General features: G+C 42.6%; 7 protein-coding genes and 2 long non-coding RNA genes across 14 annotated transcripts; 5 read left to right on the top strand and 4 right to left on the bottom strand.

Moving 5' to 3' along the window:
- Positions 1–1731: 1731 nt before the first annotated feature.
- LOC106608181 (4-galactosyl-N-acetylglucosaminide 3-alpha-L-fucosyltransferase 9) lies at positions 1732–3812 on the bottom strand. The gene is made up of 2 exons (XM_014205969.2): positions 3676–3812; positions 1732–3099 (listed from the first exon to the last, which is right to left on the bottom strand). Exon 2 carries the CDS (start codon positions 3090–3092, stop codon positions 1980–1982), a length of 1113 nt encoding a protein of 370 aa, XP_014061444.1. The 5' UTR covers positions 3093–3099; positions 3676–3812; the 3' UTR covers positions 1732–1979.
- An 8457-nt stretch (positions 3813–12269) lies between these two features.
- LOC106608194 (4-galactosyl-N-acetylglucosaminide 3-alpha-L-fucosyltransferase 9) lies at positions 12270–15794 on the bottom strand. The gene is made up of 3 exons (XM_014205992.2): positions 15669–15794; positions 14520–15093; positions 12270–12957 (listed from the first exon to the last, which is right to left on the bottom strand). The coding sequence occupies exons 2-3, from the start codon at positions 15084–15086 to the stop codon at positions 12607–12609; spliced, it is 918 nt and encodes a 305-aa protein (XP_014061467.2). The 5' UTR covers positions 15087–15093; positions 15669–15794; the 3' UTR covers positions 12270–12606.
- Positions 15795–36233: 20439 nt separating this feature from the next.
- On the top strand, positions 36234–43627 carry pcare2 (photoreceptor cilium actin regulator 2). The gene is made up of 2 exons (XM_045721069.1): positions 36234–39138; positions 42958–43627. The coding sequence occupies exons 1-2, from the start codon at positions 36551–36553 to the stop codon at positions 43037–43039; spliced, it is 2670 nt and encodes an 889-aa protein (XP_045577025.1). The 5' UTR covers positions 36234–36550; the 3' UTR covers positions 43040–43627.
- Positions 43628–45857: 2230 nt separating this feature from the next.
- Positions 45858–57044, top strand: LOC106608189 (lactoylglutathione lyase). The gene is made up of 6 exons (XM_014205987.2): positions 45858–46129; positions 47843–47925; positions 48165–48305; positions 56058–56125; positions 56248–56337; positions 56514–57044. The coding sequence occupies exons 1-6, from the start codon at positions 46061–46063 to the stop codon at positions 56603–56605; spliced, it is 543 nt and encodes a 180-aa protein (XP_014061462.1). The 5' UTR covers positions 45858–46060; the 3' UTR covers positions 56606–57044.
- Positions 50080–52060, bottom strand: LOC106608190 (uncharacterized). Its single transcript, XR_001329406.2, has 4 exons — positions 51667–52060; positions 51169–51187; positions 50921–51015; positions 50080–50835 (listed from the first exon to the last, which is right to left on the bottom strand). It is a non-coding gene; the product is annotated as an uncharacterized lncRNA (long non-coding RNA).
- Positions 57045–60310: 3266 nt separating the features above from the next.
- LOC106608186 (BTB/POZ domain-containing protein 9) lies at positions 60311–70550 on the top strand. The gene is made up of 11 exons (XM_014205984.2): positions 60311–60528; positions 61487–61705; positions 61899–62262; positions 62495–62762; positions 64523–64742; positions 66026–66145; positions 66225–66334; positions 67967–68156; positions 68322–68429; positions 68523–68601; positions 68678–70550. The coding sequence occupies exons 2-11, from the start codon at positions 61518–61520 to the stop codon at positions 68858–68860; spliced, it is 1830 nt and encodes a 609-aa protein (XP_014061459.1). The 5' UTR covers positions 60311–60528; positions 61487–61517; the 3' UTR covers positions 68861–70550.
- Positions 70551–71461: 911 nt separating this feature from the next.
- On the top strand, positions 71462–90751 carry LOC106608187 (AN1-type zinc finger protein 3). Of its 2 annotated transcripts, XM_014205985.2 has the most exons (7): positions 71462–71766; positions 71862–72220; positions 74805–74845; positions 76972–77175; positions 88714–88782; positions 88858–89034; positions 89149–90751. In XM_014205985.2, exons 2-7 carry the CDS (start codon positions 72156–72158, stop codon positions 89301–89303), a joined length of 711 nt encoding a protein of 236 aa, XP_014061460.1. In that variant the 5' UTR covers positions 71462–71766; positions 71862–72155; the 3' UTR covers positions 89304–90751. The 2 variants fall into 2 exon arrangements, with proteins under 2 accessions (XP_014061460.1, XP_014061461.1); XM_014205986.2 differs by lacking the exon at positions 76972–77175.
- Positions 90537–110063, bottom strand: LOC106608188 (uncharacterized). Of its 4 annotated transcripts, XR_006770339.1 has the most exons (4): positions 109648–110041; positions 105385–105550; positions 92072–92177; positions 90537–91975 (listed from the first exon to the last, which is right to left on the bottom strand). It is a non-coding gene; the product is annotated as an uncharacterized lncRNA (long non-coding RNA). The 4 variants fall into 4 exon arrangements; XR_001329404.2 differs by having other exon boundaries at positions 90537–92177; positions 109784–110021; XR_001329405.2 differs by having other exon boundaries at positions 90537–92177; positions 109648–109996.
- Positions 110064–115071: 5008 nt separating this feature from the next.
- Positions 115072–143794, top strand: LOC106608185 (phospholipase B1, membrane-associated). Of its 2 annotated transcripts, none has more exons than XM_014205983.2 (42): positions 115072–115304; positions 116157–116210; positions 116908–116971; positions 117337–117368; positions 120223–120304; positions 120389–120440; positions 120543–120620; positions 120741–120806; positions 120897–120955; positions 121247–121322; positions 122211–122321; positions 122530–122595; positions 122716–122787; positions 123976–124050; positions 124174–124234; positions 124443–124501; positions 124686–124765; positions 124922–124965; positions 126388–126496; positions 126669–126720; positions 127374–127454; positions 127601–127666; positions 127825–127931; positions 128721–128802; positions 128924–129028; positions 129233–129328; positions 131516–131587; positions 131806–131883; positions 132213–132273; positions 134586–134644; positions 134796–134863; positions 135520–135563; positions 136113–136215; positions 136425–136476; positions 136741–136821; positions 136937–137002; positions 137096–137190; positions 137319–137400; positions 140716–140820; positions 140923–141018; positions 142903–142977; positions 143213–143794. In XM_014205983.2, the coding sequence occupies exons 1-42, from the start codon at positions 115256–115258 to the stop codon at positions 143477–143479; spliced, it is 3282 nt and encodes a 1093-aa protein (XP_014061458.1). In that variant the 5' UTR covers positions 115072–115255; the 3' UTR covers positions 143480–143794. The 2 variants fall into 2 exon arrangements, with proteins under 2 accessions (XP_014061458.1, XP_014061457.1); XM_014205982.2 differs by having other exon boundaries at positions 117334–117368.
- Positions 143795–144179: the final 385 nt, after the last annotated feature.

Below are 144179 nucleotides of genomic sequence, written 5' to 3'. Positions count from 1 at the left end.
ACATACATCTCTCTCTCTCTCTCTCTCTCTCTCTCTCTCTCTCTCTCTCTCTCTACTGTGTGCTCAATCCACCTCTGTTCTCTATCCATCTGCCCTATTCTGTCACTTTCTCTGTGTCTTGTATGTTACTGTCTGTGTCTTGTCTGTTACTGTCTGTGTCTTGTCTGTTGCCATCTCAGGTTCTTGTTTGTTACTGTCTCCTATGTCTAACCTCTTCTGTTATGGCTTGTTCTGTTCTTCTGGTGTCTCTCTCCATCATATCCTATTCTTCTGTTCCGGTCTCTGTTTATTGTCTGGTGTGTCCCTTTGTGATCTAAAATGGTCAAGGGGATACTGTGGTAGCTTAACTTGTATTGGTCCTGTGTCTGGGTCACCTACATCACTCAATCAGTGCATGGGCCATATTGAAAAAAAACACTACCTGAGCTGCACTACCTGAGCCACTTGTGTGGGTTGTAGACTCCGTCTCATGCTACCACTAGAGTGAAATCACCGCCAGCATTGAAAAGTGACCAAAACATCAGCCAGGAAGCATAGGAACTGAGAAGTGGTCTGTGGTCCCCACCTGCAGAACCACTCCTTTATTGGGGGTGTCTTGCTTATTGCCTATAATTTCCACAGCATGTGAAATGTATTGCCAATCAGTGTTGCTTCCTAAGTGGACAGTTTGATTTCACAGAAGTGTGATTGACTTGGAGTTATATTGTGTTGTTTAAGTGTTCCCTTTATTTTTTTGAGCAGTGTATTTCAATCAATTATTTGAATTACTTTTGATTCTAGGTCAATTTTCACATTCATTAACTAAAATATGTGGCTCTAAGTAAATTGTCATACGTGATGTATTTAATTCTAATCAGGTAATAAACTCAGCAAAAAAGAAACATCCCTTTTTCAGGACCCTGTCTTTCAAAGGTAATTTGTAAAAATATAACTTCACAGATCTTCATTGTAAAGGGTTTAAACACTGTTTCCCATGCTTGTTCAATGAACCATAAACAATTAATGAACATGCACCTGTGGAACGGTCGTTAAGACACTAACAGATTACAGACGGTAGGCAATTAAGGCCTTTCTACTGACTCTGAAAAATACCAAAAGAAAGATGCCCAAGGTCCCTGCTCTTCTGCGTGAACGTGCCTTAGGCATGCTGCAAGGAGGCATGAGGACTGCAGATGTGGCCAGGGCAATAAACTGCAATGTCCGTGCTGTGAAACGTCTAAGACAGCGCTACAGGGAGACAAGACGGAGAGCTGATCGTCCTCGCAGTGGCAGACCACGTGTAACAACACCTGCATAGGATCGGTACATCTGAACATCACACCTGCGGGACTGGTACAGGATGGCAACAACAACTGCCCGTTTTACACCAGGAACGCAGTCCCTCCATCAGTGCTCAGGCTGTCTGCAATAGGCTGAGAGAGGCTGGACTGAGGGCTTGTAGGTGTGTCTATGTCAGACCGTTTTGTTATAGTTCGGTCTTCTGTGATGTATATAAAATGTAATATTGACATGCAAAGTGAAAATGTAGTACATTTCAACTCTATATCTGACATGGTACATGTGTCTTTTTGCAAGCCCCTAACCATGTGTGTGAGGTGTATACTTTGGTTTCAAAGGAGATTTGTTTAAGACTACCAAGAATAACTCTGACCAGCTGATTTAGCCCACTGCAGTAAAATGTTTTAAGTGTAATGGGTTCCTTAAAAGTTGAGTAATGACAGCACATTGGGGTTTACAGTGTATGCTGCTTCCAAAGTGTTTAATAAAAAATGTTAACATTTAGAAAAAAATATATATATATATATATATACAAATTTAAAAAGAAATCGACCCTAAAACCTTGTTAACCCATCCTTTAAATTGATACCATTTTTTTTCAACAAAATATCCCCAAATCCGAAGACACTTAAAATAGTATTCTGTTTACATAGCTAAGGTGAAAAGATATTTTCTGTGCTTACAAAATGATGGCTAAACCCTCATCCAAAGTACCATTCATAAAGGTTGTGGACAACATTGTAATATCCTTTGTCTCTTGCCACGTATTCACACGCTAAACAAACAGGTTGAATAAACTCTTCCTGCATTGTCAGGAGGTGGGGCTTGGCATTAAGGTACCTCCTCCAGGTGAAGTAACTTACATACATCTCATCATTCTTGTCCAATTGGAGGAGGAAGTCAGCCAGTGCCTTTGCATTAGTAAAGTCATTTACATGAATGAAAGAACCAGCTGGGATAAACTGTTCATAGTTCTCTCTGGGTGGGCCCATGACTACTGGTATGGTTCCTGCTACAAGTGGTCCGTTCACCTTTTCTGTGATATAGTCTCTGTGGATTGAATTCTCAAATGCAAGGTAGAACTTACAGCTAGCAAGGGTTGAGTAATACTCCTCATACTTCAAACGACTCCCTGTAAAAGCAGAACCATAAACATGTATCTTGATGTGTTTGACCAACTCTTGATAGTACTTTGCTCTGGTTCCTGTCCCAGTTGAAGGATTGTTGTTGCTCACAATCCAACAAACCAATTTATCCTTCTTGGGCAGCACAAACTCACTGTCCTTTTCAGTCTTCACGGTTGTCAATTCATTTCGCACTGTGATGTCAGCATCTCGTCTATAGCTCAAAGTGAGGTTAAATAGGTTTTCCAGACCTGGTATTCTGGCTGTATTTGTTGGTGATTCCACATGAAACCAGATCCATTTCTGAAAATGTGGACGAGGAGACTGAGGCAGGTTCTTCAGGTCCCAGCTGATGTCTCTGTGAAAAACAACCACTCCCTCTGCTTTGTCATAAAGGGATCTGTCATCTGTCAGAACACAGCTATCGATGTTGAAATGGGTTTTGCAGATTTCAAAATTCCATCTCAAACCCAGTGGCCAGAACCAGAGCAACACAAGCGGCTTTTCCACAGGTTTTTCGGTAGATGACGAAACATCTCCCTTTGCCAAAAATGGCAAATCATCTAATCGAGATGGACATACAGTAGATGTTGGATGAAAGTAAACAAAAAATAATACCACTGAACACAAAACCCCAAGAGCAGCTATCAGAGTTAGATGATGTGTTCGTTTGGAAGTTGTTGATGACATGTTTGTCCTGTAAGAAAGAAACACACCTACATTTTAGACGTTATAAGTGTATAAAAAAGGAACAATGTGAAAATCGACTATGACATCGGTATGAGTTTCTATCTGGTGGGTTAAAAGATTATACAACAGGTGGTTCTAATCCTTAATGCTGATTGGTTCAAACCGCATTTCAGCTGGTGTCTATTCCACAAGTTACCACCAGCTAAATCTATGAAGTTAAAATGCCTACTTTCAATCTTCCATCTGACTCAAATTCACTCATAATCAGTGTATGGTGAGTCATGCAGTATTTCTGAAGGTTCCTATCAGTTTTTACTGCACAAACACAGAATAATGACAGTCACTAAGAATAGGAAATCGTAAATGCTATTATTAGCAGTGCTAGCATGTAAAGTGTACTCAAGTTAGTGAACATTATCCTGAGGACAGGTTAGACTGCATAAAGGTGTATGGCTGCATTCTCCTAAACGACGCTAAACTTTTCAACAGAGCGTGTTACGTTTATAGAACGTCTTTAAATCAAGATGTTTTAAACTCTTAACACTGAAATCAGGTTTGAGAAAGAAAATAAACCATTCCTTACCATTAAGAGGCCTCTTGTTAGTGTTACGGTTGCCATCCACGCACTAGGTTTCAACCAGACTAGTGACGAGGTGTGGCACAACTACGTCATCATGCCTTTTCATGGGAAATGCAAAAGAACCTGTCTGACAACTAGAGGTTGATCCTTTCAGAGCAGTAGGATCTTCTTTCCACTCCTCTCCTCTTTTAACCTCACCCTCTCACCGTCCCCCCCCCTACTCACAAGGCAGGCAATACGCTTGACCTCATCTTTACTAGATGCTGTTCTTCTACTAATCTCACTGCAACTCCCCTCCAAGTCTCCGACCACTACCTTGTATCCTTTTCCCTCTCGCTCTCCTCCAACACTACTCACTCTGCCCCACTCAGATGGTATTGGATTAATGTAATTACAGAAAACGCTGGGTCAAATGTTTTGCCTGCGTCACAGCGCATGGAGAGCACCGTGGCGTCGCGCACAATCGCAAGTTAGATTTTCTTCTAATATTGCAAGACAATAAAGTGAGTTTTGATGTCTAAAAAGTCTCAAGTTTGAGGTTGTGTTGTCAGAGAGCAGAGAGTGTTTAATTAGAGGAGCTTTTCTGTACTCCTGGGTCACATGGTATCACACCTAGATGGGTTGTTCCTGAATTGCAGTGGCATTTGGTTGTAGCATTTGGGAAAAAATGAAGTACATTTTTGAAGAATGTTTCTTTTTTTTAAATGGATTTGGGTACATCTTCCCATTCTGAATCAACTAATATGGCCGCTTAATGACTTTAAATAATTTTTTACCATTATGATAACATTGTGCCACCTGTAGGAGTACTATAACGGCAATGATGGTAACACCAATGACACTTTTTGTAGGTAATTGAGGATTTTCTTAAGTGTAGGCCACAGATGCTCAATTCTAAGGTCATTAACCATTTAAATATAATTGACTAGAGTGAAATGATTATTCATTTTGCTTGAAATGTAATTTCACTTCCTTTAAACTGAGAAACAATGACGCTACTTAGTCACACAACGTTATTAAGGGAATCCACAAATTTATGACATACTAAAAGGTTGTGATTAGTGTGGTGGCTAATTTCTGCATTACCAAATGAGGAGTTACAAACACACCAGTCCGAGTTAAAACTACATCTTTAATACTTAATTAAGATACTTTTGCAAAAGTTCTTGACCCCCAATAATGCATTCTCTCGAATGAACCAGGAAGGTGATTACAGAATGGCTACAGGGATCTTTTATAGCAACGATACACCCCCTTCAACGTACATTGACAAACCACAGATACTTAGTAACAGTTCACAAAGGTTAAGTTTTGTATGACAGATATCAATAAAACACATCAACAGGATTAATGGTATAGCCCAGTATCTGGTCTCCTTAGAACCGTCCCTCCCTGGTACGGTATTGAACAGAACTATTTCATCCAATGGCATATATCAATTGTCAACTCTAGATACTCCCATCTCAAGCAAACCCCCTCTTGACCCTACTCCTGGACAGGCTCACTGGAGGGAGTGAGCCTCTAGGCCATATATTATCACAGGATAAGTGTGAGATCTCAGAGAGGACATACAAGGGTCCATTTACTGCCATAATCCTCCCCACAATAAAGAAAAGGAGGGAGTGACTTGCTCACAGACATTGTGGAGACAAGTCATTGGTTCCCCGTTAATCACGCCATCCCTTCACATGGTTTAAGAAATAGGTAAAGACACATTCCCATAACGACAAGTCTGACCTCTCCCCTCTCTGGGCCCCAAGTGTCTGAGCCCCAGCTAAGGGAGACGTGCAACTGAAAAGACACCAGAGTCCAATGGACACTTTCTAATGACAAGTACCTCAAATAAGCATATTATACTAATAAAACATCTTAATTATCTATGATACCCAACTTTGTTGTTGTTGTTCCTGAATTGCGGTGGCATTTGGTTGTAGCATTTGGGAAAAAATGAAGTACATTTTTCAAGAATGTTTCTTTTTTTAAAATGGATTTGGGTACATCTTCCCATTCTGAATCAACTAATATGGCCGCTTAATGACTTTAAATAATTTTTTACCATTATGATAACATTGTGTGACCAGTAGGAGTACTATAACGGCAATGATGGTAACAGCAATGACACATTTGTAGGTAATTGAGGATTTTCTTAAGTGTAGGCCACAGATGCTCAATTCCAAGGTCATTAACCATTTAAATATAATTGACTAGAGTGAAATGATTATTAATTTTGCTCGAAATGTAATTTCCCTTCCTTTAAACTGAGAAACAATGACGCTACTTAGTCACGCAACATTATTAATGGAATCCGCAAATTTATGACATACTAAAAGGTTGTGATTAGCTAATACTTTTCTTTAATATAGACACCTCCCCGATAACAGTTTGCCAATGAAGGGAATGTTCAAGGTCCTTGAATATTTTTCTAATGAGTGATACAACAATGACATAAACCTTAGGGACATATTATATGTTAGAAAAAGTTATCTTTTAGCCATCTTTGTTTTTATTTATCTATACAATGTAATACATACGTTTCTTTACTTTCTTGCAATTCATAATAATAGATGGATATTTTTAAAACCCCAATGTCACTACAACTCTACTCATCACTACTGGGACAAGACAATTTGCTTTTCCTAAGTACATCAAACAATGCATAAAGATAACGTTTTGCAGTATAAATGACTTGCATTATATTTTATTTATACTTGAGTCAAATGTTATTAAATTAATAGTACTTCTACTTGAGTAGGATATTTCAGTACTCTTTCCACCCCTGGTGACTGAGTGAAAGAGGGAGTTCTGGAGTCTGAAGTATATTGAAGTCTAGCATGTTTTGTGTTTTTGCACTTGTTTGTACTGCTTTTGTATTAATCAATACATTTGTTTCATACATTTTTTTTATGTTAATATTTTTTCACAAATCCTTCAATTTTATTTACATACAGATGTGCCTTTTGCAACTCATAAAACAAATTAACTTGGATCCTACTGTACATTATTTCCTCTCTTCCTTTTTCAATTTAATGCAGTGAAAAGATCATGTGAAACAACATTCAGGTATCCTTAGCGGAATGAACAAATTTTATTTTCACTCAATTCCTTTAACCCTGAGTATTAGTTGTGTATTTGATTCGTTTGGATTATGATTTGTGTACTAGTTTGACATTTTAACTGCACTGTTAGGAGATTCGCCGTAACATCTGATAACCTGTGTACATGGTACGTATTGGTACTGTGTACCAATAAAGTTTGATTTGATTTCAAATGAGCTACTTTTACTTTTATTTGAGTCTGTTTTTTTACACCAATAATTTTACTTCTACTTCAGTAAAATGTCATTTAAGTACAGTACTTCTACTTGAGGAAGATATTTCATTACAGCTACCTATCTAACAGAACACAGAGGGTTTTCTTTAATAGAATCCTATCTAATGTAAACCAGGTAGTGTGGTATACCTCAAGGCAGCTGTCTTGGTCCTTTACTGTTTAACATTTGCTAATAACCTTTCTACTAGCCTTGAGTAAAGCCTGTGTTTCTACAGGGCTTTTGAAAAGTTTTACAAAACATTTACATAAGTATTCAGACCCTTTACTCAGTACTTTGTTGAAGAACCTTTGGCAGCGATTACATCCTAGAGTCTTCTTGGGTATGACGCTACAAGCTTGACACACCTGTATTTGGGGAGTTTCTCCCATTCTTCTCTGCAGATCCTCTCAAGCTCTGTCAGGTTGGATGGGGAGCATTGCTGCACAGCTATTTTCAGATTTCTCCAGAGATGTTAGATTGGGTTCAAGTCTGGGCTCTGGCTGTGACACTTAAGGACATTCAGAGACTTATCCGAAGCCACCCCTGCGTTACTCTTGGTCTGTGCTTAGGGTCATTGTCCTGTTGGAAGTTGAACCTTTGCCCCAGTCTGATGTCTGGAGCGCTCTAGAGCAGGTTTTCATCAATGAGCTCTCTGTACTTTCCTAACTAGTCTCCTAGTCCCTGCCACTGAAAAACATCCCCATAGCATGATGCTGCCACCACCATACTTCACCGTAGGAATGGTGCCAGGTTTCCTCTAGACGTGACGCTTGGCATTCAGGCCAAAGAGTTCAATCTTGGTTTCATCAGACCAGAGAATGTTGTTTCTCATGGTCTGAGAGTCCGTTAGGTGCCTTTTGGCAAACTCCAAGCAGGCTGTTATGTGGCTTCCGTCTGGCCGCTCTACCATAAAGGCCTGATTGGTGGAGTGCTGCAGAGATGGTTGTCTTTCTGAAAGGTTCTCCCATCTCCACAGAGGAATTCTAGAGCTCTGTCAGAGTGACCATCGGGTTGTTGGTCACCAATCAGACCAAGCCCCTTCTCCCCCGATTGCCCAGTTTGGCCAGGCGGCCAGCTCTAGGAAGGGTCTTAGTGGTTCCAAACTTCTTCCATTTAAGAATGATGGAGGCCACTGTGTTCTTGGGGACCTTCAATGCTGCATAAATGTTTTGGTACCTTTCCCCAGATCTGTGCCTTGACACAATCCTGTCTCGGAGCTCTACGGGCAATTCCTTCGTCCTCATGGCTTGGTTTTTGCTCTGACATGCGCTGTCAACTGTAAGACCTTATATAGACGTGTGTGCCTTTCCAAATCATGTCCAATCAATTGAATGTACCACAGGTGGACTCCAATCCAGTTGCAGAAATATCTCAAGGATGATCAATGGAATCAGGATGCACCTGAGCTCAATTTCGAGTCTCATAGCAAAGGGTCTGAGTACTTATGTAAATTTCTGTTTTTTGTTTTTAAAACATTTGCAAAAATGTCCTAAAATCAGTTTTTGCTTCGTCATTATGGAGTATTGTGTGTAGATTGCTGAGTAATTTGTTTTTTTTAATCAATTTTAGAATAAGGCTGTAATGTAACAAAATGTGTGAAAAGTCAAGGGTTCTGAATACTTTCCGAATGCACTGTATGTACGCTGATGACTCAACGTTATACACATCAGCTACCACAACAAATGAAGTAACTGCGACCCTTAACAGAGCATCATTCAGCTTTAGAATGGGTGGCAAGTAATAAGCTAGTCCTAAATATATAAAAAACTAAAGGCATTGTATTTGGAACAAATAATTTGCTAAACCATAAACCACATCTAAATCTTATACTGAATAAAGTGACATTTGAGCAAATTGAGGAGACTAAACTGTAACCCTAGATTGTAAACTGACATGATCAAAACATATTGATACAACGGTTACTAAGATGGGGAGAGGTCTGTCTGATAAAGCGCTGCTCTTCTTTCTTGACATTACAATCAACCAAATAAAACTAGGGGCTGTAGGACTTATCACACCTGGACTACTGCCCAGTTACACTGAGTGTACCAAAAATTAGGAACACCTTCCTAATATTGCACTGCACCCTCTTTTGGCCTCAGAACAGCCTCAATTTGTCGGGGCATGGACTCTACCAGGTACTGAAAGCATTCCACAGGGATGCTGGCCCATGTTGACTCCAATGCTTCCCACAGTTATGTCAAGTTGGCTGGATGTTCTTCTGGTGGTGGACCATTCTTGATACACACAGGAAACTGTTGAGTGTGAAAAACCCAGAAGCGTTGCAGTTCTTGACATACTCAAACCGGTGTGCCTGTCAGCTAGTACCATACCCATTTAAAGGAACTTAAATATTTTGTCTTGTCCATTCACCCTCTGAATGGCACTCATACACAATCCATGTCTCAATTGTTTCAAGGCTTAAAAATGTATCCTTGACTCCTCCCCTACACTGGCTGAAGTGGATTCAACAAGTGACATCAATAAGGGATCATAGCGTTCAGCTGGTCAGTCTACGTCATGGAAAGAGCAAGTTTTCCTAATGTTTTGTCCACTCAGTGTATATGGGCAGTGCTTAATTTGAGCTGGATCCTGCCGGACCAGTATCCGGCACCTCTCCATGTCTGTGAGTGTGCACCCATTTAATTTACATTTCCTAGCCCAAGCTCACATCACAACTTTGCCGGCGTCGTAAAGGACCCAAACTAACTATATCACTATTTCTGTTATTTGTGCTATTGCAATTGTTAGTGTTGTTTTGTCTTTTATTGTATGCATTTGCTGTTTGTCTGCCACGAGGTGACATGTTTTTTTGTTGTCTTGCACTTAAATATAGGAAAGGGAGTTCAGTAAAGGACCACTGACAGAGAACCTTTTCTTGGATGGACTGCCCAATCAGAAGTTGTTTCTCCAGTCATACCAGTACACACACACGCCATGCACCACTTCCTCATCCCTTAACCCCACATTGGTAGCTTTGTGTAGACAAACAGGCATACTGACTTAATTGTCCTAAGCAAAGGTGTACTATTGTTACTGTAATTGAGTAGGTTCTCTGAGCACTTGTGCTTTTTTTATTATAACATTTTACTTTTACTTGAGTACAATTTCATTAAAGTAACAGTACTTTTACTTGAGTAGTATATTTCAGTACTCTTGACACCCTTGGTGACAGTGAAATAGGGAGTTTGTGAGTGAGGGACAGTGTGAATGTGTGAGTGAATGAATGCCAGTCAGTCCCATGGACAAGTAACAAGTAACAGAGGGTTAAATCAGGGATCTAATGAGAATTAGATGTTTATTTCAGGAGTCTGAAGCTTATTGAAATCTGGCAAATTTAGTGCTTATGCACTTTATTTTGCATTGGGTTTGGATTAATCAATACATTTTATTTTGTCTGCATGTTTACTTTATTTTCTTATTATTAATATATATTTTTTTACTAATTCTTATTTACATACAGATGTGCCTTTTTGCAACTCATAAAACAAATGAACATAGTTCCTAATGTACATTATTTCCTCTCTTTTTCAATTTGATGCAGGGAAAAGATCATGTGTAACAACATTCAGATAACCTTAACGGAATGAGCTAATTATCAAGGTCAACATTTTTATTTTTATTTTACCTCAATTCCTTTATCCTGAGCATTATGTGTATTTGTATTATTTGTTTACTGGTTTGACATTTTCACTGCACTGTTAGGAGATTCGCAACAACCGCTGTAACATCTGCTAACCTGTGTACGTGTTCAATAAAGTTTGATTTGATTTCAAATTAGCTACTTTTTACTTTCACTTGAGTAGTCTTTTTACACCAATAATTGTACTCATACTTGAGTAACATTTCATTAAAGTAACAGTACTTCTACTTGAGGATATTTCATTACAGACGATTGAAAGCCACCTATCTAACAGAATGCAGAGGGTTTTCTTTAATAGAATCCTTTCTAATGTAAACCAGGTAGTGTGGGATACCTCAAGGCAGCTGTCTTGCTCCTTTACTGTTTTACATTTTTACTGATGACCTACCACTATTCTTAAGTAAAGTCTGTGTGTCTACAGTGCATTCGGAAAGTATTCAGACCCCTTCACTTTTTCCCAATTGTGTTACGTAACAGCTTTATTCTAAAATGTATAAAAACATTATAATCTCATGAATCTACACAATACCCCATAATGACAAAGCGAAAACCAGTTTTAAGAATTTTTTGCACATTTATAACGATTAAAAAACCTTATTTACATAAGTATTCAGACCCTTTGTTATGAGACTCAAAATTGAGCTCTGGTGCATCCTGTTTCCATTAATCATCCTTGAGATGTTTCTACAACTTGATTGGAGTCCACCTGTGGTAAATGCAATTGATTGGACATGAATTGGAAAGGCACGCGCCTGTCTATATAAGGTCCCACAGATGAAAGTGCATATCAGCGCAAAAACAAAGCCATGAGGTTGAAGGAATTGCCCGTAGAGCTCAGAGACAGGATTGTGTAGAGGGACTGATTTGCGGAAGGGTACCAACAAAAATGCAGCATTGCAGGTCCACAAGAACACAGTGGCCTCCAACATTCTTAAGTGGAAGAAGTTTAGAATCACCAAGACTCTTCCTAGAGATGGCCGGCCAGCCAAACTGAGCATTCGTGGGAGAAGGGCCTTGGTCAGGGAGGTGACCAAGAACCCAATGGTCTCTCTTACAGAGATCCAGAGTTCCTCCCCTCACCTGGATGTCTAGGTTTTCATCGAAAGGAAAGCCCAAAACCAGCAAACACTAGGCCCCCTCCCTGGAATGAGTTTGACACCCCTGCCCTACAGGGTCACAGTGACTATGAGTGTGAGTAATGACTACAAAATCACTTTAAGTAACTGTATTCAGATATAGTAGCCCTTTCCTGCAATCAATTACCAAAAGCGCCGTCTTTGAGCTCATGGGTGGAATGTTATTCATATTTTTCATAATTTCATAATTAATAAAGATTATTAAAAAAAGACAAACCTGGTGTTCCTACGTCCAACGGTTGTATTATAGTTTAGTTTTCTGTGATGTATTTAAAAGGTCAAATTGGGATGGAAACTCAAAATTCAATACATTTCAACTCTATCTGAAATGGTACAGGTGTCTTCTTTTTTTAAAGCCCATAACCATGTGTGTGAGGTGTATATTTTGGTTTCAAAGTAGATTTGTTTAAGACTACCAAAAATAACTGTTGATTTAGCCCACTGCAGTAAAAGGTTTTAAGTGTAATGGGTTTCCTTAAGAATGTTGAGTAATGACAGCACATCGGGGTTTACATTGTATGCTGCTTCCAAAGTGTTTAATAAAACATTTAAGTAAAATCGACCCTAAAACCTTGAATACCCATCCTTTAAATTGACACCAAAATATTTTGAATCACAATTACGTAGCTATAAGCTAAAATGATATTTTCTGTGCTTACAAAATTTTGGCTAAACACTCAAAGTACCATTCATGAAGGTTGTGGACAACATTATAATATCCTTTGTCTCTGGCCATGCATTCAAAGGCTAAACAAACAGGTTGAGTAAACTCTTCTTGTATTTTCTGGAGATGGGGCTTGGCATTAAGGTACCTCCTCCAGGTGAAGTAACTTATATACATCTCATCATTCATTCAGTGCCTTTGCATTAGTAAAGTCATTTACATGAATGAAAGAACCAGCTGGGATAAACTGTTCATAGTTCTCTCTGGGTGGGCCCATGACTACTGGTATGGTTCCTGCTACAAGTGGTCCGTTCACCTTTTCTGTGATATAGTCTCTGTGGATTGAATTCTCAAATGCAAGGTAGAACTTACAGCTAGCAAGGGTTGAGTAATACTCCTCATACTTCAAACGACTCCCTGTAAAAGCAGAACCATAAACATGTATCTTGATGTGTTTGACCAACTCTTGATAGTACTTTGCTCTGGTTCCTGTCCCAGTTGAAGGATTGTTGTTGCTCACAATCCAACAAACCCAGGGGCGGAAATCCCGGGGGGGACGGGGGGACACGACCCCCCCATCCTGGGAAAAATATGATTTGTCCCCCCCAATATATCACTGAAACATAACTATGTAATTTAAATAATATTAATAATACTCAATGAAAGCAATTGTGCTGATTATAGACACTTAATAGCGCGTTTTTAAGTTTCAAAAGATTGCGACCCCCCCACCCTTTGCCTCACAATGGTTTGATCCACTGCCAGTTCCTTAGTTGGCAAGATAACAGAGGGGTCGTATCTACTGTCTGAAAGGCACTCAATGAACGTAACTGACGTGAGGTTAATCTAGTCAATCGCGCACACACACTAGCTGAATATGCAGAGCTAGTGCGCAAATATTAACTATTAAGCTAGCTAGTACCTATTCCATTTATGTGGCGTCGTCAAAGATGGAATCTTTGCTATCGTCAATTTATTCCAAGATCAGCATGCAGATGATGTAAGTTAGTGCTTCAAAGTCCCTGTGATAAGGTTAGCGATAAACTGAAGTCCAAACTGAACAGAACTACACTCTCTTCTACCATTGTCTTAAATATATTTAATGGTCTCGTTGCAAAAGCTAAATTGTCGCAAGGGAACTTTTATTTATTTATTTTATTTCACCTTTATTTAACCCGGGTAGCAAAGATTATAGCAAACACCACTGAAACTGAATTGGTGCTTGCTAGCTTTGCAAATTCAGCTATTGTTGGAAGCCAGCCAATATGAAACAAACTATTTAAATTACAAAAGGTTGCAGCATATGTTGTGTAAATGGTGAACTCATACAGCTGTCAACTCTTGTCATTTTAATCCGTTTCACATTTGCTAGCTACCTTTTAGATCGAAGCCCAAATAGAATGATAGAAGATGATAGAAGCCCATCTCCTACTGTAAATAACCTACACACTGTGTGTGTAGCCAGCCAGCCAGCCAGGTAGAAAAATGGCAGAAAAATAAAAGACGGACATCAGAGTATTTTTCAATACACCAAAACGCATAGTAAGAACCCTTGTAGCCTAATATCTCAAAGACTAGTTGATAAAATGTTCATAAGAAAAAAATGAAATTCTAATGGAAATGTTTCACAATGATGTCATTAGGCAGAGCAGGCAACAGATGGCACACAGACAGCAGAGTTGGGGACAGATATGCAGGGACAGACTGGCAGAGACAGGGAGTCTCAGGTAAGTTTGTTGAGTCTTTGTTTGGCAACATTATGAAAGGTTCTCAATTTTTTTGACTTGTAAAATAGGAACATAATTGGAAAATGCCATGGATACCCCCACTCTCAACTTAAACTGGTGACTGAACTAAGATTTGTTAAAGGCAATGGTATTGCTGTTGTGATTAGTTGTGTAGTTTTGGGTACTGGTAGTTAGGAGTACGGCAAACACCTTATTTCTTTGGTTCCTCAATATACATTTACCATATTACAATGTAGGCTATGTGTTACAGCACTACTTTGGTGTCCCCCTCAGGAATTGCTCTTGAGAAAATTTAATGTAATTGTCCCCTCCAAAGTTGATATCAGATTTTCGCCCCTGAACAAACCAATTTATCCTTCTTGGGCAGCACAGACACACTGTCCTTTTCAGTCTGCACGGTTGTCAATTCATTTCGCACTGTGATGTCAGCATCTCGTCTATAGCTCAAAGTGAGGTTAAATAGGTTTTCCAGACCTGGTATTCTGGCTGTATTTGTTGGTGATTCCACATGAAACCAGATCCATTTCTGAAAATGTGGACGAGGAGACTGAGGCAGGTTCTTCAGGTCCCAGCTGATGTCTCTGTGAAAAACAACCACTCCCTCTGCTTTGTCATAAAGGGATCTGTCATCTGTCAGAACACAGCTATCGATGTTGAAATGGGTTTTGCAGATTTCAAAATTCCATCTCAAACCCAGTGGCCAGAACCAGAGCAACACAAGCGGCTTTTCCACAGGTTTTTCGGTAGATGACGAAACATCTCCCTTTGCCAAAAATGGCAAATCATCTAATCGAGATGGACATACAGTAGATGTTGGATGAAAGTAAACAAAAAATAATACCACTGAACACAAAACCCCAAGAGCAGCTATCAGAGTTAGATGATGTGTTCGTTTGGAAGTTGTTGATGACATGTTTGTCCTGTAAGAAAGAAACACACCTACATTTTAGACGTTATAAGTGTATAAAAAAGGAACAATGTGAAAATCGACTATGACATCGGTATGAGTTTCATCTGGTGGGTTAAAAGATTATACAACAGGTGGTTCTAATCCTTAATGCTGATTGGTTCAAACCGCATTTCAGCTGGTGTCTATTCCACAAGTTACCACCAGCTAAATCTATGAAGTTAAAATGCCTACTTTCAATCTTCCATCTGACTCAAATTCACTCATAATCAGTGTATGGTGAGTCATGTAGTTTTTCTGAAGGTTCCTATCAGTTTTTGCTGCACAAACACAGAATAATGACAGTCACTAAGAATAGGAAATCGTAAATGCTATTATTAGCAGTGCTAGCATGTAAAGTGTACTCAAGTTAGTGAACATTATCCTGAGGACAGGTTAGACTGCATAAAGGTGTATGGCTGCATTCTCCTAAACGGCGCTAAACTTTTCAACAGAGCATGTTACGTTTATAGAACGTCTTTAAATCAAGATGTTTTAAACTCTTAACACTGAAATCAGGTTTGAGAAAGAAAATAAACCATTCCTTACCATTAAGAGGCCTCTTGTTAGTGTTAGGGTTGCCATCCATGCACTAGGTTTCAACCAGACTAGTGACGAGGTGTGGCACAACTATGTTATCATGCTTTTTCATGGAAAATGCAAAAGAACCTGTCTGACAACTAGAGGTTGATCCTTTCAGAGCATTACATTTCATGGAACCTAATCCTCCTCATAATATTTTTTTTATTATTTAACCTTCACACAACCAGGAAAATACCCTTGAGGTTTAAAACCTGTTTTGCAAGGGGGACCTGGGTAATAGCAATTAGTTGTTACCATGTAGCCTTGCCAACTCGAAGCTGGGGAACAATAGTATGTTAAGGGGAGAAGGGAGAAATAACGGAGAGAAGAGGAGGAAACATTTGTGAGAAAATGATAAAAAGGGAAAGGTTGAGGGTTCTTCTTCATGATGTGGTTATTATTCATTATGATAAGCTGAAAAACTATGAAAATGTAATTTCCTTCCTGTATTTGTACCGGAAGATTGAACCTGAATGTACCCAGTTCAAAACTTGCCTCTGCCAGAAATAACATTTCTTAAGTATAGTGTCCAAAAGTGTTATTATTTTTCACATTGGTGAATTTAATGGCAAAAGCCCTCACCCTCCGATCCAACAGGTCCCAGACGATTGAGATCCAGGCTCTTTGCTGGCCATGACAGAACACTGACAGAACGAGCAGTATGGCTGGTGGCATTGTCATGCTGAAGGGTCATGTCAGGATGAGCATGCAGGAATGGTACCACATGAGGGAGGAGGATGTCTTCACTGTAACGCACAGCGTTGAGATTGCCCGCAATTTTAATTTTAATTTTACCTTTGACAGATTTGAGGGAGATGTATTTATTTTGGACTGTTCAGACCTCTCTTTTGAGGAACATATCAAGACTGTTTCAAGGACAGCTTTTTTCCATCTACGTAACATTGCAAAAATCAGAAACTTTCTGTCCAAAAATGACGCAGAAAAATTTATCCATGCTTTTGTTACTTCTAGGCTGGACTACTGCAATGCTCTACTTTCCGGCTACCCGGATAAAGCACTAAACAAACTTCAGTTAGTGCTAAATACGGCTGCTAGAATCCTGACTAGAACCAAAAAATGTGATCATATTACTCCAGTGCTAGCCTCCCTACACTGGCTTCCTGTTAAGGCAAGGGCTGATTTCAAGGTTTTACTGCTAACCTACAAAGAATTACATGGGCTTGCTCCTGCCTATCTTTCCGATTTGGTCCTGCCGTACATACCTTTAAGTCTTTACTGAAGACTTATCTCTTCAGTAGGTCCTATGATTAAGTATAGTCTGGCCCAGGAGTGTGAAGGTGAACGGAAAGGCTGGAGCAACGAACCGCCCTTGCTGTCTCTGCCTTGCCGGTTCCCCTCTTTCCACTGGGATTCTCTGCCTCTAACCCTATTACAGGGGCTGAGTCACTGGCTTACTGGTGTTCTTCCATGCCGTCCATGGGAGGGGTGCGTCACTTGAGTGGGTTGAGTCACTGACGTGGTCTTCCTGTCTGGGTTGGCGACCCCCCCCTTGGGTTGTGCCATGGCGGAGATCGTTGTGGGCTATACTCAGCCTTGTCTTAGGACGGTAAGTTGGTGGTTGGAGACATCCCTCTAGTGGTGTGGGGGCTGTGCTTTGGCAAAGTGGGTGGGGTTATATCCTGCCTGTTTGGCCCTGTCCGGGGGTATCATCGGATGGGGCCATAGTGTCTTCTGATCCCTCCTGTCTCAGCCTCCAGTATTTATGCTGCAGTAGTTTATGTGTCGGGGGGCTAGGGTCAGTCTGTTACATCTGGAGTATTTCTCTTGTCTTATCCGGTGTCCTGTGTGAATTTAAATATGCTCTCTCTAATTCTCTCTTAGGACCTGAGCCAAAGGACCATGCCTCAGGACTACCTGGCATGATGACTCCTTGCTGTCCACCTGGCCGTGCTGCTGCTCCAGTTTCAACTGTTCTGCCTGCGGCTATGGAACCCTGACCTGTTCACCGGACATGCTTGATGCACCCTCGACAACTACTATGATTATTATTATTTGACCATGCTGGTCATTTATGAACATTTTAACATCTTGACCATGTTCTGTTATAATATCCATCCTGCACAGCCAGAAGAGGACTGGCCACCCCTCATAGCCTGGTTCCTCTCTAGCTTTCTTCCTAGGTTTTTGGCCTTTCTAGGGAGTTTTTCCTAGGGAGGCTTTCCTAGCCACCGTGCTTCTTTCACATGCATTGCTTGCTGTTTGGGGTTTTAGGCTGGGTTTCTGTACAGCACTTTGAGATATCAGCTGATGTACGAAGGGCTATATAAATGTTATATTTTTTTATTTGATTTGTGTGGTACACACATGATTTATTGACAGATTTGTACCTTGTCAGCTCGGGGATTTGAACTTGCAACCTTTCAGTTACTAGTCCAACGCTCTAACCACTAGGCTACGCTGCCGCCCAATGACAAGCTCAATCCGATGATGCTGTGACACGTCGCCCCAGACCATGACGGACCCTCCACCTCCAAATCGATCCCGCTCCACGTTTTCCAGCAGTCGTCTGAACTCTGTCGCAGACATCCTGACTTCAAAGAGGTCTTCTCATAAAACTGTTGGAGCTACAAACTAATGTCAACAATAACGGAAGAAACTCATGAACACGAAGGTGTCGGTTGATCTACTCCCCGACGGAAATTGTCTAATTTACGTTGTATAATTTGCTGGTCCCTAACTAGCCCCAGAGATAGCCAATCCAAGGTCAGGTTGCACACCAGCCTGCTGAAGCTAAATGTTGAAACAATTTTGCTAACTCTTCTCACCTCCAAACATATTAAACCACACCCCAAAACAAACTCACATTTCAATTCAGTCATGGCCACTCATTTCTTAATGAACCAAATCTATAACAAGGCTAAATCAGAAAGTGCGTTAACCCTTTAAAACTAATTAGATGTTGCACCTTGCAGATGAGCCAAGGAGGAGCACTTAGAACAGCAGCAACTGGAAGGAAAGAGGATGATTTAGGTCACGTGTCAACACCAGGCATGCAGGCTGAATCCGGCCCTTGACACATTTCTAGTTGGCCCGTACAATGATTTGGGTTGTCAATTCATTTTGACACGCTTCCATACCGCCGTGATGAGCTGCACTAAAAGTCACAACAAGAACTGCCAATGTGCTTCAAGCCAAATGACAGCGCATTGCCACACACCCTCCTAGACCCACACACAAGCCAGTGCGCTGTATCATATAATCTGTAGTTGCACTGACCGAATCTTCTCCCAAACCAAATGTTAAAACATTGTGAACGGATCAGCTAGCCCGAAGCACCCCAACACAGTCAGGGGGTATAAAATGAAGAGACCAGAGGCAGTGGTTCCCTTTCTTTTGTATAGTCTCCTAAACAGGTCTTCTTTTCCCAACAAAATAACTCCAGTACAGGTAAGTCCAACATTGAAACACCAGTGTAACAAAACAAATAAACTAAGCGGTTGACCAAAAGGCTGTGGCCAAATTGGAAGGAAAAACAACAAACGGCTACTACTGTCTTAGACTATCGTCTACACATAAGAGTTACAGAAGGAACGCTTCTCTCTACCTAAAGCCTGCCTAGGTTAACAGAGACAAGGTGCCCAGTCACAGACGCTTTCTCTGAGGTAGGAAAAACCAACATCCTCACGGGTCCCCATCTCTACTCCCAATCCTCCCCCAGCTCCTCTCCTGGCACATCTATATAGAGGAAGACACAAAGCAATTATTTGGCCCAGCTGTGTACGAATTGGCTTTACACTGAGTACCTATCCCCTGAGGAGGGTGCTGTTGTGTTGTCTTCCTCCGGCTGGTCACTGAACTCTCACAACATGTTGTAGGCTAAATGCCCATGCCAAGTTTGGGTTCCAACGGATCATTGCTGTAGCCTACAGAAAATGTCATCTTAGTCATCAAAAAGTTATAATATAACGGATTCGCGCGAGGTTATAAATTACTATTAAAGGACAATAGGACACACAAGACAGTATAAATGAGTCAACAGTTGAGTCCTCTACATTTATGAAAATACAACCTGGTGGACAGTGAATTAAACGCTTTCATGTGTCCCGTTTACAGAGAGCGGTGGAGTACAGACACATACCACAGTCCTAGCTCGGTTTTTAAAGCTTAACAATAAATAACAACAACAAAAAACTGCAACCAAACACCATGCAAAGGAGAAACGTGTCGGCCCATTACGGTAGCCTAGGCTGGCATCAACTACAATACATTTGAAGTGTTTCTTATTTTGTTTTAATGTTAAAATGCTATATATGTAAGCGCGCAACGGTATGGTCTCTATTAACCAATCCACATGGTGAGTCCAGATAAATGTTTAGAATTGTTTGGTTTAACTCAACCGATTCACATAAAGTGTATCAGTCTCTTCTATTCTTCCTTTAGTATTATAGAATGTTTCACATAAACAATGTTCATCCACTAGGAGTAGTGGTATAGAATCCAGAGTCTTGATAGTCATCACACCAAAACAAAAGCAGTATGGTGCCTCAATAGTCAATGTATACAATCAAACACTGATATACTGTCGATTCAGACTGATAACACTCAATGAAAATAATAAAGGGCAGTGGACTGATTTCTCCAACCATCAGCATTAAAGGCTCAAAAAGAAACAGTAGTTTCACAAAACCACATACTCTACAGTACTCAACAAGGCGTAGCAAGGTATTTCTCACACTCAGTAACCCTCAATAACTAATAGCAAAATAGTTCAACACTAGTTGGTGGAATATCCAAACAGTCACCCAACCCATGACATTGTAGATAATCAACCTCTATCAGATAACTTGAAAGTATGTCACAAATAAAAAAGTCAATAAAATGAAGTTGATTTTGTTTCAACTCAGTCCCGTTTAACAAAATAAACCAGCGACTCAAGCCTAAACTATCTTCATTGTCAATGTCCTTTCATCTCCCATCATAGATCTCCTTTCTTCCATGAGAGAATCATGTTCTTTCTTTTAGAGTCACTGTGAAACAATCTCAAGTCCACTTCTTTCATATCTGTTACCAAATTAATGATCTTCAGCTTCAATGAGTTAGTAATCTGCATCTATAGTCAGAGTTAGCGATATGCTCCAGCTCATGAGTTTCCAGAATAGCTGTATTTTCTTAAGCTACACTGTCTGCTACTGTGGCTAATTGTTATTTGTTGCCAACTTCACACCATCTCTGTCCGTTCACACTGCCACTATCCCGTTCTATTAATAATGACGTTGACTCTAAGTCCAACAGTGACAGTTTTTACTCCCCTTTGCTGTAGTTCAATGTCCGCTTTCCTCCAGCTGCAACTTCCTGCACTATTCAATGTCACGATCCTTGACATTGCTGGTCCCGATCCCGTGCTGCTGCTAACTCGCCTCTCTGTAGCTCTATGGTCCCAGCGCCATTGGCAAGCCAATATTCCTTGCCGCAGCAAAACGTTTGTGGTCTCTCTCACTCCATTTGTAGCGCCAAAGAATGGAAATAGTATTACACAGAAAGTCTCTCATCCGTTCTCAAGTACACTCTTAGAAAAAAGGGGTCCAAAAGGGTTCCTCAGCTGTCCCCATAGGAGAACCCTTTTTGGTTCAAAGTAGAACTCTTTTCGGTTCCTACACTCTTAGAAACAAAGGTGCTATCAAGAACCTAAAAGGGTTCTTCAGCTGTCCCCGTAGGAGAAACCTTTGAACAACCCTTTTTGGTTCAAGGTAGAACCTTTTCCAGAGATCGATCAAAATGACTCCACTGATTTCAGGTAAGTCACGTTATTTCTAACTGTATTTATTGTATTCTTCTTTGGATCTATAGGCTATACTGTACATTTCTCCTTCATAATGTCAATTGCATTTGCATTACATTGTTATTTAATTCATGAGATTATTGTTATAATAAATTTAGAATAATAAATGTAGAAATCTATATTATTCAATTATTGCACCAACACTACTCACATGCGCCAACGAGCGTTTGCATTACCAAGGGCTAAAATTGAAGTCAGTTCTATTTGTGACACGGATCGCGCTGCAAGTCCCGCCTCTCCCATCTCCTCATTGGTTTATAGAAGCAGGTACCCACGTGCCATCTCCTCATTGGTTATACGCACGTGGGTGACTGACAAACGAGGTCAGTGGCGGTAATGCACCTAATTTATGAAAGTTGCCAATGGCAATATAAAGTCCAGAGAACAAAAAGCCTGGAATGAGGAGAGATGACTAGAAACGATTCGTTTGACCGTTTTATGTGTGGATTAATTGTCGGAGTAGAGGACCTTGTGCATTTCAGGTAAAATAACAACTCAATGTTTATATCCCAGGACAAATTAGCTAGCAACAGCAAGATATCTAAATAGGACAAATTAGCTAGCAAGTGCAAGCTAGCTAGCTAAATTGCCATTAATGTTTAATGCTTTTCGACCTGTCCCCAAATTAATGTAATTGGTTCAAAGTTTGTTTTGATATTTTAACCTGCATGTTGTGATCTCATTTGGTGTGGGGGGACAAAATAAACTTATGCACGATGGCGCATGATGGCGCACGATGGCGCATGATGGTGCACGCGCACAGCCAGTTTGTGTTCCGTGTTAGGGCAGCACAATGTTTGTTCATGGAAGTTTTTCCTGTCTTTGTCAGAGAATAAAAGATCAACACCAAGCCTGATCCTTTGGTTGGCGGATCGCGTCCAACTTAAAGGTGCATACACCACCACCTACTGCTCTAAAATGTGAGGCCAGTCACATCCTACCTACATTAATAAATTATCTTCCTTATTCCTGTTCCTAAAATACATAAAATAAATTCCCAACCAACTAACCCTACACCTATATACCACTATTTTATATAAATATAAGTCACAACCCCATGAACTCTTCTGCAGTAAAATCACATACACCCAGGTACTTCTCTGCAGTTGCCACCTACACTCATTAAAAACCCACTACCCCATTCCATTACTTTGACCCTATCTGCTCCTGCACCATGCCAACGGCCTGGGAGGACGGGACACCACCACTCAACACACCCTGTAACTCTTCTGGAGTCAAATCTCGTATACCCAAATACTTCCCTGTGGCTTCCACCACAACATATATTTTCTGTGATTTACTTTCCATTTCTGCGGTACAGTTGATGACCATTGCTATCAATGCTAAGAAGCGAACCTTACTGAAGCATAACTCACTCATTACCCTATCCTTCTGTACTGGCACAGATCTACTGCTCACAGGGATCCTCTCAGCATTCTTCAACCTTGACCCATCCTCCTCCACTTTCTTCACTGCCTCAGCATACAACACCTTCTGCACTACTCTGACTCTGGACATTTTAATCTGCCTCTCTCGCACCGGACACTTCTGATCCCCAGCAACATGAGCACCCCTACAATTGACAGACAACTTTATCCACTGAAACTACACAATCATCTGTCCCATGCCCTCCTGCACACTTCTCATATCTTAGAATCTCCCTCCTTCACCCTGCTGCAACAATAAATAAAGAAATAAACAATAAATGTTGCACCTGAAACAGTGGATTCTGCACAAAAGATCTGGCAGGATAACTGATATATCCTAACATGACTTTGTCAGATAGACTCTCAAAACTCAAAAGGACAATGACTCCTCTGTTTCACCACGCTCACCACTGGGTCTGCGTCTCAGGTCAGGGCGTGACAGTAAGTCACAGACAGTACCCCCCCAACCCCCCCACCCCCCCAAAGGTGCGGACTCCGACCGCAAAACCTGAACCTATAGGGGAGGATCTGGGTGGGCATTTCTTCACGGTGGCGGCTCTGGAGCGGGACGCAGACACCGCTCCACCACTGGCTCACCCCACTTTGGTGGCGCCTCTAGAGCGGGGTCCCTCGCCGCGGGCCCTGGACTGGAGGGCGACTCTGGCTGCGTCGGAGGACAGGCGGGTGACTCTGGCTGCGCCGGAGGACAGGCGGGCGACTCTGGCTGCGCCGGAGGACAGGCGGGCGACTCTGGCTGCGCCGGAGGACAGGCGGGCGACTCTGGCTGCGCCGGAGGACAGGCGGGCGACTCTGGCTGCGCCGGAGGACAGGCGGCGACTCTGGCTGCGCCGGAGGACAGGCGGGCGACTCTGGCTGCGCCGGAGGACAGGCGGGCGACTCTGGCTGCGCCGGAGGACAGGCGGGCGACTCTGGCTGCGCCGGAGGACAGGCGGGCGACTCTGGCTGCGCCGGACTGGCGGGACTTGCAGCAGGCCTGGCTCTGGGCGCAGGCACAGGACTCACCAGGCTGGGGAGACATGCAGGAGGCCTGGCTCTTGGAGCAGGCACAGGACCCACCAGGCTGGGGAGACATGCAGGAGGCCTGGCTCTTGGAGCAGGCACAGGACCCACCAGGCTGGGGAGACATGCAGGAGGCCTGGCTCTGGGAGCAGGCACAGGGCACACCAGGCTGGGGAGACTTGTAGGAGGCCTGGCTCTGGGAGCAGGCACAGGACTCAACAGGCTGGGGAGACATGCAGGAGGCCTGGCTCTGGGAGCAGGCACAGGACTCACCAGGCTGGGGAGACATGCAGGAGGCCTGGCTCTGGGAGCAGGCACAGGACGCACCAGGCTGGGGAGACTTGCAGGAGGCCTGGCTCTGGGAGCAGGCACAGGACTCACCAGGTTGGGGAGACCTGCAGGAGGCCTGGCTCTGGGCGCAGGCACAGGACGTGCAGGGCTGGGGAGGCGCACAGGAGGCCTGTTGCGTGGGGCTGGCACAGTCTTCACCAGACGGCTAGCACGCACCTCAGGACGAGTACGGAGAGCTGACTCAGGTGACATCAATTCGAGGACACGCTCCGTAGGGCGAATGTCGTGCCTCATGCACCAACACAGCAGCTCTCTCATATCCCTCTCCTCCAATCTCCCCATCAACTGCTTCACTGTCTCTGCTTCGCTCCCTTCGCTCACCTCCAACTTCACCCTGACTGGCTCTGGTTCCATCCTCGGCATCGCAAACCGTCCCATGTGCCCCCCCCCCAAAAAAATCTTGGGGCTACCTCTCCTCCTCTCGCCGTGCCAGCCGATCCTCCTAGAAACGAAGTTCTGCCTTCGCTGCCTCTATCTCCTCCGGCGGGCAGCGGTATTCTCCAGTCTGTCTCTAGGGTCTCTTTCCGTCCAGTATCTCTTCCCAAGTCCAGGAGTCCTGAACCCTCTGCTCCTCCTTACCACGCTGCTTGGTCCGTTGTAGCTGGGTAGTTCTGTAACGGCCGTCTGAAGGAGTAGAGGACCAAGGTGCAGCGTAGAATTTGTTCATCTTTTATTTTGGATGAAAAAGGCACTTCACAAAGAAAAAACTGATATATCCTAACATGACTTTGTCAGATAGACTCTCAAAACTCAAAAGGACAATGACTCCTCTGTTTCACCATGCTCACCACCGGGTCTGCATCGCACCAAGCACCGAACACCGGGAATTTTCAACTTCAATTGCTCCACCTCCACATTTAACGATATCCCAGAAATCACTCCTTTCAGTGGTGCCCTGTTCCTAAGAGCAAAGCAAGAAACAGATCTTGACCCAAGTTGGTCAGAAGAAACACAAAGAAATATCACTAGTCCAGTACTGGTTACCTTTACTGATTCAACTACACCCAACTCCTTTCTCACCCACCCTGAAACCACAAATGGATCATCCAAAAGGCAAGGGTCCACTTTCTCCAGAGATGTCACTCCTACTGGTCCAGATTCTTCTTTATGATGTCTGACACCATTCTTCCTCTTTCCCAACCCTTTGTTTCTTCCGCAGTTCCTCCTATTGTTGCCTTTGCTCTGTGGGCTTTATCATATCACTCTATTCAACATGTGGTTTACATCTGTTCGTTAGTCCCGCTTCTTCTGAATAAAAGGAGTTTTGTTGGACCTTCCTTAGAACGTCTTGGTTCTGTTTAATGATTGACTGGTTCAGCAAAGAGACAATGATCAACTTTTCCTAACGTATCATGTAGATATATTCCTCTATTTTGACAATGTGCGGGTCTCCATCTCTTTCATTAAAATGCTATATAAGTGGACAATATAAAGCGCCATATTTTTTCTAATAAAACAATGGCCAGTTTGGGTCACAGTTGTATGCAATTCTTTTGTTTTAAACAAACATAATAGGCTATGTGTAACGGCCGTCTGAAGGAGTAGCGGACCAAGGTGCAGCGTGGAATTTGTTAACACTAAACAGAAAATATCTACCCACAAACCCCAAAGGAAAACAGGCTGCCTAAGTATGACTCCCAATCAGCGACAACGATGTACAGCTGTCCCTGATTGAGAGCCATACCAGGCCAAAACAAAGCATAGAAAAAGGGACATAGAATGCCCACCCAAATCACACCCTGACCAACCTAAATAGAGACATAAAATGGCTCTCTCAGGTCAGAGCGTGACACTATGTATGGCACGCAAATTCTTGGTGTTTTTTTTCAATATGACCCATGCACTGATTGAGTGATTTAGGTGACCCAGACACAGGACCAATACAAGTTAAGCTACCACAGTATCCCCTTGACCATTTTATCACAAAGGGACACACCAGACAATAAACAGAGACCGGAACAGAAGAATAGGATATGATGGAGAGAGACACCAGAAGAACAGAACAAGCCATAACAGAAGAGGTTAGACATAGGAGACAGTAACAAACAAGAACCTGAGATGGCAACAGACAAGACACAGACAGTAACAGACAAGACACAGACAGTAACATACAAGACACAGAGAAAGTGACAGAATAGGGCAGATGGAGAGAGAACAGAGGTGGAGAGAGAGAGAGAGAGAGAGAGAGAGAGAGAGAGAGATGTATGTTATGGAAGTTTGGCAATACACTGTAGTAGAGGTCTTCACGGGCCCATATTTGGTCCCATCATCAAATATGATTAAGTAGTACCTGCCTTAGACTGCATCAAACCGGGAGAAGCTAGTTAAGCTAGCTAATGTTAGCTAGCTAGGCTAACTGAGGCTGCAGTGCATGTGATTTCTCATCCTACAGTAACAACTCCATTCAGTACATTAAGTTGCAGTTGGTTGGTTAGCAGTTGGTTGGTGCCGCAGAAAATCAGTCTGCCTGACCCTCAGCAGGCTGATGATGACTTCCTGGTCCATGCAGTGGACACAACTGAAGCTTACACAGAGTGAGTGTCTGTGTATGTCATAGTTCACGCCCTGAGGGAGCTGCTCAAGTGCAATGACACCAGGACAGAACTTTTCCCCATGATAAAAAAAAGTAATGTCATTTACTTTCTGATAATTGAGTGTGGTCAAGATCAAACAATTTTAAGCAAGATTTATTTTCACCTAAAACCAATTATATTTTCTTAGTCCTTGTAGCTTTTGGAAATATAAAAAAACGTACGTTTTGAACAAATGTGCTGACTTTGTGGATGGTTATGATCTGATAATGTGGGGAAAATATGGAGAAAAAATAAGGGGGAGATTTCACACATCAGCTAAAAATAATTTGGGTTGACGCATAAAATAAATCATTGGCTTTCTACGCAACAACATGGTAAGAGCAAAATAAAACAATTGCCATATTACCACTTAAAACAAAAAGAATGTGCTCTATGCATAGCCGTGGTAAGAAGGGGTGCTGAGGGTGCTGCAGCACCCCCGTGATTAATCAGATTATTATAAAAAATATATATCTATAAAAAATAAATGAGTGCACTGAGCCTTTATTACTCGTGTATGAGTGGACAAAAATAGTTGTCAGCCGCACAGGGACAACACAATTCTCTGCACCCACACCCCTAAACATCTTCCCGAAGCCATGGCTCTATGCACATCTTGCCATAGTTGTTATTTCTGCAAAGCTTTGAAGGATTTTCTATCTATCCCCCACTCCCACATTCCCCAGTTTAGAAGCTCAGAATCTTGCGTTGCTGGTTTTATTAAGAAAGTCTTCCATGTGTTCTGCTGCTACAACTGTATCCCCTTTGTAGAGGAGACTTTTACTGTCAGCAGAGGTAAGTCTGGAGTCAAGACATTTCTTCTTTAGTCAATTTATTTGTCCTCTGTACACTATTTTTCCAAGCTATTACACCTGTTGAATTATTGCCTTCACGTTGTTGTCTATCTCATGTCTCATCCAGGCACTTCATACCTGAATATTTAAATGTATCCCAACAGTGCCAAATTCAATCTCTGACTTTGTTTCCCTGCCTCTCATAAATCAGCATTACTGTGCGTGTGTCCAAATGGCACTTGGTCCCTTAAGGCAGGGTTTCCCAAACTCGGTCCTGCCCTGTGTAATGACGGCTGGGCTAGCAGCAAGCTTTGCGAGTGTGATTGGTTTCATACACTCTTAGAAAAAAGGATTCCAAAAGGGTCCATCGACTGTCCACATCGGAAACACCCGATGGAACTTTTGGGGGTTTTATGTAGAGCCCTCTGTGGAAAGGGTTCTACAGTCGTGGCAAAAAGTTTTGAGAATGACACAAATATTAATTTTCACAAAGTCTGCTGCCTCAGTTTGTATGATGGCAATTTGCATATACTCCAGAATGTTATGAAGAGCGATCAGATGAATTGCAATTAATTACAGAGTCCCTCTTTGCCATGTAAATGAACTGAATCCCCCCAAAACATTTCCACTGCATTTCAGCCCTGCCACAAAAGGACCAGCTGACATCATGTCAGTGATTCTCTCGTTAACACAGGTGTGAGTGTTGACGAGGACAAGGCTGTAGATCAATCTGTCGTGCTGATTGAGTTCGAATAACAGACTAGAAGCTTCAAAAGGAGGGTGGTGCTTGCAATCACTGTTCTTCCCCTGTCAACCATGGCTAACTGCAAGGAAACACGTGCCGTCATCATTGCTTTCCACAAAAAGGGCTTCACAGGCAAGGATATTGCTGCCAGTAAGATTGCACCTAAATCAACCATTTATCAGATCATCAAGAACTTCAAGGAGAGCGGTTCAATTGCTGTGAAGAAGGCTTCCGGGTGCCCAAGAAAGTCCAGCGAGCACCAGGACCGTCTCCTAAAGTTGATTCAGCTGAGGGATCGGGGCACCACCAGTACAGAGCTTGCTCAGGAATGACAGCAGGCAGGTGTGAGTGCATCTGCACGCACAGTGAGGTGAAGACTTTTGGACGATGGCCTGGTGTCAAGAAGGGCAGCAAAGAAGCCACTTCTCTCCAGGAAAAACATCAGAGACAGATTGATATTCTGCAAATGGTACAGGGATTGGACTGCTGAGGACTGGGGTAAAGTCATTTCCTCTGATGAATCCCCTTTCCGATTGTTTGGGGCATCCGGAAAAAAAGCTTGTCCGGAGAAGACAAGGTGAGCGCTACCATCAGTCCTGTGTCATGCCAACAGTAAAGCAACCTGAGACCATTCATGTTGGTTGCTTCTCATTGATATTGATATTGATATTTTGATATTTTGGGTCCATGGCCAGGAAACTCCCCAGACCTTAATCCCATTGAGAACTTGTTGTCAGTCCTCAAGAGGTGGACAAACAAAAACCCACAAATTCTGACAAACTCCAAGCATTGATTATGCATGAATGGGCTGCCATCAGTCAGGATGTGGCCCAGAAGTTAATTGACAGCATGCCAGGGCAGATTGCAGAGGTCTTGAAAAAGAAGGGTCAACACTGCAAATATTGACTCTTTGCATCAACTTCATGTAATTGTCAATAAAAGCCTTTGACACTTATGTGTCAACGATTAGAGGATTGTAATTATACTTCAGTATTCCATAGTAACATCTGACAAAACTATCTAAAGACACTGAGGCAGCAGACTTTGTGAAAATTAATCTTTGTGCCATTCTCAAAACCTTTGGCCACGACTGTATATGGAACCCAAAAGGGTTCTACCTAGAACCAAAAGGGTTCTACCTGGAACCAAAAAGGGCTCTTCAAAGGGTTATTCTATGGGGACAGCCAAAGAACCCTTTTAGGTTCTAGATAGCACCTTTTTTTCTAAGAGTGTAGGCAAACCAAGCCTCCAACTTTGTCGGGCTCACCAGACCCTGCAGGGCCTGGGCTTCACACTGTGTCTCCTGCTCTCTAATCAAGGCCTTCGCACATATATTTCTGGCCTTTCTAGCCTTTGATCCAGCAAAAGAGGAGCGCCTGCATAAGCTTTACAAGCCTCCACTAATCATCACACTGCTGTCCAGGGGGTCATTTGCACCCTCTGGCCAATCTTTGAATCTCCCAAGGTAGACGACACAACATCCCCACAGAGCATGCAAATAAAGCTCCAGTGTGATGTGTGCCTCCAACAGGGCTGGAGAGTACACCTCCAGGAGGGTAGCTCTCCAGGAACAGGGTTGGAGAGTACACCTCCAGGAGGGTAGCTTTCCAGGTAGAGGGCTGGAGAGTACACCTCCAGGAGGGTAGATTTCCAGATACAGGGCTGGAGAGTACACCTCCAGGAGGGTAGCTCTCCAGGAACAGGGTTGGAAAGCCCTGGGTTATATTATATTTAGCATGCTAATGTAGCTTGTGGGTGGGTGGGTTTCATCCCCAACTACTATACATCTTCAGGAGTGAACAGAGCGCCACCACCCAGAAAGGCCTATGCTATTCTAGTCTCCAGCTACGGCATCATCTTCTGACACTTCCTCCCCAGGGGCTATGAGGTAGATCTACCATGCACCGGGTCAGAGGGAGGGAAGATTAGAGGATTTTCAGGAGGTTGCGTATCTTTTCCACTAAGTCTGCAGGACATGAGGTGGGTAATACCTCCAGGGACTTTGGAGTCACTCAGCACTAAGATCAGAGGGCCATTCCCCCCTCATAGCTCCACCTCAACTCTAGACAGCCCTTGGAGAGGGCCATTGGGCCCACTCAGCCAGAGGTGAGAGGTTAGAGGTGTTCTTTCTGTTGCACCTACTTTAAAAGGATAACATCTTATAAAGGCTTCATAATGTGAGCATTCAAATACAATAGTGATAGCTACCAATAAACTTTTTTATAATCAGCATTATACTGTATATTCATGTTTATGTAAGTAGAGGGTGAGGTTGCCTTTTGTTTAGGGGGGCCATGGATAATGTTTGTATTGCTTCTTTGAATTTTCTCTGTTTCTCTTTTGAAAAGAGTTAAGAAATGTCTTCGTAAGATGACTGACCTGTGCCAGTACATTAACTCTTATGAAAAAAGAACACATCAGGATTCCCCCTTATATGAACATCTGTATTGTAAACAGCTAACCGGGTATCTGTCAAATCAAGATAATTATTCAATAAAGTCATGGTTATTTTCCTTAATTTTGGAGACCTACTTGCTTCATTCTATGGTGTAATTTGCATAGTAACAAAGTCATACTTCTACCTGATTGAGCCACAAATACAACAGAAAAACAAGTATGCTATTATATAATGGACACCTCCACCTGTATCAAAAACATTAATCTCTGCCTCTCTGTCCTTAGACTCCATTAATACATCAGGCTAATTGTATTGGTTGGCCAGGCTTGTGGTGTAGCCAAAGCTTAACACACTGAATGGTTGGCCAAAGCACAGATCAGGATGAAAAACAGCTGAGAATAGCCATACAGCATAGCTTACACAAGCACCAGTCACTGCTGTCGAAACAGGGAGAGACGTGCTAAATACAAATCGTCCTAACCTAAACTCCAAATTATAACAGCACACTGACTGCATGTCCTGATGGGAGCACATACTGTAGTTCCCAGAAGACAACATAAAGACAATAAATAGGTAGTTATCTACATACAAGTCATTATACTTAGAAGAACAATGCTATTTCAGATGCAGTTACTTGTTACGGGTTGATGGAGCCATGCTAAGAGGCTAAGGAAATAACACAAATCTAATCAACATAAATCATGGAAACTCCCACAACAAGGAAGTGATGGAAAAGATAAATGAAACTATATAACGCAAGTTACAACAACAGGCCTGGCACAGGCTAAGCTTGATCTGCTCCCCTAACAGAGAGGTACAGACAGGTCATTTCTCTAAGTCTGTGTGGTACACCTGACTGACCGGGGTTGGCAGGGATTACAGTGGGAGACTAACTGCTTGGAGACAGTTTTCTATGAGCTCAGACTGGGCACTTAGTTTGATTACCCTCGCCTCTTAGGGTTGCAAAGCTACCGGTAATTTACCAATGTCACCGGATTCTTTGGTCGTTTTTGTTTATTAACAGAAAATCTATGACAATCTATGTTCACTTTGGTAATTTATACTTGAATAACAAAATATAAAAAATATTGATATACACTGTGTATACCACCCCCCACCCCCCCCCCACCCCCCCTTTGGCCCTCAGAACAATCTCAATTTGTCTTGGCATGGACTCTACAAGGTATTCGAAAGCATTCCACAGGGATGCTGGCCCAATGCTTCCCACAGTTGTGTCAAGTTGGCTGGATGTCCTTTGGGTGGTGGACCATTCTTGTTATAAAAGTGAAACTGTTGAGTGTGAAAAACGCAGCTGCAGCTGGTGTCACAAACCGGTGCGCCTGGCACCTACTACCATACCCCGTTCAAAGGCACTTGCATTTTTTGTCTTGCCCATTCACCCTCTTAATGGAACACATACACAATCCATGTCTCAGTTGTCTCAAGGCTTAAAAATCCTTCTTTAACCTGTCTCCTCCCCTTCATCTATGCTGATTGTAGTGGATTTAACAAGTGACATCAATATGGGATCATAGCTTTCACCTGGATTGACCTGGTCAGTCTACAGTGCATTCGTAAAAGTATTCAGACCCCTTGACTTTTTCCACATTTTGTTACATTACAGCCTTATTGTCTCACCCTGATCTGTTTCACCTGTCTTTGTGATTGTCTCCACCCCCCACCAAGTGTCGCCCATCTTCCCCATTATCCCCTGTGTATTTAGACCTGTGTTCTCTGTTTGTGTTGCCAGGTCGTCTTGTTTGTTCAAGCCAATCAACGTTTTGTGTCTCAACTCCTGCTTTTTCCAGTTTCTCTTTTCTCACCCTACTGGTTTTGACCCTTGCCTGTCCTGACTCTGAGCCCGCCTGCCTGACCACTCTGCGTGCCCCTTACCCTGACCCTGCCTGCCGCCCAGTACTGTTGCCCCACCTCTGGTTTACTGACCCCTGCCTGCCTTGACCTGTCTATCGCCTGCCCCTGTTTGGATATTAAACTATTGTTAATTCGACGTGGTCTGCATCTGGGTCTTACCTTCATACTTGATAGTACGAACTGGCCATGACTGACCCAGCAGACCCGGACCAGCTGCGCAACGCCATCTCCACCCAAACAGCCTCCACTGATATTGCTTCGTGGGCTGATGGAGGGGGTCCAGACGTTGGCTGAGCGCCATGACCGGGCGTTGGACATGCTGCTGGAAAAATGATGTGTCATCTGGGGGGCAGCCTGCCACGGTGGTAACCCCACCGCCCCTCAGCAACTCGGCGCCGCCCCACCGGCCACTCCACCTTCTCGGGAGCCCCGGTTACCTCCACCAAAACGCTTTAATGGAGAACTGAGCACCTGTCGGGCGTTTTTAGCTCAGTGTGCCCTCATTTTCTAGCTTCAGCCCTCCTCCTTCCCATCGGATCGCTCCAAAATAGCCTACCTCATCACGCTGATGTCTGGAAGGACTCTCACCTGGGCTACCGCCGTGTGGGAACAGCAGCCGGCCGTATGCGCGAGCCTGGAGGGGTTCGGGGGAAAGGTGAGGAAGGTCTTTGATGCCTCGTTCTCTGGGAGAGAAGCGGCCCGGAGCTAATCCAGCTCCAGGAGGATGCCCGCACTGTGGCCGACTATGCGGTGGATTTCCGTACGTTGGCAGCGGAGAGTGCGTGGAACCCGGATGCACTGTTCGACATGTACCTGCACAGCGTCTAGGAGGAGGTTAAGGATGAGCTTGCGGCTCGGGAGTTACCCACAGATTTTGACTCCCTCATCACTTTGACCATCCACATCGATGGGTGATTGCCGGAACGACGGATGGAGAGGAAATTCGATTTCACTCGCACGTCCAGGGATTCCACCTCGCCTCCGAGTCATCCCAGAAGTCCCCGACGGTCCCGTGGCCGAGAGCACCCGAGATTTCACGACCTTCCTCGAGAGTCACCTGGGAGGGCCGAGGCACTTTTTCCATAGCCCATGCAACTAGGCAGGGCTGGGCTGTCGCCAGCGGAATGGCAACACTGGATCAGCACAAAGAGCTGTCTGTATTGGGGGACTTTTGGTCATTTTGTGTCCTCGTGCCCGGTAAAAGACCAGTCTCACCGGTAGGAGCAAGTACTCTGGTGGGCCATATGGGGAACTTCTCTGCTTCCCTTATTCGCACCCCTTTTCATGTCATTCTGTTGTGGGAAATTCCTTTTACCTCACGGCTTGGTTTTTGCTTTTTTTATTTTTCTTGTTTTTGCTTTGTCATTATGGGGTATTGCGTGTAGATTGATGAGTAACATTTGTTATTTAATCCATTTTAGAATAAGGTTGTATCGTACAAAATGTGGAAAAGGTTACTTACCGAATGCACTGTATGTCATGGAAAGAGCAGGTGTTCTTAATGTTTTGTATACTCAGTGTATAGTATTCATTTCTTATATGTGTGTCTATATTGTCCAGGAGTTTCTAGAAGATAGACCATATGGTTCAAGAGAAAATAGCATAATTAATGAAAAAAGCATCTAATCAACAATTACATTATTTTCAATTAACTCTGTAACTCCTACAACTATTGACTTTTTCCACAACTGCCACCAGTTTAACATCAAAACATTGACAATGAATACATGTTGACATAATAATAAATAAGTGTGAAAAATAATGGAAATTATATTTCATGCTGAAACCCTCATACTAATCACCAATGGTATTCACTAAGTTGATGGTTTATATTTAAGATTTATTTTTACAGCTGTCATTCTATTTTAAAGTCATCTTATTGAATTATTTCATATATTTGACATAATAAGGCCACACAGAGGGCCAGACAGAATTAGACACCTGGACATAGACACCTGGACATAGACACCTGGACATAGAAGTACCCAAAAGGGCCACTAGATGTCTTGAGATAGATTACATAAAATCCATGAAAGATAGCAAAATGCTGGTAGTTTACTGGTAAACTTATAAAGCTTCCAGTAATATACCCACCCTTTTCAACCCTAGCACTGTCATACGCCCAAATGTATCACCTGATCAAATGCCCTGTCATATGGCCTGATCGAATGCCTTGGTATATACCCAAATGTATGGCCTGATCGAATGCCCTGACATATGCCTAAAGGCCTTGATATGCCCAGTGTATGAAATAGAGCATGTCAAAACATATATGATCCAAGCACGTTTTTTGTATGCTTTGTTATCATTATATTAGGCACTGAGAAAATACAGTATGCCCAACTAAGCAGAATGATAATCTGTTATGGTTCATTTACTTCAGTCTGTGTAGAGTGTCATTGTAATCACAATGATATGCCCAATGTATGACAGAGACCTTGGTATGCCCCATGTATGACAGAGACCTTGATATGCCCAATATATGACAGAGGTCTTGATATGTCCAATGTATGACAGAGGCCTTGATATGCCCAATGTATGACAGAGGCCTTGATATGCCCAATGTATGACAGAGGCCTTGATATGCCCAATATATGACAGAGGCCTTGATATGCCCAATATCTGACAGAGGTCTTGATATGCCCAATGTATGACAGAGGTCTTGATATGCCCAATGTATGACAGAGGTCTTGATATGCCCAATGTATGACAGAGGCCTTGATATGCCCAATGTATGACATACAGTATGTCGAAACATATATGATCCAAGCAGGTTTTTTTATGCTTTGTTATCAGTATGTTAGGCACTGATAAAATACAGTATGCTCAACTAAGCAGAATGATAGCTGTTGTGGTTCATTAACTTCAGTCTGTGTAGTGTGTCATTGTAATCTCAATAATGCGTATTCTCAATGATGTGCATCTGTCTGAGAAACTTTAACATACTGTATTTATAAACATACTGTTATACACCTGTATGTTATGACTTCTGTCTGCTGATCATAGACTTATACATGTCATCTTAAACTCTGAAAACGTATTGCAATTCAGTATAGACACTTGGCTTGATCCGCTGGTTTGATGTATTATCAAAATTAACTTAGAACTTTTAGATTACTTTATAGCAGTTCTATTCAATCAGTTTTTCAATTCAGTAAATCAAAATGTAAGTAACATAACATAGATGTCTACATAGAGAAACCTATGACAAGGTAAACTTTACAGGACTCCAGGAGGAAAGCATGGTATATGGATAATAAATGGATAATTGGGAAACAAAAGCAAAGTAACTGAACTAGGGAACACAGGTAGCTTCCTGTCTTTGATATTACCTACATCTTGCCTGTAAACAATCCTTAGACAAGGCTAAAAAAGACACCTGACGATGTGGGCCCTGATTACCTTGATGAGCTTAAAGTCTTATGTGTCTGTGTGTGCGTGTGTGTGTGTGTGCGCATAATTCACTTAATTTGACCATCTGTGCATGCTAAAGGAGAGAGAAGAAGAGTCCTCCAATCCTATGTGATCCTTTCAGCTACTCAGTCTCTCTGGCTCTGTTACTTGGGTAGGACCTCATAGCTTCCAGAAGCCTCATCTACGAACCCCGTAGGAAAGTCGGTATGATCCATCTATTCAAGAACCCAGTAAAGAAGATTGATTTAGAGGATAAATTGTTGCCGAGTTTTCGTAAGATATGCACCCTGCTGAACACCCAAGTTTTCAAAGGTAATCAGACAGAAGCACCGATGGATGAGCAGGTCTATCCACACTTACTAGGCTAAATATTTGGTTTTGTATCTCTTTATTGAAATCACATCCCAAACTGACATTTTTAATCTAAAGTCTTTTTCAACGTCTGGACATAAAAAATGGGTTGTTCCCCATCCAAAGATCATCTCTTCCCAGGGATCCCAGATGGGGTACACAAGGCTCTGCTGCCAGTACCACCAGAGGTGGGTAACATCAAGCCTGTTGAGGGAGAAAACCAAGATATTGACAATATGGATATTGACGAAGAAGTGGAGGAACTCCCACTATCAGCTGAAGAGGATAATCCTATGGCCGCCCTGGGAAAAGTGGCGGACATGGCCCCCATCACAGCCGTTGTGTCAAACCTAGGGGCCGTCTCTCAAATAGAGGTCAAAATGACATCACAGGTGAGAGACACACACAGTGAGAAGTTACCGGAAAAGCAGGCAAAAAAGGTCAAGAAGCGAAGGAAGAATAAGGGCGTCAAACGGGGCTGCCGAAAAGAAAAGGAGATAAACACCTCAATCACCCAGGGGAAGGTGGACCTTCCCATGCACATGGTGAGAGCTCACCAGGCCGCCTACGAATACCTGAACCCCAACATCTCCAAGTGTGAGACCCTGCTGGGGCTGCTGAACCAGGCCGCCCAGACCCAGCTCTCCCTGCAGCCCATGATGACAGCCATTGTGATGCGCTTCGAGGAGGTCAACCAGGCCCTGGAGGAGATGGCTGAGGAAGGGGAGCTGATGCTGAAGGAGCATGGCAACCACATGGCCTGGCCCTCTGAGATAAGGGACCCAGCTCCCACCCCCTCCAAGCCCAATGCTGACCCATCAGAAACCCCCCCAGATCTGCTGCAGCTGCTGCTCCAGCATTCAACTGAAAAGATGAAGCTGGTGGGGAGCTCGATCCAAGGCCTGGGAGACACCGCTCTGGAAGAGGCGGCGGACTTCTTCGCCTCGTTATCTAGACTACTGGGAGAGAGGCTGCTGTCCAAGCGGGCAGTAGAGGAGCGTCTGACCCAGGTGCTGGCACGCGTGGAGGCAGCTGCCAAGTGCAACCTTGATGACTTGTCCCTGCACAGCGAGGACAGCGGCATCGGGGGAGAGAACGAGTCACTGATGGGATCAGAGCGCCACTGTCGTCAATGGGGGAGTTCTGGGTCCGGTGGCAGTGCACGCCCCACACCCCCAAGCCATTCACCTGACCAGGTATGCCTTAACGAAGGTGAGGAGGGGGAAGAAAATGAGGAAGAGGATGATGATGATGAAGATGAGGAGGATGAAGAGGAAGAGAGGTCAGGGAGGGTGCGGTCCAACTCATCCCCGCCAGACCCCATACAGAACACCAAGCACAGCAAAGGGCAGCCACCCAAACGGCCCCAGACAGCTGCCCCCTTGGGCAGGCCAGTGAGACCACCACGGTCAATGTCCATAGACTCTCTACATGTTCAGGAGCTGCAACAGAAAGACCTGGACCGACGGACGGGAAACAACTCTCTGAGAAGATACTCTTCAGGGGGGCAGAGGGTTGCCAGATATGGACTCAAAGGGTCCACAAAGGCAAACCAAGCACCAAATTCACTACCAGCGATAGCACCACAACCTCCTGGCCGCAACTCCGTCAAAAGACTCATAAACACATTCAGTGGTGGGGTGGACGGCAGACCAGGCCAAAGTCTCCCTAGTGCACACCTTAGGGGGTCTAGGAGCAGTGTAACTCCCCTCTTACCCGACATTGGAAGTGGAGAGGACATTGTCAGTGGTAACAACAATAAGAACATCTGGGCTGCGGAAGGCGGGGAAGGCCTGGATGATGACAACCTGCCCCCCCCTTCCCCTGAAGTCCTGATGGACAATTCCTATGAGAGCAATGAGGAAAACCCGGATGATGAGGAAGGGGAAGAGGAGGACACCGACAGTAGGGGCCACCCTGTGCCACGCCAAAGGAGCACCGCCTCTCAGCGCCTGAGGGCCTCGTTGCAGAACATGACGGTGTTGCCCAACCGTGGAAGTGTCGGACCAATCAGACAGGATCCTGTGACGAGGTGTGGACAGCAGCCAGCATCTGAAGGCGACCAAGAGAGTGAGCAAGCCGCCTCTCTCTACCATAAGGCCCGCAAGATCATCCACCTGCGCAACGCAGCTGAATCCGCTGCAAACAGACCTGACCCGGGGGTTCGAGGACCCCTTAGAGCTGGGGTGAGTCTCCGGCAAGGAAGCAGCAACCCCTATGAGGGGGAGTATTACCCCACCAGCATGCCACCGACCGTCCCACCAGTCTCCAGAGTTCGCCTACCACCCTCTTGTCCCTCTACACACCACAGACTACCAAACCCCCCTGCTTTCGCACAGCCTAATCCACCCTCACGTCCATCCTCTCCCCGGGTCTTGGGATGGAGTAGGGAGGACAGTGGTGAAGACATGTCACCCTCAGTGTCCTTCAACGATGCCCGATCTGTGTTCTGTCAAAATAGCCAATCCAACTCCCAGAGCTGGACCCCCCACTATAGCTCTACGTTCCCCAGGCCCTATGGTGAGCCCTCCCGGGGAAGGCTGTCCACACGCGGGTCCCAGACTGTCAGTCGGCGCAGCCAGTCTGACCAGAGACCCAGCCTGACAACACAACAACAGGATTTGTCCAACCCAGGCACACCACGGGGCCGGACACGAGGAAGTGAGCCAAATATGTCCAAAAGCAGTGAGAGGTGAGTGTTTCCCTTTACTCCCTTTGTCTAGCTACTAGTTTAGTGGATATTAGACCAAAGGCTTCCAAATTAATGTAAATGCAGAATTATGATCATATGTTAGAAAGTGGCCAAACAAAAAATGGCAGTGAATAGAAAAAGAAACAGTAGAAATTCAACTTGATAATATCTCAATGAACTACAGTATCTATGATCAAATCAAACTTTATTTATATAGCACATTTCTTAAAAGGTGAAAGATAAAAACACAAGAATGTTTTCTAAATTAGGAGACAAATACTATAACAACAACTGTGAAACTATGAGCTTGTTTGTTTTGCTTGGCTTCTTCCGAAGGTCAATACTTTTGACTCCAAATAGATGGTATCTGATTCCATCAGCTGTCACTCAGTGGGTGGGTGTATGTACTGTAGCAAGGCTCAAGCCACGCCCACCAGTAGTCTGTGAAGCTAACAGACCAAGCTATCACCCAAAGACAATGATAGAGGCATCTAGCGGCCAAAAGGCCGTATTTGCATGGCCAGCGCCATTGAGGGCTTCCACCATTTTAATGTCAACTGGGTGGGACTTCCAACTTCATTAGCTGATCCATCATGGTGACCCTGTTGGAGTCAGGCCCAACTGGGTCATCAGGAGAGATCAGCTTATTGTGAAGAAGAAAATGTACTATTTCAAAATGGAGATAGCCTCAATGGTGCTGCCCATGCTGTCACAGACACTATAATGGCACAGATACAGAGATTAGTCCTCTATCTATCTCTATGCTATCACCTTCAGTTTAGAACATCATCCTAAAACAGAACATGAGTCCACAGTTGGTAGATTAATTTGAGCAACAATTTAGAATTACCATTCAGGAATTTAAATGCTCAATATTGAAATGAAAAGATACCTACACACTTTATTTAGGATTTTTTTAAATATTTTTTTGTTAAAGTAAAGTAATCTCAAACTGTTAAAGTAATAAACAACTTGTCAAAAGAGCATAGCGCAAACAAATATTTATTCTACATTTCTCAACTAAAAATAATCACAACAACCTAGCTAGAAGTGTTTACTTGATATAAGAGCCATTCCGTAACATTAAACATACAGTTGAAGTCAGAAGTTTACATAAACCTTAGCCAAATACATTTAAACTCAGTTTTTCACAATTCCTGACATTTAATCCTAGTAAAAAAATCTCTGTCTTAGGTCAGTTAGGATCACCACTTTATTTTAAGAATGTGAAATGTCAGAATAATAGTAGAGAGAATTATTTATTTCAGCTTTTATTTCTTTCATCACATTCCCAGTGGGTCAGAAGTTTACATACACTCAATTAGTATTTGGTAGAATTGCCTTTAAATTGTATAACTTGGGTCAAACGTTTCGGGCAGCCTTTCACAAGCTTCCCACAATAATTTGGGTGAATTTTGGCCCATTCCTCCTGGTGTAACTGAGTCAAGTTTGTAGTCTTCCTTGCTTGCACACACTTTTCCAGTTCTGCCCACAAATGTTCTATAGGATTGAGGTCAGGGCTTTGTGATGGCCACTTCAATACCTTGACTTTGTTGTCCTCAAGCCATTTTGCCACAACTTTGGAAGTATGCTTGGGGTCATTGTCCATTTGGAAGAACCATTTGCGACCAAACTTCCTGAATGATGTCTTAGGATGTTGCTTCAATATATCCACATAATTTTCCATCCTCATGACACCATCTATTTTGTGAAGTGCACCAGTCCCTCCTGCAGCAAAGCACCCCCACAACATGATGCTGCCACCCCCGTGCTTCACGGTTGGGATGATGTTCTTTGGTTGCAAGCCTCCCCCTTTTTCCTCCAAACACAACGATAGTCATTATGGCCAAACAATTCTATTTTTGTTTCATCAGACCAGAGGACATTTCTCCGAAAAGTACGATATTTGTCCCCATGTGCAGTTAAAAACCGTAGTCTGGCTTTTTTTATGGCGGTTTTGGAGCAGTGGCTTCTTCCTTGCTGAGTGGCCTTTCAGGTTATGTCGATATCGGACTCGTTTTACTGTGGATATAGATACTTTTGTACCTGTTTCCTCCAGCATCTTCACAAGGTCCGTTGCTGTTGTTCAGGGATTGACTTGCACTTTTCACACCAAAGTATGTTCATCTCTAGGAGACAGAACACTTCTCCTTCCTGAGCGGTATGACGGCTGCGTGGTCCCATGGTGTTTATACTTGCGTACTGTTGTTTGTACAGATGAACGTGGTATTTTCAGGCGTTTGGAAATTGCTCCCAAGGATGAACCAGACTTGTGGAGCTCTACAATTATTTCTCTGAGGTCTTGGCTGATTTTCTTTTGATTTTCCCATGATGTCAAGCAAAGAGGCACTGCGTTTGAAGGTAGGCCTTGAAATACATCCACAGGTACACCTCCAATTCACGCAAATGATGTCAATTAGAAGCTTCTAAATCCATGACATCATTTTCTGGAATTTTCCAAGCTGTTTAAAGGCACAGTCAACTTAGTGTATGTAAACTTCTGACCCTCTGCAATTGTGATACAGTGAATTATATATGAAATAATCTGTCTGTAAACAATTGTTGGAAGAATTTACTTGTGTCATGCACAAAGTAGATGTCCTAATTGACCTACCAAAACTATAGTTTGTTAACAAGAAATGTATGGAGTGGTTGAAAACCGAGTTTTAATAACTCCAACCTAAGTGTATGTAAACTTCCGACTTCAACTGTATGTACACTTTAGTAGCCCTAACCATTTTGATGAACAGATGTGACCTGAGATTTAATTTAGAGGCAAAACAAAATAAGTAGAACAACAAATACGTGACACAACTTACACATATGGCAGCCTGCGCAATTTTCAAGCTTCTTTCAATTCCTACAGACGCCTGAGGATTCTTCATAGGTGTGGTAACTGGTGTTTTCAATGGAAACTAGAGCGAAACAAGTCCAGTGGCATTTTGATGGATCAGTTTTCCAGGTAGTGGGTGTGATCATCTGATTGTTTCAGATATATCAACTTTGTCTATGTGGGTTAATAATCGTCATGTCACAGTAATTTCCAAAGTCTGCATAACAAACGTGTGCTTAACAAGTTAGTCATTGGTCAAGTATTGGGGAACACAATCTTCATAGCAGAGTGCTGATTATCGAGATTGGATGTTAACCTAGAAGTTTAGAGCGTTGAGCCAGTAACCGAAAGGTCGCTGGTTCGAACCTCCGACCTGACCAGGTGATAAAAAAATGTTTTTAAATCAAATTCGGTCGATGTGCCCTAAATCCTAATTGTTCATTTAAGTCGCTCTGGATAAGAGCGTCTGCTAATTGACTTAGATGTAAAAAATATATATATAAACACAGTAGGCCAGAGGGAGAGATAGTATAACAGGAATGTGGACACTTCTTACTGTAAAGAACTGAAGTGACACTTCTCAGCATATGATGAGGTGCTATAAGTTTAGCCTAATGTTACAGCAGACGATCAACATCAACAATGTACTTTATTGGTACATTTACCCTTCTTGAGTGTGAGTAATTAAACATGGGGGGACTTAGGACTGCAAATTGCAAGAACATGTTGTCTGTTAGGTCATTAGCATAAACTTGAGCACAACAGCAACTTTAAATTCTTTATTTGAACCCAATACCCTGTTATCAGTGTTTCCATCACCATCACTCACTTACCCAGATTTACCCTGAGACAAACCACCTGTTTGGCCAAATTCTGGGTAGATTAGCTCTCCTTCCCCACTGCATCTCCCAGCTACCTGGTCCGCTACCCCATAATCCACGACTACATCCACAACTAAAGCCTCTCCTTTTCCTGTTGTCTTATAGGATGGTCAATGGTCTTCTGACGGAAGGGGACAACCAATCAGATCCAAGTGCTGTTGATACTGATTTGGATCCTGAGCAGTAGTGCATGGCAGTCTGCCAGGGCAGAATCTACCGAGCGAATTAGAGGGTGAGGACTGAGCATAGAAAGGGATTATGGATTAGGAGAACTCTTAAGGCTAAGACTTCCCTTCTAATGAGAAGAGAAGGGGCTTATTCTAAGAAAGTGTGTTAGGTAATTCACCATGCTTCTCCCTCAGATTGCTTGACTGCAATGGAGAAAAGGTTGAACTACAGTGTACATGTTTTGGTCTATCTATTATGTCCTCTGATATGATGTTTTGTAATACAGTAATTACTGAAAACAAAAATCTATTTTGGGATATGTTGATTTATTGAAGAATAATAATGAGTGTACGTTGCGATCTGTCAGTACATTTGTGGAAATTAAAATCAATGTAATATACTGTATTGACTATGACTCATTATAGTATATTGGTGAATAGGTAAAATTATTTGTTTCTTGTCCATGTCATACTGTTTTTGAATTAGCATTTTGTGTTTGAACTGTTGGTGTTTGTGTTATACAGTAACTACAGTGTTTGTTTACAAATGTTGTTTTATTATTATTTCGTAGTTTCACCTTTGTATTTTGTTTATTTATGTTTTTTTCTACCTGTTCCCAATAAAAAAAATAAAAAAAATAACTGCCAACAGAGGAGAGAGGTGTAACTTGAACACATTAAGTCACCCAGCTATAAATAGCTCCCCGAATCGTCTCACAATACAGTTCTCTGTGAGCATTCAAATAATGATAGGTTATATTCTGTGTTATCATGTTAGGCCTATACATTTTCTTGGGGGGACCTGACAAACGAGCATGTAATACAAGGGAAATAGTCAACTGCTCATTTGCAAAAAACATTTGCATAGTTACTGATTCCCACACCCTTGCTGTGCATAAAGGATAAACTCGTCAGTTTGAGTCAGCTATGAGATAATAAACCTGTTGTCCCACTGGTCCATTTTTTATAGAACTGCACCCAGAAACGTGAAATACTGTAGCAAATTGCAGATTGTAGCAGATTGTATTCTCATACAAAGTCAAGCTAGTCTGCACCAGAACATGAATTTGTCTGACTGTCTACAGTAATGATTTACAGAAAGAATGCAAGAGAGAGGGGATGTGAGAGAAAGAGAAGTAAAAAGGTCAGACTTCAGGAAATTACAGTCACATTGACAGTACATACAGTGCAATCAGGAAGTATTCAGACCCCTTGACTTTTTTCACATTTTGTTACGTTACAGCCTTATTCTAAATTGGATTAAATATTTTTTTCCCCTCATTAATCTACATACAAGATCCCATAATGGCAAAGTTAAAACTGTTTTTTAGGAATGTTTGCAAATGTAACTAAAAAAATTGAAATATCACATTTACATAAGTATTCAGACCCTTTACTCAGTACTTTGTTGAAGCATCTTTGGCAGTGATTACAGCCTTGAGTCTTCTTGGGTGTGATGCTACAAGCTTGGCACACCTGTATCTGGGGAGTTTCCCGCATTCTTCTCTGCAGATCCTCTCAAGCTTTGTCAGGTTGGATGGGGAGCGTCGCTGGACAGCTATTTTCCAGGTCTCTCCAGAGATGTTCGATCGGGTTCAAGTCTGGACTCTGACTGGGCCACTCAAGGACATTCAGAGACTTGTCCCGAAGCAACTTATGCATTGTCTTGGCTGTGTGCTTAGGGTCGTTGTCCTGTTGGAAGGTGAACCTTTGCCCCAGTGTGAGGTCCTGGGCGCTCTGGAGCAGGTTTTCATAATGGATATCTGTACTTTGCTCTGTTCATATTTCCCTCGATCCTGACTAGTCTCCCAGTCCTTGTCACTGAAAAACATCCGCACAGCATGATGCTACCACCACCATGCTTCACCGTAGGGATGGTGCCAGTTTTCCTCCAGACGTGACACTTGGCATTCAGGCCAAAGAGTTCAATCTTGGTTTCATCAGACCAGAGAATCTTGTTTCTCATGGTTTGAGAGTACTTTAGGTGCCTTTTGGCAAACTCGAAGCAGGCTGTCATGTGCCTTTTACTGAGGAGTGGCTTCCGTCTGGCCACCCTACAATAGAGGCCTGATTGGTGGAGTGCTGCAGAGATGGGTGTCCTTCTGGAAGGTTCCCCATCTCCACAGAGAAACTCTGGAGCTCTGTCAGAGTGACCATCAGGTTATTGGCTGACTAAGGCCCTTCTCCCCTGATTGTTCAGTTTGGCCTGGCGGCTGGCTCTAGGAAGAGTCTTGGTGGTTCCAAACTTCTTCCATTTAAAAATGATGGAAGCCAATGTGTCCTTGGGGACCTTCAATGCTGCAGACATTTTTTGGTACCCTTCCTCTGATCTGTGCCTCGACACAATCCTGTCTTAGAGCTCTATGGACAATTCCGTCGACCTTATGGCTTGGTTTTTGCTCTGACATGCACTGTCAACTGTGGGACCTTATATAGACAGGTGTGTGCCTTTCCAAATCATGTCCAGTCAATTGAATTTACCACAGGTGGACTCCAATCAAGTTGTAGAAACATCTCAAGGATGATCAATGGAAACAGGATGCACCTGAGCTCAATTTCGAGTCTCATAGCAAAGGGGCTGAATACTTATTTAAATAAGGTATTTCTGTTTTACATTTTTTATATATTTGCACAATTTCTAAATACCCTATAATAAAGCGAAAACAGGGTGTTTGTGGATTGATGAGTTTTTATTTTTATTTAATCAATTTTAGAATAAGGCTGTAACGTAACAAAATGTTGAAAAAGTCAAGGGGTCTGAATACTTTCCAAATGCACTGTATAAAGTATGAAACCAATTAGACTTTCTGCCAGTTGTAGCCTCCATTGCAATGCACACTTACTTGACACGCATTCGTTTTACACAACTGGTGCTTTCGTTTCAACATTTTTGTGAACCCCTCCTACCTGACAACTTTAGGGAGTGTCATGATTCGCTGTGAACTGTCTCGACTTGCCAGTCGGCTTTAGGAGCGCCTTTTCCCAAGCTACTCAAACAGCCTGTGAATTCCCCTGCTGTCAATTGGGTCTTTCAACACAAAATGACAGACAAAGGACTCACAGATGAGGCTGCGTCCGCAGCGTGCAAAGAAGGGGATCCTATCACCCAGGTGAGTGTCACACGGATGGAGCGCAAATTAAATAGAATATGTAAGCTAGCATTAATGTATCACTTATTCACAGTAGGCCTATTTTACTTGCTTGACAGTCTGTCTCAGCAAACATGTTGTTGAGCAAGAGTCCCCCTCAGCTATGTTAGTTGTAGGCTACATAGCCAAGCCCTGTGCTCCTTTAGCAAATACCATAGGAAAGTATTTACTAGTAGTCCTAGTTCCACGCCTTAGAATGCCATTATTTATACAGAGTAATGTGTTGCCTCTAGTTTGAGTTCTAACTTATCTTCTAGAGTTGTAAACTGAGAACATAGCTGAGGAGGCCAGGGTCAAAACATATTTTGCAATTGACCTCTTTCTCTCCAATTCAATTTCAATTCAATTTCAATTTAAGGGCTTTATTGGCATGGGAACCGTATGTTTGCATTGCCAAAGCAAGTGAAATAGATAATAAACAAAAGCTAAATAAACAATAAAAAATGAACAGTAAGCATTACTTACAAAAGTTCCAAAAGAATAAACACATTTCAAATGTCATATTATGTACTGTATATATAGTGTTGTAATGATGTGCAAATAGTTAAAGTACGAAATGGAAAATAAATAAACATAAATATAGGTTGTATTTACAATGGTGTTTGTTCTTCACTGGTTGCCCTTTTTTGTGGCAACAGGTCACACATCTTGCTGCTGTGATGGCACACTGTGGCATTTCACCCAATAGATATGGGAGTTTATCAAAATTGGATTTGTTTTCGAATCCTTTGTAGGTCTGTGTAATCTGAGGGAAATATGTGTCTCTAATATACATTTGGCAGGAAGTTAGAAAGTGCAGCTCAGTTTCCACCTCATTTTGTGGGCAGTGTGCACATAGCCTGTCTTCTCTTGAGAGTCAGGTCTGCCTATGGCGCCTTTCTCAATAGCAAGGCTATCCTCACTGAGTCTGTACATAGTCAAAGATTTCCTTAATTGTGGGTCAGTCACAGTGGTCAGGTATTCTGCCACTGTGTACTCTCTGTTTAGGGACAAATAGCATTCTAGTTTGCTCTGTTTTTTTGTTAATTCTTTCCAATATGTCAAGGAATTATCTTTTTGTTTTCTCATGATTTGGTTGGGTCTAATTGTGTTGTGCTCTCTCTCCCCCCTCTCTCTCTCTACCCCCTCTCTCGCTCACTCTGTCTCTCCCCATCACTCGCGCTCTCTCTCTTCCCCTGTCCCTATCTCTCTCTCCCCACCTGTCTCCCCCTGTCCCTCTCTTACCACCTGTCCCCCCATTTCTCTCTCTCTCTCTCACTCACTCTGTCTCTCTGTCTCCCAATCTTTCCCCGTCATTCTGTCTCTCTCTCCCCCTGTCCCTCTCTCCACACTTGTCTCCCCGTCCCTCTCTCTCTCCCCGTCTCTTTCCCCCCTCTGTCTCTCCCCGTCACACACACACTCTCTCTCTCTCCCCGTCCCTCTCTCTCTCCCCACCTGTCTCTCCCTGTCCTCTCTCCACCTGTCCCCCCGTTTCTCTCTCTCCCCCTCTCTCTTGCTCACTCTGTCTCTCTCTGTTTCCCCGTCTCTCCCCGTCACTCTCTCTGTCTCTCTCTGTCTCCCTGTCAATCCCCGTCAATCTCTCTGTCTCTCCCCCTGTCCCTCTCCCTCTCTCCCCACCTGTCTCCCCCCCCTCTCTCTCTATGTCTGTGTGTGTTTCCCCCTGTCTCTCCCCAGGACTACATGATGCAGCAAACCATGCTGAGGGTAAAAGACCCTCTCAAGTCTTTAGACTTCTACACCCGCATCATGGGCATGACGTGAGTCCCATACTGCTCTCTCACACACACACACGAAGGGGTTTCAGGCCTAGTACCCTACCCCTCTAGATGTCTCACTCTGTGGAATGAGGAAGGACCTAACTGAATTTGTCTAAAAGAAAGTTTCATTTTCATTGCAATACCTTTTCCATTTGTAGTAAATGGTTTCTGTTGCTAAACGTTTTGCAAGAGAATCGGCATAATGAATACACCCCAATTGTGATTCCTATTTGCCTCAGGTTGCTGCAGAAGATAGACTTCCCATCAATGCTCTTCACACTCTACTTCCTGGGTTATGAGGAAAAGAAGGAGATCCCTACAAATGTAAAGGAGAGGACAGCATGGACTTTCTCTCGAAGAGCCACCATCGAACTCACACAGTAGGCACCCCACTTAAAACCTCAGCACACACAAGCACATAGATTCCAGATCTGCTAGTCGAGCTATGAAGTGCCCTGTAAACATGGAATATAATAGAAGATGATCCGGTAACATCTAACCAGGGGTCTCCAACAGGTCGATTAAATTATCCTGTAACATCTAACCAGGGGTCTCCAACAGGTTGATTAAATTATCCTGTAACATCTAACCAGGGGTCTCCAACAGGTCGATTAAATTATCCTGTAACATCTAACCAGGGGGTCTCCAACAGATCGATTAAATTATCCTGTAACATCTAACCAGGGGGTCTCTAACAGGTCGATTAAATGATCCTGTAACATCCAACCAGGGGGTCTCCAACAGGTCGATTAAATTATCCTGTAACATCTAACCAGGGGGTCTCTAACAGGTCGATTAAATGATCCTGTAACATCCAACCAGGGGGTCTCCAACAGGTCGATTAAATTATCCTGTAACATCCAACCAGGGGGTCTCCAACAGGTCGATTAAATGATCCTGTAACATCTAACCAGGGGTCTCCAACAGGTCGATGAGATGATCCGGTAACATCTAACCCAGGGGTCTCCAACAGGTCGCCGAAATGATCCTGTAACATCTAACCCAGGGGTCTCCAACAGGTCGATGAGATGATCCGGTAACATCTAACCAGGGGTCTCCAACAGGTCGATGAGATGATCATATAACATCTAACCAGGGGTCTCCAACAGGTCGATGAGATAATCCTGTAACATCTAACCAGGGGTCTCCAACAGGTCGCCGAAATGATCCTGTAACATCTAACCAGGGGTCTCCAACAGGTCGATGAGATGATCCGGTAACATCTAACCAGGGGGTCTCCAACAGGTCGATGAGATGATCCTGTAACATCTAACCAGGGGTCTCCAACAGGTCGATGAGATGATCCTGTAACATCTAACCAGGGGTCTCCAACAAGGTCGATGAGATGATCATATAACATCTAACCAGGGGTCTCCAACAGGTCGCCGAAATGATCCTGTAACATCTAACCAGGGGTCTCCAACAAGGTCGATGAGATGATCCTGTAACATCTAACCCAGGGGTCTCCAACAGGTCGATGAGATGATCCTGTAACATCTAACCAGGGGTCTCCAACAGGTCGATGAGATGATCATATAACATCTAACCAGGGGTCTCCAACAGGTCGCCGAAATGATCCTGTAACATCTAACCAGGGGTCTCCAACAAGGTCAATGAGATGATCCTGTAACATCTAACCCAGGGGTCTCCAACAGGTCGATGAGATGATCCTGTAACATCTAACCAGGGGTCTCCAACAGGTCGATGAGATGATCATATAACATCTAACCAGGGGTCTCCAACAGGTCACCGAAATGATCCTGTAACATCTAACCAGGGGTCTCCAACAAGGTCGATGAGATGATCCTGTAACATCTAACCCAGGGGTCTCCAACAGGTCGATGGCAAGCTATAAGTTGTTTGTGTGCTGTCAACGAGTAGCTCGCAAGTTGATACTGAGAAATAATCAGTAGCCTAATATTACGTGATTAAATCAAATAAATAATTGTTCTAATCAAACCACAGGTTCTAGGCCCATTTATAGGGAACAGTCGAAGGCAGATAGCTTAGCACCCCGTATTATCGGCATATATTGCCTTCAACAGTGTTATCTTGTGATCAAGCCATCAATGTTTTCTGATTATTGGTGTTGTAAAAATGTTAGCCAACGGGTTATCAATTAGTAGTATTTCCACTGAAATGTCAAACATGCGATCATCTTTTTGATAAGTGGCTTATCAAAAAACATAAGTTCCGTATTATTGGCATATGGTCCCGTTATTGGCCACCTTACTATTTGGTTCAATTACAAGATATATCCGTTAAAATGTTGTTAAAAAATGAGACACCAACCTCGTATCCAAAGTGTTTACTAGATAGTTGGCTAGCCTTCCTGTAGAAAAAATGACTTGCCTGTCAACTTTTCATTGCGTAGCCCGGTGCACCCTCCTGTGGACTCTTAAAAAAAATGCTGATTCACCAACATATTCAGTGTTGTAACCAAATAATGTCTCATAATTTGTTTTACAGATGAATCTTATGTTTTGAGAAAGTAGATAACAGTTTAATATTAAAATATAAATGAGTATGAATAATTTACATAAAATAAAACTTTCATTTCAGTCATGTGCATTGACAAACAATTAAAACAATGTTGGAGTTTGTGTTGGAGATGCACTTGGATAGTAAAGGAAGATGTGTTGAATAAATATATATTTTTGATTCTATATGAAAACAAACCAAACAATTAAATCTCCATCTCCATCCCTATCTTGTCACAAAAATTTGAATAGAATAGAAAGTTATCCAACCAGAATGAAAATGTTTGTTTTGTTTTTTTTGGTAGATACAGTACTGCACCAGAGAATTTTCACCCTCTGGTGCAAGCAATGTGGGTGGTCCACTGCGACAACCATGGGTCAACCGGCCTCTCAGCCTGTCCGCCAGGGTCTGCCGAGGTACGCCATGCACCTTGGTAGATAAGAGAATAAAACTGTTACTAGCAGATGAAATTTGCATGCACGTGGTAATCTCCTAAAAACAAAAGATGCCTAACCTTGGCAGCCAGGCGGATAGCCATCCCTGCCAGCAGTCCTCCACTGCATGGAACATGTCCACCTCACTCACTGTTTCCTCTTGACTTTGTTCATGCTGTGGTGGTAAATACATGTAGCTAAATAACTTGGCATACTATACACATTTTAGAAAGATAACTCAATCTGAATATGTATAAACATTTACATTTCAAAGTTAAGGCAATTGAAAGGTGATGAACGTTTTCACAATAACTGAAAGTGTACCCACGTTTTTTATTTGATGTTATCTGTAATGAAAATTGTCCCAATTAGTTTAATATTGATGCATACATTATAACACTTGACTAAATACTGCCTCTGTGTAACGTTAGCTGTTGTAAGATGAAACATAGCCTACAGTGATAGGTGTCAAAAAGTTCATGGTTCAAAGTTCAAAATGAATTTTTGCAGATTGTACAAAACGCCCCCGTCAGAGCACTCTAATTTTCATACGGTAAAGCTTGACAACTTTTAGTTGTTTTCGTGATATGTATTATCTAAAGCTTAAAATGTCTTTCCTTTTTGCTTACTTAGTAGTTCTATCGACATTTAGCAACCAAGCTAGCAACAACATTAGCAAATCCGTTAGCTATATTTCAGAGGTAAAAAATTGGATATTAATAAATGACGTGTTGTCTGTCGCGCATTCGAATTTTACGATATACAGCGTGTCCCACAAAATGTGTATACATATTACTTTTTTGAAAACTCAAAAAACCTAACTTACATAAATTGCAATAAAAATGGGTGGTCAGTTAGCTAGAAAGGTGTCGTTCATTTAAATGTTGAGCTCAAGGTTATTTAGTCCTCCAACCGCTAGAGAGTGTCCGATGTTGGGGGGAAATTAGCTATAACAAATGAAAAAATTGAGAAATTTGCTCGTTTGAAACAGGATTAACGTTACTGTCAAATACATTACTTCTACTGGACAGATAGTAGTGATGGGCATACCGGCTCTTTCGGCTCAGCTCACCAAAAAGAGCCGTCTCTTTTGGTTCCCAGACTGCTCTTTAAAAAAACATCTGTTTTGTATTTTTTCAAGTCAAACAGTTTGCGATAGTTTGACTATGATTGGTGTTAAAACAATTCTAATTAAATTATTAAATGAAATCATACTCTAATTTAACCACAATGTATTTAAAAATGCATTGGTTTGTTATGAAAAAGAATGCTATTAAACATTTGCATTTAAAGTAGAACTTTTATATAAACAAAGTGCATATAAATGTAACAATTCAAAACGAATACAATCAGAATAACATAATAATAGAATATTGCCCCATATCAAAGAAAAATAAATAACAATGTGCAAAACTGCAGTATCCCACTTAAACGTTAAACTGGTCCCTCTTTTCTCTCTCTTCTTTATTGCCATGTTATAACCAGCAGCACACAGCAATGCTGACCATATTTTGCTTTTATGATAGATTTGCATTCAGAAATGCAAGCTGCCTCACTTTCGAGGGGCTGATGCGGTTTCTTCTCTCAGTAATCTTTTGTCCCGTTCTTCGAGAAGAGGGAACGGATGTGACCACTATGCAGAGTCTCCCTGTCATGACTTTAGTAAGCCGTGGGTATACAGAGGCCTTGTTCTTCCACCAGGGGCTCCTCCAAATAGGATCGGACCTCCAGGGGTCGGACCTCCAGACCTCCATTATGGCGTCTGCTGAGGGATTCCATTGTGCTGTATCTCCAGTTGCTCTCTCGTCAAACAGCATCCAAACAGCAGACGTTTGTGGCTCTACTGCTGGTGCTTCTGCTCCACCTGATCCCTCTTCTTCCTGTTTCCCTGGTGCCTGAGCCAGCTGACTGCTGGGGCTGTCCCTCCCTGCTGCTGAGGTTATTCTTTGAAGAGCCTCATCAATAGCTCTGGCATCACTGAAGGCTAACTTCTTAAACCTGGGGTCAAGTGCAGCGGTTTCTGATAGCAAGTGATTATATTCCATTCTGTGGAACTTTCTGTCCATTGATGAACATAGGGTGTGCATCAACTCTGTCACATGTCCTGTGGTTACATTTGCTTCTCTCTGGCGGCTGGCTGTGATTCGCTGCAGACCCTTATACAGGAGTATCATTTTTGAGGCTGTCACATAGCTGAAAAAAGAGAACAGTAACTTATTAGTTCAGGTTCATGTTTTGTCTACTGATACTACATTCTCATCTACTACTCATATTTTTTATTTTACCTTTATTTAACTAGGCAAGTCAGTTAATTAAGAACACATTCTTATTTTCAATGACGGCCTAGGAACAGTGGGTTAACTGCCTGTTCAGGGGCAGAATAACAGATTTGTACCTTGTCAGCTCGGGGATTTGAACTTGCAACCTTTCGGTTACTAGTCCAACACTCTAACTACTAGGCTACCCGGCTACCCATATACATATATAATACTGGATTAAATAATGATGTAGTAATAACTGCTTACTGTACCTGATCTCTGATCTCCACAGTGACCTGCTCAAAGGGTTCCAGGACTGCACACCTCTTCCTCCACCTCCCATTCCTCTTGGGTCAGAGCATCAACAGGTGCATTGACAATGGCCAGGGTAGAGATGATGGCATCCTTTGACTCAAGAAACCGCTTCAACATATAAAATGTTGAATTTCACCTTGTAGTGCAAGCTTGTTTAGGCCTCAGCTCAGGCATCCCCATCTGGCGTTGTGTAGACTTTAGTTTTTCAGCACCTACTGTGCTCAGGTGGAAGTATTCCACAGCTGCTTTCACTTTGTCCTCGGTGGGCTTCATCACCTTTAGAGCATCTCTTACAATGAGGTTGATTGTGTGGGCAAGACATGGATGATGGGTCCGTTTTAAAATGTTCATGACTTTGGTTATGTTAGATGCATTGTCGCTAACACAACAGACCACTTTTCCATCTACTTGCCATTCTCTGGCCACTCTCAACAGTTCCTCTGCCAAGTTCTCTGAGGTGTGTCTGTCGCTGAACTCAAAGCAGTCCAGAAGACAGCTAGACATAAAAATATTGAATGAAGTGACATGTAACCGACATGTAAGAAGTGGTTACCCTTGATGTCCAGCAGTCAGTGGTAAGGCAAACTGCAGTAGCTTTTTGGACTCTTTCCCGCACTGAAGCCTGTGGTCTCTCGTACAGATGTGGAATAAGTACTTTTGAAAGGGTTTTCCTGCTTGGAATTGTGTACATTGGATTTAGACTATTGCTATAATTTCTAAAACCTCTGTCCTCCACGATCGAAAATGGCTGGAAATCGGTGGCAATCATTTTAGCCAATGCAATATCAATTTGGCCTTGTTTTGCTACAGACATAGACTTTGGCATAAACTGGTCCATAGAAGACTGCGTTGCTGTGGGTCGTGGAGTTGGCCTACTTAACTGAGTGGATACTGGCTCCACCACTATCACTAGCAGGCCCGCTAGTTTCTCGAAGCTCCGCTACAGCTAGCTTCACAGTTGGGTGCACAGTTCACATATGCCGGTGTTGTCACACCTGATCAGTTTCACCTGTCCTCGTTATTGTCTCCACCCCCTCCAGGTGTCGCTTGTTTTCCCCAGTGTATTTATCTCTGTGTTTCCTGTCTCTCTGTGCCAGTTCGTCTTGTATGTTAGTCAAGTCAACCAGCGTGGTTTTCCCGTAATCCTTTTGCTATTCTCTTTTTGATAGTCCTCTCGGTTTTGACCCCTGCCTGACTCTGGACTTCTTTCCCGCCTGCCTGATCATCCTGCCTGGCCTAACCTTGGTTCTGCTTGCTCTTCGGTACCTTTTGGACTCTGAACTGGTTTTGACCCTTTTGCCTGTCCACGACCATTCTCTTGCCTTCCCCTATTGGATTAATAAATGTTGTAAGACTCCAACCATCTGCCTCCTGTGTCTGCATCTGGGTCTCGCCTTGTGTCATGATAGGTGTAGGTTGGTTCATTGGTTGACACTGCGTGTCTGATCGACAGGAACAACAGGTGAGGCTGTTAGTCTGAGCAGACAGTCAAAACAAATGTGTGTGCACTTGAGCATTTAGGCCTATTTTATATATATTTTTTGTTCTTTTAATTAGTTACTTCTATTCATTTAAAACTTTCGATTTTTCATATCTTAATTTTTTATTTATTTTTATAAATAGATTCGGCTCTTCTGATATGCGAGCCAGATCCCAATGTTCAACTTCAAGAGCCGGCTTGACAATGAAAGTAAGACCACAAAGTGAGGAATTTTTGTATGACGACCAAATTGGTAAAAAAAAATTGTAATTGCTAATTTGCTATCTGAGGCCTATTTGATCAAACACAAGTTTTGTGATGGATTGGTTGTTTTGAATGTACTGATATAAGTGGACACGTAGCATTTCGGCAACAATACTACTTTATATCAGAGTTGTACCTGTTGTTCATGTTTTTATTTAACCAGGCAAGTCAGTTAAGAACAAATTTATATTTACAATGCTGGCCTCCTGGGGAACAGTGGGTTAACTGGCTTGTTCAGGGGTAGAACAACAGATTTTTTTTTTACCTAGTCAGCTCAGGGATTCGATCCAGCAACCTTTTGGTTACTGACCCAACGCTCTAACCACTAGGCTACCTTCTGGGGTGAATGATGGCCCTGGCTAGAATGGTCCCACCCCATCTCGCCTCCTCCAGCCTGCTATCTATCTTTTTGGACGTGTATTTCCATTGTTAGAGCGGTCACTCGACTATCTTATAATAGAACATTTTTGACAAAGCTCTCATCTGAGCAGGTTTAAGAAGGGGTGCTTCATGTGATTCATGTTTTTTTGTATTGCATAAATTCTTCGAAATTCACAAAAAATTATATTAGCTGATGAAGATTATCTCATAGAACAAAACGTATAAGATCTCCACAGACCTTATTTTTGGCATTTATCCAAAAACCTTACAAAAATTCCATTCATTTTCCTCATAGACTTTATCCAACGAACCACGGCGGAGTTGGTGTCTAGAAAAGACGCCATCAATATTTCTCTCTATACCTGTTTAATGTTCTTCACTAATTACTTTCTCCTCGGAAACAGTGACCGAAACTATGGTTCCTTCCCTGTCACAATACCATGATGGTGAAGATGATATACTGTATTTCTCACTTGACGTTTCTCTCTTCTCACTTCTCTTTTCTCTGTTCTCTATAAGCAACTGGGGCTCTGAGTCAGATGAAAAATTATCTCTTCACAACGGAAACTCTGAACCGAGGGGTTTTGGTGAGAAAATTATATGATCTTTTTAATTCAACATTTGAATGTGGTACAGCAATTGTGTTTTTCAACCATGAGACAATTCCACATAATTTAAATTGTCTCACTCCACTTTCTCTATCATGCAGGGCACATCGGCATTGCTGTACCTGATGTTTATGCAGCCTGCAAAGTATTTGACGAACAAGGAGTAACATTTGTTAAGAAACCGGATGATGGTATATTTTTCCCTCTTCTTTTCCCTCTCTCACATTATTTTGTTTGTTTAGGGTCTCTGTGAGAGAAAAAAAACGTGTGTGTATAGAGTACATTACAGTTGACTAGTCATCTGTATCAGGCTGTTTCATTTGTATTTTCTCAATTTGTAAATGGAACATTCTATTTGTCCACACAGGTAAAATGAAGGGAGTGGCCTTCATACAGGATCCTGATGGATACTGGATTGAGATTTTGAGCCCAAACAACATGTTCTCCTTAACATCATAGGGAGGCAAACTGGGCCAGCACAAACTGACTGGGTTCGGAAAAAGAATGTGATATAAAAAATAAGAGTGAAACTGAAAAAGGTAACAAAGGGGGTTATGTGAGGAAATTAAGAAGTGAAGATGGAGTGTTTGCTTACGATTGGGATCACATGCAGGTTCCCGCGGTACTATGGACACTCAAGACAAAGGATGGGATAGCCGTAATATAAAGAGACAACACTGTTGGAGCTAGGAACACAAACATTTCGCAACACCCGCAATAACATCTGGTAAAAATGTGTATGTGACCAATAGAATTTGATTTGAGATGTTTGGATGGGTCAAACTGACAATGAAGATGACCAGGGTAAATAACTGCTCCTAATGTGGTCTGACTGAGATTGATATTATCCCAGCCTGGTCAACATATTTGCAATAAACAAATGTGGATCATCCTCGTATTTTCAATTCCTCTGTCTTTCTATTCAAATTGTAAAGGTTTAGCCAACTGACCACTCAGCCTATTTATTTGGCTGAACATTAGAATTTGGAGCAGTAATCCCCTTGGACTTACACAACAAACAGATAACCAAGGTTGTCTCGTCAGCACCATTTCCACAGTAAAATATGAGTGACTGTAGAAAATAAGGCTTGCAGAAAACCATATATACATATACAGTGGGGGGAAAAAGTATTTGATCCCCTGCTGACTTTATACGTTTGCCCACTGACAAAGAAAGGATCAGTCTATAATTTTAATGGTAGGTTTATTTGAACAGTGAGAGACAGAATAACAAAAAAAATATCCAGAAAAACGCATGTCAAAAATGTTATAAATTGATTTGCATTTTAATGAGGGAAATAAGTATTTGACCCCCTCAATCAGAAAGATTTCTGGCTCCCAGGTGTCTTTTATACAGGTAACGAACGGGCTGAGATTAGGAGCACACTCTTAAAGTGAGTGCTCCTAACCGCAGCTGGTTACCTGTAAAAAAGACACCTGTCCACAGAAGCAATCAATCAATCAGATTCCAAACTCTCCACCATGGCCAAGACCAAAGAGCTCTCCAAGGATGTCAGGGACAAGATTGTAGACCTACACAAGGCTGGAATGGGCTACAAGACCATCGCCAAGCAGCTTGGTGAGAAGGCGACAACATTTGGTGCGATTATTCGCAAATGGAAGAAACACAAAAGAACTGTCAATCTCCCTCGGCCTGGGGCTCCATGCAAGATCTCACCTCGTGGAGTTGCAAAGATCATGAGAACGGTGAGGAATCAGCCCAGACCTACCCGGGAGGATCTTGCCAATGATCTCAAGGCAGCTGGGACCATAGTCACCAAGAAAACAATTGGTAACACATTATGCCGTGAAGGACTGAAATCCTGCAGCGCCCGCAAGGTCCCCCGGCTCAAGAATACATAAACATGCCCGTCTGAAGTTTGCCAATGAACATCTGAATGACTCAGAGGACAACTGGTGAAAGTGTTGTGGTCAGATGAGACCAAAATGGAGCTCTTTGACATCAACTCAACTCGCCGTGTTTGGAGGAGGAGGAATGCTGCCTATGACCCCAAGAACACCATCTCCACCGTCAAACATGGAGGTGGAAACATTATGCTTTGGGGGTGTTTTTCTGCTAAGGGGACAGGACAACTTCACCGCATCAAAGGGACGATGGACGGGGCCATGTACCATCAAATCTTGGGTGAGAACCTCCTTCCCTCAGCCAGGGCATTGAAAATGGGTCGTGGATGGGTATTCCAGCATGACAATGACCCAAAACACGCAGCCAAGGCAACAAAGGAGTGGCTCAAGAAGAAGCACATTAAGGTCCTGGAGTGGCCTAGCCAGTCTCCAGACCTTAATCCCATAGAAAATCTGTGGAGGGAGCTGAAGGTTCGAGTTGCCAAACGTCAGCCTCGAAACCTTAATGACTTGGAGAAGATCTGCAAAGAGGAGTGGGACAAAATCCCTCCTGAGATGTGTGCAAACCTGGTGGCCAACGACAAGAAACGTCTGACCTCTGTGATTGCCAACAAGGGTTTTGCCACCAAGTACTAAGTCATGTTTTGCAGAGGGATCAAATACTTATTTCCCTCATTAAAATGCAAATCATTTTCTAACATTTTTGACATGCGTTTTTCTGGATTTTTGTTGTTGTTATTCTGTCTCTCACTGTTCAAATAAACCTACTATTAAAATTATAGACTGATCATTTCTTTGTAAGTGGGCAAACGTACAAAATCAGCAGGGGATCAAATACTTTTCCCCCCACTGTATACACACACACACACACACACTTCCGTTCCAAAGTTTGGGGTCACTTAGAAATGTCCTTGTTTTTGAAAGAAAATAAAAAAAATGTGTCCATTAAAATAACATCAAATTGATCAGAAATACAGTGTAGACATTGTTCATGTTGTAAATGACTATTGTAGCTGGAAACGGCAGATTTTTTATGGAATATCTACATAGGCATACAGGTCTCCATTATCAGCAACCATCACTCCTGTGTACCAGTGAATTGGTGACTCCGTGATGCTGGCCTTCTCGGCAGAGTTGCAAAGAAAAAGCCATATCTCAGACTGGCCAATAAAAAGAAAAGATTAAGATGGGCAAAAGAACTCAGACACTGGACAGAGGAACTCTGCCTAGAAGGCAAACATCCCGGAGTCGCCTCTTCACTGTTGACGTTGAGATTGGTGTTTTGCGGGTACTATTTAATGAAGCTGCCAGTTGAGGACTTGTGAGGCGTCTGTTTCTCAAACTAGACACTAATGTACTTGTCTTCTTGCTCAGTTGTGCACCGGGGCCTCCCGCTCCTCTTTCTATTCTGGTTAGAGCCAGTTTGCACTGTTCTATGAAGGGAGGAGTATACAGCGTTTTTCAAGATCTTCAGTTTCTTGGCAATTTCTCACATGGAATAGCCTTTATTTCTCAGAACAAGAATAGACTGACAAGTTTCAGAAGAAAGTTATTTATTTCTGGCCATTTTGAGCCTGTAATCGAACCCACAAATGCTGATGCTCCAGATACTCAACTAGTCTAAAGAAGGCCAGTTTTATTTCGTCTTTAATCAGAACAACAGTTTTCAGCTGCGCTAACATAATTGCAAAAAGGGTTCTCTAATGATCAATTAGCCTTTTAAAATGATAAACTTGGATTAGCTAACACAACGTGCCATTGGAACACAGGAGTGATGGTTGCTGATAATGGGCCTCTGTATGTCTATGTAGATATTCCATAAAAAAATCTGCCGTTTCCAGCGACAATAGTCATTTACAACATTAACAATGTCTACACTGTATTTCTGATCAATTTGATGTGATTTTAATGGACAAAAATGTTGCTTTTCTTTCAAAAACAAGGACATTTCTAAGTGACCCCAAACTTTGTAACGATAGTGCATATATATTTATTGCTGTACTTTTACCACTTTTTCTCCCTAATTTTGTGATACCCAATTGGTAGTTACAGTATTGTCCCATCGCTGGTCGAGAGCTATGCGTCCCCCGAAACATGACCCTGCCAAGCCGCACTGCTGTTCTTGTATAGATTTACAAGAATTTGGACTCGTGGTACAGTTTTTATACTATTGTATTGTTGGATTATAATACATTCGAATATTGTTGATAATTTTTGCAAGTGTCAGATTTACCACCTGCATGTACACAGCTTGTCCTCCTCCTATACGCAAGGGGCGCTGTTTCTTCTTTGAACATTACCGTTTTTCCAACCCAAACAACATCCGGGTTGCGTGGCAATCCATTTGTGTTTGTGATGGTGGAATTTTTCAGTCCGATTGCAAATTATTTAATTTTTCACGCAAACTTGCCATTAATTCCCACGATTTTGATTGAATAAAGGGGAAAAGAACTTCAAGAAATAGTTATCGTGGAAGGGAGAACGAAAGGGGATAGCTAGCTACGCTTCTTGTGCTGGTATGTCACACGGGTGAAAGTGAAACCCAAGGGTTTGTGTCTGACACGCTGGCTCGTCTCACATTTTTGATTGATTCGCTAGATTATTGGTTTATGTATGGTTATAAACCGTGTGGTTCGAGCCCTGAATGCGTATTGGCTGATAGCCGTGGTATATCAGACCTTATACATTTATTTTTATTTAACTAAGTCAGTTGAGAACAAATTCTTATTTTCATTGACGGCCTAGGAACAGTGTGTTAACTGACTTGTTCAGGGGCAGAACGACAGATTTGTACCTTGACAGCTCAGGGATTCAATCTTGCAATCTTTCGGTTACTAGTCCAACGCTCTGACCTCTAGGCTACCTGCCGCCCCAATTGGTACCCATGAACAGAAAAACATACTATTTACTGGTATAATTACGTTGGTAACCAGTTTATAATAGCTATAAGGCCCCTCGGGGGTTTGTGGTGGAAATATGACCAATGTCCAACGGTAAGGGCTGTATACAGGCACTCCGAGATGCGTCGTGGGTAAGACCAGCCCTTGGCCGTAGCATATAGGCCATATACCTTATTGCTAAATTATCTAGCTACCTATTAAATGGACAATATCATTGTTGCATTACACAGCAGATAACGTTACACAGCTCGTTAAGTCTACAGGTATAAAGCCAAGGTTAGCCACCTGCAGTTATGGAACGTTTGCTCACAAGTATGATTCAATTGGCTGATGACCCAGATGGAATCATGTGATCCTTCCTTAACCCATAGAAAATCCCAGGCCACCAGTTGACTACTGGTGCTGCCCATGCTAAATCTGTCCTTTGGTCACTCGAGGCCTCTACCATTCTCTATGGGAGGGTTTGAATTTGTCCAATAGAAACAATTTGCGTTTTCCAAATTTTGGAGTAAACTGTTTCTGATGCAAAATGTTTTGCAAGGTTGTCAAACTATGTTTTCTTCTCATGTGTCAGATGTTAGTGAGACGCCTCCAGTCAAATCACAATGAGTAACAACAGCCATCCTTTGCGTCCACTGGCCTCTGTGTCAGAGATTGACCACATCCACCTGCTGTCAGAGCAGCTGGGCGCCTTGGTTCCAGGTGAAGAGTACAGTGATGTCACCTTCATTGTGGAGGAGAAACGCTTCCCGGCCCACAGGGTCATTTTGGCAGCACGATGTCACTACTTCAGGTACACATATTTGAATGCTTTTTGTCTTGTTCTTCTTTGCAATGCATGAGGTCCTTGGCTTCCCAAGAAATGTCAGATGACTGGCTCTGTCGGCAGTTGGCAATTAAATATGAACCTTAAAGTTATTTTAGGTAATAGTGTTCAATGAAGACTAGGTAACAGTCTGTGAAATGTCTAAAAACCTTTTCCCCAGAGCTCTGCTGTATGGAGGGATGAAGGAGTCCCAGCCGCAGGCGGAGGTGACACTGGAGGAGACCCGAGCCGAGGCGTTCTCCATGCTCCTCCACTACCTTTACACGGGCCGGGCTAGCCTCAGCTCAGCCCGTGAGGAGGTGCTGCTGGACTTCCTGGGTCTGGCCCACCGCTACGGCCTCCAGCCACTAGAGGACTCCACCTCAGAGTTCCTGCGCACCATCCTGCACACCCACAACGTGTGTTTGGTGTTTGATGTGGCCAGCCTGTACTCTCTGGGTGCGCTCAGTGAAGCATGCTGCGCCTACATGGACCGGCACGCCCCGGAGGTCCTGGCCTCGGACGGCTTCCTCACATTGTCCAAGGTGAGTAGGAGTAGGCAGCTTCACGTTCATTAAAAACGAATAGAAGATCATGGATCGAAACAGGAACGGGACTACCTGGACTTGTCCAATATAGAAATGCAATAAAAAAATAAAAAATCAGTTGCAAAATGTTTTCAAACGATTTTCATTGTGTGCCCCAAAGAACAAAACCCAGATGACTGAATCAAAAGAAGTAGTCTTAACTGAATCTGCTTCTATCCTCTCTGTGCAGACTGCTCTGCTGACTGTGGTACGGAGGGACTCATTTGCAGCGAGCGAGAAGGAGATCTTCCAGGCGCTGTGTCGCTGGTGCCGGCAGAACGGCGAAGGTGGCGCCACGCAGGAAGTCATGTCGGCCGTGCGGCTGCCGCTCATGAGTCTGATGGAGATGCTAAACGTGGTGCGTCCCTCGGGACTTCTCAGCCCAGATGACCTGCTGGACGCCATCAAGACTCGCTCAGAGAGCCGCGACATGGACCTCAACTATCGCGGCATCCTCAGTGGGTCTCAGTCTCTGCTGGTCCTGTTCTAGTAGTCAGCAACTAATAGTGTGTGTGTGTGTGTGTGTGTGAGAGAGAGAGAGAGAGATATACAGTTGAAGTCGGAAGTTTACATAGACTTAGGTTTGAGTCATTAAAACTCGTTTTTCAACCACTCCACAAATTTCTTGTTAACAAACTATAGTTTTGGCAAGTCGGTTAGGACATCTACTTTGTGCATGACATAAGTAATTTTTCCTACATTTGTTTACATACAGATTTTTTCACTTATAATTCCCTGTATCACAACTCCAGTGGGTCAGAAGTTTACATACACTAAGTTGACTGTGCCTTTAAACAGCTTGGAAAATTCCAGAAAATTATGTCATGGCTTTTTAAAAGCTTCTGATAGGCTAATTGACATCATTTGAGTCAATTGGAGGTGTACCTGTGGATGTATTTCAAGGCCTACCTTCAAACCCAGTGCCTCTTTGCTTGACATCATGGGAAAATCAAAAGAAATCAGCCAAGACCTCAGAAAAATAATTGTAGACCTCCACAAGTCTGGTTCATCCTTGGGAGCAATATCCAAATGCCTGAAGGTACTACGTTCATCTGTACAAACAATAGTACACAAGTATAAACGCCATGGGACCACGCAGCCGTCATACCGCTCATGAAGGAGACACGTTCTGTCTCCTAGAGATGAATGTACTTTGGTGCGAAAAGTGCAAATCAATCCCCGAACAACAGCAAAGGCCCTTGTGAAGATGCTGGAGGAAACAGGTGCAAAAGTATCTATATCCACAATAAAACGAGTCCTATATCACCAAAACCTGAAAGGCCACTCAGCAAGGAAGAAGCCACTGGCCCAAAACTGCCATAAAAAGCCAGACTACGATTTGCAAACTGCACATGGGGACAAGATCGTACTTTTTGGAGAAATGTTCTCTTGTCTGATGAAACAAAAATAGAACTGTTTGGCCATAATGACCATTATGTTTGGAGAAAAAAGGGGGACGCTTGCAAGCCGAAGAACACCATCCCAACCGTGAAGCACGGGGTGGCAGCATCATGTTGTGGCGGTGCTTTGCTGCAAGAGGGACTGGTGCACTTCACAAAATAGATGGCATCATGAGGATGGAAAATGATGTGGATATATTGAAGCAACATCTCAAGACATCAGTAAGGAAGTTAAAGTTTGGTCGCAAATGGGTCTTCCAAATGGACAATGACGCCAAGCATACTTCCAAAGTTGTGGCAAAATGGCTTAAGGACAACAAAGTCAAGGTATTGGAGTGGCCATCACAAAGCCCTGACCTCAATCCCATAGAAAATGTGTGGGCAGAACTGAAAAAGCGTGTGTGAGCAAGGAGGCCTACAAACCTGACTCAGTTACACCAGCTCTGTCAGAAGGAATGGGCCAAAATTCACCCAACTTATTGTGGGAAGTTTGTGGAAGGCTGCCCAAAACGTTTGACCCAAGTTAAACAATTTAAAGGCAATGCTACCAAATACTAATTGAGTGCATGTAAACTTCTGACCCACTGGGAATGTGGTGAAAGGATTAAAAGCTGAAATAAATCATTCTCTCTACTTTTATTTTGACATTTCACATTCTTAAAATAAAGTGGTGATCCTAACTGACCTAAGACAGGGAATTTTTACTAGGATTAAATTTCAGGAATTGTGAAAAACGGAGTTTAAATGTATTTGGCTAAGGTTTATGTAAACTTCTGACTTCAACTGTATGTATTCAATGTGATGCCTTTGTGTTACAGTCCCAGAGGAGAATATTGCCACTATGAAGTACGGGGCCCAGGTGGTGAAGGGAGAGCTGAAGTCAGCGTTGCTGGACGGAGACACCCAGAACTACGACCTGGACCACGGCTTCTCAAGACACCCCATAGAGGAGGACGGCTGCGCTGGCCTCCAGATTAAGCTGGGCCAGGCTTACATTCTCAACCATATCCGCATCCTGCTCTGGGACAGAGACAGCCGGTGAGAGAGACATCCAGTGTGTTTTAGGGGATCAGTTTGAGCAAAGCACAATCGCTTATCTTTATGACAGAGAAGTTATTTGTGATGTGAGGTGATTTACAGATTAGTGATTTTGATCAGTTTTACTGCCTTGTAATCAAACACGCACATTCCTTTCTCTCTGAAGGTTTCGCTCAACTGATGAGCAATGCTTTCATAGTGTTTTATATATTGAAGTAATGTTCATATCACATTACTGTCATAAAGAGAGAGATACTCTTCAACATTGCTTTGGGGGCAATTCCACGTTAACAGAGTGATGAACGGTAGACCACCAGGCTGTAGCAGGACCAGGAGAGCAGTAGACATCTAGGCTGTAGCAGGACCAGGAGAGCAGTAGACCACCAGGCTGTAGCAGGACCAGGAGAGCAGTAGACCACCAGGCTGTAGCAGGACCAGGAGAGCAGTAGACCACCAGGCTGTAGCAGGACCAGGAGAGCAGTAGACATCTAGGCTGTAGCAGGACCAGGAGAGCGGTAGACATCTAGGCTGTAGCAGGACCAGGAGAGCAGTAGACATCCAGGCTGTAGCAGGACCAGGAGAGCAGTATACATCCAGGCTGTAGCAGGACTAGGACCAGGAGAACACACCACTAGGCTCAGAGAGCCGCGACATGGACCTCAACTACCGCGGCATCCTCAGTGGGTCTCAGTCTCTGCTGGTCCTGTTCTAGTAGTCAGCAACTAATAGTTGTATTTGTCAGTGGGAGTGTATGCATTCTGTTTGTGTCTGAATTCCGTGTGTGCACGTGTCTCTTTGTATTCTGTGCGTGTGTGTGAGAGAGATATCACATTACTTTCATAAAGATAGAGATACTCTTCAACATTGCTTTGGGGCAATTCCACGCTAACAGCGTGATGCTGTATGTCAAACAGAAAAAGTTTGAAAATGTATGCGCTCACTACTGTAAGTCGTTTTGGAGAAGAGCATCTGCTAAATGACTAAGATGTAAAACAAAAACCAATGATTGCAAAGTTAAACAAATCATACAACTCTTGGCATAATGACTACTTTTAACAATTTCCACAGAATGTTACAAAAACACATTGACTTGAACAGTGCAGATGCAAAGTTTGGTAACAGAATGATGGTTGGTGCTTTTTGTGCCGTCATTCTGTTACCAAACTTTGCATCTGCACTGTTTGGTGAAAAATCGGAGTCCTAGTATCACTCTGTTACTGTGGAATTGCCCTTTGGTCACTGCGATATGTATGACCCATCACCCTCTCTCTGTATTTGAGCAGGTCTTATTCTTACTATATTGAAGTGTCCATGGATGAGCTGGATTGGATGCGTGTTGTAGACCATTCCAAGTATCTGTGTCGCTCTTGGCAGAACCTCTTCTTTACACCACGTGTGGCCAGGTAAATTTTTACTTATGGTTGGCACCAATTTTGACTTTTGGTTCCACAACATCGGCGTGATTGTGTCCTTGTGTCCCAGGTACGTGCGCATTGTAGGGACGCATAACACTGTCAACAAGGTCTTCCATCTAGTGAGTTTGGAGTGTATGTTCACACACCGCTCATTCACTCTGGAAAAAGGTCTTCTCGGTAAGGCAAGAATATCAACCAGTATACCAGTGTTATACAGTGCCTTCAGAAAGTATTCAGACCCCTTCACTTTTTGTACATTTTGTTACGTTACAGCCTTATTCTAAAATGGATTAAATAAATAAAAATCCTCGGCAATCCACACACAATACCCCATAATGACAAAGCAAAAAAAGGCTTTTACTAATTTTTTGCATATTTATAAACAAAAAAACAGATCCCTTATTTACTTAAGGATTCAGACCCTTTGCTATAAGACTCGAGATAGAGCTCAGGTGCATCCTGTTTCCATTGATCATCCTTGAGATGTGTCTTCAACTTGATTGGAGTCCACCTGTGGTAAATTCAATTGATTGAACATGATTTGGAAAGGCACACACCTGTGTGTGTGTGTGTGTGTGTGTGTATGTGTATATATATATATATATATATATATATATATATATATATATATATATATATATATATATATATATATATTATTTATATTTATATAAGGTCCCACAGTTTACAGTGCATTTCAGAACAAAAACCAAGCCATGAGGTCGACGGAATTGTCCGTAGAGCTCCGAGACAGGATTGTCGAGGCACAGATCTGGGGAAGGGTACCAAAACATTTCTGCAGCATTGAAGGTCCCCAAGGACACAGTGGCCTCCATTCTTAAATGGGAGAAGTTTGGAACCACCAAGACTCTTCCAAGAGTTAGCCGCCCGGCCAAACTGAGTAATCGGTGGAGAAGGGCCTTGGTCCGGGAGGTGACCAAGAACCCGATGGACACTCTGACAGAGCTCCAGAGTTTCTCTGTGGTGATGGTATAACCTTCCAGAAGGACAACCATCTCTGCAGCACTCCACCAATCAGGCCTTTATGGTAGAGTGGCCAGATGGAAGCCACTCCTCAGGGAAAGGCACAAGATCGCCCGCTTGGATGTTTTTCAGCGGCATTGACTGGAAGACTAGTCCGGATCGAGGCAAAGATGAACGGAGCAAAGTAGAGAGATCCTTTATGAAAACGTGCTCCAGAGCGCTCAGGACGTCAGACTGGGGCGAAGGTTCACCTTCCAACAGGGCAACAACCCTAAGTACACAGCCAAGACAACGCAGGAGTGGCTTCGGGGACAAGTCTCAATGTCCTTGAGGGGCCCAGCCAGAGCCCGGACTCCCCATCCAACCTGACAGAGCCTCAGAGGATTTGCAGAGAAGAATGGGAGAAACTCCCCAAATACAGGTGTGCCAAGCTTGTAGCGTCATACCCAAGAAGACTCGCGGCGGTAATCTCTGCCAGAGGTGCTTCAACAAAGTACTGAGTAAAGTGTCTGAATATTCTTTTTTTTTTTTTATTATATAAATTTGCTAAAATTTCTAAAATTGTTTTTGCTTTGTCATTTATGGGGTATTGTGTGTAGACTGAGGGGAAAAAAACAAATTAATCCATTTTAGAATAACACTAACGTGTGAAAGTCAAGGGGTCTGAATACTTAATACAGCGCTGTATATGACTTATAAAATACAGTGATCAACATTTTAGACTACATTTATACATATTTAAATTGCTCTGATTTAACAAATAAATATTTTAAAACTCCTCTCGCCCAATTCTCTCTTTCTCTCCCATCACTTTCATGTCTGCAGTCCCCAATGACAATGTGGCTACTATCGCGGCCTGTTCCAGTGTCATCGAGGGGGTGAGTCGGAGCAGAAACGCCCTGCTCAACGGGGACACCCGCAACTACGACTGGGACTCTGGCTACACCTGTCACCAGCTGGGCTCTGGGGCCATCGTCATCCAACTGGCTCAGCCTTACTCTATAGGGTCTTTAAGGTGTGTGTGTGTGTGTGTGTGTGTGTGTGTGTGTGTGTGTGTGTGTGTGTGTGTACGTACACGTGTTTTTGTGTGTTTTCATTGTTGCGTTTTCATTGTTGCTGAGTTTTTGTATCTGTCTGCACAGTTGATACATTCTTTTGTTATTTTCTTCCATCTGGACAGACTACTACTGTGGGACTGTGATGAGCGATCCTACAGTTACTACATTGAGGTCTCCACCAATCAGCAGGAGTGGACAAAGGTGGTGGACCGCACCAAGGTGCCATGTCGGTAAGACTCCGTCTCCCTTTCCCATACTCTTCAGATGATCTTGGTACAAATCTGTCCATTTGAGATCTTTTAAGTCTTGTTTTTCTTCAACAGGTCGTGGCAGACGCTCAAATTCGACAAGCAGCCTGCCTCTTTTATCCGCATCGTAGGAACTCACAACTCCGCAAACGAGGTGAGAGGATTGCAAATATGCTGTCATTTTTGTGTTTATAGCCTTTCCTCATTCTCCGTTTGGCTTTGTTTTTCAGGTGTTCCATTGTGTCCACTTTGAGTGTCCGGCACAGTCTGACGCGGAGGTGAAAGAGAGCAGTCCTGGGCAGGAGTCCAGTTCCATGTCCCAGAACCCCAGACCTGTTCGGCCCTCCCGTACCCACAGTCTGCTCCCCTCCCTGCCCTCTTCATCCTCCACCTCCTCACAACCCCACCTCTGAGAGAAAAGGAGAAACCCTCAAGGCCACCATTTTGCACAACCTTTATCTATCATACAGGATGCACTGCTAAAATGCTGCAAAGCATACTATCCATTTTGATAAAAGATTGGCTTCTATTGCAATGATGAACATGTTTTTAGGGCGCTCATATGGTCCTCCCTGTCTGAAATGATAGGCAATGTTGGGAAAAAAGGCTATGGAGTAAATTTGTCCATGCATTTTCCGTGAAGATATTGGCTAAAATATGCAGCCAGTTTAAGGGTACTCAATTAGAACTTTTCAAAACCTATGGGCCAGGTGCTATCCAGACAGGGGAGGTGTAAGCAGTACTGCTTGTCCAAAGATTAACCAATGGAATACAGCAGTGATGTTGGCAATAATATCACCTTAATGTTTTTCTTCTCATTTAAAAAAATGAACAATCACAATTGGAACAAGTTTTTACTTGAATGTCAAAATGTTTTATTTTGACATTTGTCATCATTTCTATGCTTTTGAAGTAGTTTATTTGCACTTGTTGGTTAACTAGAATTATCATGTTCACCTATAGTTTTTATTTGCCGAATTCATTCGCTTCACACCCCTTTGGGCTAAAAGACTATTACTGTCTTGGCTTACAGTAGTATGGCTGAGCAGCACTTCAATGTCTTGGTTCAAATTGTTTGTTAAATTCCTAAGCGATATTTATGGTTTATTTGCAGAGTCTAACTATATTTGTCACTTTATTGTTCCCCATATTTACTGTAAGAAAGTGTTCTAGGTCTACTAACACACGAAAACTGTACAGTGCTGGTAATAGCTATTTCCATGAATGGATTTGTTTTTGTCATCTTATTATCCTGACCTTTTGAGGAACATTTCAATTGCTGCTTGTGTTTACCTCTCACTTGTCAATGATTTTGTTTGTGTGGTTTGATTTGTTAAAGTTTTATTTTGGCTCAACAATTGATCAACGCTATGCATCATATCCTCCCTCACCTTTTCCCTCTATTGTTTCCTGACTCTTAATATTGCTCTTTCCTCTTCCTTTTTTCTTGTATCTCCTTTGCTATTTTGGTAGCTTTCGTGTAGATTTGACCAATCTTTTTGATATTTTCACATTGCTGCTATTGCACGAGGGATGAACATTGACTTAAAGTAAATTACTGTTAGTAGAAAGCAGATGACCTTTCTCATATCTATATTTTCCATTCTCTTTCCTGAATAGTTTTGATTGCATTTTGTTGTATTTTCTTAGTATAATAATGTCATTGCTGGCGGTTGCTTGTGTGTTATTCTATATCACTGCCATTACCATACAGTGGTATTTCTTTTCGGAAGAGGTCTCTTTTGTAGATGTTGATAGAGATTCAGTAGAAAGGTCTCAATGTTTCACTGTTTAAATAATGGTGATTGATTTGTAAAGTCAAAAAAGTTTGCACTAGTCTTGTGGGCACCAAGAAAGTTTTTTTTTCTCCAAATACTGCATATGGCAAATGTTAGTGGCTCAAATGTATGAAAATGGCATTATGTCCTACAACTTATTTTGCAGTACTTAGCGTCAGCAACCCTCAAACTTGAAAGACCAAATGTTTTTAACATTGCTGATTAATACAGGTGTTGAATGCAGGCTTGGTCATCCATCCTCATGACACCCTACCAGCTGGCAATCAAGCTTTTAAACAATGCTGTATTAAACTTGTCATCATGACTCGTATGTATGTCTTTGTATTTTGACATGTTTTACACGATATTAATATTATCAGAAAGCTGTCCAACTCTCTCGAGGGAGGAGTTAGACCAGTGTTTCTCAAACCTCTCCTCGGGGACCCCAAGAGGTTTCACAATTTAGTTGCAGACCTGAACTAGCTCACCTGATTGACCTAGTCAAGAGCTTGATGATTAGTTTGCAAATTGAATCAGGTGTGCTAGCTGTGGAATAGATCAAACGCATGGAAAGGCTGGGGTCCCCAAGGAGAGGGTTGACAACCACTGAGTTAGACTACAACTGGGAGGGAATCAATGATTTATATCAGGGATGGGCAATTCCAGTTCTCTGGGGCTTGATTGGTGTCACACATTTTCTCCAGCCTTATTGCTAACACACCTGATTAAACTAAGTATGTTCTAAACTGAAGACCATGATTAGTTGATTATTGGAGTCCGGTGTGTTACCTGGGGTAAACGTGTCACCAATCAGGCCCAGAGGACTAGTTTCCCATCCCTTATTTACATATGCACACATCATTGGAGGGAATAGATTCCAACACGTTCTCTGAAGAATGCATTTCAAGCACTCCAATTACAACTTTCACAATATTTTTTTTTTATATACTTCGAATAATATCTGTTGTGTAATTACTACTCTGACGTGGAATGGATTTTGTGATCCTCCTGCTTCAAAGCTGATCTATGTTTTGGGTTGTCCCAAACAGACCAAGGGGGTTGGGGCATATTAAATATCGCACTTTGTAATACTTATTGTTCAATTTAAACCGTGAAATAAATAAACTGTTTTATATTACATGTGTTTAAAATGCATAAATCGAAATAGTTGCTTGTGTGTCGGCGAGCATACATTCGTTATCTCACCCACATCCCCCCTTTTATTTTGGACCATAATGCCTCTCGTCCCAGTTGGTTCCTATATAGTTCATTGACCTCGTTACGCAGGAATCTGAAACACTGGGTTCAATGCACGCCATTTTGATTCTATTGATAGGGCACAGTGAACGTTTTATTCTAAATGTGAGCCATAATGAGGGTCAGGTACCCGTAGTTTCCTGATGTGATTACTTTGTACATGTCGGCCCGCTGTATAATACGTATCGTCTTTGAGGCCAGACTGCACCCACAGGCTAGATAAATAGGGTGGTCCCACGGAGAGGGACGCAGCACACGGTGTACTGTAGTGGAATGATAACGAGGTAACTGCTTATACGCTGTGTCGAATACGTGTGATAATATTGAGATGGTTGGAAATATGTATTGTAATGTTGTATTTGTGTGGTTCATGTTACAGGTTGGATAAAGCACTGACACCCCCTCTGGCTATACGTAGTAGCCGAGCTCCAGCTGATTGCGTTGAGTCCGGTGTGGACACTTGAATGCTCAATTAATCCAAACTGAGCAGTTTATGACTATTCGGATCCCTGTGGCCGCTCGTGTCGGCAAAGCCATCCACCTTCTTTGTCCAAATTGACCGAGGACTATTTATAGAAGCGGATATCATATATTTGAGTTGGCTGAAGATCCTTGACAAAGACAAGGCCCCTGTCTCCTCCCCAGCCTTGCGTACCATCATTTTATTGAAGACATGGGGGATACTGGTAGTGAGCGCAGCAAACCTTTACCAACTCGGTGTCCCTGTGGATTTTGGGGGTAAGATGTCGCACATCATGTATTATTTGTTGTGGAGATGGGTTAATGTGGGGATGGTAATTAATGTCGCCTAGACTAAATCCATTGTTGTTCTGTTGGGCAGACCGGGTGGGGGTTGGGGATAAGTTGCTAGCCGAGCTAGCTACACAACTGATCTGAATGTTTTTATATATCCCCTCTCTGTCCGCGAGTGTAGTTATATCAAAGCGTGAAATCTCCAGAGCATGATTTTACATGTTTTACCAATGTTTTCTGGTTAGACTCTGATGTGGTCTAGGCTATTATTCGGTCTAGTTCGGCTAGCTATGTCTCCTTAAATGGAAATGTAGCCAGTCATATAGCTGTGATATCCTAACTGAAGATGAAACGTTGGACACTTTATCCAATGTTCTCCCGACTGTCATTATAGTGTAACCACAATCATCGCGTTACAGCACGTTCCTCCCTCACATTCCAGTCTCCTTTGTGAAATAGAGGGACCAAACAAAGATTATAGCCTGTGCTAGAAATAAAAATGGTTGATTTGTTTGAACTGGGCAGTTAATCCAGTACGGGCAATGATGGGGAATTTTATTACCAAACCCTGCCCATCTTTTTCGGCCCATGCACTCTACTAGTCACACTGAGGCTCTTCAGGGCAGGTAGCCTAGTGGTCTGTTTTTCAGCGGGAAAAGGAAGCTAGGTTGGAAATGGTTGTATCCCTGAACCGGAACATCCGGTTGTTGGCAACTTTGCTTAGGCTACATGTGAGTAATTCAGTTTGCTCACATTTGTCAACGTCAGGTGACGCAATCGGCAGCCTGTTTACTGCTCCTGCAGTCCACACCCGGTTTGAGGTGTCTGAATCTTGTTAGTTTTCCCCTCTGAAGGCCTCTCAGGCGTTCTTTCCTTGTAGCCCTTGTGTGTTAAACCTATATCTCTTTTTAGAGTATGCGTGCTTACAGCCAGAGCCATGAACACATCCTGTTAAGTTTGAATATTGCTGTTGACTAGGGCTGTCTGTCATGGCAGGCTATGCCTCATTAAACATTGGGAGGGGTGTCTATCTCAACACTGCAGGATATAGGCTTAGCATTTAGAAGTTGGCTAGTTAAAAGAAATCTGGGATGAATTTGCAGCGCCTTTCTGTTTTTGGTCAGTTCTTACCTGGTGCATATAATTGTGACTGAGTGCAAAGGACAGTCTTTTGATAGTGACAGGCCCATAGATTTCTATGGACACTGTCCATTGGACAGACCATTCTAGACTGATATTGTTTTGATCAACATGTTAGCTCAGCGGAAGCCCTTAGGAAGACGAGGCATTCGGTTATAATGCTTAAACTGAAAGTAGGTAGGCAGACAAGTCTTCAATGTAGTGAAAGGATTCAAGGATTAAGCTAGCATGGGGCTGGTCAGAACTCACTTCTATGATGGAGGCTTTTCTAGGTATAGGCCTAGACACTGTACCGCTGAATGACACGTGATGTACGTGGGGAAATTGCTGTTAAGGTCATGGTAGGATGAGGCCTAAATGTATCCCAAATCAATTGGAACACTGCATTGGTCACGTTCCCTCCAAAGGGCACAATTGGCTGAATACCTTAGAGTTCCAGCCTCTCCCATATTGACAGTGATCACAGAGCCCTAAACAGAAACGTCCCAGCATTGTGAGTGTCAGAGATGTCCAGAATGAGAACCATTAGCCAACCTCTGGAAACATGATGTCATTGAGGGAGGGATTCAAAGGAAAGCCTGAGAAAATGCTGCATGTTTAGTGGGAGATGTTGTATTTTTTGTTGAGTTGAACATGTTTTTGATGTTACATGGAAGGGTTTGGTTTGTTTGCATGTATGTGTCATGGAGTTTAGTCTGCCATGTGTTGAGTTGGCCTATTCTACATGATTAGGATTGTGAGAGGAGAGAACCTGTTTGGTTTTCTATATAGGCCTAGATTTTGTCTAGCCTATTTCTGACCAAAACATCTTGTAATGTATACAGTATTGCAAAAATGTGATTGATCCACAATGATCTTGTGTAGTTGTTGGGCCTATCCATGTTGAGTTGACAAGCCTACTCCAGTCAGTAATTACCCCTCACTGGTGGTTGGTCAGTTGTCCTAAAAGTCAAAGCCTGTCAGGATGGCCACTCTGGTCTGCTTAGCCTGGACTGATTAGCTTCTTAACCAATGAGATCAAAGGGATGTTGGTCTACCTGTCACTCATTTGTTGCTGTAAAAAAGATCCACTTTATTACTACCTTGTGCTCCTTCCCTTTTGAACGGTTTGTGACGCCCTTTACATTCCCCTCCCCCATAGCCTTTGTTTCCCCCTTCTCTTCTTCCCTGCCATGACTTTCTGTCATCTGTCACCCCTGCCATCAGCTTGTTTTCACTGACTCTGTAGCTATGGCAACCTCGTAGGTCCATCAGACTGTCTGGGTACAAAAAAATGGGTCATGTTTGAGTATCCTGAGAGGAATTGAAATAGTCATGCATGTTTTTATTTGTTTAGCTGCAAATAAGAGGGGCAGATTGCGTTGACAAATTGTTTAGTGGGCTTGGTAGCATCTTTCTGTGACTGATTTTTATTTTTATCTCTCCCCAGGTCCAGTAAAACCATGAACCTCTGCTCAAAATGTTTTGCTGGTAAGCCTTCCCATATGTGTGGACAATGGGTTTCTGTTATGTGGCAGAGCTCTGTGTGTACCTGAGACATCAGGAGGGGGTGTGCAGATTTCTGCCTTGTGTGACGTCTCTGCTGTTTTTAACACTTTCGATTAGCCAACTTAGTTCGTTAGACATATTTTGTAGAAGTATGGTATAAAAATCCCTGTGAAATATTCCATAGGCATGCTGTAAAAAAAATAATATTAGGCTATTTTCAGAATCCAGAAAGGGCCAAAAACCTATTTCCAGGTGGACTTCTTACTGGCATAATGGCAATCTCTCAAGAATGAGTAAGATGGGTGTCAGGGAAAATATTCACCCAGGTCTGATATCATGCATGCCTGTATGTCAGGGTGTTGACTCTCAAGCCTGCTGTGGTAAATGATTGCAGCTCTAAAATTGAGATTGTGACTGAAGTTTTGTGACTGGCTTCTGTAGTCCTTTTTGGGAGGCGTGGAAGAGAAAGTATGCTGGAACTCTGGCAGTGTCCATGGAAACGAGTGAGCTCGGTGAAGACGGTACCTAAGGGGGCAGCATTGCTTAGAATAGATTTGATACACAAGAGCACAGCGACAGCAGAAATGAGTTCTATGGAGGATTAAGATATGACCCAGCTGCTTTTTGAGCTTGTGCTGCCCTCATGGTATGGGGAGTAGCTGGATAGACTCTGGTAGCCTAAAATACAGCCATTCTGATCCATTCCATCTGAGTTTGATTGGCGTCTTGGGGGTGGTGATGCATGCCCCCACACGTGTATGTTTGTGTGGGCCAAATCAAATGTTGTCACGTGCCGAATACAACAGGTGTAGACCTTACTGTGAAATGCTTACTTACAAGCCTTTAACCAACAATGCAGTTCAAGAAATAGAGCTAAGAAAATATTTACTGAAGTAAAACAATTTAATAAAATCTAAAAGTTAACACATTAACATTACTTAACAATTACGAGGCTATATACAAGGGGTACAGGTTAGTTGAGGTAATTTGACAAGTGACTGCAGAGACAATAAACGAGTAGCAGTAGTGTGTAAAATGGGGGGGGTCAATGGAAATAGTCCAGGTGGCCATTTGATTAATTGTTCAGCAGTCTTATGGCTTGGGGGTAGAAGCTGTCAAGGAGCCTTTTGGTCTTAGACTTGGCACTCTGGTACCGCTTACCGTGCGGTAGCAGAGAGCAGTCTGACTTGGGTGACTGTCTTTGACAATTACTTTGGGCCTTCCTCTTACACTGCCTAGTATATAGATAGCCAAGCAGTTGCCATACCAGGCGGCGACGCAACCGTCGCTCTCGATGGTGCAGCTGTAGAGCTTTGAGGATCTGGGGACCCATGCCAAATCTTTTCAGTCTCCTGGGGGGGGGGAAAGGTGTTGTACCCTCTTCACGACTGTCTTGGTGTGTTTGGACCATGATAGTTTGTTGGTGACGTGGACACCAAGGAACTTTAAGCTCTCAAACCCGTTCCACTTCAGCCCCGTCAATGTTAATGGGGGCCTGTTTGGCCCTCCTTTTCCTATAGTCCACGATCAGCTCCTTTGTCTTGCTCACATTGAGGGAGAGGTTGTTGTCTTGGCACCACAATGCCAGGTCTCTGACCTCCCTATAAGCTGTCTCATCGTTGTCGGTAATCAGGCCTACCACTGTTGTCGTCAGCAAACTTGATGGTGTTGGAGTCGTGCTTGGCCATGCAGTCGTGGGTGAATGGGGAGTACAGGAGGGGACTAAGCACACACCCCTGAGGGGCCCCAGTATTGAGGATCAGCATGACAGGTGTTGCCTACCCTTACCACCTGGGGGGCAGCCAATCGGGAAGTCCAGGATCCAGTTGCAGTGGGAGGTGTTTAGTCCCAGGGTCCTTAGCTTAATGATGCGCTTCGTGGGCACTATGGTGTTGAACGCTGAGCTGTAGTCAATGAACAGCATTCTCACATAGGTGTTCCTTTTGTCCAGGTGGGAAAGGGCAGTGTGGAGGGCGATTGTCATCTGTATGCAAGTTGGAGTGGGTCTAGGGTTTCCGGCATGATGGTGTTGATGTATTGAAGCAGCTGGTCTGTCAAGAGCCGACGTGCTTGGGGCACTAGTAAGCATTATTTCATCTGTCTTTCAGATATCGAGAAGAAGCAGACAGATGAGGACTGTGCCCCAAAACCCAGCCCGAGCACTGGAAGTACCCAATCGGCTGTCTTCAATAGCGAGATGAGTAGCAGCAGCAAAAGTAGCCAATCCCTATTGTCGTCGCCACTTACTAGCTCCGAGCAGCCATCTGCATCAACCGAAGACCCTGTCCCCATGTTATCCAATACACAGGACGGTAAGATGAGGGGTCCACAACTTAGAGTTTTGAGATGTTGCACTTTCTGAAACCTTTGAATGAATTACTATAGCCGAGTTCATTTTCAGTCATTCAATCTGACCTGGGTTCAAATATTATTTATGGTATTTCAATTACTTTCACATAGATTTTGAAGAAAGTATTTTAATATTTTATTTGGAAATGTATTAGGAAATACTTAAGTGTATTTATATATAAATACTCAAATTTGAACCTGGGTCTGTTTGGTCCTAGGGATATTTGGAAACAATTATTTGGAGAAAGTTTTGAGTAGTATTTATGAACTTATTTAAATACTTACATTTAGTTGACTGAGACACACACACCCAACCTTCAAACCCCCAATGCCCTTTTTGAAATCTCTCTTTCAAAGTCACTGAGATCTCTTCTAGCCATGCTAGCCAAGATTATGGTCAACTGACCATTTTTATGCGTGATACCACCCTGCATCCCACTGCTGGCTTGCCTCTGAAGCTGTGCAGGGTTGGTCCTGGTAAGTCCCTGGCTGGAAGACCAGATGCTGCTGGATGTGGTGTTGAGGACCAGTAAAAGGCACTCTTTCCTCTGGTGTACGTGTGTATATACATTTTTTTTAAAGAATCCCATTGCCCCAGGGCAGTGATTGGGGACATTACCCTGTGTAGGGTGCTGTCTTTCGGATGGGACGTTGTAGTCACTAAAGATCAAATTGTATTTGTCACATGCGTCGGATACAACAGGTGTAGACCTTACCGTGAAATTCTTACTGACAAGCCCTTAACCAACAATGCAGTTCAAAAAAATATTGACTAAATAAATCAAATCTAAAAGTAACAAGATTACACAACAATAACAAGGCTTTATACAGGGGGGTACCGGTACCAAGTCAATGTGTGGGGGTACATGTTAGTTGAGGTAATTTGTACATGTAGGTAGGGGTAAAGTAACTATGCATAGATGATAAACAGCGAGTAGCAGCAGTGTAAAAACAGGCGTTGGGGTGGTGTCAATGTAAATAGTCTGGGTGGCCATTTGATTCATTGTTCAGCAGGCTTGTGGGTAGAAGCTGTTAAGGAGCCTTTTGGACCTAGACCTGGTGCTCCGGTACCGCTTGCGGTGCAGTAGCAGAGAACAGTGACTTGGATGATTGGAGTCTTTGGCAATTACTTTGGACCTTCCTCTGACACCGCCTAGTATATAGGTTCTGGATGGCAGGAAGCTTGGCCACAGTGATATACCGATCCGTTCGTACTACCCTCTGTAGAGCCCTACGGTCGATGCAGAGCAGTTTCCCTCCTTTTCCTGTAGACCACGATCAGCTTGTTTGTCTTGTTCGCATTGAGGGAGAGGTTGTTGTCCTGGCAGTATCTCTGACCTCCTCCCTATAGGCTCTCGTCGGTAATCAGGCCTACCACTGTTGGGTTGCCAGCAAACTTAATGATGGTGTTGGAGTTGTGCTTGGCCATGCAGTCGTGGGTGAACGGAGTACAGGAGGGGACTAAGCACGTACCTCTGGGGGACCCCAGTGTTGAGGATCAGCGTGGCAGATGTTGCCTACCCTTAATGCCTAGGGGCGGCCTGTCAGGAAGTCCAGGATCCAATGGCAGAGGAAGGTGTTTAGTCCCAGGGTCCTTAGCTTAGTGATTACCTTTGAGGGCGCTATGGTGTTGAATGCTGAGCTGTAGTCAATGAATAGCATTCTCACATAGGTGTTCCTTTTGTCCAGGTGGGAAAGGGCAGTGTTGAGTGCAATTGAGATTGCGTGACCTGTTGGAGCGGTATGTGAATTGGAGTGGGTCTAGGGTAGAGGTCGCCGACTATTGGAGGACCAAAAAAGCCGATACCGATTAATCGGCTTTTTTTTGTGTGTGCATGCATACATACATACATACATACATACATACATACATACATACATATCTGATGAGAGCCGGTGTAGTAGGATTCAATCTTAGTCCTGTATTGACTAGAGGTCGACCGATTCTGATTTTTCACCGCCGATACCGATTATTGGAGGACCAAAAAAGTCGATGCTGATTTATTTTCTGTTTTTTTATGACAATTACAACAATACTGAATGAACACTTATTATAACTTAATAAAATCAATTTAGCCTCAAATAAATAATGCAAAACAAAGTGTTGGAGAAGAAAGTAAAAGTGCAATATATGTGCCATGTAAGAAAGCTAATGTTTAAGTGCCTTGCTCAGAACATGAGAACATATGAAAGCTAGTGGTTCCTTTTAACATGAGTCTTCAATATTCCCAGGTAAGAAGTTTTAGGTTGTAGTTATTATATTATAGGACTATTTCTCTCTCTACGATTTGTATTTCATATACCTTTGACTATTGGATGTTCTTATAGGCACTTTAGTATTGCCAGTGTAACAGTATAGCTTCCGTCCCTCTCATCGCTCCTACCTGGGCTCGAAACCAGGAACACATCGACAACAGCCACCCTCGAAGCAGCGTTACCCATGCAGAGGAAGGGAAAAAACTACTCCAAGTCTCAGAGCGAGTGACGTTAGAAACGCTATTAGCGTGCACCCGGCTAACTAGCTAGCCATTTCACATCGGTTACACCAGCCTAATCTTGGGAGTTGATAGGCTTCAAGGGGTGGGTATAATTTGTGGAACATTCCAACAGGAATCTGTTCCAAAAAACGTAAAGTAAAAGGTTGCCAACCAGCAACGCATACAAACCTAGCTAACTAGCTGCCGAATAGGCATCAACTCACCACGTAGCTTATTCTTAATGTTTGTCCATAGGCAAACAGACATGCGAGGACAGACATTTTTCGGAATAAACGTGATGAGTGAAAAACGCAATGAAATAGACCACTCCCTACCCGGTATATTATTCTGCCGCTATACAACTTTGTATGCGTTGTTTTTTTGGAAACCTTGTTATTTACGAAGTTTTTGGAATAGATTCCTGTTGGAACGTTCCACAAATTATACCCACCAAGGTTGAAGTCATAAACAGCGCAATGCTTGAAGCACAGCGAAGGGCTGTTTGAATGAATGCTTACGAGCCTGCTGCTGCCTACCACCGCTCAGACTGGTCTATCAAATCATAGACTTAATTATAATAAACACAGAGAAATACGAGCCTTGGGTCATTAATATGGTCGAATCTGGAAACTATCATCTCAAAAACAAAAGTTTTTTTTCTTTCAGTGACATACGGAACCGTTCCGTATTTTATCTAACGGGTGACTAAGTCTAAATATTCCTGTTAGGCATTGATGTTTATGGTTAGGTACATTGGTGCAACGACAGTACTTTTTTCGCAAATGCGCTTGTTAAATCAACACCCGTTTGTCGAAGTAGGCTGTGATTCAATGAAAATTAACAGGCACCACATCGATCATATGCAACGCAGGACACGCTAGATAACTACACATGGTTGATGATATTACTAGTTTAACTAGTGATTATGTTAAGATTGATAGTTTTTTAAGTCTAATGCTAGCTAGCAACTTACCTTTGCTTCTTGCTGCCCTCGCGTTACAGGTAGTCAGCCTGTTAATCCTTGTGGAGTGCAATGTAAGGCAGGTGGTTAGAGCGTTGGACTGGTAACCGAAGGTTGCAAAAATGAATTCCCCCTGAACAAGGCAGTTAACCCCCGTTTCTAGGCCGTCATTGTAAATAACAATGTGTTCTTAACCTCTCTCTTAACCTCCCGTAGGCGGGACGGACATCCAGCGAAAAATCCTATCGCCATTAGCATAACAAAATTTAATATTATTATTTTTTTTCAAATATAGGAATATGTTATATAATTTTATAGATGCACTTCTCCTGAATCGAACCACGTTGTTTGATTTCAAAAAGGCTTTACAGCAAAAGCAAAACATTAGATTATGTTAGAGGAGTATATCGTAAAAGTAGCCACATAGCCATTTTCCGACCAACCACATGCATCACAAATAACCAAAAAATAGCTAAATGCAGCACTAACCTTTGACAATCTTCATTAGATGAAACTCCTAGGACATCATGTTACACAATACATGCATTCTTTTGTTTGATAAAGTTAATATTTATATATAAAAACAGCATTTTACATCGGCGCGTAACGTTGACTAACTATTTTCCCTCAAATGCGTCCGGTGAAACAGCGCTACAATTTACTAAATTACTATTCGAAAACATTTTAAAAATGTAATATTGTCATTCTAAGATTTATAGATTAGCATCTCTTGAAAGCACCTGCAATGCCAGATTTAAAAATAACTTTACTGGGTAATCACACTTTGCGATAAAAGGGGATGCGATACTCAGAAAAATAGGCTAGCAATACAGGTCAGCGCCATCTTGGAACAATCGCATATCAAATCTAGTCTTGTATACTATTGTCAATAATCCCTTACCTTTGATTATCTTCATCAGAAAGCACTTCCAGGAATCCCAGGTCCACAAATGTATTTTCGTTCAAAAAAGTTAATCCTTTATGTCCCAATAGCTTTTGTTGTTAGTGCGTTCTGAAGGCTGCACCAAAAGTACCATCGGCCGCGGGACTTCTCTCTCAACAAAATGCATTTTTTTATTTAAGTTCGTTCAAACATGTCAAACGTTGTATAACATAAATCTTTAGGGCCTTTTTCAACCAGAGCTCCAATAACATTAAGGGGGACGATTGCATTGTCTTTCTAAACGTTTCGAAAGGGGAGGGTAGCCAGGGGCGCCGGCGTCATAATGGTGATGGCCCTCATGTGACCACGTTCCACAGACTCTCATTGTGTCAGTTTTCACAGTAGAAGGCTCAAATCACTTTGTTAACCTCTATGGGCTAGGTGGGACGCTTGCGTCCCACCTACTCAACAGCCAGTTGAATCCTGTGGCGCGTTATTCAAATCCTTAGATATGCTATTACTTCAATTTTTCAAAAATATGACTATTTTACACCATTTTAAAGATAGGACTCTCGTTAATCTAACCACACTGTCCGATTTCAAAAAGGCTTTACAACGAAAGCAAAACATTAGATTATGTCAGCAGAGTACCGAGCCAGAAATAATCAGACACCCATTTTTCAAGCTAGCATATAATGTCACATCAAACCACAGCTAAATGTAGCACTAACCTTTGATCTTCATCAGATGACAACCCTAGGACATTATGTTATACAATACATGCATGTTTTGTTCAATCAAGTTCATATTTATATCAAAAACCAGCTTTTTACATTAGCATGTGACTAGCATTCCCACCAAACACTGCCGGTGAATTTACTAAATTACTCACGATAAACGTTCACAAAAAGCATAACAATTATTTTAAGAATTATAGATACAGAACTCCTCTATGCACTCTATGTCCGATTTTAAAATAGCTTTTTGGTGAAAGCACATTTTGCAATATTCTCAGTAGATAGCCCGGCATCACAGGGCTAGCTATTTAGACACCCAGCAAGTTTAGCCTTCACCAAAATCAGATTTACTATAAGAAAAATGTTATTACCTTTGCTGTCTTTGTCAGAATGCACTCCCAGGACTTCTACTTCAATAACAAATGTTGGTTTGGTCCAAAATAATCCATCCTTATATCCAAACAGCGGCGTTTTGTTCGTGCGTTCTAGACACTATCCTAAAGGCTAAATAAGGGTGACGAGCATGGCGCAATTCGTGACAAAAGAATTCTAAATATTCCATTACCGTACTTCGAAGCATGTCAACCGCTGTTTAAAATCCATTTTTATGCCATTTTTCTCATAAAGCGATAATATTCCGACCGGGAATCTGCGTTTAGATAAACAGACAAAGGAAAAGAAACCATTCGGTCGAAGCGGGCACGCGCCTAAGCCCATAGTACTCTGAGTGGCCACTTGCCAAAAGCGATAAAGTGTTTCAGCCAGAGCCTGCCTCGATATCGTTCAACGTTTTCCCGGGCTCTGAGACCCTATGGAAGACGTAGGAAGTGTCACGTTATTGCACAGATCCTGAGTCTTCAATAAAAAGAGCCAAGATGAAACACTACTTCAGACAGGCCACTTCCTGCTTGAAATCTTCTCAGGTTTTGGCCTGCCATAGGAGTTCTGTTATACTCACAGACACCATTCAAACAGTTTTAGAAACTTTGGAGTGTTTTCTATCCAAAGCCAATAATTATATGCATATTCTAGTTACTGGGCAGGAGTAGTAACCAGATTAAATCGGGTACGTTTTTTTATCCAGCCGTGTCAATACTGCCCCCTAGCCCTAACAGGTTAAGACTGGGGACATCTAGTGGAAGCAATAGGAAGTGCTCAATGAACCATTGCTCACGGTGTGATTTATAGGCAAAGTGATGAAGTTGAGTCCGCAATTCAGAATTCCACTTCCTGTTACGATCTGTCTCGGGGTTTTGACTGCCATATGAGTTCTGTTATACTCACAGACACCATTCAAACAGTTTTAGAAACTTTAGGGTGTTTTCTATCCACAAGTATTAATTGTATGCATATCCTAGCTTCTGAGTTTGAGTAGGAGGCTGTTTAAAATGGGCACATTTCTTTCAAAAATCGCTGTAGCGCCCCCTATCCTAGGCGACCGTCAAGAGGTTAATCTGACTTGCCTAGTTAAATAAAGGTGTAAAAAAAAAAATGTTATGAGAACTTGAAATCGGCCCTAATTAAAATCGGCCATTCCCGATTAATCGGTCGACCTCTAGTATTGACACTTTGCCTGCTTGATGGTTCTTCTGAGGGCATAGCGGGATTTGTTATAAGCATCCGGATTAGTGTCCCACTCCTTGAAAGCGGCAGCTCTAGCCTTTAGCTCATTGCAGATGTTGCCTGTAATCCATGACTTCTGCTTGGAATATGTACGTACTAGAGGTCGACCAATTTAATCGGAATGGCCGATTTTTTTATTATTTTTTTGTATTTTTTATATATATATTTTTTTAAATTAGGGCCGATTTCAAGTTTTCATAACAAATCGATAATCTGCATTTTTGGACTCCGATTGTGGCCGATTACATTGCACTCCACGAGGAGACTGCATGGCAGGCTGACTACTTGTTATGCGAGTGCAGCAAGAAGCCAGAGTAAGTTGCTAGCTAGCATTAAACTTATCTTATTTAAAATAAAATAAAATCTTAACATAATCACTAGTTAACTACACATGGTTGATGATATTATGATATTACTAGTTTATCTAGCTGCGTTGCATATAATCGATGCGGTGACTTAATATCTCATTGAATCACAGCCTACTTTGCCAAACGGGTGATTTAACAAGCGCATTCGCAAAAAAAGCACTGTCGTTGCACCAATGTACCTAACCGTAAACATCAGTGCCTTTCTTTAAAATCAATATACAAGTATATATATTAACTAAATATGCAGGTTTAAATATTGCCTGCTAAAATGAATTTCTTTTAACTAGGGAAATTGTGTCACTTCTCTTGCGTTCCGTGCAAGCAGAGTCAGGGTATATGCAGCAGTTTGGGCAGCCTGGCTCGTTGCGAACACCATTTCTTCCTAACAAAGACCGTACATAATTATGACATTGCAGGTTGTGCAATGTAACAGCAATATTTAGATTTAGGGATGCCACCCGTTAGATATCATACGGAAAGGTTCCGTATTTCACTGAAAGAATAAACGTTTTGTTTTTGAAATGATAGTTTCCGGATTTGACCATATTAATGACCTAAGGCTCGTATTTCTGTGTTTATTATAACTACGTCCATGATTTGATATTTGACTGAGCAGTGGTAGGCAGCAGAAGGCTCGTAAGCATTCATTCAATAGGCACTTTCGTGCATTTGCCAGCAGCTCTTCGCTGTGCTTCAAGCATTGAGCTGTTTATGATTTCAAGCCTATCAATTCCCGAGATTAGGCTGGTGTGAAATGGCTAGCTAGTTAGCGGGGTGCGCGCTAATAGCGGTGCACTCGCTCTGAGACCTTGAAGTAGTTGTTCCCCTTGCTCTGCAAGGGCCGCGGCTTTTGTGGAGCGATGGGTAACGATGCTTCGGGTGGCTGTTGTCGACGTGTTCCTGGTTCGAGCCCAGGTAGGGGCGAGGAGAGGGACGGAAGCTGTACTGTTACACTGGCAATAATATAGTGCCTGTAAGAACATCCAATAGTCAAAGGTATATAAATACAAATGGTATAGAGAGAAATGGTCCTATAATACCTAAAACTTCTTACCTGGGAATATTGAAGACTCATGTTAAAAGGAACCACCAACTGTTCTCATGTTCTGAGCAAGGAACTTAAACGTTAGCTTTTTTACATGGCACATATTGCACTTTTACTTTCTTCTCCAACACTTTGTTTTTGCATTATTTAAAACAAATTGAACATGTCATTATTTATGAGGCTAAATTGATTTTATTGATGTATTATATTAAGTTAAAATAAGTGTTCATTCAGTATTGTTGTAATTGTCATTATTACAATTAAATAAAAATCGTCCGATTGAAATCGGTATCGGCTTTTTCTGGTCCTGGCATCGGCGTTAAATCCTAATCGTAGAGCTCTAGTACGTACGGTCACTGTGGGGGGGACGTCGTCGATGCACTTTATTGATGAAGCCGGTGACAGGTGGTATACTCCTTAATGGACTCCCGAGTGGTGCAGCTGTCTAAGGCACTGCATCTCAGTGCTGGAGGCATTCACTACAGACCCTGGTTCCATTCCAGGCTTTATCGCAACCGGCTGTGATTGGGAGTTCCACAGGGCGGCGCACAATTGGCCCAGTGTTAGGGTTTGGCTGGGGTAGGCTGACATTTGTAAATAAGAATTTGTTCTTAACTGACTTGCCTAAACTTAACTGACTTGTTAAATGAAATGAATGCCATTAGATGAATCCCGGAACATGGCACTTATCGTAAGAGTGTTAACCCGGGTGTCCTGGCTAAATTCCCAATCTAGCCCTCATACCATCATGGCCACCGAATCATCCCCAGCTTCCAATTGACTCCTTCGCCCCCCCCTCTCCACGGTAGCTATTCCCCAGGTTGTTGCTGTAAGTGAAAATGTGTTGTCAACTTACCTGGTAAAATAAAAAACAATTATGGGATGCTAATTGCGTAATTAACTCAGGAACCACACCTGTGTGGAAGCACCTGCTTTCAATGTACACTTAATGTACAAAACATTAGGAACACCCTCCTAATATTGAGTTTTCCCTCAGAACAACCTCAATTTGTTGGGCATGGACTACAAGGTGTCTAAAGAGTTCCACTGGGATGCTGGCCCATGTTGACTCCAATGCTTCCCACAGTTAAGTTGGCTGGATGTGGTGGACCAATCTTGATACACATTGGAAACTGTTAAGGGTGGAAAAACCCAGCAGCTTTGCAGTTCTTGACACAAACCAGTGCACCTGGCACCTACCATACCCAGTTCAAAGGCACTTAAATACACTGCTCAAAAAAATAAAGGGAACACTAAAATAACACATCCTAGATCTGAATGAAATAATTGTATTAAATACTTTTTTCTTTACATAGTTGAATGTGCTGACAACAAAGTCACACAAAAATAATCAATGGAAATCCAATTTATCAACCCATGGAGGTCTGGATTTGGAGTCACACTCAAAATTAAAGTGGAAAACCACACTACAGGCTGATCCAACTTTGATGTAATGTCCTTAAAACAAGTCAAAATGAGGCTCAGTAGTGTGTGTGGCCTCCACGTGCCTGTATGACCTCCCTACAACGCCTGGGCATGCTCCTGGTGAGGTGGCGGATGGTCTCCTGAGGGATCTCCTCCCAGACCTGGACTAAAGCATCCGCCAACTCCTGGACAGTCTGTGGTGCAACGTGGCGTTGGTGGATGGAGCGAGACATGATGTCCCAGATGTGCTCAATTGGATTCAGGTCTGGGGAACGGGCGGGCCAGTCCATAGCATCAATGCCTTCCTCTTGCAGGAACTGCTGACACACTCCAGCCACATGAGGTCTAGCATTGTCTTGCATTAGGAGGAACCCAGGGCCAACCGCACCAGCATATAGTCTCACAAGGGGTCTGAGGATCTCATCTCGGTACCAAATGGCAGTCAGGCTACCTCTGGCGAGCACATGGAGGGCTGTGCAGGCCCCCAAAGAAATGCCACCCCACACCATGACTGACCCACCGCCAAACCGGTCATGCTGGAGGATGTTGCAGGCAGCAGAACGTTCTCCACGGCGTCTCCAGACTCTGTCACATCTGTCACGTGCTCAGTGTGAACCTGCTTTCATCTGTGAAGAGCACAGGGCGCCAGTGGCGAATTTGCCAATCTTGGTGTTCTGTGGCAAATGTCAAATATCCTGCACTGTGTTGGGCTGTAAGCACAACCCCCACCTGTGGACATCGGGCCCTCATACCACCCTCATGGAGTCTGTTTCTGACCGTTTGAGCAGACACATGCACATTTGTGGCCTGCTGGAGGTCATTTTGCAGGGCTCTGGCAGTGCTCCTCCTGCTCCTCCTTGCACAAAGGCAGAGGTAGCGGTCCTGCTGCTGGGTTGTTGCCCTCCTACGGCCTCCTCCACGTCTCGCATTGATGTGCCATCCTGGATGAGCTGCACTACCTGAGCCACTTGTGTGGGTTGTAGACTCCGTCTCATGCTACCACTAGAGTGAAAGCACCGCCAGCATTCAAAAGTGACCAAAACATTAGCCAGGAAGCATAGGAACTGAGAAGTGGTCTGTGGTTACCACCTGCAGAACCACTCCTTTATTGGGGGTGTCTTGCTAATTGCCTATAATTTCCACCTGTTGTCTATTCCATTTGCACAACAGCATGTGAAATGTATTGTCAATCAGTGTTGCTTCCTAAGTGGACAGTTTGATTTCACAGAAGTGTGATTGACTTGGAGTTACATTGTGTTGTTTAAGTGTTCCCCTTATTTTTTTGAGCAGTATATTTTGTCTTGTCCGTTCACCCTCAGAATGGCACACATACAATCCATGTCTCGGCTTAAATCTTCGGTCTCCTCCCCTTCATCTACATTGCTTGACGTAGACTTAACATATGACCTCAATAAGGGATCATAGCTTTCACCCGGTGTCTCATGGAAGGAGCAGGTGTTCTTAATGTATATACTATGTATTTCATGATCTGTGTTGGCAGAGGTCTGTAAGGTTGGACTGACAGCTTGCTTCTATTTCTGCCTCTGGAGGAGTGGTTCTGTGTGTGTGTGTCTCTCTGCTGGCAATGCATGCCCTCAGCCTGGCCTAGATAGGACGCATAGTGGGGCAACATGGTTGCACTGACAATCTGTTAAGATCTGCTTGCTTCTCCCAGGATTTCATTTAAGGTCCCCAGTTTTAAACCAGTTGCAGGGTCTTTATTTTTTTTAATTTTTTACCTTCATGTTAATGTAAGGGTATGTTGATATAAACAGACTTGGCATGTCAGGATTTTTATATGGATTTTAAAGTTACTTGAGCTTATCTTATCACATTGCCACAAGGTCTTAAATTCAAGATTGTTTTGTCTCCAAAGCTGTATCTAATTCCCTGCTTCTTGGTCTAGGTGACATACATCTGGGCTCTTGATCAATGAGGAATGTTTCCTGTCTTACACTTCCTTTTCTTCTCTCTCTCCACAGAACTATTATCATGCACAGAAACAGCCCAAGGCACCCTCTGTACGCCCAAAAAACGTCCTTGCGAATCAGGTACAGCCCTGCTCCTGCTCTCTGTGTTTGTGCAATACTGTACGTTGGACTCTGTGTAACCTTCTGTTCTTTCAGCTTCAGGGCCGGAGAGCGAGGCGTCACCGGAGAAACGGGCACGGGGGGACTCTGAGGAGGGGGAGGCGGTTAGTGAGGAGCCTAGCCCAGGGCCCAAGCAGAAAAACCGCCGGCGCTGCTATCGCTGCCAAACCAAACTGGAGCTGGTACAGCAGGAACTGGGCTCCTGTCGCTGCGGTAAGTACTGCATGGGAACGACACAAACACATCTGCCCTTGGTTTTCTTGTCTCCTAACTGCGACTTCAGTCATTTTAACATTCTCTTGTTCTCCTTCTTTCTTCTTCTCCTAGGCTACGTGTTCTGCATGCTGCACCGTCTACCTGAGCAGCACGACTGCCTGTTCGACCACCTGGGGCGTGGGCGTGAGGAGGCCGTCCTCAAGATGGTGAAGCTGGACCGCAAGGTGGGCCGCTCGTGCCAGCGCATTGGAGAAGAGTGCTCCTGAGTTGCCCCTGTTGACCGCCCGTCTCCACACGAAGCACTTCAAGAGAGGAGCAAGGAGGGGGAGTGGGGAGAAGGGGAAGGGGGGAAGAAGGGAGAGCGAGCATGGTTGAAATAGACTCACAATTTGCCCCACCATTCTGGATCTGAGTATTGTTGATCCACTCCTGTTAGTCTTGGCAGTTTGGACTCTGACTTGGACACTGTCACCACGGCAACCTCTGGAGCCACACTGTCACTAGCGCATGTTCATTTTCACAGCCTTAACTTGCCCAGTCTTCAGATTCAACAAGGACCCTGTAAAGAAAGAACGGTCAGATTATAATTTTTTTAGCACACAGCAGCGCCACCATAGCGCAACTCTTTTCCCTCTGCTTCACCGATCACAAGACTGTCTCCAACAGTACTTTCTATATGAAACTGACCTCTCTCTCCTTACCGGCTCCTTGGTTGTCTTTGTCAGCAGGTTTTCACTATGTCAATGGTCGGTAAGGAACGGAACATAGACCTGTCTCTCCCTAGACCACTCCTCAGGTTGTAGGAGGGTGGGATATCGACCTTTAACTCCCCCACCTTATTTTCTCTTTTCCTTGCCCAATGGCTCTGCATGGCATTGGATTGGCTTGTATGTGTTGAGTAAGGACATTGTCCCCCAGGTCCTGGGTCAGTTGTTGTGTGGCCGTGTTTGTTCCTATGAGTCTCTGCCAGAGTGGTTTGAATCCAGACCACTAACCTTTGTACTGCAGCCAGCCTCCTCTGTTGCTTCTCTGTTGGATCAGAGTCTGAACAAATGGACTGGAGACACAAGCAGAAGCTCTTCTCTGCCTGCTGCCCTTTGAATGAGTGAAGCTGTTTCTGCTCTCTTTGTTTTGTAATACACCCTGCACTCTCTACTCCCTCTTCTGTACATACAAAATCCCTGACTACTTGGACTATTGAACCATGGCTCTGTTCATATGGCCATACTAGAATACCACTTAGAATGCATGCCTGATACATTGGTTCATTCTAAGTAGTATACTGCTAGTCTGTTCCATATCATTCTCTTACTACCCTAGTCACACTACTTGACTGTGCTGGTCCCAATGCTCATCTCATTCTTCACTCACTTACTCCCCCTCTCCTCTGCTTCCTTCGAATCTCACTGGTCCCCTTCTGGTGCCAGGAATGATTTGAAGGATGGAGGGAGTGATGTGTAGTGGTCAACAACAAAAAAGGAGCGTACCGTCGTGGCTGGTTTTATTTTGATATTTTGCGACCTGTTCTCTCGAGTGCTAATGGAAGAAATTAATATCTTTCTGTATCTTAAAAGAAATTGTATTTAACCATATGGTTTTGATTTACTTACACACTAGCATAGCGCTGCATATTTAGTTAAATGTATAAAATAACTTTGTTTTCTCTTATTGTATTTGGCCTTTTTGCTGAGGATGATTAAACTGGATTAGAGGAGCGGGTAGTCTGTGATCTTTAAAGTTGAATTATAATGGGAAAATAAGGGTAAACTGAGTCCAAACAACGAAGTGCAAACCTGATTCTGTCAATGTCCGTAATGGGGAAAAAGCTCTAAAATGGACGCTTTTTACATATACAACTTGTGTGAAAGGTAGACATACTTTAGACTGACAAACGAACAATAAATATCATTGCCCGATACCTTTCCCTGTATTAATGTCCTCTATTGAGCAGGGAAGTGGGGCAACAAAAGGTGGAAGTTGGACACCTGCTCGCCGGACATCATTCCAAAATCATGGACATTAGTTTCCCAATTAACGTTTGCTACTACATCTTAGGTACTCAACAGTGCCCAAACCCCATCTTGCTTAATGAAACACTGCAATTAAAATCACGTGCTCCCTGCTCAAAATGAGATGCACATCAAATGAATGTCAGTGTGATCTGTCACTATTTCAGTGTAAAGACTAAGATTTTGTTACTGTGTACTCAGAGGAACACAAGTGCAAGTTATATATTTCAACAGCATACTGTACGCACACACAGTAAATATTTTGCACACATAAAGGAAGAAGCCTATTTGCACTACTGTATGGAATAGATAAAGAACCTGTCAAAATACAGTCAAACAAATACTCCATTGTGAAAACAATCTGTCATTTCTGTTGTTTTGGTCCGGCCACAGATATTCAACATCACAGCCGATATTCTCCTTGGTCCGGGGGGGAGAAATATCTTCTGGCATGACTCATCCACCCCTGACAGGACTCTGCTGGAATGTCACCACAGGCGGCTTCCATTGCCTAGAGAAGGGCCATATGTTCATGGGGTTTGCGATCATACCACCACCATGCTGAAAACAATGCAATGGGGTTGAGAAATAGAGAATTGTAAACCTGGTATGGTCATGGAACCAGTTGCGAGCCTGATGGAAACTCACATTGTCCCAAATTCGAACATTTGCTGCTCAGGATCACCTGACAGTCTGCTCTGTCTGAAAAAGATTAAATGTAAGGTGTTCAGGAAATTAGAGATGGGCAGTGTTGTATGGTCCAAGGGTGTCATGGCGGTGGAGGACTCCATGGTGGCTCAACTGCGCATATGGTATAATTTCCCCCGCGCAGACCAATGATGTTCCTTCCTCTCCTACTAGTCTTTGCTAAATGAATCAATGAATATGAGTTCCTGGGGGATGGGACTTGCATCCAACTTCATGATTCTCTGAAATGACAGTAAATACTGTATAGTAAAGTTCACTGGCAACATCATTGAGTCTGTTTCAAGAGTGTAATACTAGTACATTACTTGTATTCATACCGTTTTGTCCTTCACTCTTTGGGAATTCTTTTCAAATGGGACTCTGTAGATTTGCTTCATCCGGAGATGGTGTTTCTTAATGTGGGCTATGGTTGATATGGTCACTCTGTTATGCAAGAGAGCAGGGTTTTCAATCATCCGTTGCTGGATTTCCCACATTCTTATGGCATTATTTTCAACTACCATTTGAACAATGGCAGCCTCCTATTCATTTTTAAATGTGTGTTCTACCACCACGTGGTGGTTGTCTTTCAGTTCTAAAATAAATTCCATATATTACAGTATACAAGATAAACATGTTAAAGTAGTATAGCTCCTAATTTCATAAATACAGTAATACATTCAACATTTACATACTGTAAGGGGAAACAAAGTATTAGAATCTACTTTCTTTACTGTGCTTTTTGTTGTACTACTGTCAAGTAGTAGAGGTCCAATGTCTGCAGTACATACAGTTGAAGTCGAAAGTTTACAGACTCAGGTTGGAATCGTTATTCAACCACTCCACAAATTTTTTGTTAAACTATAGTTTTGGCAAGTCGGTTAGGACATCTACTTTGTGCGTGACACAAGTAATTGTTTACAGATTATTTCACTTATTCACTATCACAATTCCAGTGGGTCAGAAGTTTACATACACTTGTAAAGTTGACTATGCCTTTTTAAACAGCTTGGAAAATTCCACAAACTGGTGTCATGGCTTTAGAAGCTTCTGATGGGCTAATTGACAATGAGTCAATTGCAGGTGTACCTGTGGATGTATTTCAAGGCCTACCTTCAAACTCAGTGCCTCTTTGCTTGACATCATTTGAAAATCAAAAGAAATCAGCCAAGACCTCAAAAAAAAATTCTAGACCTCCAGAAGTCTGGCAATTTCCAAACGCCTAAAGGTACCACGTTCATCTGTATAAACAATAGTACGCAAGTATAAACACCATGGGACCGCTCAGGAAGGAGACGCGTTCTGTCTCTCAGAGATGGACGTACTTTGGTGCAAAAAGTGCAAATCAATCCCAGAACAACAGCAAAGGACCCTGTGAAGATGCTGGAGGAAACGGGTACAAAAGTATCTATATCCACAGTAAAACGAGTCCTATATCGACATAACCTGAAAAGCCGCTCGGCAAGGAAGAAGTCACTGCTCCAAAACAGCCATAAAAAAAGTCAGACTACGGTTTGAAACGGCACATGGGGACAAAGATCATACCTTTTTGGAGAAATGTCCTCTGGTCTGATGAAACAAAAATAGAACTGTTTGGCCATAATGACCATCGTTATGTTTGGAGGAAAAAGGGGGGTGCTTGCAAGCCGAAGAACACCATCCCAACTGTGAAGCACAGGGGTGGCAGCATCATGTTGTGGGGGTGCTTTGCTGCAGGAGGGACTGGTGCACTTCACAAAATAGATGGCATCATGAGGATGGAAAACCGTGGAAATATTGAAGCAACTTCTCAAGACATCAGTCAGGAAGTTAAAGCTTGGTTCCAAATGGGCAATGAGCCCAAGCATACTTCCAAAGTTGTGGCAAAATGGCTTAAGGACAACAAAGTCAAGGTATTGGAGTGGCCATCGCAAAGCCCTGACCTCAATCCCATAGAAAATTTGTGGGCAGAACTGAAGTGATGTGCGAGCAAGGAGGCCTACAAAACTGACTCAGTTACCCCAGCTCTGTCAGGAGGAATGGGACAAAATTCACCCAACTTCTTGTGGAAAGCTACCCGAAACATTTGACCCAAGTTACACAATTTAAAGGCAATGGTACCAAATACTAATTGAGTATATGTAAACTTCTGACCCACTGGGAATGTGATGAAAGAAAAGCTGAAAAAGAATTCCCTACTATTATTCTGACATTTCACATTCTTAAAATAAAGTGGTGATCCTAACTGACCTAAGACAGGGAATTTTTACTGGGATTATATGTCAGGAATTGTGAAAAACGGAGTTTAAATGTATTTGGTTAAGGTGTAGGTAAACTTCCGACTTCAACTGTACCTATGCTCATTTTGGAACGTCCAGATGATGGATGCTACAGTGAAGCGGCTCAGATTGGGCAGCACTCTCTGCCTAGCCTCTCTCAAGGTCAAACCATGGTTGACCACATGGTCCATCAGTTTCCCGAATTTCATCCGAGATCACTCTCCTTTCTTCGTCTTCCTCCACGTTTGCTTTCATTGTTCTCCAAAACACTGGAGTACTCACCTGTGGCTTTTTTATCCATACCAAAAGGTCTGATTGCAAAGATTACATTTACACAATTAGTGTTTGCACATGTGAAAGTGATCAATTGGTAATTGAGCTTAACTTGTTGAACAGTGTTGCTTGTCATTTGCACACAGGTTGTGCCAAATGTAGAGAATTGTGTTTTGTCAAATGTTTGTTATAGAATTGCAATCTGAGTGTAAAGCAAAACATGTGCCAGTAGTATTGCCGATTTGGTGTATGGTTCTGCTAAATGAGTTACAGGTTTGGGTCATTGCGCCTCATGGGCCAGTTTTAGTGAGTAAACTATTGGGAAAATTTGTAATATGAAGTTGATCCCCCTTTGCCGCTGTAACAGCCTCCACTCTTCTGGGAAGGCTTTCCACTAGATGTTGGAATTTTGCTACTGGGACTTGCTTCTATTCAGCCACGAGAATTAGTGAGGTTGGGCACTGATGTTGGGCGATTAGGCCTGGCTCGCAGTCAGCGTTCCGATTCATCCCAAAGGGGATTGAGGTCAGGGCTCTGTGCAGGCCAGTCAAATCTCAAAAAACAATTTATGTTCAGACCTCACTTTGTGCACAGGGCATTGTCATGCTGAAACAGGAAATGGCTTTCTCCAAAATGTTGCCACAAAGTTGGAAGCACATACAGTGATGGGACAAGGCCAGAAAAATTATAACATGGTTCACAGTGTTTCCTTTAAGAACATGGTGTAATTGACAGGACACTGACTACAACCTGCACATTGCAAGCTTACAGAACAGGGCTCCAGGCAGCTAAGAGAAAATTAAGGAAAACTAAATTTCCGGAGGACCTATCATCCTTTCACTCCGTCTGCTATTATAGCCATTTTCTACCACTCTAAATGTCAAGCTTCTGCCCCTAACTCTAAACTCTTTCCCACCTTCTCCTTCCTCCTTAAGCCTCCACCCCCTCTGTGGACCACTTTGTCAACCTCTTTGAAAAAATCCCCTACTCATTCACTCAGCCTATTTGTATTTATTATGGATCCCCATACTCTTCCTGGGGTCCAGCAAAATTAAGGCAGTTTATTCCACTTTAAAACATTACATTCACAACACACTGTGTATCCTCAGGCCCCTACTCGACCACATATCTACAGTACTAAATCCATGTGTGTGTGTGTGTGTGTATATATTGCATATGTTATCGTGTGTGTATGCATGAGTCTGTGCCAATGTTGGTTTTGCTTCACAGTCCCCGCTGTTCTTTAATCTGTTTTTTAAATCTAATTTTACTGCTTGCGTCAGTTACTTGATGTGGAATAGAGTTCCATGTAGTCATGGCTCTATTGTAGTACTGTGTGCCTCCCATAGTCTGTTCTGGACTTGGACTGTGAAGATCTTGTGGCATGTCTTGTGGGGTATGCATGGGTGTCTGAGCTGTGTGCCAGTAGTTTAGACAGACATCTCGGTGCATTTAACATGTCAATACCTCTAATAAATAAGTGGTGATGAAGTCAATCTCTCCTCGACTTTCAGCCAGGTGAGATTGACATACATATTATTAATATTAGCTCTCTGTGTACATCCAAGGGCCAGCCGTGCTGCCCTGTTCTGAGCCAATTGCAATTTTCCTAAGTCCTTTTTTGTGGCACCTGACCACAACTGAACAGTAGTCAAGGTGCGACAAAACTAGGGCCTGTAGGACCTGCCTTCTTGATAGTGTTGTTAAGGCCGAGCATCGCTTTATTATAGACTTCTCCCCATCTTAGCTATTACTGTATCAATATGTTTTGACCATGACAGTTTACAATCTAGTGTTACTCCAAGCAGTTTAGGCATCTCAACTTGCTTATTTCCACATTATTTATTACAAGATTTAGTTGAGGTTTAGGATTTAGTGAGTATTTTATTCCAAATACAATGCTTTTAGTTTAAGAAATATTTAAGGCTACCTTATTCCTTGCCACCCACTCTGAAACTAACTGCAGCTCTTTGGTGAGTGTTGCAGTCATTTCAGTCACCGTAGTAGCGTTGAGTCATCTGCATACATAGAAACTCTGGCTTTACTCAGTCAGTGGCATGTCGTTAGTAAAAATTGAATAAAGCAAGGGGCCTAAACAGCTACCCGGGGGAATTCATGATTCTAACTGGATTATATTTGATAGGCTTCCATTAAAAGGACACCGTCTGTGTTCTGTTAGACAAGTACAGTTGAAGTCGGAAGTTTACATACACCTTAGCCAACTACATTTAAACTCTGTTTTTCCACAATTCCTGACATTTAATCCTAGTAAAAATTCCCTGACTTAGGTCAGTTAGGATCACCACTTTATTTTAAGAATGTGAAATGTCAGAATAATAAAATGATTTATTTCTTTCAACACATTCCCAGTGGGTCAGAAGTTTACATACACTCAATTTGTATTTGGTAGCATTGCCTTGAAATTGTTAAACTTGGGTCAAATGTTACGGGTAGCCTTCCACAAGCTTCCCACAATAAGTTGGGTTAATTTTGGCCCATTCCTCCTGACAGAGCTGGTGTAACTGAGTCAGGTTTGTAGGTCTCCTTGATCACACATGCTTTTCAGTTCTGCCTACACATTTTCTATAGGATTGAGGTCAGGGCTTTGTGATGGCCACTCCAATACCTTGACTTTGTTGTCCTTAAGCCATTTTGCCACAACTTTGGAAGAATGCTTGGTGGTCATTGTCCATTTGGAAGACCCATTAGCGACTAAGCTTTAACTTCCTGACTGATGTCTTGATGTTGCTTCCATATATCCACATCATTTTCCATCCTCAACGAGCCATCTATTTTGTGAAGTGCACCAGTCCTTCCTGCAGAAAAGCACCCCACAACATGATGCTGCCACCCCCATGCTTCTCGTTGGGATGGTGTTCTTTGGCTTACAAGCCTCCCCCTTTTTCCTCCAAACATAACAATGGTCATTATGGCCAAACAGTTGTATTTTTGCTTTATCAGACCAGAGGACATTTCTCAAAAAAGTACAATCTTTGTCCCCATGTGCAGTTTCAAACCGTAGTTTGGCTTTTTATGGCGGTTTTGGAGCAGTGGCTTCTTTCTTGCTGAGTGGCCTTTTCAGGTTTTGTGGATATAGATACTTTTGTACCTATTTTCTCCAGGATCTTCAAGGTCCTTTGTGGTTCTGGGATTGATTTGCACTTTTCGCATCAAAGTACATTCATCTCTAGGAGACAGAACGAGTCTCCTTCCTGAGCGGTTTGACGGCTGCGTGGTCCCATGGTGTTTATACTTGCGTACTATTGATTGTACAGATGAACGTGGTACCTACTTCTGACCCACTGGAATTGTGATAGTGAAATAATCTGTCTGTAAACAATTTTTGGAAAAATTACGTGTCATGCACAAAGTAGATGTCCTAACCGACTTGCCAAAACTATAGTTTTAACAAGAAATTTGTGGAAGGGTTGAAACACTTAGGTTGGAGTCATTAAAACTCGTTTATGTAAACTTTCAACGTCAACTGTAACTTTATCCATATTATCAAATCAAAGTTTATTTGTCACGTGTGCCGAATACAACAGTTGTAGACCTTAGTGAAATGCTTACTTACAGGCTCTAACCAATAGTGAAAAAAAAGTTGTTAGGCGAACAAGAGGTAAGTAAAGAAATCAAACGACAGTAAAAAGACAGGCTATATAAAGTAGCGAGGCTACATACAGACACTGGTTAGTCCGGCTGATTGAGGTAGTATGTACATGTAGATATGGTTAAAGTGACTATGTATATATGATGAACAGAGAGTAGTGTAGAAGAGGGGTTGGTGGGTGGCGGGACACAATGCCGATAGCCCGGTTAGCAAATGTGTTGGAGCACTGGTTGGTCGAGCCAATTAGATAGTATGTATACAGTCATATGAAAAAGTTGGGGCACCCCTGATGATTTCCATTTATAAATAATTGGGTGTTTTAGATCAGCAATTTCATTTTGATCTATCAAATAACTGATGGACACAGTAATATTTCAGTAGTGAAATGAGGTTTATTGGATTAACAGAATGTGCAATATGCATCAAAACAAAATTAGACACGTGCATAAATTTGGGCACCCCAATAGAGAAATCACATCAATATTTAGTAGAGCCTCCTTTTGCTAAAATAACAGCCTCTAGACGCTTCCTATAGCCTCTAATGAGTGTCTGGATTCTGGATGAAGGTATTTTGGACCATTCCTCCTTCCAAAACATCTCCAGTTCAGTTAGGTTTGATGGTTGCCGAGCATGGACAGCCCGCTTCAAATCATCCCACAGATTCTCAATGATATTCAGGTCTGGGGACTGGGATGGCTATTCCAGAACATTGTACTTGTTCCTCTGCATAAACGCCCAGGTAGATTTTGAGCAGTGTTTTGGGTCATTGTCTTGTTGAAATATCCAGCCCCGGTGTAACTTCAACTTTGTGACTGATTCTTCAACATTATTCCCAAGAATCTGCTGATATTGAGTGGAATCCATGTGACCCTCAACTTTAACAAGATTCCCAGTACCGGCACTGGCCACAGCCACACAGCATGATGGAACCCCCACCAAATTTTACTGTGGGTAGCAAGTGTTTTTCTTGGAACGCTGTGTTCTTTTGCCACCATGCATAACGTCCCTTGTTATGACCAAATAACTCAATCTTTGTTTCATCAGTCCACAGCACCTTATTCCAAAATGAAGCTGGCTTGTCCAAATGTGCGTTTGCATACCTCAAGCGACTCTGTGGCGTGTGTGCAGAAAAAGCTTCTTCCGCATCACTCTCCCATACAGCTTCTCCTTGTGCAAAGTGCGCTGAATTGTTGAACGATGCACAGTGACACCATCTGCAGCAAGATGATGTTGTAGGTCTTTGGAGGTGGTCTGTGGGCTGTTTTTGACCGTTCTCACCATCCTTTGCCTTTGCCTCACCGATATTTTACTTGGCCTGCCACTTCTGGCCTTAACAAGAACTGTGCCTGTGGTCTTCCATTTCCTCACTATGTTCCTCACAGTGGACACTGACAGCTTACATCTCTGCGATAGCTTTTTGTAGCCTTCCTCTAAACCATAATGTTGAACAATCTTTGTTTTCAGGTCATTTGAGAGTTGTTTTGAGGCCCCCACGTTGCCACTCTTCAGAGGAGAGTCAAAGAGAACAACGACTTGCAATTGGCCACCTTAAATACCTTTTCTCATGATTGGATGCACTTGTCTATGAAGTTCAAGGTTTAATGAGCTCACCAAACCAATTGTGTGTTCCAATTAATCAGTGATAAGTAGTTACAGGTATTCAAATCAACAGAATGACAAGGGTGCCCACATTTTTGCATAGCCTATTTTTCACATCTGATTTAACCCCCCCCTTAAAAGATTTAGATGCACTATTGTAAAGTGGTTGTTCCACTGGATATTATAGGTGAATGCACCAATTTGTAAGTCGCTCTGGATAAGAGCGTCTGCTAAATGACTAAAATGTAAATGTAAATTTAATTTCATACAACTTAATATTGCTACACTAAAAATCTTTGTCTGGACAATACCCCAGTACTCAGCTTTTATTAGAAAATGAATGGCATGCCACTGATCATTTTCTGTGACGACAGAGTAAATTATTATGCAGCCTCAGGAGTGCCCAAACTTTTTCAAACGACTGTATGACTGTGAATATGCATATATGATAAATAGAGAGTAGCAGCAGCGTAAAAGATGGCTTTGGGGGAGGGGGGGCACACAATGCAAATAGTCCGGGTAGCCATTTGATTACCTGTTCAGGAGTCTTATGGCTTGGGGGTAAAAACTGTTGAAGCCTTTTTGTCCTAGACTTGGCACTCCGGTACTGCTTGCCATGCGGTAGAGTACAGTCTGTGGCTGGGGTCTGACAATTTTTAGGGCCTTCCTCTGACACCGCCTGGTGTCGAGGTCCTGGATGCCAGGCAGCTTAGCCCCAGTGCCGTACACACTACCCTCTGTAGTGCCTTGCGGTCAGAGGCCGAGCAATTGCCGTACCAGGCAGTGATGCACCCAGTCAGGAAGCTCTCGATGTTGCAGTTGTAGAACTTTTTGAGGATCTCAGGACCCATGCCAAATCTTTTTAGTTTCCTGAGGGGGAATAGGCTTTGTCGTGCCCTCTTCATGACTGTCTTGGTGTGTTTGGACCATTCTAGTTTGTTGATGTGGACACCAAGGAACCTGAAGCTCTCAACCTGCTCCACTACAGCCCTGTCGATGAGAATGGGGGGAGTGCTCTGTCCTCCTTTTCCTGTAGTCCACAATCATCTCCTTAGTCTTGGTTACGTTGAGGGATAGGTTGTTATTCTGGCACCACCCGGCCAGGTCTCTGACCTCCTCCCTTTAGGCGGTCTTGTCGGTGATCAGGCCTACCACTGTTGTGTCGTCTGCAAACTTAATGATGGTGTTGGAGTCGTGCCTGGCCATGCAGTCATGGGTAAACAGGGAGTACAGGAGGGGACTGCGCACCCCTGTGGAGCTCCAGTGTTGAGGATCAGCGTGGCAGATGTATTGCTACCTACCCTCACCACCTGGGGGTGGCCCGTCAGGAAGTCCAGGATCCAGTTGCAGAGGGAGGTGTTTAGTCCCAGGATCCTTAGCTTAGTGATGAGCTTTGAGGGTACTATGGTGTTGAGCGCTGAGCTGTAGTCAATGAATAGCATTCTCACATAAGTGTTCCTTTTGTCCAGGTGGGAAAGGGCAGTGTGGAGTGCAATGGAGATTGTGTAAAGCCATAACACATTTTTCCCAGCAGCAGACTATGATCAATAATGTCAAAAGCTGCACTGAAGTCTAACAAGACAGCCCCCACAATCATTTTATCAGCCAATCAGTCATTTGTTTAAGTGCTATGCTTGTTGCGTGTCCTTCCCTATAAGCATGCTGAAATTCTGTTGTCAATTTGTTTACTGTAAAATAGCAATTGTATCTGGTCAAACACAATTTTTTCCCAGAAGTTTACTAAGGGTTGGTAACAGGCTGATTGGTCAGCTATTTGAGCCAGTAAAGGGGGCTTTACTATACTTGGGTAGCAGAATGACTAACTTCCCTCCAGGCCTGAGGGCACACACAATCTCTAATAGGCTTAAATTGAAGATGTGGCAAATAGGAGTGGCAATATCGTCTGCTATTATCCTCAGTAATTTTCCATTTAGATTGTCAGAACCTGGTGGCTTGTCATTGTTGATAGACAATTTTTTTCACCTCTTCCACACTGACTTTACGGAATTCAAAAGTACAATTCTTGTCTTTCATAATTTGGTCCAATATACTTGGATGTGTAGTATCAGCGTTTGTTGCTGGCACGTCATCCCTAAGTTTGCTTACCTTTCCAATGAAAAGTAATTAAAGTAGTTTGCAATATCAGTGGGCTTTGATGAATGAGCCATCTGATTCAATAAATGAAGGTGCCAAGTTGGCTTTTTAGGTGCCCCAAAACGTTTTACTATCACTCTTTACATAATTTGTTTCATAGTGTAGTCGCATGATTTAATTTGCAGTACGCTTGCCAATTAGATGGGCTGGCAGACTTAATTGCCATACCTTTTGCCTAATCCCTCTCAACCATACAGTTTTTCAATTCCTCATCAATCCAAGGGGATTTTACAGTCATTTTCTTAATGGGTGCATGCTTATTAGTAACTGGAATAAGTAGTTTCATAAATGCATCAAGTGCAGCGCCTGGTTGCTCCTCATTACACACCACAGACCAGCAAATACTCTTTACATCAACAACATATGAATCACTACAAAACTTATTGTATGACCTCTTATACACTATATTAGGCCCAGCCTTTGGAACTTTGGTTTTTGTAGATATGGCTATTATATTGTGATCACTACATCCTATGGATTTGGATACTGCTTTTAAAGCAAATATCTGAAGCATTAGTAAAAATGTGATCAATACATGTTTGATAATTTAATTCCTGTGCTGTTTGTAACTACCTTGGTAGGTTGACTGACAACCTGATCCAGGTTCTCCCTCCTGACTCTCCCTCTGTTCTCATCCTCCTAGATCTATCTGTTGCCTTTGACACCATGAACCATCACATACTCTCTCAGGGCTGGGAGTCTCAGGCTCTGCACACTCTTGGATTGCATCCTACCTGGCAGGCCGCTCCTACCAGTTGACTTGAAGAGGATCTGTGTGTGTGCACCGCATACTCTCACTACTGGTGTCTCCCAGGGCTCGGTTCTAGGCCCTCTCCTCTAAATACACCAAGTCACTCGGCTCCGTCATATCCTCACATGGTCTCTACTATCATTGCTATGACCTCTCCATCCTGGTTGACAACTCCAGTGTCGCCCTCCCAAAGTGCAAAGAACCTTGGCGTGACCCTGGACAACACCCTGACGTTCTCTGCAAACATCAAAGCACTGACCCGCTCCTGCAGGTTTATGCTCTACAACATCCGTAGATTACCTCACACAGGAAATGTTGCAGGTCCTAAATCAGGCACTTGTCCTCCCCCGCCTGGACTACTGCAACTCGCGGTTGGCTGGGCTCCCCGCTTGTGCCATCAAACCCCTGCAACTTATCCAGAATGCTGCAGCCCACCCGGTTTCAACCTTCCCAAGTTCTCTCATGTCCGCACACTCCACTGGCTTCCAGTCGAAGCTCGCATCCACTACAAGAGCATGGTGCTTAGCTACGGAACAGCAACAGGATCTGCTCCTCCCTACCTTTAGGCTATACTCAGACCCTACACCCCAACACTCCATTCTGCCACCTCAGGTCTCTTGGCACCCCAATAGTGGAACCAGCTTCCCTCAGAATCTAGGACAGCAGAGTCCCTGCCCATCTTCCTAAACCATCTGAAACCCTACCTCTTTAAACCATATCTTAAATAATCCTCCTACTCACCTTGACCTCCCCCCCCCCCCGAAGAAATAATAATGATAACTTAACACTTGCACGTGAACCCCCCCTACTTTTACTTTCTATGACTGATATGTGGTTGTCCCACCTAGCTATCTTAAGAGGAACTGTCAGTCGCTCTGGATAAGAATTTCTGCTAAATGACTGAAATGTTTTTAAAAAATTACATACAAGTACAGTGCATTCAGAACGTTTTCAAACCCCTTGACTTTTTCCACATTTTGTTACATTACAGCCTTATTCTAAATGATTCAAATTGTTGTTTTTTCCCCCCTCATCAATACACACACAATACCCCAAAATGACAAAGCAAAAACGGTTTATTTTGTATTTTTGCTAATGTATTAAAAATAAACTGAAATATCACATTTACCTAAGTATTTAGACCCTTTACTCAGTACTTTGTTGAGCCACCTTTGGCAGCAATTACAGCCATGAGTCTTCTTGGGTATGATGCTACAAGTTTGGCACACCTGTATTTGGGGAGTTTCTCCCATTCTTCTCTGCAGATCCTCTCAAGCGCTGTCAGATTGGATGGGGAGCGTTGCTGCACAGCTATTTTCAGGTCTCTCCAGAGATGTTAGATCGGATTCAAGTCCAGGCTCTGGCTGGGCCACTCAAGGACATTCAGAGACTTGTCCCGAAGCCACTCCTGCGTTGTCTTGGCTGTGTGCATAGTGTCGTTGTCCTGTTGGAAGGTGAACCTTTGCCCCAGTCTGAGGTCCTGAGCAATCTGGAGCAGGTTTTTGTCAAGGATCTCTCTGTACTTTGCTCCGTTCATATTTCCCTCGATCCTGACTAGTCTCCCTGTCCATGCCACTGAAAAACATCCCCACAGCATGATGCTGCCACCAGCAACTCTGGAGCTCTGTCAGAGTGACTATCGGGTTCTTGGTCACCTCCCTAACCAAGGCCCTTCTCACCCGATTTCTCAGTCTGGCCGGGTGGCCAGCTTTAGGAAGAGTTCCAAACTAACATTTAAGAGGGTCGAGGCCACTGTGTTCTTGGGGACCTTCAATGCTGCAGACATTTTTTGGCACGCTTCCCAATATCTGTGCCTCGACACAATCATGTCTCGGAGCTCTACAGAAATCCTTCGTCCTCATGGCACACCGCCATGCCATCTCCATAGACAAACATTGGCAGTAGAATGGCCTTACTGAAGAGCTCAGTGACTCAACGTGGCACCATCGAAGGATGCCCCCTTTCCAAAAAGTCAGGTTGTCAAATTTCTGCCTTGCTACTGCCCCGGTCAACTAAGTGCTGTTATTGTGAAGTGGAAACGTCTAGGAGCAACAATGGCTCAGCAGCGAAGTGTTAGGCCCCACAAGCTCACAGAACGGGACCGTCGAGTGCTGAAGCGCAGAGCGTAAAATTTGTCTGTCCTTGGCTGCAACACTCGCTACAGAGTTCCAACTACCTCTGGAAGCAATGTTAGCACAATAACTGTTCGTCGGGAGTGTCATTAAATAGGTTTTCATGGCCGAGCAGCCACACACAAGCCTAAGATCACCATTCACAATGCCAAGCGTCGGCTGGAGTGTTGTAAAGCTCACCACCATTGCACTCTGGAGCAGTGGAAATGCGTTCTCTGGAGTGATGAATCACACTTCACCATCTGGCAGTCCGACGGACTAATCTGGGTTTGGCGGATGCCAGGAGAACGCTACCTGCCCCAATGCATAGTGCCAACTGTAAAGTTTGGAGGAGGAATAATGGTCTGGGGCTGTTTTTCATGCTTTGGGCTAGGACCCTTAGTTCCGGTGAAGGGAAATCTCAACGCTACAGCATACAATGACATACAGCATACAATGACAGTTTGGGGAAGGCCCTTTCCTGTTTCAGCATGACAATGCCCCACGGACAAAGTGAGGTCCATACAGAAATGGCTTGTCGAGATCGGTGTGGAAGAACTTGACTGGGCTGCACAAGAGCCCTGACCTCAACCCCATCTTACACCTTTTGGATGAATTGGAATGCAGACTGCGAGCTAGGCCAAATCGCCCAACATCAGTGCCTGACCTCACTAATGTTCTTGTGGCTGAATGGAAGCAAGTCTCCACAGCAATGTCCCAACATCTAGTGGAAAGCCTTACCAGAAGAATGGAGGCTATTATAGCAGAAAAGGGGGGACCAACTCCATATTAATGACCATGATTTTGGAATGAGATGTTCGAGAAGGTGTCTACATCTATTTGGTCATATAGTGCACGTACTGTAGTAGGAGTAGTAGACTATCACCGGGCTCACCATGGTGAAGTGGAAGGCTCGGCCCGTGGTGCCGGTGAAGCTTGTGGAGATGAGCTCTGAGCGGTTGGTCAGGATGGTGTCACAAGTGGCGCAGGAGAACAGGCATGTCCCACCGATGTGGTCCAGGAAGAACCTTCCCATAGCGGTGTTGTCAGCAGAGACCAAGCTTCAGGAAAGGGAGAAAAAAAAATCTATATTAAAAAATGGAAAGTCATGTATGACACTCATTCACACACAGCTGCTGAACAGAGAGAGGAGAGCAGTGAGGTGGGGATGGCTCATAGGAAGTGAAACAGGGGCGTGTATTCACTACGCCGACACGATTGCAAAACGTTTCTTAAAAAGGAAGCAAACGAAACAGGGAGCGACCTACCTGAATTTGTCCAATAAACTTGTTTTGCAACTGTTTAGACTAATGATTACAGGCCTGGTTCACATAAGACAACAACACAAAGATGCATATATACTGCCCAGTTAGTGATTTCTTTGTTTGTTTACAAGTGATCAACATGGCTGCCAACTCATTTAGGTCAACACATAGTAATGGATGACAAAAGATGGTTAGAATTAACAAGTGTCTCTTCTGTTCTGTTTCATAGTGAACGGTTGTCTTCATTGGCTGATGTAGACAACTCCTTGGGGGTAAAAGCCAATTTATGCGTGATCTGAGGCTCCGTACAAAGGGTGTGATGCAATTGCGATGTCTCCGGAGGCCAAAAACAAGCCCTGTACCGCATCACTATGCACCTCCCAAATTTTGTAACAATGGAGGATTCCGTATAGCTCCACTTTGAAATTATTGGTTGACGGTAGATGGGGGTGATACGTCCTGTACTTTTTCCAACTACAACGATGTTTAATTAGCATAAAATATCATGGGTTTGAATGAGAACCATAGGAATACAGGAGGTATCTATTCAAAATGACCCTGCTCATTGGACAATTCATTTAGAAGACAAACCTTAAACACAGGCTATCTACAGAGAGACAATTTAGCATAAAATAACCCACCAACAGTAACACCAACTATCCAAACTATAGACACTAAACCAACTTTCACATGTTCAGGCTATTCTACCCAATCAAGCAACAAACCAAATCTTTCCATCTACTTTTTCAACTATAAACAGTCAATACCATTACCAGGAGGTGGGCAAAGTACTGAAAAGCTGTAATTAAGTAAAAGTACTGTTACTTACATTGTAATTTACTCAAGTAAAAGTAGCCTAAAGAAACTAAGTGGTGGAAAAAGTACCCAAATTGTCATACTTGGGTAAAAGTAAAGATGCCTTTTTAGAAAATGACTCAAGTCTAAAATTACTTGGTTTAAAATATACTTAAGTATCAAAGTATTTCAAATTCCTTATTAAGCAAACCAGAAGGCACCATTATCTTGTTTTAATGTATTTATTTTACAGATAGCCAGGGGCACACTCCAACACTGACATTATTTACAAATGAAGCATGTGTGTTTAGTGAGTCCGCCAGATCAGAAGCAGTAGGAATGAAAACGGACGTTCTCTTGATAAGTGCATGAATTAGACCATTTTCCTGAACTGCTAAGCATTCAAAATATAGCGAGTTTCAGGGAAAATATGGGGTACAAAGCACTTAATTTTCTTCAGGAATGTAGTGAAGTAAAAGTTGTCAAGAATATAAATAGTAAAGTATAAATAGTACTTTAAAGTTTTTATTGAAGTACTATGTAAGTACTTTACATCACTGGAAACTACTCGAGTAAAAAAGTATCCAGTCAGAAAATGAATAAGTACTAGTTACAAATGTAGTTTGGTCATATTTTACATCCTATGGTAAATTGAGTGACAGCTAAAAATTTTTTACAACTTACTGCAAATGAATAGACATGCATGTATTATTTAAGCCTAACAGCATTATCTTTCAGATGTCCACAGCACAGGTAGGCTGTACAGTTTAAATTAGTCTTATTCAAAGTTGACTTAATATCTATCAATGTGCTCAATTTCATAAAACAGTACTTAAGACATTGGAATAATTTCACAATTTCAATAACATTAATGAAAATGAATTTCTCAATATAATTTCAATTACATGTGATGGTGAATGCGTACTAAGAAGATTTAAACCAATTGTGATGTAGATTTTTATTTTTTTATTAAGAATGAAATATCCACAAGGATCAGGTAAGCATTTCAACAATCAATATTGACATTTCACTATCAATCCTGTTACTAGTATGCAAATCAGACAAATTTCAGCATGGAATTAAACATCAAGGTAAGAATCATGTAAGTAATAAATAATCAAACCGTGCAGATACTGTATCAATTGCCATAGTCAACTCATCTTTTGTTCTACTACGCTCCCATTGGCTAGCTAGCGTTGTCTCGCTGACAGGCGATCAGCACAGACAGTGGTCTGACAAGGTAAGGATGGAAAGTGTAATTATGCTTATTATTCATAATTTCTCATTTACTAGCTAATCATTCAGTCGAATACTATGCTACAGCCATTGAATCTGTCTTTGAGCGTTTAAGGGACATTAATGGTTAGATCTGTCCAACGACATTGTTATTATATTTTTCAAATCTTGAAATACAAAGGCAAACGTTATTAATCAGTGGCTGAAATGTCACACTACGTGATATTCACTTCCGGACTTGGAGCGCTCATAGCGTTGCAGAATGTCTCTGAATAATGGGGCGTGGTTTTGGCTTAACTGTGTTGGGGGAAAAGACGCACGCTCTCCAAGTCCGGAAGTGAATATCACGTAGCGCGAAATTTCAGTCGGATCTTTAAGATTAAGTAGTCTAGGTAAACTTAGCTGACCTTCAATTGCGGGAATTCAGAGTTGAGACATTTTATAACTCATTCAAACTCTGAATATAAAAACATGGGCAAACGTTACCAAACATGATAATAATAGGCCTGCATTGTGTTAATGCTGCGACAGTTCGTTTCTGGTAACAGAACAAAATAGTCAGCACATAGTAACTTCTGATTTAGCTGTACTTTAATTAATGCAAACCCGTGCGTGGTATATGTGTGGTTCGTATATAAACGGTCTCGCTGTTTTACCTCTCAGGGCAAAACAGAGAAGAGAACGACACATCCTATTGTTCTCGCTTTTATACTCTGACAGAGATAGTTCCTGCTCAATGCTGGCCTGTCAGAGGGAGGAGGAGCGTGGTATAAACTTGCTCCTCCTATCGTTGGCGTGCAGGCTGCTCTCAGCCTAGTGACGCACTTCCTGTCGCCGGTTGTAGTTCTTCTTGTCTTCAACGGTTGATTTATCCGTAGTTCATATACTTAATATTGTAGCATAGCGTCCCCAGTATATTATATAAGTTATGCATACAAATAGCCAGTTCAACCCTAACAATTGTTAAAATACACTTTCCATCCTTAAATTGGAATGCCTCTGCGCTGATCGCCTGTGAGTGAGACAACGCTAGCTAGCCAATGGGAGCGTAGTAGAACGCCCTTCAATAACGGGGTGTGGTTTTGGCTTAACTACGTTAGGAAAGAGAGACTCATTTACGCTCCATTGTCATTCTTTTCCGAACCGTTCCTTTCCACTTCATTCTCCCCCCTCGGTTCTGTCGCTACACGCTGTAAATAAAATAAACATATGGCACAAAAAGCTTACTGAGATTTTATTATATGACATGTGCTTACTAGCTAGTTAGCTTCCTAGCCATTTCATTTGGACTCACATCAAAACACAATTTCAACAGCAAAAGTATATCCGAGAAATACTTATTTTACTCCAGAAATCTAATATTAGAAAGGCAGACGGTAATTAAAGGAGGTTTGACAAAAATGAGAGCAAACGGACTTGAGATGACGTGCTATTTTAAATAAATTTCATTGGTCAAGGGGTTGTGAAATGTTCATACAGACATAAGTAAAAGGGGAACCAATTGTAGAAAGAAGAAATAACCTCAATGTTGTGATTTATCTGACAATGATAATAAATATATTGAACTGAAATGATTTGGTAAAATGTAACGAGTAAAAAGTTACTTCCTTCAGAAATGACATGAGTAAAAGAAAAGTACTAGTTCCTCAAATGTATCGCATTACTTGTAACGAGTTACTACCCACCTCTGACTTAATTCTGCAGTCACTACCACAATTTATTTCACAACTATAAATACTTTAAGATAAGCTAGAAAACACCACATTTTCTAAAGAAAATGTATTTCTCTAATTTAAAAACGAGCAGTCCTTGGTGTAACAGTTGGTATAATGGGACAATTCGAAGTACAACGCATTTCTCACCTCTGGGCTGTGGTACGTTTTCCGAACCATATCTTGAGCCGACTCTGCAGTGGCTTAATCTAAACAGGAATCGTGTTCGACTCCAGTGCAAGCGCATGGTATGAATCTATTATGTATATAATGTGTGATAGCTAACCTTATAATACAAAGCCATCGTGTATGTTGTTGTCGAAGACACATCGCATACCCAACTTCTTCTCACTGTGATTTTCAGAGTTCTGTGTCGACACGAATGTTAAAACCTGCTTCGTTGTATTTCCCCCTTCTTTTTGTCGTTGACCCATGTCGATGTCGCGTCAGCTTTGTTGTTCTTTCACAGCTGTTCCGCAGACTGTATCAACATCCGGTACATGTGACCCCGCCCCCTACTGGGTAGGGGAGTTGTCAGAGAAACCCAAAGGGTGCTGCCGAATCCAAACTGGGTGAGGACCAATCTGTGGAACCACTGTCTTTGAAATTACACTCACAGTAAAACCATAGACATTAAAGGAAGCTGATAAAACTACACTTTTGCTTTTCAGAAATATTAAATACATTTTTTTTCAAAGGAGATGAAATGATGAAGCTAAGCTCAGGCTTTATTGTACATTGTGATGTGTAGGATATCAGCTAGTCAAATCAAATTTTATTTGTCACATGCAACAGGTGTAGACCTTACAGTGAAATGCTTACTTACAAGCCCTTAACCAACAATGTTTTAAGAAGTTAAGAAAAAAATAAGTGTTAAGTAAAAAATAGATAAAAGTAACAAATAATTTAACAGCAATATGAGAAACTCCTGAATCAGAACCCAGGTAGGCTGTCTAGCAACAGCCTACTGACAGTCAGGTAGCAAAGTTTGCATCAAAACAATGCAGGGCAATTTGGGCTCAAATCAAAGTTTATTTGTCACGTGCGCCGAATACAACAGGTGTAGACCTTACAGTGAAATGTTTACTTACAGTGCGAAAAAAAAAAAAGGTGTGTGTGTGTGTGTGGGTAAGTAAAGAAATAAAACAACAGTAAAAAGACATTGGAAATAAGAGTAGCAAGGCTATATACAGACACCGGTTAGTCAGGCTTATTGAGGTAGTATGTACATGTGGTATGGTTAAAGTGACTATGCATATTTGATGAACAGAGAGTAGCAGTAGCGTAAAAAGAGGGGTTGGCGGGTGGTGGGACACAATGCAGATAGCCCAGTTAGCCAATGTGCGGGAGAGCACTGGTTGGTCAGGACAATTGAGGTAGTATTTACATTAATGTATAGTTAAAGTGACTATGCATATAAGATAAACAGAGAGTAGCGGGGGAGAGGGAACACAATGCAAATAGTCCGGGTAACCATTTGGTTACCTGTTCAGTAGTCTTATGGCTTGGGGGTAAAAACTGTTGAGAAGCCTTTTTGTCCTAGACTTGGCACTTTGGTACCGCTTGCCATGCGGTAGTAGAGAGAACAGTCTATGACTGGGGTGGCTGGGGTCTTTGACAATTTTCAAGGCCTTCCTCTGACACCGCCTGGTCTAGAGGTCCTGGATGGCAGGCAGCTTAGCCCCAGTGATGTACTGGGCCGTACATACTACCCTCTGAAGTGTCTTGCGGTCGGTGGCCGAGCAATTGCCGTACCAGGCAGTGGTCCTGAGTGGCACACCGGTCTAAGGCACTGCGTCTCAGTGCAAGAGGCGTCACTACAGTACCTGGTTTGAATCCAGGCTGTATCACATCCGGCCGTGATTGGGAGTCACATAGGGCGGTGCACAATTGTCCCAGCGTCATCTGGGTTTGGCCGGGGTAGGCTGTCATTGTAAATAAGAATTTCTTCTTAACTGACTTACCTAGTTAAATAAAGGTTAAATTAAAAAAATGATTGGACATACAGTACACACCATGACAAGAACACAACAGTAAGATCACAGAGAAGATGAAAAAGTGATTGATTAATCTCACTCCCATACACTTCCACCCAATGAAGGTCTGTTGGATCAACTCGTCAAACGTGACCTTTGTTAACCCAAGTGTAGGAAATCGTTGGGCATGAGATTACAAAGAGAGTCTACTGGCATCTTGAGCTGCACAAACTGTAAAGCCAAAGATAAGCAGGGCTCCTAATGAAGATGATAGCTAGACAGAGTGCTTGAGAGGACAGTGTCATGAGAATTGTGTGTCCTTGGGAGATAGATAACAAAGTATTGTGTAAAGACTTATCTCTGCAGTTATCAGAATTGAAGTGAGATAGTGATCATTGTGTCAAGTGTCTCAGATTAGGAGTGCTGATATAGTTCAAACTGATCCGAAATCAGCACACTTTATTCTATATGGTAAGGTTTTATGGGAATTGGGGCACACCTCACTTGAGTCCAGGCCACTGCAGCAATCATGTCACAGATTGATAGAATGATTGATTTCCTGTACTACTGCCACAGAACAATAAAGGACAGAGAGACACATCCAGGTGTTCACATGTCCTGGCCATCTTATGTCTGTCAATAGAGCCCCCCAGTGGAGGTGTCATAATACCCAGAAAACCTAGCGATCAACAGGGAAATGGTTCCAATTGTTTTTCCACCAATCATTTTTCCCATAGAGAATTTCAGAAACACTTAAAATAGGGGCTGGGTTTCATGTAGGCTTACTCTGGTGTGACGTTTTGATAACCATGTAAATCTCTCTCAGACACGGTGACTTTAATCAATATATTCGGCTCTATTGACTCTCAGATTCGAAAATGCTTATTAGCATCAAAGTAGACACCATACAAGACTACAAATCCCTGCAAGCTCCTGCACGTCATCTCTAGCTGACACGTTTGCTAACAGGTATTGTGTCAATTTAAAACTTGCACAAGAAATTGTGCCAATTTATTAATTACTAAATTTAGCTAACATTAGATAGTTAATCCAGAGATTCTTACCCTTGCCTCGATTCAGCAGTCTCGTCCAGATCATCATGGCATTTGTAGTTCTGTATGATAGCCACATTAGCAGCTAATTATCACTTCCTTACTGGGCGGGGTGGGGTAAATATAGTCAAATATATTGATTAAAGTCACCTTGTCCTAGAGAGATTTACACGGTTATCAAAACGCCACGCCAGGGTAAGCCTATGCGAAACAGCCCTTATTTTAAGTGTTTCTATAATCCCCTATGGGAAATATTAATGTTAGAAAAACGATTGGAACCATTTACTTGTTTAACCACTAGGTTATATGGGTATTATGACTCATACTGTGGTACTCTACAGGAACAACCTCCACTCACACTGTCCTCCAACTTCAACTCCAAACTATTATCATAAAGACTGTTAACATAAATACATAAACAGGATTTCAGATCTACATTACAATTACAGTACGGTGAATCAAGAAACATAATGGACTGGATCTCAGTTGTTGTGGTGCATGATTGTACAGTCCAGTCAAGCAATTTCATACATTTCAGTTCAGTAATCTGTTAATCTTTTTGATAGAAGAAACAGATAACAGGTTAAATACATATTGTAATTAAGTATAATATATCTCCCTCACCTTTCCTTCTGGCAGTCCCTCACCTCTGTAATCAATAGAGACTGATCGTGAAGATAAATTATCAAGCAATTTAATGACACACTGTTATGAAACATCAGGCGCATATGGCTGGCCAAGAGATGTGCCCTGAGGACAATCTATAAAGAAATTAAAAGTGCGTACATTCATATCACCATCAAATGGTTACCCATTCATATTACCCATTTATGATGAAACTATGAAACCATGCTCTTTAAATTGCTCTTGCACGATACTTTTGTATATATAGTGTATGTGGACACGCCTTCAAATTTGTGAATCCGGCTATTTCAGCCATGCAATCTCCATAAACAGTGGAAGTGGAGTGGAAGCCCATTCTCTGGAGTGAATGGATGAATCCGGGTTTGTCGCTACCTGCTTGAATGCATAGTGGCAACTGTAAAGTTTGGTGGAGGTGGAATAATAGTCTGGGGCTGTTTTTCATGGTTCGGGCTAGGCACATTAGTTCCAGTGAATGGAAATCTTAACGCTACAGCATGCAATAGAATTCTAGAGGATTCTGTGCTTCCAACTTTGTGGCAACAGTTTGGAGAAGGCCCTTTCCTGTTTCAGCATGACAATTACCCCGTGCACAAAGCGAGTTCCATACAGAAAGGGTTTGTTGAGATCGGGGTGGAAGAACTTGACTGGCCTGCGCAGAGCTCTGACTTGAACCACAACGAACACTTTTGGGATGAATTGGAACGCCGACTGCGAGCCAGGCCTAATCGCCCAACATCAGTGCCTGATTTCACTAATGTTCTTGTGGCTGAATGGAAGAAAGTCCCCGCAGCAATGTTCCAACATCTAGTGGAAAGCCTTCCCAGAAGAGTGGAGGCTGTTATAGCAGCAAAGGGGGGACCAACTCCATACTAATACCCATGATTTTGGAATGAGATGTTCAATGAGCAGGTGTCCACATACTTTTGGTCATGTAGTGTAGCTATTTCATCAAGCAGCCTGCACTCATAATCCAGGAATTAATACAAATTCTTATTTACAGATTTATTTTTATACAGTTTGAAATACAGTATGTTTTGTAACAGGTAGTCATTATAGGTTAAGCTCCCTGTCCTTGTAGCAGGAAGTCAAGGATATCACGTATTTCAAATATCTCTGTTAGTTATATCACTAGCAATCACTAGGAATCTATTACCAAGGAAGCTTTTCCTGAAGAGATTGCATTAAAAATGTTACACAACGCATAATACAAGATTGTGATTTGCATCTATTGTATAAAACCATTATCATAACAAATAAAGGTGTAGAATAGATGGATAAATACAAATAGGATGCTCTGAAGTAAAAAATAATAATACAAAAAACGACATTGGAAATTGTTCATGTAAAAATGGGGCACACCAATGGTTGTTTTCAAACTACTGCCCGAGTAGACACACTTCTTATTGTGAGAACTGGAAGCATACCTGTGAGGGGAATCTAACTGGTAGTAGTTACTGTTGTAGGCTTTACCAGTATGTATTCCAAGCATTTGATTTTATTTGACCATGGGGAAAAGAGCTAGTGTATAAATATCAAAATGCAGAATTTATTGAATTGAGCATCAACTCTTACAAATTCCATTCCTCTCTGCTGGTGCTGTGCCAACTCAACTTTTCTAGGTGATACATTATGTCACAAACACACTTTCTCACAATACCAATAAGTAACTCACCCCAGTTATATATTTAGCCTAACCCCCAATATTGGCTCGTCACATGGTATGATATGTTGTTAACAATGATTTTCAATCAGTTTTATGAAAGGTAGTGCAGTGATTAAATCTCAAACATAAAAGCAACCCCCATCTTTTATCTCCCCTCCCCTCTCTCTCTCGTCCATGCTTTCATTTTCTTCCATCCATTCCCTTGAACGTGAGTCCAACCCCTCCCACTATGCATATTCATGATGTGTGTGATTTACCATGGACAGGTATATCTGTAAATCACATCAAACAGCAAGGTAGAGGAAAGCAAGACGGTAATAGACAACGGAGCTGTTAGACAAACAGACAGACAGACAAACAGAAAGACAGACCGACAGAAGACAACTGGTGGCTATATGAGGACAAACTTTGACAGATGAAGGATGCTTCCATTACTGGTTATAGCTTTGCTGGGGTTCCCCACGGCAACAGGTTTCTATGCACTTCTATAGCCTATTCAGATGATCGGATTATTTGACATATAAAAGTAACTGGGTAAAGTGAAGAATATCAGTCTATTTTTGTCTTAGGTTTGCAGGAATGATATTGAAGAACATTTGCAAGTAGAGTCAAGTTGTATTCCTGTACATCATAGGGGGCAATGAACTCTCTTGTTTCTGCTGTATGGCAACATCATAGGGGAGGATTCCTGTTGAATGTGTTCTGTTAAAAACTGTATCTCTTTTCTAAGAAGATAACACTCATCGAGCAAATTTTTGAAAAACTACAGTGTTAAACCCATATTCGTGAATGCATTGTGGCAGTATTTGTAACATGGAGAGAGAAGAAATAGATACTTTATTAATCTCTAAAGCAGGGGTCCCCAATTACATTCAGCCGTGTGGCGATTTTTCCTTGAGCGGATGGTCGAGGGGCAGAAACATAGTTATAAATAATTTCTACACTGCAAATTGACTGCTAGAATCCAAAACGGATATTGTATTTGACAAAAACAGAATAATTTCAAACTTTGATTACATTGGGATATGATCACATATGTCTTTCTATTTAAGTGTGGGAATACTTATTTTAATCACTTTGAGCAGATTTGATGGTGATTTTCCAGTCTTTTATGTCCAACAACAAAAATTATTGAAACATTTTGCTCAGAAAACTTGGGGGACCAAATGAAGTTGCCTCGGGCCAAATTTGGCCCCACAGGTGACTTTATTTGGTCCCCCAAGTTTTCTGAGCAAAATGTTGTAATAATTTTTGAGTTCATTCATAATTGTGGAACCCTGCTCTATAGTATGTGACCTGTAATGTCTCCTCTGTTTTTCCCAGCCTCTGCAATGCCTTGCACCCACACCTCTCTCTCCGAGACCCTTCCGTCCTCAGGTGAGTGTTCACTAACAATCAGTCATTAGTGATATACAATGGCTTGCCTGCTGAGGATGTAAAGTACATCTTAACTGATCTAAGTGCCATATGGTCTGGTCTTGTAGCCGGCCTGATCTATCTGGGTTCGTTCAGTTCTATATCTGGCCACCTAGAATATAGAGATCTGTCTGGGTTCACTCAGCTCTATGTCTGGCCACCTAGAATATAGAGATCTGTCTGGGTTCACTCAGCTCTATATCTGGACACCTAGAATATAGAGATCTGTCTGGGTTCATTCAGCTCTATATCTGGACACCTAGAATATAGAGATCTGTCTGGGTTCATTCAGCTCTGTCTGGCCACCTAGAATATAGAGATCTGTCTGGGTTCACTCAGCTCTGTCTGGCCACCTAGAATATAGAGATCTGTCTGGGTTCATTCAGCTCTGTCTGGCCACCTAGAATATAGAGATCTGTCTGGGTTCACTCAGCTCTATATCTGGACACCTAGAATATAGAGATCTGTCTGGGTTCACTCAGCTCTATATCTGGACACCTAGAATATAGAGATCTGTCTGGGTTCATTCAGCTCTGTCTGGCCACCTAGAATAGAGAGATCTATCTTCAGTCTCTTAAGTCCTTTTTGAGTTGACTGTTCTGAACGATCAACCAATGCGGTCTTTAGCGGTCTCCTAATTTCACTCCTTTCTCTCCAGCTCACAGTGTCAGACCCTCAGATGTGGTTGTGCTCTCGGCCATTGGACTGCCCCACACACAAAGGTAAGCAACACATCCATTTCTCTAACCTTGATAGATAAGGGGACACTACCAGGGCTCCCAAGTTGTGCAGCGGTCTAAGGCACTGCATCTCAGTGCAAGAAGCGTCACTACAGTCCCTGGTTCGAATCCAGGTTGTATCACACACGGCCGTGATTTGGAGTCCCATAGCGCGGCGAACAATTGGCCCAGTGTTGTCCAGGTTTGGTCGGGGTAGGCTGTCATTGTAAATAAGAATTTGTTCTTAACTAACTTGCCTAGTTAAATAAAGGTTAAATAAAAAAATAATACCAGGTGTCACTAGGGATGATTCAATGTGAACACAGAAAGGTTTTGCAGACTTCTGTTTTTCTCTCTCCCTGAAGCAGTGAGCTGTCCAGAGTGTTATTGAGACTTCATGGTAAGCCTGCTATTCTTGGGGGGTTTGAGGGGCTCCTTGATGTATCAAATCGGTTATCGGAACTAGAAGACAAACACAGGCTATTAACGCAGACAGACACAGACACGCACACAAGTACACACACAAATAGCTGACAAATTCTAAAGCACCCTACCACATTGTCAATTTCCTGTGACCTTAAGCACTAAAATGACAGTCTCTGTCAAATAAAATCTCAATAAAACACACTTTGATTGGTTGATAAGATTGGTTGATAAGAGATATGACTGATTGATAAGACATGTTGGTCTGCTGACAGATCCTCCTCCTTCCCGTGCCAAATTTCCTCCCTTTGCAATCTGACACTCATCATGTGTATATATACAGTTGAAGTCAGAAGTTTACATACACCTTTAGCCAAATACATTTAAACTCAGTTTTTCCACAATTCCTGACATTTAATCCTAGTAAAAATTCCCTGTCCCTGTTATAAAATTAAAATTCAACATTATGTTTTTCTTAATCCTTTTTAAGTACCATAGCAGGATCACCACTTCATTTTAAGAATGTGAAATGTCAGAATAATAGTAGAGAGAATGATTTATTTCAGCTTTTATTTCTTTCATCACATTCCCAGTGGGTCAGAAGTTTACATACACTCAATTAGTATTTGGTAGCATTGCCTTAAACAATTTAAACTTGGGTCAAACGTTTCAGGTAGCCTTCCACAAGTTTCCCACAATAAGTTTGGTGAATTTTGGCCCATTCCTCCTGACAGAGCTGGTAGAACTGAGTCTGGTTTGTAGGCCTCCTTGCTCACACACGCTTTTTCAGTTCTGCCCACAAATTTTCTATAGGATTGAGGTCAGGGCTTTGTGATGGCCACTCCAATACCTTGACTTTGTTGTCCTTAAGCCATTTTGCCACAACTTTGGAAGTATGCTTGGGGTCATTGTCCATTTGGAAGACCCATTTGCAACCAAGCTTTAACTTCCTGACTGATGTTGCTTCAATATATCCACATAATTTTTCCATCCTCATGAAGCCATCTATTTTGTGAAGTGCACCAGTCCCTCCTGCAGCAAAGCAACCCCACAACATGATGCTGCCACCCGCATGCTTCACGGTTGGGATGGTGTTCTTCGGCTTGCAAGCATCCCCCTTTTTCCTCCAAACATAACGATGGTCATTATGGCCAAACAGTTCTATTTTTGTTTCATCAGACCAGAGGACATTTCTCCAAAAAGTATGATCTTTGTCCCCATGTGCAGTTGAAAACCGTAGTCTGGCTTTTTTATGGCGGTTTTGAAGCAGTGGCTTCTTCCTTGCTGAGTGGCCTTTCGAATGATGTCGATATAGGACTCGTTTTACTGTAGTTATAGATACTTTTGTACCTGTTTCCTCCAGCATCTTCACAAGGTCTTTTGCTGCTGTTTGGGGATTGATTTGCACTTTTCGCACCAAAGTACATTCATCTCTAGGAGACAGAATGCGTTTCCTTCCTGAGCGGTATGACGGCTGCGTGGTCCCATGGTGTTTATACTTGCGTACTATTGTTTGTACAGATGAACGTGGTACCTTCAGGTGTTTGGAAATTGCTCCCAAGGATGAACCAGACTTGTGGAGGTCTACAAATTTTGGAGGTCTTCAAATTTGGAGGTCTTGGCTGGTTTCTTTTGATTTTCCCATGATGTCAAGCAAAGAGGCACTGCGTTTGAAGGTAGGCCTTGAAATACATCCACAGGTACACCTCCAATTGACTCAAATAATGTCAATTAGCCTATCTGAAGCTTCTAAAGCCATGACATTTTCTGGAATTTTCCAAGCTGTTTAAAGGCACAGTCAATTTAGTGTATGTAAACTTCTGACCCACTGGAATTGTGAAACAGTGAATTATAATTGAAATAATCTGTCTTTAAACAATTGTTGGAAAAATTACTTGTGTCATGCACAAAGTAGATGTCCTAACCGACTTGCCAAAACTATAGTTTGTTAACAAGAAATTTGTGGAGTGGTTGAAAAACGATTTTTAATGACTCCAACCTAAGTGTATGTAAACTTCCGACTTCAACTGTAAGTAGAACGTTTATTTCATTTCATCCAGATCATCTATGACCAGACATAATTTAGGCTTTTTAACAATTTTTTAAGATAAGATTTTGCTTGAAAAGGATAAAATCATTGAAAAGAGGGTACATTTGGAGGGAAATGAAATCAGTTCAGTTACCTACTTGAGATAACGCGAGTGTCAGGCCTGCTCTTATATAACTTACTGTAACTATTAAACACTTTTCCATGTCTAGTAGGTTATTGTAGATTACTGCAGTATCAATTAGTATCATTGAGAATAATTGGTTTTCAAAGAGGTTAATATAAGTTAACCTCCCACTACTGTGTGATATCGTTATTGGTCTGATATCAGGACCAACCCTGATACCACTAACAATAAGCCAAGATAGAATCACCAAATTGCAACTTTGCTGCCAACAATTTCCAGAGAAAGCATTTCACACAGAAGAGATAAAGACTATTGTACCTCTCACACAATAGAAAAAGGACATTAATAAAGATGAAAGCGATAGAGCATTATACTGTACTCTCAATTCACATGGTACTTACTATATGTTAGTACCAAGAAAGCCCTAGATGCCATACTTGTCTGATCAAACAGATTGCATGTGTATCCATTTATTTTATTGTATAAGGAACCAACTAACTCTACCTGTGTGTCAGAGTTAGTTGATAGTAAAGACCTGTTAGCCATTTCTAATAGTGTTTTTTTTCAGCCCATACTAAAGTGCCAAGATATGTGCATATGACAATGTTGATTTCACTAATAATCAAGCAACTTTCTCCCCTCTCTCTGTCTCTTCAGAGCTGCTGACCATGTTTAACCCTGCAATGACCAGTAGTCTTCCTGGTCAGACAAACCTGTATTCTGAATCCTCACAGCACAGGTAAACCACAGCTACACTCAGCTCCCAGTGAGAGCATGAAAGAAAGAAAAACTGTATTTCAGACAATGTTTCATTCATTTGCAGAGCTCTTGTGGAGCAGGCAATGGAACTGTCCCTCACCCTCAGGAGGAACCAGGTATTCTAGTATCTCTCCTTCTACATAACCCAACACATTGTCCTAACAGCCTCCCTGTACTGGTTTTCATCTCTGATTGTGTCTTGAACTTCTCTCTAATAGGCCGTTGATCTAGACACAGACTGGAAGCTGGTGATGCTATTCGTCCAGGTGGATGAGCTCTGTTTATGTCATGACCAGGTCATTAGCCAAACACTCACCTCACACGTCTGGATTTAAGTGAAAGTCTGCATTTCATGACACTACAGTGTTATTAGCTGCGTTCCTTTGAGTGAGTGTTGTGTGTTTGTGACTATGCAGCTCAGCGAGACTGTCACAGCTGCTGTCCAGGAGGTGGATCTTGCTCTGCAGGTGCTGCAGTCACAGGTGCGTTTTGGACACTTGTGTGACACTCTTAGCGATGCTACAGCACATGAATTTAGGTGATCATTAAGCTTGTTCATCATGTATTTGCAGTTGAAGCAGACCATTGTCAATGTTGCAGTGTGGGATGGAGAATATGTTCATCAGAACAGGTGATACTCTCCACCAATAGCATATCTTCTTAATCAGTCAGTGCACTCATTCCCTGAGTTTATTATTTTTATTTTATTTGACTGATTGCAATGCAATAATTATATTGATTATTGTACTGTTATGTTGAGGGTGCTAGCACACAAGCATTTCACTGCACCTTTTATACCTGCTGTAAACTGTGTACATAACGAATATAATTAGATTAGATTTTCTGGATTTTTAAACGATTCTGTGAATCTATAGGGACTAGCTGGTAGATGTTTGGTTTGATTGCTTATGTCTATTGACAGGATTTGTCAATGTATGGAGGAAAGACATGAATGGGAACTCAGACTGCTGAGGGCCATGCTCACTCAAGTCCTGCAGGTTCAATGTCTTGCGTCGTCAATGTCTTACATCTATGTTTTACATCATCAGTCTTACATCATCAATGTCTTACACCGTCAATTTCTTACACCGTCAATTTCTTACGTCTATGTTTTACATCATCAATGTCTTACACCATCAATTTCTTACACCGTCAATTTCTTACACCATCAATGTCTTACATCTATGTTTTACATTATCAATGTCTAACATCAATAACTTACATCAATGTGATCTCCCCAACATCTATGTCAGGGTTCCCCAACTGGCGGCCCGTGTTTGGCCCCCGAATTTGGCCCCACTGTGGTTTTATTTCCCCCCCAATTGATAGACAAAAAAAACCTACCAGTTAATTTGATTTTGGAAATCTGTTCCAAAGTATTCCCACGCATAATAGAGAGACACGTGATCATATACAAATGTAAGCAAGGATTGAAATGATCATGTTATTGTCAAATATTATATCTGTTTGTGATTCTTGCGATCAAATTGCAGTCTACAAATGATTTATAACGATGTTCTGGCCCACCGACCATCCTCTTATAAAAAAATCGTCCCGCGGCTGAATCTAGTTGACGATCCCTGACCTATGTCCTGTTTATATTGTTGTCCCCATATAAATAAGATAAGATAAGATTAGATTGCATTTTATTGTCTGATTTCAACCAAAAAAAATGGTATCATAAAAACTCCTTACAGGACATACTGCAAAATAGAATAAACAACATATGAACAGAAGAGGTTGTAGTACAGGGGACTATACAAGTGAAAAATAAAGTTGCACACTCATCTCTCCTTGCTGTGGATTTAGTGGACCAACATTTCAGTTAAATAGGTGTATTGTATATAGTTAATTCTTTACTAACTCTTTTTCATGGTGGTCAGTAGGAGTCCCTTGACAGACACCTGGTGGAGAAGCAGTGGTACAGCAACAAAGATGACTTCACCGTCCTACTGCAGGATATCCCCTTCATCACAGCAGACCCAGCCTCCTTTATAGTGAGTGACAAGCCATTGAAGCTTCCCCCAATTTTTTATACATTGTGACTCTCTCACTGTGTGATGCAGAGCTGAATTGTTATTGATGTGTGTGTGTGTGTGTGTGTGTGTGTGTGTGTGTGTGTGTGTGTGTGTGTGTGTGTGTGTGTGTGTGTGTGTGTGTGTGTGTGTGTGTGTGTGTGTAACACAAATGTTCATCTATGTACAGAGCGCTGCCCCCAGAGCGGGTGCATTACACACAGACAAACTAGCCGTACAGATGTGGGCCAACTTGGTGAGTCACACCATATACTACCCATGCTGCTAACACACTGTGGCATTGTCTCTGCTCTCAGTCCTAGTCGAGGCAAACAATGGAGAATTGACTCTGTTTTTTTTTTATTCTGTTTTTCAGCTGCAGCCCACCATAGGCCAGCAGAACATGAAGAACAATGATATGATCACCTCGGTGCCATGCCCCAGTGAGGTGAGAGAGTGCGACAAGCCTCCAACTCATACCTGACCTGGGGTTGTTTTTCTTTCAAATACTTTCAGCGTTTAACTGGGCCTGTCTGGACTGCCAGATGAGCGGGGTTTGCACTTGGGGAGGATGCATTGGTTCCATTGGACCAGACAAGCTCAATGAACTGCAGCTAAGGTATTTGAAAGAAAACAAATACTATTTGAACCCAGTCCTGAAATAGGTTAAATACCGTACATTTGTGGGATTAATAGAATAGAATGTACATACACTCAGGTTTACACTCATATACTGTAATAGGAATTTCCAGGTGAACAAAAAGGAGATCAGTCATTGGTCAAGTCAATCAAAAATCTATCCGGTTTATTATACGTCGTAACAGGGAGACACATGCAGGGAAAATGTCTAACTGGCCTCTTGGAGACAGGCCCTTTGTATCCAAATCTGATGTTCTATGAACACCAGCCTGAGAGACAGTGACTTTGTCAGCTGCTACAGAATCATAAAGTGTTCATAGAATGCCATCGATACAACACTGAATAATCAGTGTGTCCTTGGTCCTTGTACCTCCAGTCTGGCGTCAACCACTATCATCAGATATGACAATAATCCATAACAAGTCTAATGACCATCAACCTGCACCTTGAGTTTTACAAATAGAACCCTGGCAAGTATGTGTATTACAGAAATTCCAAATATGCTAAACATTGTGTTGATCACTCTAAATTGAATAGGAACTTTATTCATCTTAAATATTCCCATTACAGCGAGTTACTCTAGATGAACGTCTCAACACACAATATAGTATGATTAAGCAATAAGGCCGAGGGGGTGTGGTATTTGGCCAATATACCACTGCTAAGGGCTGTTCTTAGGCGCTACGCGGAGTGCCTGGACACAGCCCTTAGCCGTGGTATATTGGCCATATATCACCAACCCCCGGGGTGCCTTATTGCTATTATAAACTGTTTACATACATAATTAGAGCAGTAAAAATACATGTTTTGTCATACCCGTCTGATATAACACAGCTGTCAGCCAATCAGCATTCAGGGCTCGAACCACCCATTCAATGATATGATTTAACCCTTCTGATCCTCATCTTCCACCCTCTCTACATTCATCTGTCCTCCTCGCTGTCTCTCTTTATCTCTTTCTGTCTCACTCTTTCTATCTCCCCCCTCTCTCCCATAGGACCGGCCTTTCTTGAGAACAGAGATGAACTCTCCCTCAGATCACACCAATGAGCTCTCTCCTCTTCTCGACCCTGTGAGTTATTGTTGTCAGGCCTGTTGATCACGGCTGATGTACTATGCCCTGCACACTGTGGTGTCTGTGTACACATTATACATGGTAATGACTCTGGATGTTCTCTTTGTGTCTTGTCATCAGATCATGGGCACTCATATGCCCTGCGAGGACCATAGCCCTTCCAACTCCCCACCCACCTCAGGTAAGATGAATCCTCTCAATATACAGTATACAGCTTTTAGAGTTATTTGTTGAAATAGAGGCAGTGTACCCTGATCTTACTGAGTTATGGAACATTAAACTTTTCGAGAAAGGACAGGTAGGTGTCAACAGGTTTCTGATAGGGCTACCTGGATAAAGTTTGCCTTACGCCATTCTCATCACCTGATCCATCTTCTATGCGTTCACAGTTCACGCTCTTCGGCCTGGCGACATCAAAGTCGTAGCTGCAGTGGGAGACTCTCTGACAGTAAGTCACCTACTCCTTGTTTACCTTTTATCTGTAGTAGTACATGATTGAGTTACTTTATATACTGTGAGCTAATCTACATTACACAGTTGTAGGGCTGTCACTTATCACATGCGATTTCTATCTGTATTATTAAACTCATGTTATTGATATCTCTATAACACTCTCTTTGACTGGTCGGCAGGCGGGCAATGGTGTCGGATCGGGATCCAGTGTTAACAACTTACTGGATGTTACTACGCAGTACCGGGGTTTATCATGGAGGTGGGTCCTTATCACCCCTGTTATAAAACAATAGTACAGAGTGGAGTGTCAATGTCAGTTCATCTTTCTGTGCTGTGTGTTACCTGGGAGAGGTGAACACTAATCTATATGGTTGGCATCCCTAACTAGTCTATATTCTGTCTTTGTGTTTCTCAGTGTCGGTGGAGACGAGAACCTCACCACTGTCACCACTCTTCCCAGTGAGTCTCCTTTTCTTTTAACGCAGTCATCTTGTTTTAGTTATCAGGCTGCTCATGTTGCCAAATTGTTGCCAAAATGTTACCAAAATGTAGCCACAATATTGATAAAATGCTGGAATTTACATTTACACATGTACATTAAGTAAGAAAAATACCGTTCTCCTATGTGTATCATTATCAAATCAAATCACATTTTATTTGTCACATGCGCCGAATACAACAGGTGTAGATCTTATAGTGAAATGCTTACTTACAAGCCCTTAACCAAACATGCTTTTAAGAAGTTAAGAAAAATAAATAAAAATAAGTGTTAAGTACATTTTTTTTAAATAAAAGTAACAAATAATTAAACAGCAGCATTAAAATAACAAGCGAGGCTATATACGGGGGGAACCGGTACAGAGTCAATGTGCGGGGGCACGGTTAGTTGAGGTAATTGTGTTAATATGTACTGTACATGTAGGTAAAGTGACTATGCATAGATTAGCAGAGATTAACAGAGAGTAGCAGCAGCGTAAAAGAGGGGTCTGGGCAGCCCTTTGATTAGCTGTTCAGGTGTCTTATGGCTTGGGGGTAGAAGCTGTTAAGAAGCCTTTTGGACCTCGACTTGGCGTTCCGGTACCGCTTGCCGTGCGGTAGCAGAGAGAACAGTCTATGACTAGGGTGGCTGGAGTCTTGGACAATTTTTATTGCCTTCCTCTGACCAGCCTTTCAAAGCACTTCATGGCTACAGACGTGAGTGTTACGGGTCGGTAGTCATTTAGGCAGGTTACCTTAGTGTTCTTGGGCACAGGGACTATGGTGGTCTGCTTGAAACATGTTGGTATTACAAACTCAGTCAGGGACAGGTTGAAAATGTCAGTGAAGACACTTGCCAGTTGGTCAGCGCATGCTCGGAGTACACGCCCTGGTAATCCGTCTGGCCCTGCGGCCTTGTGAATGTTGACCTGTTGAAAGGTCTTACTTACATCGGCTACGGAGAGCGTGATCACATAGTCATCCGGAACGGCTGGTGCTCTCATGCATGTTTCAGTGTTACTTGCCTCGAAGCAAGCATAGAAGTAATTTAGCTCGTCTAGTAGGTTCATGTCACTGGGCAGCTCGTGGCTGTGCTTTGTAGTCTGTAATAGTTTGCAAGCCCTGCCACATCGGGACGAGCGTCAGAGCCGGTGGAATACAATTTGATCTTAGTCCTGTATTGACACTTTGCCTGTTTGATGGTTCGTCGGAGGGCATAGCGGGATTTCTTATAGGCTTCCGGGTTAGAGTCCCGCTCCTTGAAAGCGGCAGCTCTACCCTTTATCTCAGTGCGGATGTTGCCTGTAGTCCATGGCTTCTGGTTTTGGTGGTTCAATGTGGGCTACCCAGATCAATGTGTCCAGGTTGGACTGATGTGTCGTTTTCTTTTGTGTTGCTGCTCAGATATCCTGCGTGAGTTTAACCCCTCCCTGACCGGCTTCTCAGTGGGCAAAGGCAAAGAGCACACCCCTCAGGCCTTCCTCAACCAGGCTGTGGCCGGGGGAAAAGCCAAGTAAGTCTCATCACCCGTCCATTTGATCATTTTCTATCCAGACATACCTATCTCACTGACTGACTATGTTTTACTGAATAGGTTTTTACGGAATATGTACTGAATAGGTTTTATACTAAATAGTTTTTATTTGCTGAATGGTGATGTTGGATTGTCTGTGTTTGTTTTGAAGAGACATTCCAGAACAAGTGCGAGCATTGGTTGCCAGGATGAAGAATGACTCGGTTAGAGACTATCCTGAATTATATTTGAATCTTGGTGGAAAAAGTACCCAATTATCATACTTGAGTAAAAGTATACATACCTTAATAGAAATGTACTCAAGTAAAAGTGAAAGTCACCCAGTAAAATACTACTTGAGTAAAAGTCTAAAAGTATTTGGTTCTAAATATACTTCAAAAGTAAATGTAATTACTAAAATATACTTAAGTATCGAAAGCAAAAGTAAAAGTATAAATACATTTTCTTGTTTTTTAAATTTACGGATACCCAGGGGTACATTGCAACACTCAAACATGATTTACAAACAATGCATTTGTGTTTCGTGAGTCTGCCAGATCAGAGGTAGTTGGGATGACCACGTTCTCTTGATAAGTGCGTGAATTGGACCATTTTCCTGTCCTCCTAAGCATTCAACATTGTAATGAGTAATTTTGGGTGTCAGGCAAAATGTATAGAGTAAAAAGCACATTATTTTCTTTAGGAATGTAGTGAAATAAAAGTTAAATAAATAGTCAAGTAAAGTACAGATACCCCAAAAAACGATTTAAGTAGTACTTTAAAGTATTTTTACTTAAGTACTTAACACCACTATCTACCACACATAGATTGATATAATACACAAGTTCATATTATCTGAACATGTCCTCTTACACAGCTAGTTAATTTCCAAGAAGACTGGAAAGTGATCACTTTGTTCATTGGAGGCAATGACATGTGTGACTACTGCTACAGCTCTGTGAGTACCAATACGATGTGTATACGTTACAATACAATGCGACACCATTCTGTATCGTGACCTCTAACAACTCTGTCTGCAGTGATACTGCACTGGATGTGCATGTTCCATTGCTCTGACTGTCACTACCTGTTATTGTCCCACAGCTGTTTTACTCCACTGAGAACTATGTGCGACACATTCGTGAGTCTCTGGATTACCTTCATAAACAGGTAGGAGCTGTAGGCGTGTCACTGTTTTTTCTCTGAATTTGTCCCTTTTCCACCTTCTTACATTTATAGATCAGATAGCACAAGCTTTCCTCTGTTTTAAATTACTTTCTTCAATTTTAAAAACTTTCTGTCTCTCTCTCTGTCCCCCCCCCCCCAAGGTCCCTAGAGCCCTGGTCAATCTGGTGGAGCCACTCTACATCCCTGTCCTGAGACAGATGCACACAGACTTAAATGCAGATCTCAAGTGCCCTACCTGGCTTGTCAAGTAAGTGTCCGTCCCTGCAGGTGGAGAATCTAACTAGAGCATTTGCTGGCAGGAGTTTTCACCATTGTAAAATCCATGATGGGGAATGTGCAAGTGCACACTTTGAATCTACATGCAGCCTATCTATAATCCTCCTCATCAAGCCACCACTTTCATATGTTTGCCATATGCAGGGAAATGTGCCAATGGATCTCTGAAATCTAAATCAATAACACCTGATCTCTGAAATGAAGATCAATAACACCTGATCTCTGAAATCTAAATCAATAACACCTGATCTCTGAAATGAAGATCAATAACACCTGATCTCTGAAATGAAGATTGATAACACCTGATCTCTGAAATGAAGATCAATAACACCTGATCTCTGAAATGAAGATCAATAACACCTCATCTCTGAAATGAAGATCAATAACACCTGATCTCTGAAATGAAGATCAATAACACCTGATCTCTGAAATGAAGATCAATAACACCTGATCTCTGAAATGAAGATCAATAACACCTGATCTCTGAAATGAAGATCAATAACACCTGATCTCTGAAATGAAGATCAATAACACCTGATCTCTGAAATGAAGATCAATAACACCTGATCTCTGAAATGAAGATCAATAACACCTGATCTCTGAAATGAAGATCAATAACACCTGATCTCTGAAATGAAATTCAATAACACCTGATCTCTGAAATGAAGTTCAATAACACCTGATCTCTGAAATGAAGATCAATAACACCTGATCTCTGAAATGAAGATCAATAACACCTGATCTTGTGTCTCTCCTTCAGTATTCTGTGTCCCTGTGTCATCTCGCCAAAGGAGGGTTCTGAAGCACTTCGTCAACTCAATGGTCTGAACCGAGATTATCAGGTATGGCAAAGACTAATTCTGCAGTGCATGTGGGACCACAATATTATACTTGACTCTATGGTAAATACTATAGTGCGTGATGATTAATTACCAATAACAAAAACAAACTAACCTCTTTCAGCGTGGACTGCATGAGCTTGTGGAGTCAGGACGGTACGACACTCATAACAACTTCACGGTGGTCCTGCAGCCTTTCCTACGAGACGTCATTGTTCCCCAGACAGAGGTTAGGCACACTGCATTGTCACTCCTCTTGACTGTGAATCAACAATAGATTATCTGATCAATCTGTGTGATTCCAATGCCCTTTCATGGTGCCACACACACACACACACACACACACACACACACACACACACACACACACACACACACACACACACACACACACACACACACACTCAAACTGTCCCCTCTGTCTCACCCACAGGATGGACGTCCAGACCGTACTTACTTCAGTCCTGACTGCTTCCATCTCAGTCAGAAGACCCATACTCTGATAGCCCGCGCTCTCTGGAATAGCATGGTGAGACTCAATAACACTGTCACAATATATCCATCTATAGATTATATAGAGCCTGACATGTCATAAATACATGTGACATGTCATATATGTACAGTATGTGTGTGTATATATATATAATGTCCTTCTAGACAAGGACATTTCTAAGTGACCCCAAACTTTTGAACGGTAGAAATGTGTGTGTATGTATGTATGTATGTATGTATGTATGTATGTATGTATGTATGTATGTATGTATGTATGTATGTATGTATGTATGTATGTATGTATGTATGTATGTATGTATGTGTGTGTGTGTGTGTGTGTGTGTGTGTGTGTGTGTGTGTGTGTGTGTGTGTGTGTATATACTGCTCAAAAAAATAAAGGGAACACTTAAACAACACATCCTAGATCTGAATGAAAGAAATAATCTTATTAAATACTTTTTTCTTTACATAGTTGAATGTGCTAACAACAAAATCACACAAAAATAATCAATGGAAATCCAATTTATCAACCCATGGAGGTCTGGATTTGGAGTCACACTCAAAATTAAAGTGGAAAACCACACTACAGGCTGATCCAACTTTGATGTAATGTCCTTCAAACAAGTCAAAATGAGGCTCAGTAGTGTGTGTGGCCTCCACGTGCCTGTATGACCTCCCTACAATGCCTGGGTATGCTCCTGATGAGGTGGCGGATAGTCTCCTGAGGGATCTCCTCCCAGACCTGGACTAAAGCATCCGCCAACTCCTGGACAGTCTGGTGCAACGTGGCGTTGGTGGATAGAGCGAGACATGATGTCCCAGATGTGCTCAATTGGATTCAGGTCTGGGGAACGGGCGGGCCAGTCCATAGCATCAATGCCTTCCTCTTGCAGGAACTGCTGACACACTCCAGCCACATGAGGTCTAGCATTGTCTTGCATTAGGAGGAACCCAGGGCCAACCGCACCAGCATATGGTCTCACAAGGGGTCTGAGGATCTCATCTCGGTACCTAATGGCAGTCAGGCTACCTCTGGCGAGCACATGGAGGGCTGTGCGGCCCCCCAAAGAAATGCCACCCCACACCATGACTGACCCACCGCCAAACCGGTCATGCTGGAGGATGTTGCAGGCAGCAGAACGTTCTCCACGGCGTCTCCAGACTCTGTCACGTCTGTCACGTGCTCAGTGTGAACCTGCTTTCATCTGTGAAGAGCACAGGGCGCCAGTGGCGAATTTGCCAATCTTGGTGTTCTCTGGCAAATGCCAAACGTCCTGCACGGTGTTGGGCTGTAAGCACAACCCCCACCTGTGGACGTCGGGCCCTCATACCACCCTCATGGAGTCTGTTTCTGACCGCTTGAGCAGACACATGCACATTTGTGGCCTGCTGGAGGTCCTTTTGCAGGGCTCTGGCAGTGCTTCTCCTGCTCCTCCTTGCACAAAGGCGGAGGTAGCGGTCCTGCTGCTGGGTTGTTGCTCTCCTACGGCCTCCTCCACGTCTCCTGATGTACTGGCCTGTCTCCTGGTAGCGCCTCCATGCTCTGGACACTACGCTGACAGACACAGCAAACCTGCTTGCCACAGCTCGCATTGATGTGCCATCCTGGATGTGCTGCACTACCTGAGCCACTTGTGTGGGTTGTAGACTCCGTCTCATGCTACCACTAGAGTGAAAGCACTAGAGTGAAAGCACCGCCAGCATTCAAAAGTGACCAAAACATCAGCCAGGAAGCATAGGAACTGAGAAGTGGTCTGTGGTCCCCACCGGCAGAACCACTCCTTTATTGGGGGTGTCTTGCTAATTGCCTATAATTTCCACCTGTTGTCTATTCCATTTGCACAACAGCATGTGAAATTTATTGTCAATCAGTGTTGCTTCCTAAGTGGACAGTTTGATTTCACAGAAGTGTGATTGACTTGGAGTTACATTGGGTTGTTTAAGTGTTCCCTTTAATTTTTTGAGCAGTGTATATTCATCCACAATGAGGTGAGACTGGGAGTTCATGGAGGGTGAAGGGCTATATATATATAGATGTATGTGTGTGTATATACTGTATATATGGCTCTGACTGTTACTACCCAAAGCAGAATACTGTGTTTTGTCTTTAAGGGACACAAACGGCATATTCAGTTGATATCCAGGATATCATAGCATCACCCCAGTTCTTTTGAATTCACTGAGATGTTAGTAAATCATTATTCTTGCTCTTGTGTTCCCTTAGCTGGAGCCTCTGGGCAACAAGACTGTCAAACTGTACTTTGATGATGGTATCCCTGTGAAATGCCCCTCAAAGGTACAGTCGTATGGCTCCACATGTTTACAATTGTAGCAACTACAGAAGTACTGTGTCGTCTTCACATCACTTCATGCCATTAACTGACTATATTTTGGTCACTCTTATGAGATTTTACAGAGAAGAGTACGATAAGAACATATGCCAGTTAATGAATATAAAGTGTTGATAGTACTATATGTTTAGCTTATGCAAATGGCTCTCTGTCTTCCCCCAAGACCTCACCATTCGTGCGGACCTATGTCAACAGCAATTACACCTATGAGGAACCTGCCCCAACACCTCCACCAATCACGGTAGGCCACCCACCCAGGTTCAAATCTTTGTGACTTCTAGTAAAACATGTGTTGATAAGGTGGACCAGGCTAATACTTTCAAGTGATAATAGATAATGACAGCTGTTATTAAAGAACTGTGTTCATCATTAATTTAGGTATGGTGGCATTGATGAAGGAAATGTGTTAAAATACTGTCTCACTTTGATCTGTCTGTCTGTCTGTCTGTCTGTCTGTCTGTCTGTCTGTCTGTCTGTCTGTCTGTCTGTCTGTCTGTCTGTCTGTCTGTCTGTCTGTCTGTCTGTCTGTCTGTCTGTCTGTCTGTCTGTCTGTCTGTCTGTCCGTCCCAGAACTGGGGAAGTGACTTCTCTTGTGTGGCCCTGGCGCCATCCACCTCTGTGCCTACATCAGGTGAGTGTGTTAAGAGATGACAAGGTTTCATAAGAGGAAGTGCATAGCTAAGGGAAGGCCAATAACCTGGTTGCATGACATTTGTCCAACCCCCTTACCAGACCAATCAAATTGTATTGGTCACATACACGTGCTTAGCAGATGTTATTGCGGGTTTAGCGAAATGTTTGTGCAGTAATACAGTTGATGTCGGAAGTTTACATACACTTAGGTTGGAGTCATTAAAAATCGTTTTTCAACCACTCCACAAATTTCTTGTTAACAAACTATAGTTTTGGCAAGTCGGTTAGGACATCTACTTTGTGCATGACACAAGTAATTTTTCCAACAATTGTTTAAAGACAGATTATTTCAATTATAATTCACTGTTTCACAATTCCAGTGGGTCAGAAGTTTACATACTCTAAGTTGACTGTGCCTTTAAACAACTTGGAAAATTCCAGAAAATTATGTCATGGCTTTAGAAGCTTCTGATAGGCTAATTGACATAATTTGAGTCAATTGAAGGTTGTGGCTGTGGATGTATTTCAAGCCTACCTTCAAACTCAGCGCCTCTTTGCTTGACATCATGGGAAAATCAAAAGAAATCAGCCAAGACCTCAGAAAAAAAAATTGTAGACCTCCACAAGTCTGGTTCATCCTTGGGAGCAATTTCCAAACGCCTGAAGGTACCACGTTCATCTGTACAAACAATAGTACGCAAGTATAAACACCATGGGACCATGCAGCCGTCATACCGCTCAGGTAGGAGACTCGTTCTGTCTCCTAGAGATGAATGTACTTTGGTGCGAAAAGTGCAAATCAATCCCAGAATAACAGCAAAGGACTTTGTGAAGATGCTGGAGGAAACGGGTACAAAAGTATCTATATCCACAGTAAAACGAGTCCTATATTGACATAACCTGAATGGCCACTCAGCAAGGAAGAAGCCACTGCTCCAAAACCGCCATAAAAAAGCCAGACTATGGTTTGCAACTGCACATGGGGGCAAAGATCGTACTTTTTGGAGAAAGGTCCTCTGGTCTGATGAAACAAAAATAGAACTGTTTGGCCATAATGACCATCGTTATGTTTGAAGGAAAAAGGGGGAGGCTTGCAAGCTGAAGAACACCATCCCAACCATGAAGCACGAGGGTGGCAGCATCATGTTGTGGGGGTGCTTTGTTGCAGGAGGGACTGGTGCACTTCACAAAATAGATGGCGTCATGAGGATGGAAAATGATGTGGATATATTGAAGCAACATCTCAAGACATCAGTCAGGAAGTTAAAGCTTGGTCGCAAATGGTTCTTCCAAATGGACAATGACCCCAAGCATACTTACAAAGTTGTGGCAAAATGGCTTAAGGACAACAAAGTCAAGGCATTGGAGTGGCCATCACAAAGCCCTGACCTCAATCCTGTAGAGAAATTGTGGTCAGAACTGAAAAAGTGTGTGCGAGCAAGGAGACCTACAAACCTGACAGTTACACCAGCTCTGTCAGGAGGAATGGGCCAAAATTCACCCAACTTATTGTGGGAAGCTTGTGGAAGGCTGCCCGAAACGTTTGACCCAAGTTAAATAATTTACAGGCAATTCTATGAAATACAAATTGAGTGTATGTAAACTTCTGACCCACTGGGAATGTGATGAAAGAAATAAAAGCTGAAATAAATAATTCTCTCTACTATTATTCTGACATTTCACATTCTTAAAATAAAGTGGTGATCCTACCTGACCTAAGACAGGGAATTTGTACTAGGATTAAATGTCAGGAATTGTGGAAAAACGGATTTGAAATGTATTTGGCTAAGGTGTATGTAAACTTCCTACTTCAACTGTATGTAACAAGTAATATCTAACAATTTCACAACATATACCCAATACACACAAAGTAAAGGAATGTTATTAAGAATATATAAATATATGGACGAGCAATGTCATAGCGGCATAGACTAAGATACATTAGAATAGTATAGAATACAGTATATACATATGAGATGAGTAATGCAAGATATGTAAACATTATTAAAGTGACTAGTGATTTCAAGTCTATGTATAAGACAGCAGCCTCTATACATAGACACTACGTCTGAGATAGGTGTCCAATCCCACTACACGTCTGAGATAGGTGTCCAATCCCACTACACGTCTGAGATAGGTGTCCAATCCCACTACACGTCTGAGATAGGTGTCCAATCCCACTACACGTCTGAGATAGGTGTCCAATCCCAACAAATGATAGCAGTGTATGATAACTATGTTGTAACATTATGGACTATGGGAAGTGGAGTGTATTTGTGTTTATTGATAAATCTGTGCCTCTGTCCCCAGTTCATAAGCTGCGACCAGGAGACATCAAGGTGGTGGCAGCACTGGGAGACTCAAACACTGTAAGTGTGTGTGTGCATGTGCCTGCATCCGTGCATGTGTGCGTGTAGAACAAAACTTGCCTGCCAGACTTTTATATTATCCGTTGTGCTGAGAGGACATATTCTTTACATGGTGGGTTGTTCATGTGCCTTTGTTGTCATCTGTTTGCAGGCAGCAGTTGGAGCCAAGGCAAAGAACGTGTTGCAGCTCAACACGCAGTATAAAGGAGTGTCATGGAGGTACAGTGTATTCGGAAAGTATTCAGACCCCTTGACTTTTTCCAAATGTTGTTATGATACAGGCATATTCTAAAATGGATTAAATTGTTTTTTCCCCCCTCATAAATCTACACACATAAATCCCCATAATGACAAAGCAAAAACAGGTTTTTAGACATTTTGTCAAATATATAAAAAATAAAACAGAAAAACCTTATTTACATAAGTATTCAGACCCTTTGCTATGAGACTCAAAATACTGTACATACATTCTGTAATAAATCATGCACCAACATAGTCCAAATGCACAGCATACATGTTATGGACCACTTGCAGAGCACATTGATACTGACACTGGTCAACAGGGAAATGGACTAAATGTGTGTGTGTATTTCTTCAGCATCTGAGATCAGGCCTTGGACACTGGTCAACAGTGAAATGGACTAAATGTGTGTGTATTTTTGCAGCATCGGAGGAGATCAGGCCTTGGACACTGGTCAACAGTGAAATGGACTAAATGTGTGTGTATTTTTGCAGCATCGGAGGAGATCAGGCCTTGGACACTGGTCAACAGTGAAATGGACTAAATGTGTGTGTATTTTTGCAGCATCGGAGGAGATCAGGCCTTGGACACTGGTCAACAGTGAAATGGACTAAATGTGTGTGTATTTTTGCAGCATCGGAGGAGATCAGGCCTTGGACACTGTCACCACACTACCAAGTGAGTCACTATTTTCTCTTGTCTCTCTCATCCTATTGGCTCATCTTATCTGTCCATTAAAATTATCCAAATGAGCCATAACTTCACATATGACTATTTCTGTAACATTGTTGGAGAAAGGCTGCAATGAATACATAGGAGGTTGGTGGCACCTTAATTGGGGAGAACGGGCTCATGTTAATGACTGGAGCGGAATTAGTGGAATGGTATCAAATACATGGTCTCGAGGTGTTTGATGCCATTCCATTTGCTCCGTTCTGGACATTATTAAGAGCTGTTCTCCCCTTAGCAACCTCCTGTGAATGAATACCCAGTGCAAATGATTTTGTGACAGTAGATTTTCAGCATTTACAGATACATCCACAAGATGGCAGTCTCAGCATATGATCTCATAACATTCCTCTGGAGTGCAGCCTCCTTGCATAGAGGAAACATGGTTCATCCAGCTGGCAGTGCTCTCTCTGTAATAAAGCTAAAATGGAACATTTGATAATGAAACGTCTGCTTATTTTCCATCTCTACTTTTTCCTCTCTCTCTCTCTCTCTCAGACATCCTGAAGAAATTCAACCCTTCCCTCTATGGCTTCTCCAAGGGTCAGGGCTTCCTGCAGAATAGTGGCTTCAACATGGCGGTGCCTGGAGCCAAGGCCTTGTGAGTAGAGAGATACGTTTAGACCTCTCTGTGCCCTCATCCACTCACTGTCCTCTTTCTTCAGTAACACCATTTCCAATCCTCTTTTTTAAGTACCATCCTTTTTAAGTATCATCACCCCCCCATCAGTTTCTCCTGTCCTGTCTTCTCATTTGAACAAAGGCATAATAAACACTATGTTTTAACAAACGTTTCTTTGTCTCTTCTAGTGAGATCCCAGCCCAAGTCCAAGCTCTCATCAAGGCCATGAAAGATGACGAGGTGAGACTGGTCTATGTCCCATTGGTACCTATTCCCTACATAGTGCACTACTAGCTCTATGGGCCCTGGTCAATAGTAGTGCACTACATAGGGGACAGGGTGCCGTTTGGGATGCAAGCCTCTTCCATGACTCTATCTATGTTGAATAGTTATACTGGACTCAGTTTCTAAGAATAATGACATATTGTTGTATTATGAGTGTATGATCATCTATAGCTACACTATGTCTCTCTTGTCATTGTCTCCCTCTTTACACGCACACAGAAGGTGCATTTTGAACAGGATTGGAAGCTAGTGACCTTATTCGTTGGCGCCAGAGATCTTTGTGATTATTGCATGGACCAGGTATGTATTCTTATCTTTAAGTCAAACATACAGTGGACAATTATTATAATTTTAATAGTGGTAGTATCCAAAACTAGTGTTAAAAAAAGTGTTATTTATGCTCTACTTTACACAGAACAACCTTACACCCAAGAACTACAGTGAGAATCTGATGTTGAGCTTGGACATGCTGTACAAAGAGGTTAGTGATGGAAGGCTTGGTTTTCAGAATCATTTTCAGAATTTTAAGATCTTAAAGCAAATATCATGCCATCTCCCTCCATCTCTCTCTAAGGTACCGAGGGTAATGGTTAATGTTGTCGAGGTTCTGGAGATGGATCCATTGAGGAGAGTGACTAAGGATGCTCTGGTCTGCACCCTCATGCAGAGGTTTGTATGAAAACTCCCCATTTCCCTACGAAGACGGTAGCTACACCCACTGCATCATATGCCTGTAGAATGTGTATATTCACAGCGTTAGTGAATGTTTTCCATTCAAGTGTCTTTGTTATGCACAGAAATGCTTGCCCCTGCTTTTTCAACCCTGAAGAGAACTCTCCTGAGCTTACAGAGGTTAATCGGATCAACCAGGAATACCAGGTAAGGGCAGAACAGGGTCTGAACACAGGAGGTTGGTGGCACCTTAATTGGGGAGGACGGGCTCATAAAAAAAAAATATATATATATATATATATATGCAACCTGGCCAAGATAAAGCAAAGCAGTTCGACACATACAACAACACAGAGTTACACATGGAATAAACAAACATACAATCAATAATACAGTAGAAAAAGTCTATATACAGTGTGTGCAAATGAGGTAGGATAAGGGAAGCGAGGGCCAGCCAACGAGAGCGTACAGGTCGCAGTGGTGGGAAGTATATGGGGCTTTGGTGACAAAATGGATGGCACTGTGATAGACTGCATCCAATTTGTTGAGTAGTGTTGGAGGCTATTTTGTAAATGACATCGCCAAAGTCGAGGATCGGTAGGATGGTCAGTTTTACGAGGGTATGTTTGGCAGCATGAGCGAAGAATGCTTTATTGCGAAATAGGAAGCCGATTGTAGATTTAATTTTGGATTGGAGATGCTTAATGTGAGTCTGGAAGGAGAGTTTACAGTCTAACCAGACACCTAGGTATTTGTACTTGTCCACATATTCTAAGTTAGAACCGTCCAGAGTAGTGATGCTGGACGGGCGGGCAGGTCCGGGCAGCGATCGGTTGAATAGCATGCATTTAGTTTTACTTGCATTTAAGAGCAGTTGGAGGCCACGGAAGGAGAGTTGCATGGCATTGAAGCTTGTCTGGAGGTTAGTTAACACAGTGTCCAAAGAAGGGCCAGAGGTATACAGAATGGTGTTGTCTGCGTAGAGTTGGATCAGAGAATCACCAGCAGCAAGAGCGACATCATTGGTGTATACAGAGAAGAGAGTCGGCCCGAGAAATGACCCCTGGGGCACCCCCATCGAGACTGCCAGAGATCTGGACACCAGGCCCCCCTCCGATTTGACACACTGAACTCTATCAGAGATGTAGTTAGTGAACCAGGCGAGGCAGTCATTTGAGAAACCAAGGCTGTTGAGTCTGTCAATGAGAATGTGGTGATTGACAGAGTCGAAAGCCTTGGCCAGGTTGATGAATACAGCTGCACAGTAATGTCTCTTATCGATGGCGGTTATGATATCGTTTAAGACCTTCAGCGTGGCTGAGGTGCACACATGACCAGCTCGGAAACCAGATTGCACTGTTCACCGGACGTGCTACCTGTCCCAGACCTGCTGTTTTCAACTCTCTAGAGACAGCAGGAGCGGTAGAGATACTCTCAATGATCGGCTATGAAAAGTCAACTGACATTTACTCTTGAGGTGCTGACTTGTTGCATCCTCGACAACCACTGTGATTATTATTATTTGACCATGCTGGTCATTTATGAACATTTGAACATCTTGGCCATGTTCTGTTATAATCTCCACCCGGCACAGCCAGAAGAGGACTGGCCACCCCTCATAGCCTGGTTCCTCTTTAGGTTTCTTCCTAGGTTTTGGCCTTTCTAGGGAGTTTTTCGTAGCCACCGTGCTTCTACACCTGCATTGCTTGCTGTTTGGCTGGGTTTCTGTACAGCACTTTGAGATATCAGCTGATGTAAGAAGGGCTATATAAATACATTTGATTTGATTTTGAGAAGGTACGGTGGGATTCCAGATGGTCGGTAATCTGTTTAACTTGGCTTTCGAAGACCTTAGAAAAGCAGGGTAGGATAGATATAGGTCTATAGCAGTTTGGGTCTAGAGTGTCTCCCCCTTTGAAGAGGGGGATGACCGCGGCAGCTTTCCAATCTTTGGGAATCTCAGACGATACGAAAGAGGTTGAACAGGCTAGCAGTAGGGGTTGCAACAATTTTGGCAGATAATTTTAGAAAGAGAGGGTCCAGATTGTCTAGCCTGGCTGATTTGTAGGGGTCCAGATTTTGCAGCTCTTTCAGAACATCAGCTATCTGGATTTGGGTGAAGGAGAAATGGGGGAGACTTGGGCAAGTTGCTGTGGGGGGTGCAGGGCTATTGACCGGGGTAGGGGTAGCCAGGTGGAAAGCATGGCCAGCCGTAGAAAAATGCTTATTGAAATTCTCAATTATCAGATTTACCAGTGGTGACAGTGTTTCCTAGCCTCAGTGCAGTGGGCAGCTGGGAGGAGGTGCTCTTATTCTCCATGGACTTTACAGTGTCCCAGAACTTTTTGGAGATTGTGCTACAGGATGAACATTTCTGCTTGAAAAAGCTAGCCTTAGCTTTCCTAACTGCCTGTGTATATTGGTTCCTAACTTCCCTGAAAAGTTGCATATCACAGGGGCTATTCGATGCTAATGCAGTACGCCACAGGATGTTTTTGTGCTGGTCAAGGGCAGTCAGGTCTGGAGAGAACAAAGGGCTATATCTGTTCCTGGTTCTACATTTTTTGAATGGGGCATGCTTATTTAAGATAGTGAGGAAGGCACTTTTAAAGAATAACCAGGCATCCTCTACTGACGGGATGAGGTCCAAATCCTTCCAGGATACCCGGGCCAGGTCGATTAGAAAGGCCTGCTCGCTGAAGTGTTTTCGGGAGCGTTTGACAGTGATGAGGGGTAGTGGTTTGACCGCAGACCCATTACGGATGAGGCAGTGATCACTGAGATCTTGGTTGAAAACAGCAGAGGTGTATTTGGAGGGCAAGTTGGTTAGGATGATATCTATGAGGGTGCCCGTGTTTACGGATTTGGGGTTGTACCTGGTGGGTTTATTGATAATTTGTGTGAGATTGAGGGCATCAAGCTTAGATTGTAGGATGGCTGGGGTGTTAAGCATGTCCCAATTTAGGTCACCTAGCAGCACGAGCTCTGAAGATAGATGGGGGGCAATCAATTCACATATGGTATCCAGGGCACAGCTGGAGGCAGAGGGTGGTCTATAGCAAGTGGCAATGGTGAGAGACTTGTTTCTGGAAAGGTTGATTTTTAAAAGTAGAAGCTCGAATAGTTTGGGTACAGACCTGGATAGTAAGACAGAACTGGTAATGGCTGGAGTGGAATGGTCTTAAATACATCAAACACATGGTTTCCTTGTGTTTGATGTCATTCCATTTACTCCGTTCCAGCACTTATTATGAGCCGTCCTCCCGTCAGCAGCTTCAACTGGGTCTGAACTACCATTCTGAACAACTGGGATTTTAACTCTATAATGAATTGTCATGTGTTACTGGTATGGAAGGTCTTTGCCAATGTTCCAATGTGTGGAGTAAACTGTGTTACTCACAGATACAAGAGTTCTACAGGTAAAGATATAGGCATTCAATGTGATCAAATCAATCCAACATTACTCTACAATACTTAACATTCTCTCTTTGTTCTCTCTACTCTCTCTGTGCTTCTGTCCAGATGAAGACTGAGCGACTGGTCTCTGGGGGGCACTATGATGGGCGAGAGGACTTCACTGTCGTCGTACAACCCTACTTCCGAAACGCTTTCGTCCCTTTCATTGGGGTGAGTGTGGTTTAACTGCACACACACACGCACACATACACACACGTACGTGCAAGCACAGACACACACACACACATTGACACTGTTCTCTTGTCTCCACAGGATGGGAAGCCTGACTTGAGTTTCTTCTCGGTGGACTGTTTCCACATCAGTGAGCGAGCACACGCTGAGATGGCCATCGCTCTCTGGAACAACATGGTGAGGACATTCACTTAGAGAGTAGTCCAGTCCCAGATCTGTTTGTGGGGGAATGAAAAAGGAGAAGGAAGTGTGTGACATTAAAAAGGGCACTTACAACAAGAAAGGGAATGTACACTAATATCAGGTATAGAACTAATCAGATTTTGTGTAATTATACGAAATGAAATGGCATCTTACATTCAAACAATGAATCCTGATCTAGGATAACTTTTCAAAACATGAAATTATTTGGCTTGCTCTAAAAGGATTTGGCTAAAAGCAAATCTACCCGCTAACTGGGCAGAAAAATAATGTTGCGGGTTGATTGTTTTGTAAAGCATAAACGGAATTTCAATCTTACCCAGTTACATTTTAGGACTTTGTAGCATTCAGCCACTAAAGTATCAACAACAATTACATGAACTAACAAGGCACTGTCATTGTCAAGACAGCACCCACAGATCTGGGACCAGGCTGCATAGAGTTCACTCTGAGACATAATTCACAACACATGAGCTATGGCCATAGTATTTCATGTTTATGTAGGTTACAACACATGAGCTATGGCCATAGTATTTCGTGTTTATGTAGGTTACAGCACATGAGCTATGGCCATAGTATTTCGTGTTTATGTAGTTTACAACACATGAGCTATGGCCATAGTATTTCATGTTAATGCATGCTTTTCAACCGTTCGCTGCCCGCACCCGCCCGCCCGACTAGCATCACTACTCTGGACGGTTCTGACTTAGAATATGTGGACAACTACAAATACCTAGGTGTCTGGCTAGACTGTAAACTCTCTTTCCAGACTCATATTAAACATCTCCAATCCAAAATTAAATCTAAAATCAGCTTCCTATTTTGCAACAAAGCCTCCTTCACTCATGCCGCCAAACATACCCTCGTAAAACTGACTATCCTACCGATCCTCGACTTCGGCGATGTCATTTACAAAATAGCTTCCAATACTCTACTCAGCAAACTGGATGCAGTCTATGACAGTGCCATCCGTTTTGTCACCAAAGCCCCTTATACCACCCACCACTGCGACCTGTATGCTCTAGTCGGCTGGCCCTCACTACATATTCGTCGCCAGACCCAGTGGCTCCAGGTCATCTATAAGTCTATGCTAGGTAAAGCTCCGCCTTATCTCAGCTCACTGGTCACGATAACAACACCCACCCGTAGCATGCGCTCCAGCAGGTATATCTCACTGGTCGTCCCCAAAGCCAACACCTCCTTTGGCCGCCTTTCCTTCCAGTTCTCTGCTGCCAATGACTGGAATGAATTGCAAAAATTGCTGAAGCTGGAGACTTATATTTCCCTCATTAACTTTAAACATCAGGTGTCTGAGCAGCTAACCGATCTCTGCAGCTGTACATAGCCCATCTGTAAATAGCCCACCCAATCTACCTACCTCATCCCCATATTGTTTTTATTTACTTTTCTGCTCTTTTGCACACCAGTATTTCTTCTTCATCATCTGTTCATCTATCACTCCAGTGTTAATTTGCTAAACTGTATTTACTTCGCTACTATGGCCTATTTATTGCCTTACCACCTCACGCCATTTGCACACACTGTATATAGACCTTCTTTTTTTTCTATTATGTTATTGACTGTACGCTTGTTTATTCCATGTGTAACTCTGTGTTGTTGTTTGTGTCGCACTGCTTTGCTTTATCTTGGCCAGGTCGCAGTTGTAAATGAGAACTTGTTCTCAAATAGCTAACCAGGTTAAATAAAGGTGAAATAAATAAAAATAAAAAAGGTTACAACACATGAGCTATGAACATAGTATTTTGTGTTTATGTAGGTTACAAGACATGCGCTATGGCCCTCATATTTCATGTTTATGTAGGTTTGTGGCCTGACAGCGGTAATATTTTGTTTTTACAGTTGGAGCCGGTGGGCAGGAAGCAGGTCTACAACAACTTCACATACGACCGCACCAAAATCAACTGTCCTTTTGAGGTATGTTAACATTAACACAACCTTTATTATGGAACACTTTGGTCAGGTGTTTGCTGAAATGGCAATCAGTAAGTCAGTCGTTGCGTTGGCTGACTCGACAGTGCGTGTGGGTTGTTGAGTGTGTTGGTTGAGCAGCAGTCATATCACCGACTGAAAGCTACTTCTTACAATGTAGCAGAACAAGATCTATTCTCATGTTAGTTTCCCTTAATCTGACATTTGCTCTCTCCTTTAGGATCAACCCTTCATCTTCACTAAGGTCAATAGCCTCCCGAGCCCACCTGTAACCCCCACCGCACCTGTCCCAAACCCTGGCACCACCACCCCAAGCCCTGTGGCCCAGTGTGACTCCTCCATGCCTGTGTGGGTGCCCGTGGTGCTTGGTATCACCGGCTTACTGATCGGCTGGGGAGTCACCTGGCTATTTATGTCCTGCAGAGAACGGCAGAGTAAGAGGAAAATGGTAGAGGGATTGATTGAGATGAAAGGAACTGGTTTCTAATGATATTCTGAGAGGGAGTGTGGAGATGGTCACAAAGGCTTGAATACACACGCACAAACGCACACACACATGCATACACACGCACACACACACACACGAGTGTATAGCATTGCATCAAACAAACATATTTTAGATAAAGTAAGTAATAGATTTGCTAATTGTTTTGTAAATACACACTGGTTTATGCATATTTTCATCCTATGAATAAGGTGTGTTTTGTACAACTTGCATTTCCTAAGAATGTACCATATTCCTTTGTATTTAAACAATAAACATTGTTGATGAACATTCCAATCAGCAACCGATAAATAAATACTTTCTTGTAGAGATTCTATTCCATAAGTCTGAGTGTGAAAATACAGCATAAAAATAATTTGTGTGACATGGACAATAGCTTAGTATTAACCAAAACCAATACATTTTCAGAAACTATGTCATCGGGTATTTCAATTGCATCAGGTGAACCCCTACGAATTACCAGGATGAATAGGTCAACGTAAACCAAGCGCATTGCAATAGAAATGGGAACAAATCATTGTCATGGAGGAGGCAAGGGTGGTTACTTCATTGAGGGGACACAAGTAGTCTCACCCGTTCTTATTATACCTCAGTGGTCTCACCATTTTAATATTTGACAGAGCCACATACAAAAGGGAAAGTTATCAGTATCTGTGGTACCAATATGAGGGTCACAATAAAA

This window comes from Salmo salar, chromosome ssa06 (genome assembly GCF_905237065.1).
Source record: "Salmo salar chromosome ssa06, Ssal_v3.1, whole genome shotgun sequence".
NCBI classification, from domain to species: domain Eukaryota; kingdom Metazoa; phylum Chordata; class Actinopteri; order Salmoniformes; family Salmonidae; genus Salmo; species Salmo salar.
This window is presented reverse-complemented; position numbering and strand designations above follow the sequence as displayed.

Bases quoted from the DNA above. Each gene is read 5' to 3' on its own strand.
- LOC106608181 (XM_014205969.2), bottom strand. From the start codon at position 3,092: ATGTCATCAACAACTTCCAAACGAACACATCATCTAACTCTGATAGCT.
- LOC106608194 (XM_014205992.2), bottom strand. From the start codon at position 15,086: ATGTCATCAACAACTTCCAAACGAACACATCATCTAACTCTGATAGCT. The intron at 12,958-14,519 runs GTTTGTTCAGGG...TTCCGCCCCTGG, and splicing joins TGCCCAAGAAGGATAAATTG to GTTTGTTGGATTGTGAGCAA.
- pcare2 (XM_045721069.1), top strand. From the start codon at position 36,551: ATGGGTTGTTCCCCATCCAAAGATCATCTCTTCCCAGGGATCCCAGAT. The intron at 39,139-42,957 runs GTGAGTGTTTCC...GTTGTCTTATAG, and splicing joins ATGTCCAAAAGCAGTGAGAG to GATGGTCAATGGTCTTCTGA.
- LOC106608189 (XM_014205987.2), top strand. From the start codon at position 46,061: ATGACAGACAAAGGACTCACAGATGAGGCTGCGTCCGCAGCGTGCAAA. The intron at 56,126-56,247 runs GTGAGAAAATTA...TCTATCATGCAG, and splicing joins CTCTGAACCGAGGGGTTTTG to GGCACATCGGCATTGCTGTA. The intron at 56,338-56,513 runs GTATATTTTTCC...TTGTCCACACAG, and splicing joins TGTTAAGAAACCGGATGATG to GTAAAATGAAGGGAGTGGCC.
- LOC106608186 (XM_014205984.2), top strand. From the start codon at position 61,518: ATGAGTAACAACAGCCATCCTTTGCGTCCACTGGCCTCTGTGTCAGAG. The intron at 62,263-62,494 runs GTGAGTAGGAGT...CTCTCTGTGCAG, and splicing joins GCTTCCTCACATTGTCCAAG to ACTGCTCTGCTGACTGTGGT. The intron at 66,335-67,966 runs GTAAGGCAAGAA...TCATGTCTGCAG, and splicing joins TCTGGAAAAAGGTCTTCTCG to TCCCCAATGACAATGTGGCT.
- LOC106608187 (XM_014205985.2), top strand. From the start codon at position 72,156: ATGGGGGATACTGGTAGTGAGCGCAGCAAACCTTTACCAACTCGGTGT. The intron at 74,846-76,971 runs GTAAGCCTTCCC...TCTGTCTTTCAG, and splicing joins CTGCTCAAAATGTTTTGCTG to ATATCGAGAAGAAGCAGACA. The intron at 77,176-88,713 runs GTAAGATGAGGG...CTCTCTCCACAG, and splicing joins GTTATCCAATACACAGGACG to AACTATTATCATGCACAGAA.
- LOC106608185 (XM_014205982.2), top strand. From the start codon at position 115,256: ATGCTTCCATTACTGGTTATAGCTTTGCTGGGGTTCCCCACGGCAACA. The intron at 120,807-120,896 runs GTGCGTTTTGGA...ATGTATTTGCAG, and splicing joins TGCAGGTGCTGCAGTCACAG to TTGAAGCAGACCATTGTCAA. The intron at 132,274-134,585 runs GTGAGTGTGTTA...CTCTGTCCCCAG, and splicing joins CACCTCTGTGCCTACATCAG to TTCATAAGCTGCGACCAGGA.